This window comes from Arachis ipaensis, chromosome B6, assembly GCF_059453495.1.
Source record: "Arachis ipaensis isolate K30076 ecotype BB chromosome B6, ASM5945349v1, whole genome shotgun sequence".
In the NCBI taxonomy this organism is placed as follows: domain Eukaryota; kingdom Viridiplantae; phylum Streptophyta; class Magnoliopsida; order Fabales; family Fabaceae; genus Arachis; species Arachis ipaensis.
The window spans coordinates 20,007,078-20,146,040 of NC_142441.1; the positions used below are offsets into that span (position 1 = coordinate 20,007,078).

Genomic DNA, 138,963 nt, shown 5'->3' on the forward strand with positions numbered 1-138,963 from the left:
CAATTCAGCATTACATATTTTCCAATACATATTTTCAATTTTATCATTCAATCCACAACCTACTAATTCTTCACTTTCATCAATCTCAAATCAACAATTCAATTCAAAATACATCCAATATTCAAGTTCAATACTATACAATATGCATCATTAATTACTTATACCAATTACAACATCAACTTAGTCCCCAACATGGTACCAATAACAAATTCAATTTTACTAACCATTTTACATAAAACAAGTCAAACACATCATACATACAAGTCTCTATCACAAGTTCACAACCTCCAATAATCAATAACCACATACATAATAATACAATCCACCTCACCCAATCAACAACATCAACAATTCAAATCCTATCCTAGGATCACTAGCTTAAGTTTTCATATTACATTATATTTTAGATACGAGAAACCAAAACCATACCTTGACCAATTTTCCGATAAAACCTGGAATACTTCCAATTCACTTTTTCCTCAAACTTTCAAGACTCCAACACCTCTCAAATAGATTTTTCAGCACAAAAATCCACTCCAAGCTTCTGAGACCCCAATTAAGCTCCAACATCACAAGTTTTGACCTCCAATTGATTTTCTTACCAACAACATTCAATTTAAACCACGTATATCACTATAATTAATCTCTAAACTCAAAATCTCAATAATTTTATAAGAGGGTTAGGGTTCTTATCTTGCTCACAGCTTAAGTGAGCCACACCTAACAAAATCCACAAGCTAATTCGAATCTAAACACCGAAATTAAACAATTCTCAACATAATTATTCATTAAATTCGAAATTTAGAGAAGAGGAAACTGAAATATAGAAGTAGTTTTTATACCTTATAATGTATTGGGTTTTGTAGAGCTCGATGCTCCGGTCGCATGACCGCAAACGGTTTGGCGATTGAAGCTCCGAATCAAAAGTTATGTGGATTTGAATATCAAGTGAAGGTTTATGTTTTTGGAAGAGTGTTCTTCCCTTACATGTATGGTTTCAGCGTGTTTGCTGAACGAGGGAAAGAGAATGAGTTGAAGCTCACTAAGTTAAGTGGGTTAGTTGCGCCCACGGGCCCGTTTTTGGTCCGGTTCGATCGGTTTAGCCCGTTCGACCTAATTTTGGGCTAAATTTTTTAAAATTAGTGTTGAAATTCTCGTTTTAATTAGCTCTATCATATTAAACCATAAAAACTACAGTTCTAATTTTCTAGAATAAATTTTAATTTATGAGTTAATTATATATTAATTAACCGGATTTTACATCAACTACCTACAATATACAATCATACGTGTCAAAACCGAACTGATAATCGAACCAGTTAGATTATTGATTTACTGATTTATTAGTTCAACCAATAAGTTATTGGTTGAACTGACAAAACCAATCTTACATAAATAAAAAATATAAAATAGTTATATATATATATATATATATATATATATATATATATATATATATATATATTCACTAATATTTTAAAAAACAATAACGTTTTAACAAATTATAATCAACAAGTTATAATTTGATTATTATTAAATAAATATATAAAATTTTAGTATTTTTTCATAATAAAGATTTTTTAATTTTATTTTTATATTAAAGTAAATATTTTTTATTTTAATAACTAACTAATTAGTTTATATTTATTATATTGATATATACTATATGTATTTATTGAAAATTAATATTAATAAATATCATATAATCATAAAAAATAATTATATTGTGATTAATAAAAATATTTGATATTTTTATTTATACAAATTTAATGACATTTATATTAATAATTATGAATAATAAAAAATATAATTAATTTAAATATAAGTGAATATAAAATTAAAATAATATCTAAAAAATTATTGTACATTTTTACTATATAATTAATAATTCGTATTTAAAATAATAAAAAATAATATATCTTAGTGGCAAGAAGAACATGCAGGACCCAAGTTCTTACAACTATGCATACAATAACATGCATCATCGTCTTATATTAGCTATTAACCATAAAGAAGACCCAAGTTCTTACAACTATGCATACAATAACATGCATCATCGTCTTATATTAGCTATTAACCAGCAAATCAATTTTTTTAGGCAAACTTTACATGATCAATAAAAAAATTATTTTTTTATCAATAAATTCTTATGACCCTCTAGTATTTCTTTTTATTTAATTCGAAATACTAAAAATTATATTCTAAATTCTATATTTTAAATTATAAATTCTAATAGTATTAAAATAAAAGGGTAAAACATATTTTTTTGTCTTTAAAGTTTGTTTAAAATTTTAAAAATACTCATAAATTTTATTTTATTTTAATTTTGTCCTAGAAACTTTCGAATTGTATCGTATATATTTTTGACAGACTAATTTTTTAAAAAATTTAGGACCAATTTAGCAATAATATAATTTGACAACAACAATCTTTAACATAAGCAAACTACAGTTGTCATATATTATTACCTGGATTGAACTTAAATTTTGTGAAAATTTAGCTGGAGTATATTTGATGCAAATCGAAAACTTTAAAGACAAAATTAAAACAAAATAAAATTTAAGAATACTTTTAAAATTTTTAATAAACTTTGAAGACAAAAAAATATATTTACCTTAAAATAAAGTGTTAACTAATACCGATAATAAGTATTGTAAGTGATATAAGTGAAGTAGGATATAGGTAGAAAATCAAGATCAAGAAGTGTTTATTGAGATCGTTACTTTAAGTACACATTATTATTGTACATGATTCTGCATCTATATAATGCAAAGGTATTTGGTCTTGTAAACACATTATTATTGATTCTCTGCATCTAATGTAACTGATATTCAATTCTTTACTTTTCTTTGAGTTTATTCAAGACGTGTTATGGTATCTAGAGCCAAAAAATCAAGATCTTGATCATGGCCGTCATTCTCTCAACTTCATCTTCTACTAAACAACCTTTACTTCCTATTGCTGAGAAGTTAGAAGATTCAAATTTCAACACATGGAAGCTTACTATCTAGAGTCTCTCTATGCAAAATCATCTTGAGTGGCCAAATGCTCCTACTCGATTTGAATTAGTCCCAAAGCCTCAACCTGCATTAGCAGCTAAAGCAGATTCAACCTCTAAAATAGATTCACCAATTGAAGCCTCAACTACTGATCTTCTTTAAGAAACCGAAGCATTCAAAGCATGGAAGCAAGATGATCTATCTTTCACTACGTGGCTGATGGCCTTAATGACCAACCCTTACAAGAACAAGATTCTCCATTGTCACAGATTCTATAATGCCTGGGCCACTATCATTAATTTTTTCTCCACCACATCAAAGACCCGCATTTAGAATCTCAAATCACAGAATAAGTGTGTCAAGAATATTGGCACCATTACTGATTACCTATCCAAAATTAGAAAACTCATAGATACTCTTTCTGCAATTGGCTACCAGCTTGATGATGATGATCACATTCAAACAATCACTGATGGTCTCCCTGAGGATTATAATGGATACATAACCGCAGTAATGTCCAGATTAGAAACATTCTCAGTCGCTGAAGCTGAAACTTTTTTGCACGCATATGAAGACATGCTCGAACGTTTTAAAACTCCATCCCACCATTCGATTCCAGTTGCAAATTATGCTCAATGATACTTTCCACCAACAAATCAAGGAGATGGTGTAAGAAGGGGTCGTGGTGGAGGCAGGTTCCAAAGAGGAGGATGTGCTTCTTGGCAACCACCAAGAACAAATTGCCAAATCTGTGGTAGAATTGGCTACGCAGCTTAGAGTTGTTATTATCGTTTTGACCAACAATTCCAACCTGTTCCAGTCTCTTCTGCACCCCCTTCTCGATTCTCATATTCCAATACTTCTCCACCACCTCTATCAGCTGCTTTTCATCAACCCAGATCTTACATGTTTAGAACATCCTCCATAGCTAATTCTTCATGGTATGCAGACTCCGGAGCATCCCATCATGTCACAGCAAACCGAAACAATCTTCTTTCCCTTTCACCAAACAATCTTGATCATGAACAACTCTTTGTAGGTATTGATATTCATGTACAGGTATTGATATTCATCACTCTAGTTTTTCTTATTTGGTTGCTAAAAATAGAAATCTTGGCTTTCAACTCACAAATTTACTTCATGTTCCTACCATTACATAAAATTTATTGAGTGTTTCAAAGTTTGCTCAAGATGATAGAGTTTTCTTTAAATTTTGGCCTTATTAATGTACTATTCGTGATCAGGTAACCAAGGGCCCTCTTCTTCAGGGATACACTAAGAATGGAATCTATAGATTTGATGATATCTATGTTCCTACATTCATACCTTTGTCTGAACCTCAGTTGATTGCTAGTGCTCATAAGTCTACTGTAAATTGTACTTCTTGTGAGTCTAGTTCTGATTGTAATTTTTCTTATAATTGTAATTCTCCATTTCCTTTTACTTTCACTAATAATCATCTTGCTGCTTTGATAGCTAGGTATAAAAAATTGTGATGTAGAGTTATGGCATAAAAGGTTAGGTCATACATCTATCAATAATATTTTACGGGTCTTAAGACAATGTAACATTGATATATCAAATAAATTGCCTCAAGATCGAATATATGAAATTTGCTCTATCTCTAAAATTCATGCTTTTCCCTTTAATTCTTCACATACTGTGTATAAAAATCCTTTTGAGTTAATTTTCATTGACATATGGGGCCTTCTCCAATCATCTCTAGAAATGGAATGAGATATTATATCAGTTTTGTAGATGCTTCAACTACGTATACTTTTATATATTTTCTAACTAATAATTCGCAGGCACTTATTTCCTTTCAAGCTTTTCGAAATTATATTAAAACCCTTACTGGCCACAAAATTAAAGCCTTACAAACGGATAATGTTAGAGAGTTTGTGTCAAATGCTTTCATTACCTTCTTATCTCAGCATGGTATACAGCATAGACTTTCTTGTCCCTATACATACCAACAACAGGGTAGTGTTGAGAGGAGATACCAAAGTATTGTTGTGATTGGCTTATCTTTATTGGCAACATTCTCCCTTCTTATGCAATTTCGGGAGGATGCTTTTGGAACTGTTGTTTACTTGATGAATTAGCTGCCTACTATTGTGCTTAACTACACATCTCCATATGAAAAATTATATCAAAGAAAAACCATATTATAGTTTGTTAAAGGTCTTTGGGTGTTCTTGCCTTCCTTATCTAAGACCATTTTGAAAAATGTCTCTTCCTTGGTTATGATTTTCAGTTTTGTGGATATAAGTGCATGAATAAAAATGGAAAGGTGTATATGTCAAGGCATGTCATTTTTTATGAATTGACCTTTCCATACAATGAGCTATTTTTAAATCACTCTAGCTACAATACTAACACTGATTCTGCATCTATGAATTCTATAGATTCTTATTACAGTGTGTCTTCCATTCCCACACATCAATTTATGTCTACTTCACAAAATCAAAGTTCACCACATGATGTAACAACTAATTCTCTACCAATTGAAGAGACTTTAGGTGGAAGTGGATCAACTCAATAAATAAATCATGAGCACACATCACCAGACAGTGCCTCATGTAGTACTTCTCAGGGGGCTATTGATCAAAGACTTGATTCCCACTCAATTCAACATCAACAACCCACCACAAGCACACACAACATGGTAACACAATCTAAATCTAGTATTTACAAACCAAAAGCAAATTATGCACATCATGAGATTAATCTATTTCAACAAATACCAAAAATAGTCATACAAGCAATCCAAACTCCTCATTAGAAGGATGTTATGAATGCTGAGTTCAGGGCATTAAACCAATGCAATACATGGATTTTAGTTAATCCACCACCCAATGCAACCATAATTGGAAGCAAGTGGGTATTCGCTATCAAAAGAAATACAAAAGGAGAGGTAGTAAGATACAAAGTTCTTCTAGTTGCTAAAGGTTTTCATCAAACCGAAGGCATAGACTATGAGAAAATTTACTCACATGTAATAAGACCCTCTTTAGCAACGATCGTTTTGACTTTAGCTATCACTCAAGGACGGGTCTTGCGTCAATTTGATTTTAATGACGTGTTCTTAAATGGAGTTTTAATGGAGCAGGTTTTTATGACACAACTACAAGGTTATGAGGATTCGAATCCTAACCTTGTTTGCAAGTTGAATAGAGCATTAAATTGTTTAAAACAGACACCTAGGACCTGGTATCTCACATTAAGAGACACATCGACAAGGTTTGAGTTTGTAAGTACTCGCTCTGATGTATCCTAGTTTGTAAGAAAAATTGCAAAATTAGTAATTTACATGCTTATATATATCGATAACATAGTGGTAACAGGAAATAATTCAAGTAAAATTGAGTCCTTAATACAACAATTAAACAAAATATTTCCTCGTAAAGACCTTGGCAAACTTAATTTCTTTCTTGGAATAGAATTCACACATTTGCAGGGTGACAAAGTTCATTTGTCACAAAAGAAATATGCTTTGGAGATTCTTCGAAAAGCAAATATGAAAAATGCAAGCGAGATGCCTACACCAATGGTGGAAAACTTGAAGCTCTATGCAAATGACTCCGACCCGTGTCATGATCCACAATAGTATCGCTCTATAGAAGGAGCTCTTCAATATTTGTCAATGACACGACTTGACCTTGCGTTCCCTGTGAATAGGATGTCACAATTCATGCATAACCCAACATACAATCATTGGAAGGCACTGAAAAGAATCTTGCAGTACCTGAAAGGAATGTTAAGTAATGTAATTTTATTTTCCAGATGTAATGACTATAGACTGTTGGGGTTTGCAGATGCAGACTGGGCCAGTGATCTCGATGATTGACGTTCTATAACAGGCTATTATGTATACTTAGGGACAAACCTCATCTCATGAAAGTGTCACAAGCAGTCGAAAGTGAGCCATAGTAGGACTGAAGCAGAATATCGTGCCCTGGCGTTTGTGCAGTCAGAGCTGGTCTCTTTGCAGTAGCTTCTTACTGAGCTTGGAGTTCCACAATTGGTAGCACTAATGATCTAATACGACAATCAGAGCGCTTGTATGTTAGCAGCAAATCCAGTACTTCATAGCCGGTGCAAACATTTTTTTTATGTTTATTTAGTATATGGCACCTACTTGAATCATCTAATAACATTGCTAGCACCAAAAATTTTATGCTCTCCAAAAAAAATTGGGAACTTTGTCAGCTGGGAAATAGGAAACAAGGAGGCATTTCTTGTCACATTTTCGGCTTAGCATCCTACAAGCTGCGCAAGGTTGATGGCTCCTCTCTGTCTTTGCCACACCATGGATATCCATATAATGTGTATGTGTATAGCAGTGGCAAGTGGGATTCATGAGTACATATATCTTCTATTATACTTATAAAAGAGAGCATGCTATAGTGAAATTTCACGTTGTCTAAGTTCTCAATGATAGTGATGTGTGTTCCTCGTAAGTCATCAATCATACAATACAAATCATGATTCTAATTGGTCCGTTCATGTATACTATTCTCCCATAATGTTCTAGGTTATTTATAGGAATATAATTACAATATAGGAATATTTGTTTCATTGATTCACGTGTCAACAGCTTGAGAATTTATGCCGTCCTCTTCAATCTAATTTGCTCTTTCTTGGATAATTATTCTATGTTCAAAAACATCATCATCACAACATATTTTATTTTTCCTTATACGAATAACACGTATGGATTAATTTTTTTTATCAAGATACTTCAAATTATTTTTTTCTTATACGAAACTACTTGGCTTCCATGCTGTATAAACACTCTTTTGTCCCTATTTTATATGTTCATATAGGTAATTATTTATAAATGTAAAATTTAGTTTGTCTGATAAATAATACTATGTGTGGATAATTTTCAAGCTGATCAATTATCTTAGTTTTGAAGAGTATGTGTTGTAATTTCGATTTTTATTTGTTTTTACTTTTCAATTGAAATTATTTTTTCATGGTCATTCTTCTAATGATGTAGATCCCATTCATATTATTCCTAATTTTTCATTATATTCAAGATAAAAAACCTATATTCCACAGATACTACTAGCTAACCAAATTATATAATTGGGCATTTATAGCCGTTATCGTGTAATCATGATATTCATTGATTTTCTTTTACCATTTGTTATGGTTTTATATTTCAAGAAAATTGGTCAATCATGTTTCATGCATAGTATATGACTACCTATAGTTCACACATTTTTACATATGTGTATTTTTTCACCTAATATTTTTGGTATACTCTAATGATATAGGTGCACTTTTTACCAATTCATACATGAAAGCTATGGTGGCAATATTATGTATTTTCACACCGTCGTTATGGCCACTTTACATCCCATCTTTTTCTATAAATTGGTTTAGATGGTCTCACACCTCACTCAAACAATTTAACTACTCTTAATACTATTTGCATCGTTCCAAATCCTCCTTATAGTTGAACATCCATTTTCTGTCAGTTATTCAATGGCTTCTTCTTATCATTTGCTCAAAGATCTTGATGTTGCAGCAGAACACCAATCATGACTCATCAAGGTCAGGGCCATTAAATTCTGGTTCATTCTCTTTACTAAAGACAGATATAGAAAACCAATGCTTAAGATGGTTGTCATGGATCAACAAGTAACAACTAATAGTTTACATTTATATTTTGGATTCCTAATCCTTGTTTTATTTGCAACAGGATATCGGATCCAATGCTCTATTAAGAATCTTCATAGGAGATTTTTTTAACATCAAATCATTGATGGGAAGTTATATAATATTTTGAACTTTTCTCTGGCTAAAAATGATTAAAAAAAAATATAAGCCTACTACACATGAACTTCACATTTATTTTAAGAGGAAAACTCAATTAAGATTAGTCGATTATATCAATTTCCCTTCAAATGTTTTTTATTTTTTTGGAAGGAGTTGATTCTCACCTATGTCAATTCTCAGACTCACCTTATTGGTACTCTTTGAAATTTATTTTTTTCTTTATCTTGAAATATAATTTTTGGTGAGTTCTATCCTACCCCTTCTAAATCAACATGTAAATTATCATCTATGACATGGCACATGTTAATTGGATGTTTAGTTTTACTTTAAGTTAATTTAACTCAATAAGATAACTAAAGTAGGACCATTTTATAATTAAATATTTTTTTAAGATGAATGATTAGATAATTTTTATAAATATTAAAAAGTAAATTTATATGTTTTTATATTTTATAAAAAAAATCCTAAATTTATATGTTTGCATCTTTAAGACGAGGGGCAGCCCAACCAGCGAAAAATGAGAAAATAACTGAGAAATTCAATTGAAATTGTACTTATGTTTTTTTATGGGCTCATTCTTAAACGCTCCTTACTAAGTATGGAGTGCTGCACACCTTGTTAATTTGTTAAATTTGAACTCTTTATTTATTATATTTTATTTGAATGGTCTGAATTTAAAAAGATAACCTGTTAGTCAAGTTAACCATTTTTTTTATAAATTTTAGATTTTTTTATAAGTTTCAGATATTGGGCTGAAGTCCAAAACAAAAAAAAATAGTATATAAATATTAAAAACAACATATCTGTACAACAAAAAAAATTACTGAACTTTAGAATTAAAATAAATAATATATGAAAAATAAGTTGAAAATTCATGTACTAAATTAAAAAAAAAGATATATTAGAATCTTAAAAAAATAATATTAAATATATATTATGTATATAATATTAAAATTTAAATAATTTTTTTTTGTGTAAAATAAAATTATAATATTAAATATAAATACAATAATAAAAAATTTTGTGTTATATAAATTTAATATATATATATAATTTTATTTTGTGTGAAACAAAATTATAACATTAAATATGAAGTGAATGATAAAAAATTTTGTATTATATAAATTTAATTTAAAAAACATATATACAGCGTAAGAAGCAAACAAACATATAATAATTTTATTTTGTGCGAAACAAAAATTAATATAAAAAATATTTATATAATTTTTTTATTAACAATTTTTTTATTGAAATATATTACTTTACTATATTTAAAATATATTATTTGAAATAATTATATTATTTTAGTTAATATATATTATTTAAAAGAATATTTAAAATTTATTATTTTGTATTAAAAATATTATTAAAAATATATTATTAATTTTTCTTAAAATAACATTTTCCTTTTTTTGGTTCAAATACTATAACAAAAATTTTACGCGACTATTCAATAAATATTATATAAGTTAATAAAAGAAAGAAGTTTTCATTTTTTTTAAATAAAAATAAGAAGACTCAAATCCACGATCTTTTAGGTGAGTATAAAAAGAGTATACTATTTGAATTATAGCTCGTTGGCAAAGAAAAAAAAATACACTTAATTATATATTATATAGAATAATTATTTATTAGGCTCATTCTTATACAAATAAAAATTTTTCTTAATTTTATATCTGTAATATTTTATATCAATTAGTTTAAAGTTTAATTATTTTTTGAATAAATTAATAAAAAAATAATACAAATAATTGTTTAAATATAATTGTGGGTTAACCACCAAAAACACCTCCGAATTATTCAAACGTTGACAGAAATGCACCCAAATTTTACTATCGACAAAAATACCTTTAAATAATTTAAAAACATAACAACAATACCCAACAGTAAATATATTTTTTTTAAAAATACCTTATAGATTGAATTTTGATGTGATTTTTTACAAGAACAATTAAAAAAATGAAATATTATTATTCTTAAAATTTGATAATTTTTTTCTAAGTATATATTTTTTTGTGATTTTTTAAAAGTATTATTAGTTGTTAACAAAAAAATTACAAAAAAATATATACTCAACGAAAAATTACCAAAATTTAAGGATACTAATATCTCATTTCTTTAATCATGTTTGCAAAAAATTGTATCAAAATTCAATCTCTAATATATTTTTTGAGAAATACATATTTAATGTTAGATAATTTTGTAAAAAAACTAATATTAAATATGCATTTCTTAAAAAATACATTAGAGATTGAATTTTGATTCAGTTTTTTGTAAGCATAATTAGAAAAATGAGATATTATTATTCTTATATTTTGGTAATTTTTTGTTAAGTATATATTATTTTGTAATTTTTTAAAAGTATTATTGGTTGTTAACAAAAATAATTATAAAAAAATTATATACTTAACAAAAAATGACCAATTTTTATGTATAATAATATATTATTTTTATAATCATACTTGCAAAAAATTGCATCAAAATTCAATCTCTAATGTATTTTTTGAAAATACATATTTACTGTTGGGTATTGTTGTTGAGTTTTTAAATTATTTGAAGGCATTTTTGTCGATAGTAAAATTCAAGTGTATTTTTGTCAGCGTTTGAATAATTCCGGGGTGTTTTTGGTGGTTAACCCTATAATTGTATTTAAATTTTTCATTTTATTACGTACACGTTGACGATAATTTGAAATAAAAGATAATGGACTTGTTGTAACTGTCATGTATTTTGTACTTTGACTGCCTCGTCATCTGAGAATTATGGCGCCTTCATGGAGACCAAGATATTCTTCTACATAATAGATTTTGTGTTTGGAGTTAGCCAACCAACAGCGGCGACAGACAAGCTTCTTCCTCTTCTATGGCAGCGATTTTTCGGGCTTTGAAGGTTATTCATGGCAGAAGTGGAAGGGAGTGGGTTCAAGAACGTCAAAATCTGTAGCTAGCCAGAATCAGCAAACAAAACAGTGAAGATGCTTGAAGACATCGCATCGAACAATAACAGAATAATGGAAGAATTCGATCAAGTTTTTCTGTGTACTTTTGTGGTGTAAAGGTCATCATGTGTTAAAAGAGAGAATTAGTTTTTTTGTTGGTGTCAATTTGTTTATTCAGCCCATGAAAAAAAATAAAAAATAATAACAATAATAAATAAATTTAATTTACCTGATAACTTTTGATAGTAGGTTAACTTTTAAAGAGTGCTGCACTCTCTATTTTATCTGGAGTGCACTAGCTTTCGCCCTAAATAAATTTAATTTACTTGATAACTTTTGAGAGTAGGTTAATTTTTAAAGAGTGCTGCACTCTCTACTTTATCTAGAGTGCACTAGCTTTTGCCTTTTTTATGAATGATCAATATTGGGAGCAGTTACAATCAATTCCAACTTCTATATATGTGACAAAAATTAGTGAACATCTGTCTCGCTTTCTTTCCTTCCTTTTCTCTCTTTTCTTATACCAGATAATGAACAGCGAATATGTGCACAGCGGCGGCGCTGCTTGTGACGATAACAGCGGTGATGTTTTGGAGATCGGCGACGGCGACGAGATGGGAGATGAGCTATAAAGAAATTAGGATTCAATATGATTTGGAAAAAAAAATCAAAGATTTAGTTTTTAGTATTTTAGTAAATTATACGATTACCCATTTTGGGTTATAATTTAATTTCAAAATAATTTAACCATAGTTACATAACAACCAATTAAAGAGTAACATGTCATAGAAGATAATTTATATGTTATTATAAAAAATGTAGAGTAAAATTTACCATAATTTTTTGACAATTTGCTAACAACTTTCTACCGAGTCATCTTTAACAGATGTGATTAGATTACTCACTGCTCATTGAATTCACTAAGAATGGCAAAAAAAAATCCATGTATGTTGTTTTTAAATTGGACAACATACAGTACATTGGTTAAATTTTGTTTGTTACTTCTTTATTCGTTTTAAAACATGACCATGTTGTCGTTTTATCCAATAAATAATTCTTTTTTAACGATGTTAGTAATAAAGATAGGATAAAGTGTACACTATGAGAGCAATTTACAACACAATTTATTACACATATGAATTATTACCCCACAACTGAGTATATCGAAATAATGCAATTTGTCAAGTTTAATCTATTTAAGGGTTTTTTTATCCGGATTGTAATACAATTTTTTTTATCAGTTAAAATACCAATTATTAACTTTTAATTGAAAATATTTTTTTACAAAATATAATATTATTACATCTAATATATAATTTGATTTATCAGGTACAATAGATGTGCCTAATACTAATTACAATTTAATACTATACATAAATATAAATTTTGAGAAGATTAAAGATTTTAGATATAGATTAGCGACTCATAATACAAGCGACATAATACGAACTTGATATGTTTAATTAATTGATTAGTGTTTGTACTAATTTAAAAAAAAATAATTGATTTGAGACTATCACAAAAGACGCATTTTGTTGATGAAAATATTCAAGTAACGGACAGTTATATCTTGTTCTCACTGTTAGGACTATGGACCTAACACACAGATCCTCTATAGCTTTGTACTCGATTTGGGAATGGGATCTCACTTAATTAATTATTAGTCATTATATACTAATACTCTTTTAAAGTGCTCCTATTAATCATCAAAAGAATTATCTTAATTATGGTATATATATATATATATATATATATATATATATATATATATATATATATATATATATATATATATATATATATAATTATGGTATATATATATTGTTTGTGTATATTTGAGATGCATTCAATATAAATAGTAATTGTAAGTTAAATGTCTATAAATAGGGTATCAAATAAAATTCTTATGGGCAAAGATTATTCTGTCAAAGGTAAGAAGTGTGAAGTGTTTGAATTTTGAAGATGTATAATAATATGAGAAGTTTGTTTAATTTTCTTTGGTGCTTGGTTAAGCTCGAAAACTGAAAAAAAGGAACAAAAATGTTAGCTTGATTTGCATTGACCGAAATAAATTTTTTTTTGGTGATTTATTGACCGAAATAATTAATGTGCTTTAGTCTATGAAGCACGGACACTTTGCTGAGTTACCGTGTTTGTGTGTATGCTGTGTCCAAACCATGTCTCAATAAAAAATAAAAAATTCTTTTTCGGACACACCTAAATGCCATCACGTGTCAGCGTGTCTGGTCTTATTCTTCTTAAAATAAATTTAGATATAGTATATATTATTATTTATTAAAACAAAAAATATTTTAAATACTTAATATAATTAAAATAAGACATTAAAAATAATTAAAAAAATAATTTATATTTTAATATCAATAAAATATTAAAATATCATTACGATTTATCTAAAACATACTTTATATTTTATATGTATACGTATTCCCGTATCATGTAAAATTTTAAAATTTGCGTGTCAGTGTGTCCGTATATATATCAGTGTCCTTGTATCATAGGCTTTAATAATTACGCTACATTACGTGTTAATTCCGTTATTGTTGGGTGTGTAGGCTGCACGCTTGGATTGGGGGACTATATATACAACTCTAAATAAGATATAATCTTCTAAATAAAACGAAAAATAAAAAATAATCATATTAGTTTAAGAAAAATGCTATTTATCTTTTAAAATATCATCTTCTAAATAAATTTTTTAATTTTTAAAAAAAATCGTATCTATTAAGATTTAGTTTAATTTTTATATCTCTTAATTCTTTCTTATTTTTGAACTTTTTATACTATTAAGTTCATGTTAGTTATTTTATCTTAAAATATTAAAAATACATTTTTTTAGAAAAAACTACTCCAAATCAATTAAATACAGGCTACTATCTTCTTATATGCACTTGATTTTATAGAATTCGCTTTTTATTTATTTATTTATTTTTGTTAAATATTGTTAAGTACACATCTAAAATAATAAATAAATAAAATATTTTTAAAATACATCCAAAAATACATATAATATAAGTTTTAGGTAAAATTAAATAAACACATCTAAAATAATAAATAACAAACTAAATATTTTGTAAACATATCCAAAATTGTCAAAAATATAAAAAGATGGATACTATCAAGCGTAAAGATAACCGTTACTATATTTATTTAGTTATGATAGTTTCAAAATCATTCTTACAAGAATAAAGTTTTCTCCTTCAAATACAAACAAAAATTTAGATTTAAAAAGATATAATCTTTTACCACAAGAGGCTGAAAAGCGTTATTTATAGTTTTTTAGTGGTGTCTTTTAAAAAATGATTTAATTTATGGTATAATTTTTAATTATATTCAAGACACATCTAAAATAAATAATAAATAAAATATTTTTAAAACACATCCAAATATATATATATATATATATATATATATATATATATATATATATATATATATAATATAAATTTCTTTAGTAAAATTAAGTAAACACATCTAAAATAACAAATAACAAACTAAATATTTTGTAAACACATCTAAAATTATCAAAAATCATAAATAGAAGGATGTGAAGATAGCAGTTACTATGTTTATTTAACTATGATATCTTCAAAGCCATTCTTACAAGAATGAAGCATTCTCCCTCAAATACAAACAAAAACATATATTAAAAAGATAGAATCTTTTACTAGAGGAGACAGGGAAGACGAAGAGCGCGTTATACATCCAAATTCCAGTCGAAGATCGAAGCGCAGCGAAGATGGGAGGAACACGGGACGGGAAAAAAGCGCGGCGTGACAGAGGAGCACGGCTTGAGGGAGGAGCACGGTGAGAGAAGAGTATGGGGCGAGTGAGGAGCGCAGGATGGGGAAAGAGCGTGGCACATGGGAAGAGTGTGGCAACAGAGGAGGAGTGTGAGGCGCTGTGGATCTAAATTTTAAGAGCGGGTGAAAAGTTTGATACAGTGAAACTTGTGTTTTGAGATATTTAAGGAATATTTTAAAATATATTTTTTTCTCAAAGACAGTAGGTTATTTTATTTCAAATGAAAGAAAATATTTTGTCCAAAATTCAGGACTACACAAAAGAAAGTAGAATTCTCCCATCCTTCGCTTAAACATTAGCGAGACACGGTAAAAAGAATGAAACTAAAAAGAAAGCAAAGTTGGAATTAAGTTGGGACTTCAGTGAATAAGTTTACAAGTTCCTGATTTTGTTTGGTAGCAATTGCTAGAAGTTCTTCAAAATTCATAGATTGGCGTTCGAACACCCTCCTACACCTTTCTTTCCATATATGCCAGGCCATAATCAAAGCAAAACAGGCCGAGTTCTTACTCACAGATCGGTAACTCGGGGCAACAATTTAGAGTCTCCACCAATTGAAAAAAGAGATGCAGTTCGGATTTAGGGTCAGGTGCGCTATTGGACGCTTGCTCCAAGTTTCTAAAGCATCTAGACAGTTGAAGAAGCACTGTAACAACGTAGGCTACAACATCCGATCTCTTTTGAGGAAGTATAGAAATCTACCTTTAGTGTACACCCGCAGAGTGTTCCAGGAGAAGATGGGATAACAGCTAAAATTCTTCCAATTTTACTGGGATACTGTGGGCGAGGATGTATTCAAGGCAGTTAGAAGTTTCTTTCGAGGAGGGTGCATTTTAAGGAGTTTCAACCACACTAACATTTGCCTCGTTCCTAAGATTCCTGATGCTTGTGACATGTCCCAGGTACGACCCATTAGTTTATCCTCTGTATTCTACAAAATCATCTCTAAGATACTGGTTCATAGATTACAATGGTGTATGAATAAACTTATTAGCCCTAATCAGAGTGCACTTTTAAAGGGAGACTCATTTCAGATAATATCCTGATAGCACATGAGTGTATGCACTACCTCAAATAGAAAAAGAGAGGTTTAGAGTATGAGATGACCATTAAACTTGACATGAGTAAAGAATATGACAGGGTTGAGTGGCAGTTTTTGTGGTTTATCATGAAGAAGATGGGATTTGATTCTACATAGATAGGTTGGATTCATGAATTGGTAACGACGGTTTCTTACTCTGTAATTGTGAAAGGCCAACCATACGATTTTTTTTAAACCAAATAGAGGCATCTGTCAGGGTGATCTTCTATCTCCTTTTCTTTTTCTATTTTGTGCAGAAGGCCTCTCCTTCTTTCTACACAAAGCAGAGCAAAACTGACATATTTAAGAGATCCAGATTACAAGAAGATGTTCTAAGATTAATCATTTACTTTTTGCAGATGATTCTATATTATTCTGTAAGGCATCAGAATACAACTATAGGAGGATCTTAGATTTATTAGGAAACTTTGAAAGTTTTAGTGGCCAAAAAGTTAACCTTAATAAATCTGTAATCTTCTTCAGCAATAACACTCCTCATGATATACGTACATCACTTGCTATTACCATGAATATTTCTCACATTGGAGTTCAGGGCAAGTATTTGGGACTGCCTTCTTTAGTAAATAAATCGAAAAGGCCACATTTTCTGCTGTCAAAGAAAGGGTTATCAAAAAGGTTCAAGACTAAAAACGGTGTCTTTTATCTAATGGAGGAAGACAAGTATTACTAAGGGCAGTAGGAGAAGCAATCTCGATATATACCCTGTCTTGTTTCAGACTTCCAGATAATCTAATCAAGAAAATTCATGGCATTCTTAATCAATTCTGGTGGGGTCAACAAGTTGTGGAACATCGTATGGTTTGGATTAGTTGGGATACAATGACAAGGGCAAAGAAAGAAGGAGGGCTTGACTTTAAAGACCTACATGCACAAAATTTGATTCTCCTTGGTAAACAATGTTGGAGAATTGCTACTAATCATGATTCTTTATTATCTAGAATCTTAAAAGAAAAATATTTCAGATATAATTATATTCTAGATGTAGAGTTGGAGTCCTTACCTTCTTGGGGATGGAGGGGTATTCTTGCAGGTAGAAGTGTCGTTGAAAAGGGGTTAAACTTGAGAGTTGGTTCTGAAACAGCAATCCAAATCTTTAGAGATCCATAGCTTCCACCTCCGTATCATTCTCAGCACTAGCTCTTACAAGTCAGTCCCAAACTGGACATTCAATCTTCGTAGTTCGTGATCTGTTCTCTGCACATAAGCAATGAAATCAGTCCCTAATTAATTCAATATTCTCTCAAGATGTTGCTCAGAGAATTCTATTTATAGTACCAGTAGAATGGGAGGATGAAATTCAAAGGACACTCAACAGATCCAAGATATATGATATAGCTTTAGGATATAGAGTTCCTTACCTTTTTTACCATGTTTCTCTAGAATTTTGTCCAAATATCATGCAACAACCAAAAATCTAAAATTTCCTTTGAAGTCTAACAGCTCCGCACAAGATTTAGGTGTTCGGGTGAAGTTCCTCCATGGAAAACTCCCTGTCATGCAGCTCATAAATCAGCGATTCCCAAATACTTCACCAACTTGTCCCATTTACAATACTGAACCAAAATCCTTATATTTTAAAATATGTTAATGTTAGAAAGTTTAAAATTAAATTGTTGAAGTTTAGTTTTATTTAAACTATTTTTTGAATTTATATTTTAAATTAAAAAATATTAAATTTATTTAAATATATTTGTTTTAATTTTTTTAAGTTAATGTAATAAAAACTATTTAAAGAATACCTATTGTTAGTTTAGTAGTGGTGCACTCTTCATGCTCATCATATCAATGTGTGTTGCATACTTAGACGTCCTTATCTTTTTCAGTTCTTGTTCTTCACTTGCACTGCACTAGTTAGGGATGATTCCCAAAATATAATAGGAATATTTAAAACTTTATTTTATCATAAAGTCATAAATAATCAGTTGATCATAATCATAAAATAAAAATTTAGCTAAGAGACCTTCTTAAACACTTGTTTAAGTTACTAAGATAAAATGTTCTTTTAATAAAATATATTGAAAATTACATTACTAAACTATCTTTTTTCTTTTTTTCTTCTTTTTTTTTTTTGGGAATTAAAATACTAGATGGATATAGGTGAGCTTCTTTTATTTTGGTCATGGATATAATAGCATTTTTTTTTCGGACAAGGGATATACGTGTTTTTTTTTTGGTCAAGTGGATTGGACAGCCCCCAATCTTAGGCATTACACCCATGTATTATACACTCACACAATCCACTCACACATGTAAGATCCGGTTAATTAACGGCTAATTAACCCATAAATGAGAATTTATTCTAGAAAGCCAAAAATATTATTTTTATGGCTTAATATGATAGAGGAAATTGAGACGAGAATTTCGGTACTAATTTTATAGAAATCGGACCAAGATTGGACCGAACGGGCCAAATCGGGCCAATCGAATCCAAAGTGGGCCCTTGGCCCAACTAAACTAAACCAAAACCCTAGTTTTCAGCACTCTCTCTCCTCATTTGAGACACTAAACACGCTGAAATGGAGGCCATGGAGGAAAGAACACTCTCTCAAGTTCTATCTCTCACTTGATCTTCAAACCACCATAACTTTTGATCTAGAGCTCCGATTGCCGCTCCGTTTGCGGCCACGCGTTCACCGCGGAGAGATCTACAAAACCCATACAATTAATTTTGAGGTAAGCCACGTTTTACTGTTCGAAATTCCAGCCCTTGATTTCGAGTTTCATGAGTAAAAATGTTGAGATTTTGGGTTCTTTGATGTTATAGGACCCAACTCTCTTGAAGGAGAAGGTTAATCTTGTCTCTTTGGACCTTGGGTGTGGTAAGATTCTCAACCCTAGTGTAATTTGTTGTTCTATGAGGTTTGGGCATTGAGATGTTGTGTATGGGTATGATGATTGTGGCTTAGGTTGTGTATATGTGAATATTGGAGCTTGATTGGTGATTTTGGAAAGCTTGGAAGAGGGTTTTGTGTGATAAAATCTGTTCTTGGAGGTGTTGATACCTTGAGAGCTTGTGGACAAGTGGTTTGGAAGTGCTCCGGTTGAGCTTGGGAAATTGGCTAAGGTATGGTTTCGGTTTCCCGTATCTAATATGTAATGTGGTAGGAAATACTTAGGCTAGAGGCCCTAAGATAGGCATTGAATTGATGATGTTGTGGAATGGTTGAGATATATGATGTGATCATATGTGTGATTATGAATATTGATGCCTTGATTGTGTGATATGTGAGAAAATGCATGTTGTGATATATGCTTGATGAATGATTGAGGTTGAATTGATGGGTGGTGCCATATTGTTGGTGAGTATGATGATTATGTATAATGATGGTTGATTGGAAATTGATATTGTTAGAAATTGGGATGAGAAGGATGTATGACATAATATTGTGTTTATCCTTTGGCCTTTTGATTGAGAAGTGTTAAAATGGTTGGAGGTAGTTTTGAGAATTTTGGTAAAATGTCAATGCGTGAGTTGAGGATGGCTTGTTGTTGAATTTGGTACACTTTGATTGATTTCAAAGAAAAGGGATGAAATTGGCATGTTTTAATTGATTTTGAAAAGAGTTGAAAGTGGCTTGTTTTGAAAATGGCACTTTGTGGTTTTGAATGAAAGTATGGTTTTTGGGCATACTTTGATGGGACATAACTTGGACTACGGATCTTTGATTTGTGCCAATTCTGTTTAGAAATGAAATTGGATCTGGGATGTCCATGACGTTCGAAGAACAGGTGAAAAATGATTTAAAATGAGAGAGTTATGACCGTCGGAAGATTGGGGGTTGAATCTGTGAATTCTGCAGCTTTTAACTTAGAAAATTTTTAGCAGAATGACCCCTCGCGCGTAGGCGCACTTGGCGCGTATGCGCCGTTCTTCGAGAAAGCATCATCCACGCGTGCGCGTGGAGTGCGCGTACGCGTGGCCCTGTTTTCATCCCAAAGTTGATTTTTGAGTTTTAAAAGCCAAACTTCATACTTCTAAGCCTCCAATCTCACCACTTATGTCTTAAATCATTATGATATGCCTAGCATGAGGAAAAGGGCTAGTGAATGTGGTAACTTGCGAGTGAAGCAAGGGAAAAATGAATGATCCATGAGGATCAAAGATGATTATGTGAGATGTGGAGGATGGCGGTGGAAGTGCTTGTTATGCCATGGGCCGAATGGCCGTAATTGTTAATGAATTGGCTGGTTATGGATTTAACCGTGAGCCGGATGGCTGGATTATGCCGTGTGGCGGCGGAGCCATGTTTATGGCTAAGTATAAATGCATATATGCTGTTGAATGAATTGTGAATGTTGGCACTTCCACCATTGGAGATGAGGGTTTCCCTGGGTAGTAGCAATGGCTAGCCACCATGTGCTCCAGGTTGAGACTCGAAGCTCTGTTAACCCAATGTCGTAAGTGTGACCGGGCACTGTGAAAGGCCCGGATGAGCTCGCCCCCATAAATATTCACCAGTGATGGTGATGGATAAATATTCACCAGTGAGGGTGATGGATATGGATCATGACTATGATCAAGTTTATGATGAGTATAACTCGAGTTGGGGATGCACGACAGAGGGACAGTCCAATGGTTAGCTACCAGGACTTGTCGGGTTGGCTCTATAACCGACAGATGATATCATCAGCCACTAGGGACAGGCATGCATCATAAGCATACTACATGAATTGTTTGAGATTGCCTATTGACTGCATATTACTTGCTAATTGCCTAAATGCCTTATCTGTTCCTATTTGTAAATCTCTTGTCTGATATAACTGTGTTTGCTATATTATACTCCTGCTGGTGGTTGGGAGGTCTGAAGGAATTGGAAAGGGAAGTATTAGTTAGACTGAAGAATCTTTAGTCAGTTGCCACTTACGGTTTAGCTTGTTTTTAAGCTTTGATATTACCTGGAGGAAGTTCTAGGATTGCCTTCGACTTTTCTCTATTATTATGTATTATATATGTGGAAGCTGTTACCGTGCTGGGGACCTCTGGTTCTCACCCATGCGGATTTTGTGGTTTTCAGATGCAGGACGCGAGGCTTCTCGTTGAGGCATGCTGGAGACTTCTGGATTTAGCGAAGATCCTTTGTTCTCGGGACTCTGTTTTGGTTTATATATCTTGTTTAGATACTTTTATCTCCATTAAATAATACAAAATGTGATGACTCCTCTTATAGGAGGTTTTGGAGAATAGGTTTCTGTATTTGTGTCCCTTTGGGTTTTCCATGGGGTTTTCCTTATTTTATTATATGTATATATTGCTATGCTCGGACCGGTTATCTTCGCAGCCGGATTTTGAGTCTTGATATTCCCGTTTTTGACACTCTATATATATGATCTCGCGTTAGCTTATCCCTGTTCGTTACGTTATCGATCGGAGTGTTGCGCTTTCGAGTTACGGTTTTTGTTTACCCCTTTTCTACAAAGGCTCCTAGTTATAATCAATCATTCATACTACTATACGTACTAAATTTTTGTTTTAGAGGTCGTAATACCTTGCCATCTCTAAATTATGACTTAAGCATAAGACACTGTATGGTAGGGTGTTACATTATGGTATCAGAGCAGTTCGTTCCTGTAGAGCCTGAGGAATGGACTGACTATGCTTCTGTGCATTCTCTGTATGTGTGTTATGTGCTGTTAGTATATCTATTTGATATGGTTGGCATAAACGTTCATGAGCATGCATTTGGGACTTTGAAGCACTAAACTTCCGATATTGAGACTGATCAACTTAATATCGATTGTTTGGTGTGTATAGGAATCAGATGGCGCCTCGTGGACGCGGTAGAGGCCGTGAGAGAGGACATACGAATGCTCATGCACCGGAGACTAACCCTAATGACCCGGTGAACTTTATGACTGCGTTGGAGAACATGGCTGCTGCTATGCAAGCCACTGCTGAGGCTCTTGGTCAACAGATGAACAACCATGGTAATGATGGAGGTGGAGTTCAGGGCCCGATGACACTGGCAAACTTTTTAAAGGTTAATCCACCGAAGTTCAAGGAAACTACTAGCCCGACTGAAGCCGATACATGGTTTCAGGCCATGGAACGAGCACTGCAAGCGTAGGTGGTACCTGAAGGGCAGCGTGTAGAGTTCGCTACCTATTTGCTCACTGGGGAAGCGTCGCATTGGTGGCAAGGAATCCGACGCCTCCTGCAGCAGGGTGATGATTATATCACCTGAGATGTCTTCCAAGAGGAGTTCTATAAGAAGTACTTTTCGACTTCTGCTAGGACGGCCAAAGAGCTTGAATTGTTGCAGCTGAAGCAGGGTACTATGTCCGTATCTGAGTATACTGACAAGTTTGAGGAGCTGTTCAGATTCTCTCGTATGTGTCAAGGGACTCCGGTGGAATATGAGGAATGGAAGTGTGTTAAGTACGAAGGAGGACTCCGGAGCGATATTTTCAGTTCAGTGGGACCAATGGAGATTAGAACTTTCTCCGAGTTGGTGAACAAGTGTAGGGTTGCTGAAGAGTGTGTGAAGAGGGCAGCCGCTGAGAAAGGAAGTCACAAAGGATCGTTTCCACAGAACCGAGGCAAGAGCTTTACAGCTAGAGGTCCGTCTTTCAAGAGGGAAGGTTCTTTTAGGAGGCCCAACAACAACTACTCCCAAGGAAAAAGGTTTGGGAAGCAGCCTCAGAATGATCAAGCTTGTACTAGGTGTGGGAGTCACCATCCGGGAGTACCATGCAAGGCCGGATGGGGTTTGTGCTACAATTGTGGAAAGGCGGGGCATAAAGCCGCAAGTTGTCCAGAGAAGCAAAAGCAAGGTGCTGGGAAAGCACAACAGACTGGTCGGGTGTTCACCACCTCAGCTGTGGGTGCAGAGGGATCCGAGACACTCATTCGAGGTAACTGTGAAATGGCTGGTCAAGCTTTAAATGCTTTATTTGATTCGGGAGCATCGCATTCATTCATTGCATTTGAGAAAGCCCATGAGTTAGGGTTGAAGATCGTAACCTTAGGTTATGACTTAAAAGTGTATAATGCTACCCATGAAGCCATGGTAACTAGGCTAGGATGCCCGAAAGTTTCGTTTAGGTTCAAGCAGCGTGATTTTGTCCATAATTTAATCTGCTTACCGATGATCGGTCTTGATCTTATCTTGGGATTGGACTGGTTATCTGAGAATCATGTCCTGCTTGATTGTTCTACAAAGTCGGTGTACTTTATGCCGGAAGATACAGAAGGACCGGTCGTGGTGAATAATTATTACTTGAATTCGATGATGGTGAACTGTTCTGGAATCGAATGTCAGGGTATTCTGTTGTTAACCGCTGGTGTTTCGGGTGATGATCAAAAGTTGGATCAGATTCCGGTAGTGTGTGATTTTCCGGAAGTGTTTCCCGATGATATTGAGGAATTTTCACCTAACCGAGAGGTCGAGTTTGCTATTGAATTGGTGCCTGGGGCGGGACCAATCTCAAGTGCTCCTTATAGAATGTCACCATTAGAGATGGCCGAGCTAAAGTCTCAGTTAGAGGAATTGTTGGGTAAGAACTTTATCCGACCAAGTGTTTCCCCGTGGGGTGCTCCAGTGTTACTGGTAAAGAAGAAAGATGGAAGTATGCGGCTCTGTGTGGATTACAGGCAGCTGAACAAGGTCACCATAAAGAATAAATACCCATTGCTGAGAATTGATGATCTCATGGACCAGTTACAAGGGGCTGGGGTTTTCTCTAAGATCGATTTGCGATCCGGTTATCACCAGATAAGGGTGAGGGGTGAGGATATCCCTAAGACCGCTTTCAGGACTCGTTATGGTCATTACGAGTACACTGTAATGTCCTTTGGGTTGACGAACGCTCCTGCAGTATTCATGGATTACATGAATAGAGTGTTCCGTCCGTTTCTGGATAAATTCGTGGTTGTCTTTATTGACGATATACTAATTTACTCCAAGACTGAAGAAGAGCATGCGGAACACTTGCGGACCGTGTTGCAGATTTTAAAGGAGAAGAAACTCTATGCAAAACTGTCTAAGTGTGAGTTCTGGAAGAGTGAGGTGAAGTTTTTGGGTCACGTGGTGAGTAAGAAGGGAATAGCCGTAGATCCAACCAAGGTAGAAGCTGTGATGGATTGGAAGCAACCAACCACAGTAACTGAGATAAGGAGTTTTCTGGGTTTAGCTGGCTATTACCGAAGGTTCATCAAAGGCTTTTCGCAATTAGCTTTGCCGTTGACAAAGTTAACTCGCAAAGACACTCCGTTTGTTTGGACTCCTGAGTGCGAGGAGAGCTTTCATACATTGAAGAAAAAGTTGACCACTGCACCTGTGTTAGTGTTACCTGAGCCGAACGAGCCTTTTGAGGTGTACTGTGATGCATCGTTAAAGGGCCTAGGGTGCGTACTAATGCAGCATCATAATGTGGTGGCGTATGCCTCACGACAGTTGAGACCTCACGAAGTTAGTTATCCTACGCACGATTTGGAACTCGCTGCGGTTGTGTTTGCCTTGAAGGTGTGGAGGCATTATCTCTATGGGGTTAAGTTCCAAGTCTTCTCCGATCACAAGAGCTTGAAATACCTCTTTGATCAGAAAGAGCTTAATATGAGGCAAAGGAGGTGGATGGAATTGTTGAAAGACTATGACTTTGAGTTAAATTACCATCCTGGAAAGGCGAATATAGTGGCGGATGCGTTAAGTCGAAAGTCGTTATATGCGTCTTGGATGATGCTTCAAGAGGAGAAGTTGCTCAAGGGATTCGAGAGTCTAAAAATTGGTGCTCGAGAAGTATCTGGAACCTTGTGTTTGAGCCGATTAGAAATCTCGAGTGACTTTAAGTCCGAACTCCTAAAGGCTCATGAAAATGATGAAGCGTTATGGAAGGTGTTACCGGCTATCGAGCAAGGAAAACAGTGGAGAGTGTCGGAAGAAAAAGATGGGTTATGGAGATTCAAGGGTAGAATCATTGTGCCGGATGTTGGCACTTTGAGGCAAGATATCTTAAAGGAGGCACACAAAAGCGGATTCTCCATTCACCCGGGAAGTACTAAGATGTACCATGATTTAAAGGCGATGTTTTGGTGGCCGGGTATGAAGAATGATGTGGCGGAATATGTTTCAAAGTGCTTAACTTGTCAAAAGGTAAAGATTGAACATCAAAGACCTTCCGGGATGTTGCAACCTTTAGAGATTCCGCAATGGAAGTGGGAAAGTATTGCAATGGACTTTGTGTCGGGATTGCCAAGGACTAGGACTGATTTTGATGCTATCTGGGTGATTGTGGACCGACTGACGAAGTCATCTCACTTTTTGCCCATTCGGATGACTTACACCCTTAAGGAGCTAGCACGGTTATACATAAAGGAGATTGTGAGACTTCATGGTGTACCTGCTACTATAATCTCTGATAGAGATCCTCGTTTCACTTCGAGGTTCTGGGGTGCATTTCAGAAAGCTTTTGGAACCCGATTAAGCTTGAGTACAGCTTACCATCCTCAAACAGATGGTCAATCTGAGAGGACGATCCAAACACTAGAGGATATGTTGAGAGCTTGTGTTTTGGACCAACCGGCGAGTTGGGATCGGTATATGCCGTTAGTGGAGTTTGCATACAATAATAGTTACCATGCGAGCATCGGAATGGCTCCGTATGAGGCATTGTATGGGAGGAAATGTCAATCTCCGCTATGTTGGTATGAAGCTGGAGAGAAAGGCTTGTTGGGGCCGGAGATGATAGCTGAGACCACTGAACAAGTGAAGAAAATCCGAGATAGGATGCTTACGGCGCAGAGTCGCCAAAAGAGTTACGCCGATTAGAGGCGGAAGCCCTTGGAATTTGAGGAAGGAGATCATGTTTTCCTTAAGGTTACTCCGACCACAGGAATAGGTAGAGCGATTAAAGCAAAGAAGTTGAATCCTCGATACATTGGTCCATTTCAGATCTTGGAGAGGATTGGGCCGGTGGCGTATCGGGTGGCTCTACCACCCCATCTTTCAAACCTGCACGACGTATTTCACGTGTCGCAGCTTCGAAAGTACACTCCTGATGCTAGCCATGTGTTAGAACCCAAATCGGTTCAGTTAAGAGAAGATTTGACGCTTCCAGTGGCTCCAGTCAGAATTGATGATACTAGTATCAAACGGTTGCGTGGAAAAGAGGTTTCATTAGTCAAAGTGGCTTGGAGTCGAGGCGGTGTTGAGGAACACACTTGGGAACTTGAGTCGGAGATGCGAACGGATTATCCGCACTTATTCTCAGGTAATTGAATTTGAATTTGAATTTTGTGGGCAAAATTCCCAATTAGGTGGGTAGAATGTAAGATCCGGTTAATTAACGGCTAATTAACCCATAAATGAGAATTTATTCTAGAAAGCCAAAAATGTTATTTTTATGGCTTAATATGATAGAGGAAATTGAGACGAGAATTTCGATACTAATTTTATAGAAATCGGACCAAGATTGGACCGAACGGGCCAAACCGGGCCAACCGGACCCAAAGTGGGCCCTTGGCCCAACTAAACTAAACCAAAACCCTAGTTTTCAGCACTCTCTCTCCTCATTTGAGACACTAAACACGCTGAAATGGAGGCCATGGAGGGAAGAACACTCTCTCAAGTTCTATCTCTCACTTGATCTTCAAACCACCATAACTTTTGATCTAGAGCTCCGATTGCCGCTCCGTTTGCGGCCACGCGTTCACCGCGGAGAGCTCTACAAAACCCATACAATTAATCTTGAGGTAAGCCACGTTTTACTGTTCGAAATTCCAGCCCTTGATTTCGAGTTTCATGAGTAAAAATGTTGAGATTTTGGGTTCTTTGATGTTATAGGACCCAACTCTCTTGAAGGAGAAGGTTAATCTTGTCTCTTTGGACCTTGGGTGTGGTAAGATTCTCAACCCTAGTGTAATTTGTTGTTCTATGAGGTTTGGGCATTGAGATGTTGTGTATGGGTATGATGATTGTGGCTTAGGTTGTGTATATGTGAATATTGGAGCTTGATTGGTGATTTTGGAAAGCTTGGAAGAGGGTTTTGTGTGATAAAATCTGTTCTTGGAGGTGTTGATACCTTGAGAGCTTGTGGACAAGTGGTTTGGAAGTGCTCCGGTTGAGCTTGGGAAATTGGCTAAGGTATGGTTTCGGTTTCCCGTATCTAATATGTAATGTGGTAGGAAATACTTAGGCTAGAGGCCCTAAGATAGGCATTGAATTGATGATGTTGTGGAATGGTTGAGATATATGATGTGATCATATGTGTGATTATGAATATTGATGCCTTGATTGTGTGATATGTGAGAAAATGCATGTTGTGATATATGCTTGATGAATGATTGAGGTTGAATTGATGGGTGGTGCCATATTGTTGGTGAGTATGATGATTATGTATAATGATGGTTGATTGGAAATTGATATTGTTAGAAATTGGGATGAGAAGGATGTATGACATAATATTGTGTTTATCCTTTGGCCTTTTGATTGAGAAGTGTTAAAATGGTTGGAGGTAGTTTTGAGAATTTTGGTAAAATGTCAATGCGTGAGTTGAGGATGGCTTGTTGTTGAATTTGGTACACTTTGATTGATTTCAAAGAAAAGGGATGAAATTGGCATGTTTTAATTGATTTTGAAAAGAGTTGAAAGTGGCTTGTTTTGAAAATGGCACTTTGTGGTTTTGAATGAAAGTATGGTTTTTGGGCATACTTTGATGGGACATAACTTGGACTACGGATCTTTGATTTGTGCCAATTCTGTTTAGAAATGAAATTGGATCTGGGATGTCCATGCCGTTCGAAGAACGGGTGAAAAATGATTTAAAATGAGAGAGTTATGACCGTCGGAAGATTGGGGGTTGAATCTGTGAATTCTGCAGCTTTTAACTTAGAAAATTTTTAGCAGAATGACCCCTCGCGCGTAGGCGCACTTGGCGCGTATGCGCCGTTCTTCGAGAAAGCATCATCCACGCGTGCGCGTGGAGTGCGCGTACGCGTGGCCCTGTTTTCATCCCAAAGTTGATTTTTGAGTTTTAAAAGCCAAACTTCATACTTCTAAGCCTCCAATCTCACCACTTATGTCTTAAATCATTATGATATGCCTAGCATGAGGAAAAGGGCTAGTGAATGTGGTAACTTGCGAGTGAAGCAAGGGAAAAATGAATGATCCATGAGGATCAAAGATGATTATGTGAGATGTGGAGGATGGCGGTGGAAGTGCTTGTTATGCCATGGGCCGAATGGCCGTAATTGTTAATGAATTGGCTGATTATGGATTTAACCGTGAGCCGGACGGCTGGATTATACCGTGTGGCGGCGGAGCCATGTTTATGGCTAAGTATAAATGCATATATGCTGTTGAATGAATTGTGAATGTTGGCACTTCCACCATTGGAGATGAGGGTTTCCCTGGGTAGTAGCAATGGCTAGCCACCATGTGCTCCAGGTTGAGACTCGAAGCTCTATTAACCCAATGTCGTAAGTGTGGCCGGGCACTGTGAAAGGCCCGGATGAGCTCGCCCCCATAAATATTCACCAGTGATGGTGATGGATAAATATTCACCAGTGAGGGTGATGGATATGGATCATGATTATGATCAAGTTTATGATGAGTATAACTCGAGTTGGGGATGCACGACAGAGGGACAGTCCAATGGTTAGCTACCAGGACTTGTCGGGTTGGCTCTATAACCGACAGATGATATCATCAGCCACTAGGGACAGGCATGCATCATAAGCATACTACATGAATTGTTTGAGATTGCCTATTGACTGCATATTACTTGCTAATTGCCTAAATGCCTTATCTGTTCCTATTTGTAAATCTCTTGTCTGATATAACTGTGTTTGCTATATTATACTCCTGCTGGTGGTTGGGAGGTCTGAAGGAATTGGAAAGGGAAGTATTAGTTAGACTGAAGAATCTTTAGTCAGTTTCCACTTATGGTTTAGCTTGTTTTTAAGCTTTGATATTACCTGGAGGAAGTTCTAGGATTGCCTTCGGCTTTCCTCTATTATTATGTATTATATATGTGGAAGCTGTTACCGTGCTGGGGACCTCTGGTTCTCACCCATGCGAATTTTGTGGTTTTCAGATGCAGGACGCGAGGCTTCTCGTTGAGGCATGCTGGAGACTTCTGGATTTAGCGAAGATCCTTTGTTCTCGGGACTCTGTTTTGGTTTATATATCTTGTTTAGATACTTTTATCTCCATTAAATAATACAAACTGTGATGACTCATCTTATAGGAGGTTTTGGAGAATAGGTTTCTGTATTTGTGTCCCTTTGGGTTTTCCATGGGGTTTTCCTTATTTTATTATATGTATATATTGCTATGCTCGGACCGGTTATCTTCGCAGCCGGATTTTGAGTCTTGATATTCCCGTTTTTGACACTCTATATATATGATCTCGCGTTAGCTTATCCCTGTTCGTTACGTTATCGATCGGAGTGTTGCGCTTTCGAGTTATGGTTTTTGTTTACCCCTTTTCTACAAAGGCTCCTAGTTATAATCAATCATTCATACTACTATACGTACTAAATTTTTGTTTTAGAGGTCGTAATACCTTGCCATCTCTGAATTATGACTTAAGCATAAGACTCTGTATGGTAGGGTGTTACAACACACACTACATGAAAGTACACACAAATGGTTCAATATTCCTCCAAGAGAATTTGAACCCGGTGCAACTCTATAGGAGACAAACAAGGTTGCCATCTGACCCAGGCCTCGGCTGCGGGATATACGTGTTCTTGACTATTATGTTTTTTAAACAGGCCAGCTTTAACAAATGGGTTGCTGAAATTTAATTTAGCCCGGCCCAAAGTATAAAGACGAACGGTTGGTCACTGCTTAGTATCTAAGTTTACACAAACAATAAGAATTTAAGCATGAATTTATTTGGCGCGTGTGAGCTGCACCCTGACAAAAAAAACAAGCATGAATTCATTTATGAATTTTCTTATGATGCTTATAATTTATGAGACATTTTCTTTTATTTTATATGTCTAACATAACCATTTGTCATTTTAACTAGGGTTACAAATGGGTTAAGATGGGCCAATTTTAATTAGATCTGGGCTAGTCCAAATATCTTATCAGACCTATTTTGATATGACTCTAAGTTGATTCGAAATAAATTGGATCAACTCGATATAAAATTAGTATATACAAATTTATAAATTTTATATAATAAATTAATAAACTTTTATTTTTAAAAATAAATTTAACAAATATTATATTATATTTATACTAAAATAAATTATTTTAAAACTAAAATAATACTATATAATATAAAAATATTAATTAAAGTATAAAAATATAATATTTTATTACTAATTTTAATCTAAACAAGCACCAACATGTAAATGTGCCCTACGGCTAGGATTTAGTGGTGCGCTCTACTAGGATTTTTGTAGAGAATTCTAATTTGGTGTGATCCAAACCGAGTCCAACTAGACTCCAATGACATCTTCTACTTCAAACACTGATTGTGGAAACCTGGCTAAAGAGACAGAAAATGAATGAATTGTGCAATTTGCAGATAAAAATATACGTGAATGAATAGAGAAGTATTCGAAAAGTTTAGTTGGCAGACTATTTGCTAATAGACAATTTAGCTCTAGGACTCTTCAAACGGCATTATATGCAATTTGGAGACAGATGGACGGGTTCAAGGTCTTAGATCACAAAGGCAACCTTTTTCAATTCTTTTTTGGTAACGAAATTAACCTAATATGAATTGAGAAAAGGGAATTGTGACTGTTTAGAAATTATATACTAAATTTGAAAAGGTGGAGCAATAGAATTGCAATTATTGGTGTAGAATTTGCTCATGTACTAGTATGAGTGCATCTTTGGGGATTGCCAGAGCAATACAAAACTCGAAGTCTTGGGAGGAAAGTGGGTGAGGCAATAGGTAAGGTGATAGAGGTTGATTTGTTCAATGTAGAAGAGAAAGGATGAGAGATTGCTGAAAATAAAGTGCTGCTAGTTGTCACAAAATCACTGTGCCGAATCCTCAAAATTGTAGGGAGTAACCAAAAAATAATTGAGGTGCAACATAAGTACTAATGAATTGGTAATTTTTTCCATTATCGTGGATTTGTAGGACACGAGATCAAGTTATGCAGGCAATATTTGGGGGACTCGGATAAAGAAATTAACACTCAAGAGAAGTAGGATTCTTGGTTGAAGACAGAACAGTTTGGGTACAAAATTGAAGAGCATAAGAAGCATCAAAATTCTAATCAACACTCAAAAGATGAAAATTGTAAGCAATTGACTAAGAAGCAAACTCCATTCAATCTAATTTGAGTCTTTGAACGTTTATCTGTTGATGAAAATAGTAAATAGATAAGAGATAAGGAGAAGGAAGTTCAAAGCGGTTAGCAGGAACAAAGAGTGGTAAAGGTGGTAAGGAAGTTGTTGAAAGTGATGAGATAGAAGGGGAACAAAAGAAGAATAAGGAGGTATCTCAAGAATCAGTTTCTTACAAAAAAAATCTATAAACATATCCTCTATGGTTGAGAAGGAAGTAAGGATGGACAAAAAGGTGGGGAAGAAGGTGAATATCGAAAAGATAGCAAGGTAGGAGGTTGAACATAGTCAGGTAATAGGAGTCAAGAGAAAAATAACAGAACTGGAGGTGGAAACTAGCAAGAAAAAGCAATGCCAAGGAGACTATCCTCATCTAAAGAGGGAGAGGGTGTCACCCTTCAATTAGCATCCTTAGAGGGATGAAGATATTGATGTGGAATTGTCGAGGTTTTGAAAAATCCCTAACAGTTCATAACATCAAAAGGATAGTGAAATCTCATTTCTCTTAAGGATTGTTTTTTTGTGATACAAAAAATAATGCCTCAATAGTGGAGGGTATGATAAGAAAGGTTAGCTTTAGTTAACTTTTATGGTAGATCCGGTTGAACTTGTAGGAGGATTAGTGGTCATGTGGAAGAATGAACTTAGTATCCAGATAATGGAGCATGCAAGTTTTTACATTCACTTTTGGGTGGAAGACCAGCAAAAAAACTCTATGAGAGGTTATTGGAATCTATCTATCTACAAAGAAACCTAGAAAAAATGATCAGCTTTCTAGGATTTTGCAGAGGATGACAGAGGCAAGTCCGAGAGTGATAACTTTGGGAGATTTTAATATCATTCAGGTTTGGGAGATTTTATTGTCATTCGGGTAGATCATGAAAAGAAAGGATGGAGGAATAAATCAGAAATCACCATGAGAAATTTCAATGATTTTATTAGTATAGGTGGTTTTATTGATTTGGGGTTTGAAGGAGAGAAGTTCATCTGGAGTAATAAGCAGTTTGGAGGAAATTTGATTAAGGAGCATCTTGACAGAGTACTAGGCACAGCTGAGTGGTGTGATGCATGGCCGAATACATATGTCTCTCATTTGAAATACCCTGGGTCAGATCATAACCCCTTCTGTGCTTTGAAATGCAAGAAAAAATTTTAAAAGAAATTTTAGAATTTATGAGAGCTGACGTGATAGAAATGAAATGGTTTTTCTAGTTAAATAAACTTGGAGTGAAGAGGTAATAGGCTCACTTATGTTAAAGCTAGCAAAAAAACTAAAGAAACATAGACACAGGTTGGTGGAATGGCAGAGAAATTCACCAAATAACTCCCATAAATGAATCATACACATCAAAGACAAATTAAATGCAGAGAAAGAGAAAGACCCGCAAGCTAATGCTATTGATCTTTGGGTATTAGAAGCAGAATTGGAGGAGGAATGGGAGAATGAAGTAAGGTATTGGAAGGAGAACTCAAGGGTGTAATGGCTAAATTAGGGAGACAAAAATACCAAATTTTTTCATTCTAAATTCAAAATAAGGAATACGAAGAATAAGATATATTGGAAGATGACGAGGGAAACAAAGCTGAAGACCCAAAAAGAATTACAAGCATTGCCCAACAACATTTTGAGAACATTTTCACTTCAAGCAATCATAAAGATCCAGAAGAAGAAATTCAAGGAATACACGAGAAGATTGATACTGTGACTAATAGGATACTGACTCGGCCAATGTTGGAGAAAGAGATAAAAACAATAGTGTTTTCTATCAATCTTTTCTCAACTCCTAGAGATGATAGGTTCATTACAAAGTTCTTTCAATTTTTCTGGGAGACAATCAAGTTAGATGTGATTCAAATGGTCAGAAGTTTCTTTTAGAGAGGTAAAATTTTAAATATTTTCAATCACACTCATATATGCCTCATTCCTAAAATTACTAATGCCATAACTATGAAGTAAATTAAACCAATAAGCTTTTGTAGCATCTTTTATAAAAAAAATTTCTAAGATATTGACCACAAATTGCAGTTTGTTATGAATAGGTTGATTATGAATAGGTTGATTAGTGAAATCAAAGGGCTTTTGTTAAAGAAAGATTGATCAATGGTAATATTCTTATAAATCATGAATTTATGCATTTTCTTAAGAACAAGAGATATGATGACTGTGAATTAGCTCTGAAATTGGACATGAATAAGACTTATGACAAAGTTGAATGATCTTTTGTTTGGGCTATGCTAAGAAATTGGATTTTTATAATATATGGTTGGATTTGATCAAGGAGTATATGATGATAGTTTCTTATTCTATTACTGTGGATGATCAACCTCGTGGCTACTTTAAAGCATGTAGAAGACTGTAATAAGACGATCCTCTTTTACCTTATCTTTTTTTATTTTTGTGCAGAGAGACTTTTCCATCTGCTTCACAGAGGAGAACAGAGTAAGAAAATTTTTAGTTTGAGACTTAATCACAGATGTCCTAGAATCAACCACATATTTTTTGCTGATGACTTGATCCTTTTCAATAGAGTGGCAGAGAAAGATTGTCAGAACTTAATTCGGATCCTACAGATCTATGAGGAAATTAGTGGCTAAGCAGTCAATTTAGACAAATTGTTAACATTTTTCAGTAAGAACACTCTTATTCAAGCTCAAAACCACTTAGATGATATCCTTGAAGTACCGCATGTAGGAAATTAGAATAAATATCAGGTTTACCAGTAGTTGTCAAGAAATCTAAGAGACCTTTAATTATATTAAAGACAAGGTAAAAAAAACTTTAACACTGGAAGAGAATACTACTTTCACCAAGCAGAAGATAAGTACTGATCCACGACAACAGTCCCTTAATATACCTTGAGTTTCTTTAAACTCCTGGACACCTCATTACAGAAAATTCAAAGATCTATCTTAAATTTCTGATGTGTTCAGAAGGATGAGGAAAGAAGAATGCAATGGATTAGTTAAAAAGTTACTTGTAGACCAAAGGCACAGGAAGATTTAAACTTTAAAGACTTGAAAGCTTTTAACCTTGCAATGCTAGAAAAAAAGGATAGAGGCTTTTGACCCAACCAAACTCCCTTATCACAAAGGTTTATAAAAGTAAGTACTACAGGTTTACTGATTTTCTAATGGAAGAAATAAGAAATAACCCATCATACGGCTCAAAAAGTATTATGAAAGGCAAAAAAATTCTAGAAAAAGGCATACTATGAAATATTGGTAGAAGCTTGTCATTGAGAATTCGAGAAGACTCCTAGATTAGAGAATTCACTACTATTACTTCTAATTCAAACATTGTATGGATTTCAGAACTCATGTTACCAAATAGACAATGAAATCAAAGAAAAATTTTAGAATTATTCAATTCAGATATTGCTCAAACTATAATTAGAACAACAATATAAAATATGGGAAAGAAGATGCTATTACCTGGATAAATGAGAATAACAGCTGCTATTCTGTGTCTTAGGAATACAAAATTTTTTTCAATTCAATCACCCCATTAAAGTTTCTCCTTAAACAATGCCAAAACAAAGCTCTATGATCATGTATTTGGAACATAAAAATTTAACCAAAAATAAAAAATTTTCTATTAAAAGTTCTTTACAAAGGACTGCCAGTAAAAGCCAAGCTACACTTAATAATTTCATCGGTCAGCCCTTTATGCCCAAGTGTAATTCGGCAACTGAAATGATGGTTCACTGCTTCTGGACCTATGCTAACTCTAGGGGTGGCAAATGAGTTAGTCCGTCTCGTCCCGTCAAAAGCCTATCATTTTGCAGGCTAGCTCGCCCCACTTTGTCTATTGAGGCAGTCCTAAATTTTTACCCCTTCCTGCCTAATGGCGGGTTGAGGGGTCAAGTTCGTCAATTTTTATTTATTTTTTTTAATTATTAAGCCATTAAACCATTAAATATTAAAATAAATATATAATTTCACAAAAATTTTAATAAACTTATAATTTCTAAAGACAAAAATTATAATTTCTAAATTCACAAATACTAAAGTTTTTATAATTCTAAATATCTAATAACCATAATCATTAACCAAATTTTTTGAAGTAAAATAACAAAATTGACGTTGTCCAATTATCCAAAATATATAATTAAATTAAACATTGTCAGATCTCTAATCAATAAAAAATAGTTCAAACTATAACTTAAAATAAAACAGATAATTGGAACAAACATTCCAAATAAAAGCACAAAAATAATATTTTAAATTCAATTATTATTTCATCATCTTGTGGAATGGCAAGTTCGGAGGGTAAGTCCACCCGCCAAAATCCGTAGATTAGGTAGTGCGAGTTAAGTGAATTTTTTTATTATGGTGGTCTCAAATTTCTAATCCAATCCACATTTTTTGATGAGTTATGTGGGCCGATCCAATGGATTTCGGTCTGTTTGTCACTCCTAGCTAATTCCAAGGAAGTTTGGTGTCTTGTTGGACTCCCTCACTCAAACAACGAGTTTGAAGTCTGAAAATGGTGGAAAGATTTTCAGAGAGATTTGACAAGAGGAAGAAATAACTTGAAAAAGAATGTAATAACAATGTATCTTACTTGATAGAATTGAAAGACGAGAAATGAACTAATTTTAGAACAAAGAAAAAAAATTCCTTAATTCTTGCATAGAAACTGTCAGTGGAAAAGTTTCACAGAGCACTAAGAGAAATACAATTCCTAATTCAATGTAACATGTCTTAACATATCTTTTTTTTCTAATGGAACATATTTATTTTTACTGTGTTTGTAATCCTATTGGATCATTGTATTATTAATAAAATTTTTATACCTTTGATATAAAAAAAATTTACTCTAAAATATATATTGGAAAAGTATGAGGAACCAATGGAATATTTATACAATGTGTACAATGGAGGTTTAGGGAGTATTAGAGATATAATCATTAGTGTTACCTTTTTCCATCAGTTGATACTTTTGGGATGAGTGATTTCATGACATGGTATTAGAGCGCTAGATCCAAAAAGTCAAGAGTTCGATCTTTGGTGAACCCCAAAATCAGTTTAAGCTTTTAGGAAGATGTTTATTATCGCTAGTATACTCGGATGGTTATTCTAGATAGTGTAAGAGATGTTCATTTTGTAACTCAATAGCCCATTGTACACATTGTACAAATAGTCCATTGTACATATCTATAACAATATATAATGGGAAAACCCATTTTTGGTGTCCAATTTTACTTTCCATTTTTATCCTTTTTAATAACTTACTTACAGTTACAACATTCTACTACTTCATTTCCATCCATGTTCACCTCAATATAACTTCTGCACGTTAATTCCCACTACTGCATCAGTTACAGAATTCTACTACTTAATTCCCACTACTGCATCAGTTAATTTCTCTCACACTAGTTACTGCGTCAATTGTATTATTCCAAATTTTTCCTCTTAATCTCTCTCACTTCACTGGTTACTCCATATCTCTCCATAATAAAAAAAATTTTCTTCATTTTTCCTTTATCTTCTCTTGCCTTCTTCTCACTTTGCCTAAATATAATGTAAAATTTACTGTAATTTATTTTTCGTCATTAAATAAAAGTGTAGAACTGTTTTTATATGTTTCTTTGATTAATTATAGTTGACAACATACCAATGAAAGATTCACGTGGAAGTGGTTGACGAATTTGGCAAGACTATGCCAGACAACGAAGACAAAATATGAGTGAAGAACAGAGGCAACAACACCTTGCCAGAAGGCGTGCCAGTTACCGAGAGAGTATTAGACGAGGAAAACAAATCGATACATCAAGTGGACCAACTAACATGGCAACACCATACAAGATATCACAAATATACCTCCTCAACAATACTCTATATCAGGTACTCTAAGTTATACTTCTCATTAATAAATTTATATTGTTAGTTTATCATTTAATATGAATTATTTTTTACGATATATACCAATTATGTATAATTTATTTTTTGAGTGTACCCTTAAATTATCAAATTACATTATTTTCATCTTAATAATGAATTTTTTCCATATACAGATACTCACAGTAACACCGGAGCTGGTTCAAGTAATATACCAAACGATCCAAATATGGGTAGGAATCCTATATTTATATTTATCTAATTAATAATAATTTATTTTTTCTTAAATTTTGATTCAATAAATTTTTTATTATTGGGCTAAATAATAATAGTATATTATCTTAAATGTACGTTACATCATTATAATCTCAATTATTAAATACTTATCTAATAATTTTTTAATATAATATCATACAAATATAAAATTTAGTTAACTGTATTATTATAAGAAAAATATATATATATTCACTGTTTAATAATATATTTGTTATTAAATATTTTGACTCTGTAGTAAAAAAAACTTAATAGATAATTCTAATATTTTTTTTAAACCTTTTTTCTACAATTTAGTTCGCCATTTAATTTGAATTATTTCTACAATATCTTTATGTTACTGTACTCTACACCGAATGTACTCTTAAATTCTCAGCCTACATTATTTTTATGTTAAGAATAAATTTTTTAAATATTTAGATACTCATAATAAAAGCGAAACAGATTCAAGTAATAGATCGAATGGTAATAAATATGGGTATGACTCCTGTATATTTATTTAATTAATAGTAATTTATTTTTTCATAAATTTTGATTCAATAGATCTTCCATTATTGTCCTAAATAATAAATAATATTATTATAAGAATAAATAAAATGTTCTCGCACCGTATCATTATAAAAAAAATTATATTAGATATATGTTTAATAATATAATTGTAGCTTAAATTTTTCACTGTATAACAAAAAAAATTAGTTGATAATTTCGATATTTTTCTATACTTTTCCTTCTAAAAAATAGATATATCAGAAGTGGCAATTTTTTCACTAGATAAATTTAAATTGATAAATTTACTATTTCAATATAATTATTATTATTATGCTACCAGTTTAATATAATTTTTATATTCACGAATTACTTATCTCTAAAGAAAAGTTATACACTGTAAAATATAATCATTTAAAATACATTATTGTCGTTCCCAAACAGTCTAAATATGGGAAGGAATTCTATATATTTATATTTATTTAATTAATAATAATTTATTTTTTCTTAAATTTTGATTCCATAAATCTTTTATTATTGGCCTAAATAATATTATTATAGATATTATTATATTGTCTTAATGTACTTTACATAATTATAATCTCAATTATTAAATAGTTTAATAATTTTTTAATATAATATTATACTGCCAAATAATTTTTATAACTATATTTTATTATAAAAAAATATATATGTTCAATGTTTAATAATATATTTGTTATTAAATTTTAGTAGATAATTCAGGTATATTTTTTTTAACTTTTTTTCTACAATTTAATTTGTCATTTAATTTGAATTATTTCTACAATATCTCTATGTTAATGTACTCTTAGTACTATTTATCTGTAATTTATCTACTTAATATATTTATTAAATTGTCAACATACATTATTTTTATGTTAATAATTTAAATTTTTTAAATATTTAGATACTCATAATAAAAGCAAAACTAATTCAAGTAATAGACTAATTAGTAATAAATATGGATAGAACTCCTGTATATTATTTATTTTTTCATAAATTTTGATTCAATAAACCTTCCATTATTGACCTATATAATATTATTATAAGAATAAATAAAATGTTCTCACGCCGCATCATTATAAAAAAAATATATTAGATATATGTGTTTAATAATATAATTGTAACTTAAATTTTTTCACTGTATAACAAAAATAATTAGTATTTCGATATTTTTTTATACTTTTTCTTATCAAAAATAGATATATCAGAAGTATTAATTTCTTCACTACATAAATTTAAATTGATAAATTTACTATTTTTAATATAATTATTATGCTACCAGTTTAATATAATTTTTATATTCACGAATTATTTATCTCTAAAGAAAAATTATACACTGTAAAATATAATCATTTAAAATATATTATTGTCGTTCCAATAATATAATTGCTATTATTCAGATGCTCATAATAATAGTGGTCCAATTAATATCTAATAGAATTTTACATTTCATATCTTTTTTAATATTCTACAATTCTTTTAAACGTTTTATTTAATACACAAAAAATGTTAAAATATTTTTAATAAATATATATAACATTGTAAAAAATAAATGAAAATTCCTTCACTTAATAAATCTATTATACGGTTACACTTGAATTATTTTTCAAATGGTAACTTTTTTCAGGAACTCAAACTGCCTATCATGTATTTGTATTTTACGGTCACTATCTATTCTTTTTAGTTATTCAGAGTTTGGATAATTATGATATTAATGGGTATTCTACGTATTCTATTACTTCCAATCAATTTAATTTTGTATGATTTATTTCTTTAAAAGTAACCTCTCAATTACCACTGATACTGTACCGACTTAATTTAATGAACAATTTTATAATTTGTTGATGTGTTCTTTTTACATACTATCAGAAATTCATGAAAATAGATCTGATCAAAACAGTAGACGTGAAGAAAATGTAACTGGTTAGTATTGTACTTTTTTTTCTTTATATATTTAGTATTGTGATATAATTTTAATAGGTAAATAAAGTTATAAAAAAATATTGTTTTATCCTTATATGTTAGCATATTAATGTATTCAAAGTAAATATTAAGTGTGAGCATAATTGGTGTTAAAAAAATTATTTATTTAGGAACATTACAAGAACCAATTATAAAAAAAAAGTGCCAGTGCCTAACAAAAAAAATTTATACACAAAAAAATTTATAAAAACCAATAAAATACTTAAAATATTTATTTTCCAATTAAAATGAAAAATATGTAAACTTTAGCTAAAGCAAAAAAAATAGGTAATTGAAAAAATTTTATATTTTATTGAATCATTCTGTTATAATTCACACAAACATGACAAAATAAAATAATTAAATAAAATATTAAAAAATTTATTTATTTAAGATCATTACAAGAACCAATTATAAAAAAAGAGTGCCCGTGCCTAACAAAAAAAAATTAAAATCTATACACAAAAAATTTTATAAAAACTAATATAATACTTAAAATATTTATTTGCCAATCAAAATGAAAAATATGAAAACTTTAGCGAAAACGAAACAAAAATTAATTTAAGAATTTTTACATTTTGTTGAATTATTTTATTATAATTTACACAAATATGACAACATAAAATAATTAAATAAAATATATTTTAAGAAATAAAATAAATAGTAAAAATTAAAATGATAACTCTAGGCGAAAGCATACAAAATAAAGATTATTAGAAGTAATAGAACAAATAAAATATGAACCAATATTATCGTCATGTATTGTATTATTTCGATCAGTAATATCTAAACATTTAAAAAACATGAAACAAAACATACAAGCTAAAAAATTTGGCCAAAGGCAAAAATTGTCATACCCTATATAAGATAATTAACTAAAAAATGCCATAAGACAATTGATGAACAGAAAACTTTATACAAAAAAAATTTTATAATATATAAAGAAAGCATTTTTTTAAAAAAATTATTTATTTCAGACTCAAACTATATTGTATTGACTATTTAATCTAAAAAAAATAATCCATGATAAACATAATCCATGATAAACATAATGTTACCATATAAACAAAAACATATAATAGAACAAGAAAATAATAAACATTTAGAATAATATAATGTTGTTATAGATCATATGTGATTTTAACTTTGTTATAACAGTTTCGAATAAAAAGTTATAAACAAAATGATTTTATTTAAAAAAGAATAAAACTATTTTGCTACAGAATAAATAATATTTTTTATAATTAAAAGAATAAAAATATTTACTTATTTACTTAATGAATACAAAACATCTTTGTAAAGAATAAAAAAAAATATTTTATAATTAAAATTGTTAAATACATTTGAATAACAAAATTTAAAACAAATAAAGTCAAATAACATCACAATATTATACAATGTAACAAAGTTAAAAAAAATGATTGAAACATCACTTAAATATTTTATAGCTACTTATCTCTTTCGTATGATGACCACTATAATGGAAGTAATTCTTTGTATTTATAATCAACAAAGAACTATTTTTTTAGTTGTTACAAAGTTCATCATTTTCTGATTTTCATTATGAATGTAACCAAATATATGTTAATTTAATACGAGTACAGAAATTAGAAAAAATGTTCGAGCATCCCATAATTGTGCACGAAATTTTCAAGAGGATGCAACAATAATTCGAACTCCGCTACCAATTCCAAGGACATGTCATTACTATAGCGCACGTCTATTTCACCATGAGACGTTCGAGATGTGCTGTATGTAACACCCTAACTACCAAAGCTCACGCTTCCGGCTGCGCAACTCTGATAGCTCGGACATTACGATGACACTTATACTATTTAATACTAAAATATGAGCCTGTTTAAAACTTTAAACCGCAAAACCGCTCCCGAAAATTACTTTCGTTCGATAACGTACATCCATAGATACCATACAACTTACAAAAACTCATAAAGAGTACATCCATATATATATATATACATACATATACGTAAATAATATTACAAACATTAACCAATACAATTCCTATCCCTCTTACAGATTATATCAAGATAAAGGCGAGGGTACAATAAACCATAACTAAAATAATACAGAGCATCACAACAACAATTAAATAAGCTCTTCGTAACTTCTGCGCCCATATCCTGAAAGGGGGAAAAAATGTAGGGGGGTGAGAACATCATCCTCGAAAGGGTTCTCAGTAGAGGGTTTTTGGGAATTACTGTAATAGGATACATGAAGATAAACCGTACCAGTGATTAATAACCGACTTATGCCTCTTTTCAAAAACAACTGTTTACAATAAAAGTAAAGTCGGAAATCTTTTCTAAAAGAGGAACCGTTCAATTCTCAAAACATCAAAACCTTTCAAAATGGTTTATCTATACTGAACCAAAGTAGCCTTTCATATTTTATTCCCAACTAGAAACACGAAACCAAAATCAACCATCGGTTCATCTCATTCCAACCACGGTCCTAGGCCCAAACAATCCAACCATCAACTAATCACCACAATCCAACAGAGTCCCAGATGCAAACACAAATAGGAAGTTCAAGCACAAACAAACAGTTACAGCAAGTAGAACAATTAGCAGTTAATCACAAAGGAAAACCACGTACAATATGCACACCCAAACAATGTCACATAGATGCATATGATGCATGCCTGTCCTAGTGGCTGATGATATCATCTGTCGGTTATATAGCCAACCCGACACGTCCTGGTAGCTAACCATGGACAGAAACACCCATCGCGGAGCAAGTAGGTTTGAGCTACAACCTCATTGCTACTACCCGCTCAACCTAGAGCCAGTGGAATAACCACTACTGCGGCTACTACCCAGGCGGGTGTTTAACAGCTCAACCTGGAGCGAGTGGAATCACCACTACTACCGCTACTACCCAGGCGTCACAGTCTCTGACCTGGAGCAAGTGGGACGAACCACAACCCTTGCTACTACCCAGGTATCTCAAGCATATATTCATTCATTCCCAATCATGGATCAACATCCATCTCAGCCATCCGGCTTAAATTCATAATTCATAGTCAGCCATACGGCCCATAACTCATTCGGCAATCAGCCATAAATCAATATCATACACAGTCATTACGGCTCACGGTTCAATCCAAAACCAGCCAATATTCATAATCATACATAGCCATTCCGGCCCATAACAAAACAGCACTTCCACCACTCAACATCATCAGATTCATAAAACCGGCATTCAAGCCATAAATCACTTTTCTCAAGCCATTTCACTTTGAAAACAAATTTCAACTCTTTTCAGCCTTGGCTTTAAAGATCTCATTTCTCAAATCATCCCAGGCTCACAAGCCACTTCTACTCAAAGTGAGTTCCCTTTTTAAAACAAAGCCACTATCGGCATTCTCTTTCCAAAACTTCCAAAACCATGGCAAGTTAAGGATTTATTTCAAAGTATCCAAAATCACCCACCCAACAGTGGCAACTTACATCAATTCCTTAAAATTCATTGAAACTCTTAAAATCATAGATTCTCGGTTCAAGTAAATAAAATTGAATTTATTATGAAACCAAACCATACAAAATCACAAGTTCCAACCCGGTCCAAAAATCAACTCATTTGAAATGGAACCGGTTCATTTGAATCAAACCGCTTTCAGATTTCTTTTTGGAACCCATTTTTCCAACTCTTCCAAAATGCCTCAAACTTGATTAATCAATCAAAAGTCTAGGTTCCTTTAAAAATCACTAAAAACTCCTTTTTATATTGAAATCAATATTAGAGCATCATTATTTCCTTCAGTGATTCAAACGGTAAAAATAGTTCAGTTCTAAATAAGCCGAACTCAACGTATAAGGTTCATCAAATAAATTAAGCTGGAAAGCATAAATACCCTCTTAATAAATCAAATAATACAATTTCTCAAATCCAAACCTTTTAAATAACCTTTCAAACAAGACTATGATTTTATAGAAATTTCGGCAGCACCTCCCCTAAAACTTGGACTTTTGCCACCCGGTTCGGGTCCCAACTAAACTGTTCCTCATTCCTTTTCAACAACACAAAATCAGAAATCAATTCAAATCAAGATAAATCCAACAATCGCCTCAGTGGCGTATCTCAAGGATACTATTTCAAAATCAACTCAATATCAATCGATTTAACTCATTTCCAAAGCTTTAAAGAATCGATTCAGCAATAAATCATTTGTCCGAAACCAAGTCAATTAAAGTAAACCAGGCTGAACTCAAAAGTGTTCTATCTTTCACATCATCCAAATAATTGACTCAATTCAAACCAATCCTCAACGGATTAAACTCATTTTAAATCTTTAAAGAATCAACTTCCAAAGATTACATTTCACAAAGCCGCACAACAATTCAGCCAAACAAACATTCATAATCATTCGATACAATCAATTTATACATAAGGCCGATACAATCACCAAATACACATTTTCTCACAACAGTATCCATATGTAATAATTCCAATACATAAAGCATAGTTTTTGGAAAGCGCCCCTACCTCAAAACGCAATTCCATAACCCAAACGTCTCACAGAGTCCTTTCTGCCTCAACCCGAGGTCAACAATCAAAATCCCGGCAGCCAAAACCTCGGTTCCAAGCCACTTTCGCAACGGTCTCAACAACTCTAATCGCAACATACAACAACCGAAACTCAATCTCATAGCAATTAACGCCATAAACATCAGCGTGAGATTACAGAACAGTAACCAAAAGGGCTTTCATATCGAAAACGCTTACCAAAACCAAGAAAGAACGGCCAAATCAAGCAACGGTAGTCCCGGCGGTGGTTCTGGCAGCAATCGCACTACACCCGATGACCAGAACGGCAGCAATCAGAACTCAAACCTATATTACCAAACCTCAGAGTCTTTAACCAAGCATTACAGAATACTGACTAAAAGGGCTTTCCGAAATAACACGCTTACCGCAACAAGGGAAGAACTACACCGAGTAGCGGCAGCCCCGATGGTGGTTCCAGCAACACCCGCGCCACTCCCGGTGAGCGTAACGGTGAAAGAAGCGATGCAGCCGCTCCGAATGGCAAGCACCGCGACGAACAACGCCAGCGGCGGTGAATGGCAGTAGCTTCGGCGTGGGTCCGGCGGTGGCAACTCGCAATAACTCCAAACGACACCGCTTCAGTGGCGGTTTCCGGCGGCAGTGGCGGTGTGCAGCTCGATGGCAGGCTACACCCGCGGCAGCAACGGCAGTCACAGTGGCCCTCTGCCTCGCAGCTCTGCCTCCTTTCCTCCACGCCTCTGTCAGCGACAGCCAAGGCTCCAACTGGCAACAGCGGCTGACTCCACCCAAGGCGACAATGACTGTTCAGATAGCAGCGGTCGCATACGGTGGCGCGCGGCAACAGCCACGAGTCCCTCTCTACGCGAGGTTGACTCCACGCCTTCCTCTTTCTCCAATTCGAACCTGACAGAGGAATCCACGACGGCGACGAGGAAAACTTGACGGCGACGTCGGCGCGGTCACGCGAAACGGCGACCCCGCAGCTCTAACGGCGACCCCGCAGCTCTGTCGGTGGCAGCAGCGCGGCCCTCTTCTCTTCTTTTTCTCCTGGCGACAGCAACGGCGACGGCACTCCTTGCCGGCACCGCACCATCCCACGCCTCCGGTTTCCCCTCCTCTGGCTCACCCCTGACTCGTCACTCTCCCTCTCTGTTCTGTTTCTGTTGGAGGGATTTTGGGTGGCAGCGCGTGTTTCAAGCCTTGGGGGGAAGTGTTTGCTGAAGAAGGGTTGCGGCTGCTAGGTTTGTGAAGGGAACCGGGTCATGGGTTAGGGTTTTTGGGTTAGGGTTTCATTTTCAAAAATTAGGGTTAGGGGCATTTTAGTAATTTCAGATGAAATTGGGAATAATGTAGTAATTGAAACCCAAATTAAATCCAACACTAATTGTATATAGAAAAATGCTATTTGCTCATCAATCTTACAAATTATTTTTCATAAAATGCCCAAATCAAAATAATTAGAAATAATATAATTAAACCCTTTATTTTCCAAAGTAACAGTATTAATATTTAAAATATTAATTATTTAATCCGAATCATATAAAAATCCTTATTATTTCACAACTACCAACTTTATAATATAATTATAGAAAATAATCCAGAAATTATCAAATTGGATAATAAATCATAACTTGTCTCAAATTCAATAAATCACAACTTGCCTTAATTATCTTTAATAAAATAGTTTCTGAAATTAAGGCTATAAATAACTATGTGATTTGAGACTTGATCATAAAAAGACTTTTCAAAGATTCTGGGTCTTACATTCTACCCACCTTATAAAAATTTTCGCCCTCGAAAATTGATACAAAACGAAAGAAATTCCATAACAGTTCACTCTTAAACACATTTAAGGAAGAAGCAAAAATATCTCAAAATATAAACATATATACGGTTTTCAAATACTTTGATTGTCATATGCATAAGGATGCCAAGGTAGAAGTGTGAGTGCAAAGCAAACGCTACAAGGTAGGCTCAATGCAAAAGGTGACATGGGTCAAACATGTGATAGTAAGGTAAGGCATTGAAGGTTATAAAACAGGATGAGGTTACAACGACGTGCTCAACATCTACACACTAATCTCACCTCAACCTCAAAGCTTCAACCTTCCAACTCCATCAAGCACCTTACAATTCTCGTATCTGATCATAAGCCTAACAATCGCAAGCTCGTTTGCAAGGGACAGAACACCCACAACTCCTAACGTTGTACACCTACCGCTTCAACTTCCGTATACACATATCATGTCTTAAAGAACTAACGCATCGTGTTACTATGTCTACAAATCACACGTGATATCAAAACAATTCTCGAGTCTACTCAAAAGGATACAAGATTCTAGAAAGGAGAGTCAAATGTCAAAGATAGTACTCCTAGATTTTGAGAGAATGTATCCAACTCCAGATAAACAAGGGTGCTCAAGCAAAGAAGTTTGCCAGAAATAAATCGATTAACAACTCCAAAAATAACCCTTAGATCAAGGAAATTCAATTGGATCAATAAGAAGAAAACTAGCGCATCAGTTTGAAACAAACTCAAACTGAGTCGAAGAAGTATGAGGTTTACAGCAGAGAATATCTCAAACCCAAGACAAGGCTCACAGAACTCAAGAGCACGATTAAAATACTTCCGAATACTCTGTTCGTTAAAAGAGTCGAAAATTTTGCAAAAAAATCACCTCGCAGGCTAACAGAAAAGTTAAGCAACAACCATTCTTCAAGAGAGTATCAAAAACATAAACGTGGCTTTGCTTTAATACAAGTTCATGTTGAAGTATATTATATAGAGTTTTAAAACAACATGTACACAGGTTTGGTTAAGCGCTAAAATATTTCCTCAAATATTTTAGAAAGACAGTTACGTGCATAGCTTAACCAAAAGCAGTTCATGAAAACTTGGAAGTAATCAAATGCTTATTCAAAAATTCTAAAAATTCATATTCAAACAAGCGTGTATAATATTTATAGCATGGACGCAAGAGGAAGTTAAACTCTCTTTAGAAAAGAAATTCCGAGGTAGAAATTTGCTTACAATTTAGTAAAGAAAATAAGTGGTGCGTTACAAACGAACCGATTTCCACTAAACAAGGAAGCTCTCCAAAACCTTATTTAAAATAGCGCATGCCAACTTTAAGAACAATTTTGTCAAAATCGAATAATGGTTTCACTCTCAATCAAGCAACAGAAAGTAAATTCCGTTTAAAACTTCTTACAAGAGAATTCGAAACTTCTTTAAAAGATTCAAAACAAGACTCCAAAAGTGTTCTTGAAATCACCACCTCAGAAGAACATTCAAGAAGTTTAAGATGTACTAAAAAGAAGTCAAGCCATGCAAGAAAGGATCTTAAACCAAGATAGCTCAAACAAGATCCACTAGGCATGAGACATCAAATAAGCTTTCAATTGACTCAAAAGAATACAAAAGTCATAAAAAAAGACAACTTAACCATTAGTAATTTCTCAGGGATAAATCTTTGACTAAAAACTCTTGTAAAGACAATGAGAGGATAAACGGTGCACGAAATTGAAACAAATCAAGTTGACTCACATAAGAGTGAGATTCACAAGAGAGGAAAAACCAAGATCAATGGTAATGTGCACAAGATGTAAAAGGTTAGTTAAAAACAAAGTCAAACATGACACTCATGGAGATGGAAAGCTTAGGAGAGAATGAGTCCGTTCATAAGAAGAAAGATGCGAGTCCAACACTTTCAAGAGAACAACAATGGCATGAATCATATAGCATGCTAAATCAAACTCAATTCAAAATAAGTTAAGTAAAGCTTATCAAACGAAACTCAACCGAGACAAAAGTAGTAAATCCTTTCTTTTCAAAATTTTGAAAAATATCCAAATACATAATCAAATGAAGATGTGCATTGGAATTATAGTAAAATTACTAGAAAGCCAAATTGTAATTTAAGGTAAATGCAGTTCCATAAACCAGTAAAAGCACATGCGAGGCATTAGAAATAAATAGTTGTTAAACTGTATAAGAAATCTTCAAAGTTCCACATATAGATAAGTGTATATCTAGTCAACAGCAATTTTTATAAAAATCTCAAAATTAGCTGTAATCACTGTCAAATAAGAAGAAAACTGAATCAACAAGTTCTCTAAGAATGAACTCGGAACCCGGAGTTAAAAGTCACAGCACATTAAGACAAGTTCAAGGCTGTATCAAAGAATACTTGAATCAAGAAGAACTCAAACAGAGAAAGATAGATACAACAAGGATTTCAAACAAGCATATGCACTTAAGATAAAACAAGAATGCATATGAATAGAGGAATAGAGTTGAAAAATCAAACTACTTTTTAAAAGGATTAGCAAACAAGAACTTCAAGTTAGGATACGAAAGAACAGGTCGACTCGAACAGAATTCAAGACACACAACTGAATAGCCTCGAGAAATAGTTTCCAACATTCCCAAAACCCGCAGTTCGCTTTACTCGAAACTCGTATATCATCTATGATAACCCATCAGTGCTTTCATATACATAATTCACTAGTATTAAGCCGGCCAAACTTAATACCAAGAATTTTGCAATGCAAGACTAACAGCGTTAATCAATAGACCATCATGTGCATAAAGCTCTAATTCTCGTCATTCGACAAGACCTAATACATGACAAACGCTCAGAGTATGCAATTGAAGCATAGTCGGTCCATTCCTCAGGCTCTACAGGAAGGACTGCTCTGATACCATAATGTAACAGCCCAGACCACCCGCTAGCACGATATTGTCCGCTTTGGCACACAAGGCCTCACGGTTTTGCCTTTGACGATAGGGATGATAGCCGAAGCCCCCCACACTCACTCGTCAAAACGTGTCATGCTAGGGAGAGGTATCCACACCCTTATAAGGCATGCTTCGTTCCCCTCTCCAACCGATGTGGGCCTTACAATCCACCCACGATTATGAATCACTGGTACGGTTTATCTTCACGTATCCTATTACAGTAATTCCCAAAAACCCTCTACTGAGAACCCTTTCGAGGATGATGTTCTCACCCCCCCTACATTTTTCCCCTTTCAGGATATGGGCGCAGAAGTTATGAAGAGCTTATTTAATTGTTGTTGTGATACTCTGTATTGTTTTAGTTATGGTTTATTGTACCCTCGCCTTTATCTTGATATAATCTGTAAGAGGGATAGGAATTGTATTGGTTAATGCTTGTAATATTATATATGTATATGTATATACATATGGATGTACTCTTTATGAGTTTTGCAAGTTGTATGGTATTTATGGATGTATGATATCGGATGAAAGTACTTTTGGATCGGTATTACGGTTTAAAGTTTTTAAACAGGCTCATATTTTAGTATTAAATAGTATAAAAGTCGTCGTAATGTCCGAGCTATCAGAGTCGCGCAGCCGGAAGTGTGAACTTTATAGCCTTAATTTCAGAAACTATTTTATTAAAGATAATTAAGGCAAGTTGTGATTTATTGAATTTGAGACAAGTTATGATTTATTATCCAATTTGATAATTACTGGATTATTTTCTATAATTATATTATAAAGTTGGTAGTTGTGAAATAATAAGGATTTTTATATGATTCGGATTAAATAATTAATATTTTAAATATTAATACTGTTACTTTGGAAAATAAAGGGTTTAATTATATTATTTCTAATTATTTTGATTTGGGCATTTTATGAAAAATAATTTGTAAGATTGATGAGCAAATAGCATTTTTCTATATACAATTAGTGTTGGATTTAATTTGGGTTTCAATTACTACATTATTCCCAATTTCATCTGAAATTACTAAAATGCCCCTAACCCTAATTTTTGAAAATGAAACCCTAACCCTGAAACCCTAACCCATGACCCGGTTCCCTTCACAAACCCAGCAGCCGCAACCCTTCTTTAGCAAACACTTCCCCCCAAGGCTTGAAACACGCGCTGCCACCCAAAATCCCTCCAACAGAAACAGAACAGAGAGAGAGAGAGTGACGAGTCAGGGGTGAGCCAGAGGAGGGGAAGCCGGAGGCGTGGGATGGTGCGGTGCCAACAAGGAGTGCCGTCGCCGTTGCTGTCGCCAGGAGAAAAAGAAGAGAAGAGGGCCGCGCTGCTGCCGCCGACAGAGCTGCGGGGTCGCCGTCAGAGCTGCGGGGTCGCCGTTTTGCGTGACCGCGCCGACGTCGCCGTCAAGTTTTCCTCGTCGCCGTCGTGGATTCCTCTGTCAGGTTCGAATTGGAGAAAGAGGAAGGCGTGGAGTCAACCTCGCGTAGAGAGGGACTCGTGGCTGTTGCCGCGCGCCACCGTATGCGACCGCTGCTATCTGAACAGTCATTGTCGCCTTGGGTGGAGTCAGCCGCTGTTGCCAGTTGGAGCCTTGGCTGTCGCTGACAGAGGCGTGGAGGAAGGGAGGCAGAGCTGCGAGGCAGAGGGCCACTGTGACTACCGTTGCTGCCGCGGGTGTAGCCTGCCATCGAGCTGCACACCGCCATTGCCGCCGGAAACCGCCACTGAAGCGGTGTCGTTTGGAGTTATTGCGAGTTGCCACCACCGGACCCACGCCGAAGCTACTGCCATTCACGGCCGCTGGCGTTGTTCGTCGCGGTGCTTGCCATTCGGAGCGGCTGCATCGCTTCTTTCACCGTTACGCTCACCGGGAGTGGCGCGGGTGTTGCTGGAACCACCATCGGGGTTGCCGCTACTCGGTGTAGTTCTTCCCTTGTTGCGGTAAGCGTGTTATTTTGGAAAGCCCTTTTAGTCAGTATTCTGTAATGCTTGGTTAAAGACTCTGAGGTTTGGTAACATAGGTTTGAGTTCTGATTGCTGCCGTTCTGGTCATCGGGTGTAGTGCGATTGCTGCCAGAACCACCGCCGGGACTACCGTTGCTTGATTTGGCCGTTCTTTCTTGGTTTTGGTAAGCGTTTTCGATATGAAAGCCCTTTTGGTTACTGTTCTGTAATCTCACGCTGATGTTTATGGTGTTAATTGCTATGAGATTGAGTTTCGGTTGTTGTATGTTGCGATTAGAGTTGTTGAGACCGTTGCGAAAGTGGCTTGGAACCGAGGTTTTGGCTGCCGGGATTTTGATTGTTGACCTCGGGTTGAGGCAGAAAGGACTCTGTGAGACGTTTGGGTTATGGAATTGCGTTTTGAGGTAGGGGCGCTTTCCAAAAACTATGCTTTATGTATTGGAATTATTACATATGGATACTGTTGTGAGAAAATGTGTATTTGGTGATTGTATCGGCCTTATGTATAAATTGATTGTATCGAATGATTATGAATGTTTGTTTGGCTGAATTGTTGTGCGGCTTTGTGAAATGTAATCTTTGGAAGTTGATTCTTTAAAGATTTAAAATGAGTTTAATCCGTTGAGGATTGGTTTGAATTGAGTCAATTATTTGGATGATGTGAAAGATAGAACACTTTTGAGTTCATCCTGGTTTACTTTAATTGACTTGGTTTCGGACAAATGATTTATTGTTGAATCGATTCTTTAAAGCTTTGGAAATGAGTTAAATCGATTGATATTGAGTTGATTTTGAAATAGTATCCTTGAGATACGCCACTGAGGCGATTGTTGGATTTAGCTTGATTTGAATTGATTTCTGATTTTGTGTTGTTGAAAAGGAATGAGGAACGGTTTAGTTGGGACCCGAACCGGGTGGCAAAAGTCCTAGTTTTAGGGGAGGTGCTGCCGAAATTTCTATAAAATCTTAGTCTTGTTTGAAAGGTTATTTAAAAGGTTTGGATTTGAGAAATTGTATTATTTGATTTATTAAGAGGGTATTTATGCTTTCCAGCTTAATTTATTTGATGAACCTTATACGTTGAGTTCGGCTTATTTAGAACTGAACTATTTTTACCGTTTGAATCACTGAAGGAAATAATGATGCTCTAATATTGATTTCAATATAAAAAGGAGTTTTTAGTGATTTTTAAAGGAACCTAGACTTTTGATTGATTAATCAAGTTTGAGGCATTTTGGAAGAGTTGGAAAAATGGGTTCCAAAAAGAAATCTGAAAGCGGTTTGATTCAAATGAACCGGTTCTATTTCAAATGAGTTGATTTTTGGACCGGGTTGGAACTTATGATTTTGTATGGTTTGGTTTCATAATAAATTCAATTTTATTTACTTGAACTGAGAATCTATGATTTTAAGAGTTTCAATGAATTTTAAGGAATTGATGTAAGTTGACCTTCCCCTAAAGACTTGGGACTCTGCCGAAAAACTTTTGTTATGAAATTCTACTGTTGGGTGGGTGATTTTGGATACTTTGAAATAAATCCTTAACTTGCCATGGTTTTGGAAGTTTTGGAAAGAGAATGCCGATAGTGGCTTTGTTTTAAAAAGGGAACTCACTTTGAGTAGAAGTGGCTTGTGAGCCTGAGATGATTTGAGAAATGAGATCTTTAAAGCCAAGGCTGAAAAGAGTTGAAATTTGTTTTCAAAGTGAAATGGCTTGAGAAAAGTGATTTATGGCTTGAATGCCGGTTTTATGAATCTGATGATGTTGAGTGGTGGAAGTGCTGTTTTGTTATGGGCCGGAATGGCTATGTATGATTATGAATATTGGCTTGTTTTGGATTGAACCGTGAGCCGTAATGGCTGTGTATGATATTGATTTATGGCTGATTGCCGAATGAGTTATGGGCCGTATGGCTGACTATGAATTATGAATTTAAGCCGGATGGCTGAGATGGATGTTGATCCATGACTGGAAATGAATGAATATATGCTTGAGATACCTGGGTAGTAGCAAGCGTTGTGGTTCGTCCCACTTGCTCCAGGTCAGAGACTGTGACGCCTGGGTAGTAGCGGTAGTAGTGGTGATTCCACTCGCTCCAGGTTGAGCTGTTAAACACCCGCCTGGGTAGTAGCCGCAGTAGTGGTTATTCCACTGGCTCTGGGTTGAGCGGGTAGTAGCAATGGGGTTGTAGCTCAAACCTACTTGCTCCGCGATGGGTGTTTCTGTCCATGGTTAGCTACCAGGACGTGTCGGGTTGGCTATATAACCGATAGATGATATCATCAGCCACTAGGACAGGCATGCATCATATGCATCTATGTGACATTGTTTGGGTGTGCATATTGTACGTGGTTTGCCTTTGTGATTAACTGCTAATTGTTCTACTTGCTGTAACTGTTTGTTTGTGCTTGAACTTCCTATTTGTGTTTGCATCTGGGACTCTGTTGGATTGTGGTGATTAGTTGATGGTTGGATTGTTTGGGCCTAGGGCCGTGGTTGGAATGAGATGAACCGATGGTTGATTTTGGTTTCGTGTTTCTAGTTGGGAATAAAATATGAAAGGCTACTTTGGTTCAGTATAGATAAACCATTTTGAAAGGCTTTGATGTTTTGAGAATTGAACGGTTCCTCTTTTAGAAAAGATTTCCGACTTTACTTTTATTGTAAACAGTTGTTTTTGAAAAGAGGCATAAGTCGGTTATTAATCACTGGTACGGTTTATCTTCATGTATCCTATTACAGTAATTCCCAAAAACCCTCTACGGAGAACCCTTTCGAGGATGATGTTCTCACCCCCCTACATTTTTTCCCCTTTCAGGATATGGGCGCAGAAGCTACGAAGAGCTTATTTAATTGTTGTTGTGATGCTCTGTATTATTTTAGTTATGGTTTATTGTACCCTCGCCTTTATCTTGATATAATCTGTAAGAGGGATAGGAATTGTATTGGTTAATGTTTGTAATATTATTTACGTATATGTATGTATATATATATATATATATATATATATATATATATATATATATATATATATATATATATATATATATATATATATATATATATATATATATGGATGTACTCTTTATGAGTTTTTGTAAGTTGTATGGTATCTATGGATGTACGTTATCGAACGAAAGTAATTTTCGGGAGCGGTTTTGCGGTTTAAAGTTTTAAACAGGCTCATATTTTAGTATTAAATAGTATAAGTGTCATCGTAATGTCCGAGCTATCAGAGTTGCACAGCCGGAAGCGTGAGCTTTGGTAGTTAGGGTGTTACATTATGGTATCAGAGCCAGAGCTCGGATCGATGTGCCAGCGAGGGCGCTGGACTCCCTTAGGGGGGTGGATTGTAAGGCCCACATCGGTTGGAGAGGGGAACGAAGCATGCCTTATAAGGGTGTGGATATCTCTCCCTAGCATGACGCGTTTTGACGAGTGAGTGTGGGGGGTTTCGGCTATCATCCCTATCGTCAAAGGCAAAACCGTGAGGCCTTGTGTGCCAAAGCGGACAATATCGTGCTAGCGGGTGGTCTGGGCTGTTACACTGTAATGGGGAAAAGTCTCTCTTCCCCGAGTAAATGCTTGAAATCTTCTTGGACCCCTCTGCAGAAGGAAACCATTTTAGAAAACATATTCGTGGATACAATCATGTATTTTCCTTCACTTCGTGTGGTGTGCACATAGACGAACAACTGGCTATAATAGGTCGTGGTATATATACATTTCGTGCTCAAGGCTCAATATATCACAATATAGGGGGATTTCATCCAAATCAGGACATGCGGCCACAGTTTTTGCAACTGTACATATATGATACTGACCACGAGTTGCAGAATAGGATGCTGGAGAACACACAACTACATGAAACATTAGTTTTCAAGTTACAACAATTGCTACACCGGTATAATCCTTTTCTCCATGTGTTTCGCCAGCTTGCACAACGGTCAGATGTACATGAGTGTTGTTTGGTCATTAGAGAGCGACCTGCTAATCAGCCACAATATAGTCTTCCAACTGCGTCGCGGGTAGCAGCTATAATTGTTGGTGATGACGTTGAAACAATGATTCGTGGGCGAGATATTAAGGTGCAAACTCATGCTGGTAGCCTACGAAGGATTCAGGAATTCGTTGGCTATTACGATCCACTACAATATCCTCTTCTTTTTCCATTTGGAACTCATGGATGGGATATCAATACCCGAAGTCAAAGTGGCGGCAAAGTATCATGCCGAACATATAATAGCTATATGCTCCAGGTACAAATTCCCATTTCCTACGCAGTATAGACTTCAATAAAATTCTGCCAAAAAATTATTCAATGTATCTAATCTTTTTTGCAAATTCTTAAAAATTTGTAGATCCGCCCCGATGATCATTCCACCGTATTGCAAGCAGGGCGACTACTACAACAATATGTTTTTGATAACTATGTGAAAATTAAAACCGGAAAGTTAAGATGGGTTCGAACTAGACAGAAGAAATTACGGGCTGAATTATACAAAGGCTTACAAGATGCTTTGCACACAGGAGAAACCAATGCAGGTAAATATTGTATCTAATTTCTACTTCGTAAATCATTAAGAATTACCCAAAATAATTATTAAAACTAATAATATTTCTCTATATATTTGTCTTCAGAAAATATTGGAAGAAAAAGAACAATATTACCATCGTCGTTCATTGGTAGCCGTCGCGACATGACCCAATGATATGAAGATGGAATTGCGATTGTTCTTAAAGAGGGTAAGCCAGATATTTTTCTCACAATGACATGCAATCCATCTTGGACTGAAATAACTTCAGAACTCAACCCAGTTCAAACTCCACAATATCGTCCAGATCTAACAACAAGAATTTTTCGAGCCAAATTTGAACAGCTAAAAGAGGATGTAATTACTAAGGGTGTCTTGAAAAAGGTGAAGAGCTATATTTATGTCACTGAGTTTCAAAAAAGAGGGTTGCCACATGTACATATGTTGTTAATCTTAGAGAACAATGACAAGTTAATTGATCCGGAGCATTATGATAGTTTGGTACGTGCAGAGATACCATCTAAAGAAGTAGAACCACACCTACATGATGCAGTGTTAAAACATATGATTCATGGTCCTTGCGGAATACTTGATCAATCTTCGCCCTGTATGAAAAATGGCCAATATAAACGAAACTACCCAAAAGAGTTCGCAGCAGAAACACGAAGAGGTGACGACTCATATCCGCAATATAGGCGACGATTCGACACTTCAGTACCGATTAACCAAAATGTCACAGTTGACAATAGATGGGTAGTTCCGTACAACCCTTGGCTACTACTAAAGTATGATTGTCATATTAATGTTGAGATATGTAGTAGCATAAAGAGTATAAAGTATCTCTGCAAATATTGCTACAAGGGTCCAGACCGAGTTGCAATGGAAGTTCACAACGGTTCTAATGTTGACGAGGTCCAACAGTTTGTTGATGCAAGATGGATCGCTGCTCCAGAGGCATGTTGGAGAATATTTAAATTTAACCTTTACCGAATGTATCCATCAGTGGAAAGGTTACAAATTCATTTGCCAAATCAACATCAAGTGAGCTTCTATGATCACCAAACCATTCCTGAAATACTTAATGATGATTATTTCTCTAGAACAATGCTCACTGAGTTCTTTGCCCTAAATCGTGAGGAGGACCAACAATCTAGGCATCTTCTGTACAGGAAAATTCCAGAGTATTACACTTGGCACAACAAGGAAAAGGAATGGCGTCAGCGCAAGACATAGAGAAGATCCATCGGTCGAATTTATACTGTATCACCTTCAGAAGGAGAAAAATTCTATTTGCGTATTCTATTATCTAATGTCAGAGGACTAATCAGTTGGGATGACTTGCTAATAGTGAATGGGGTCCAATATTCGTCCTTCAAGCAATCTGCTCAACACTGAGGATTGTTAGAGAGTGACAGTAGCATCCGTGCGTGTTTGGTTGAGGCTTCTGTTTTACGATTGCCATGTGTTTTACGATTGCCATCCGTGCGTGTTTGCAACCATCTTATGGTGGATGATTATCCGTCAGCCAGCACCACAACAGCCTTAGTGTTCACAAATCGGCTACTCAGGGATATAAATGATATACTCCTTCAGCACGAAAAATAGATTACACAATACGATTTGCCAGCTCTAACTCATGAAAATGACAATGACAACTCAATACCCAGAGTTATCCAAGAAGAACTGTCTGTCGAAGTACCTCAGGAAGACCTGTGTTCCGTAGCAAGATTGAACAATGACCAATCTAAAGCTTTCAAGTGCATTATGAATACAATTGATCGAAGAGAAAGTGGAGTGTTCTTTGTTGATGGGCCAGGAGGATCAGGCAAAACATTTCTTTACAGAGCTATAATTGCAGAATTGAGAAATAAGGGTCATATTGTCTTGGTAACTGCATCATCAGGAATAGCCACAACATTATTACCTGGGAGTCGAACAGCTCATTCTAGGTTTAAGATCCCAATTAATGCAGAACCATCATCCATTTGCAACATAAGCAAACAATCAGATCTTGCAAAGCTGATTAGACAAACAACGGTAATCATCTGAGATGAAGCACCTATGGTAAATAAAGAATCGGTGCAATCATTAGACCACACTCTGAGAGATATATTAGCAAACGATATGCCATTTGGAGGAAAAGTGATGGTGATGGGAGAAGATTTCTGCCAAATACTGCCTGTGGTACCGAAAGGTAGTAAGTCACAAATGATTTCAGCTTCTATAGTTAAGTCTCATTTATGGGCTTCCACTAAAATTCTCCATTTGCGACAAAATATGCGATCTTCTAATGATCATGTTTTTGCTGAGTATCTTATACGCATTGGTGATGGAATTGAGCCCACCATACATGAAGACTTTGTACGGATACAAGCAAATATGGCAATTCCATGGGAGGGTGAAACATCGTTACACAAGTTAATAGAAGAAATATTTCCAAACTTACAATCACATGGGTGGGACACTTCTTACATGGTAGAAAGGGCAATATTGACGCCAAAAAATCATGATGTGCAACAGCTTAATGATATAATTATCAACCAGTTTCCAGGAGAAGAACAAAATTTAGTCTCATTTGATGAGGTAGAAGGAGATGCTAATAATTTATATCAACAAGAATACCTTAACTCAGTTTCTACAGGCGGGTTGCCACCTCATGTGTTGAAGGTAAAAAGAGGTGCACCTTTGATGTTATTGAGAAACATAGACCCTAAGGCCGGCTTATGCAATGGTACAAGGTTACTATGTCGTGGAACTTTTCAAAACATGTTAGACGTAGAAATTTCAACCGGTCATCACTGTGAAAGAAGAGCTTTCTTGCCTCGGATAAAACACAAAACAACAGAAAATTCAGGACTGCCTTTTATACTTATCCGGAAGCAATTTCCTGTAAGGTTGAGTTTTGCAATAACAATAAACAAATCACAAGGACAGACCATTCCTAAAGTAGGGATCTATCTTTCTAAACATGTATTTAGCCATGGCCAATTATATGTTGCTCTGTCTCGAAGTATTTCTCAGTCAACTACAAAAATTTTAGTCAAAGAAGGAAAAATAGATGGAACAAGTGGAGAATTTACCATAAATATAGTTTTCAAAGAAATATTGTTACCTTCCCAACAGGTAATTTATGTTCTTAGTAAGTGTGTGTGTAGTTACTTCTTGGTACAATTCAGTCTACATATAATTTTAATCTTTAAATCTTTTTTATTGATATAGATATCTTTGTATACAAACTTCAATTTATTGAGGACTAACGACTTATATTTTTTAAATAGACAATTTGATTTCAAATGAGCTCATCAATATATGCCAAGAGATAAAAACAACGACCTTGAAGATTTGTTTTACGCAACAGGTACGTACTAATTACCATTAACTAAGACATACTAGATATACTAGAAATATATTAACAAATATCAATTACAGGAAGAAGGATTCTAAAATCTCTGGAGTGCATGGAAAGATGAGCAAGCAATTGCATCAATCAAACCAATAGACAATAAAGTAATTTTTTTAAGTTAATTACTGTCAAAATTGCATTCAATATACATACTTCTATTTCTATGTTAGTAATCATAATCATATGTTATCTAATAAGTTCATTCCCTTCAAATTTATTCTATTGGTTGGGGAGGAACGGTTAAAACAGACAAGACCCAATTCTGGAAGATGATAAAAAAGGAAATACTGCTCCAACAACATACAAGGTAACGCAATCATCGTAATCAGAATGTTATTGATATGCCTATTATCTATCCCCTTCTATGTTCTTCTTTTACTAATAAAAAATGAAGGAAAAAAGTATATGCCTAAAATATTAAAAGGTTACTCTGAGATTGTAACGGAGATTATGTTTCCCATATTGAATAAAGTTACAAAAAATAATTTTAAACTAATGATAATAAATTAAACATTTTTCTTTTTCCAGCAACAAACTCATAGGAGCGGAACTAACTGATGTTAGTAAAGAACAACATTGCAGGTACCTATCATTAGATTAAGAAACCGCACAAAATATAGGTAATATCGGATACTTATAGATTTGAATGCTCTACAGAGGGTTTAATGGCTTCTTTTGTTGTGCATGTGTAGGAAATCCAACCTCAAACAAGAAATTTCAATTTTGCAGGTTTTATATTTTTTATTGTTAACTTTTCGTTCAAATATAATGAAATTTGTATTGGCCTATGGTATATTTTATTGATTTCTAAATTTTGTAGTTCTTCAAGGCTCAAGAATTTATTGATAAGAAAATGTATGAGGAATTGCTAAAGATTTTTTCTAGGTACAAATTCAGAAATAAATTTAGATTTATTTTAACGTTTTTACTTATAGTTTGATCTATAATCACCAAAAAAAAGGACATAATTAATTTTCTTCTTTACACTTTTTGTAGGCACAAGAAAGATTCTTCAAATACAGATCCGTACTTTGACTTACCACTTAAAAAAAAAGTCCCTAAACAAAAAAAAAATATGACTTTTAAATATGGCTCATTTTTTGTAAACAATTGTATTTTTCTATTTATTTTTATGACTTTGAGTTATATAAAATCCCATAAAATATTATTGTAATAATTATTTTATGAATTATGTTATTTGTAGATTTGTAGATAGATGATGTATGTGTTTATTATAATTAAATCATTTTTATATTGTTATTATTTATAGATAGATAATATATGATTATTTTAATTTGAACATGTTTTTATTATCATTGATTATTCTATATTATTATTTTTATATTATTCGAATTTAAAATTTTAAAATTTATTAAAATAATTAACTTTAAATCTCATAAAAAAAAGTGGCAGAATTAAATCGCTAGTATATTTTAATCACAATAGACAACTTTAGACCGAATTAGGTAATTTGAAACAAAGCCCGAGCTCGACCAAAAAAAAAAAAACAAATAAAAAAGCTGAACCCGAATCCAACAAAATACGTTTCGGTCCATAACGGGTTTTAAACACCCCTAATTTTAACAATGGGCAGTGCCCGATACATATGTATTTATATTTATACCATCATTTTTACAAAGGTGGCATCCCTGTTCTTAAAATCTTAATCGCAACCATCCAGATGTTTATATCAATTTCAGAACCAAACGAAAGAAATACATGCACAGATCGATCACAATACACGGCGTCTACGATTCAATTTGATAGCAACAGCTTTTAATTCGAACAAACAGGAGCACACTAGTTCTATAATCACTGGATGAGGATCCTCACTTACGGGATGAGTTAGGTAACTAATGAATTGGACCTTTTTGTTTGTTGTTTGAATTCATCTGCTTAATGCCATTAATTAATTCAGTAAAAGTATTACCGTATATATGTTACTCTCAGATGTATATATTGATTCTTATTTACTTCTTAAGGCTATGACCGAAGAAAGTAGCTAGTTTTCCAAAGTGCCAACACAAAAAGGACGTATATTCTTTTCCAAGAGTAGAATAATGGAATCAGTACTAAGTCAAGTTTTATAATTCTCAATAAACTTGATTTGTAATCAATTTATCAATCTGCTCCAGTTTTTTTTTTTTTTTTATCAAAGATAGGAGACTCGAATCCGCAATCTCTTAATTGAGTATGAAAAGACTATGCCATTTGAGCTATAACTCATTGGCCAATCTGCTTCAGGTTATTTTACTTAGGCTTAGTTTGGTAAAGCTTTTACTTTTCAAAAGTAGCTTATAAAAACTAACTTTTAAAAGATGGCTTTATAAAAGTTGTAGCATTTATGTTTGGTAAATCAAATTAAAAATAGCTTTCAATAAACACAAGCAACAACAATTACGTTTGGTAAAATAGCTTTTAAAATTTAAAAATACTATAATAGACATAAATGCAAGTATTAAATTTGAAAATTAGTTAACATATGAGGTTATATTAGACTTTAAATTTTAAAAAGCACAAGCCAACTTTGAAAAGCTCCTTGTTAAGTGCTTTCAAAAGCACCCCTAACTTTTAAAAGCTGCAAGCACAAGCACTTGGACTTTTTAATTTACCAAACACAAAATGAGGTGTTTGTGCCTTTTAAAAGCACAAACACCTCTCCAAAAAGCTTTACCAAACTAAGCCTAAGTGATTCTCAATTTGATACGAAACTTGTTAAAAAAATTAAAAAGAAAAAAAAAGCAAAATAAATAAACAAATAAACAAACAAACAATGTGTAATATATTAAAGATAATTAAAGAATAAAAATAAATAGATATAATAAAAAATAAATAATAATTTCTAATCATAAAAAATTTGAATATTGACAAAACTAATCACAAAAAATTTAAACTAATATTATATTCATACAATATCTTTTGACAAAAATATCCCATCATTAAATTTAAAGTTAATTTCGTTAAAAATTTTATAAAATTTTTAAAATATCTTTTTTATCATCTTTATCTCAACTCTTCAACAAGAACCGAGAATCAATCCTAAACTATAGAAGCCTTACCAAAATCAACCTTAATAACTCAACCCTTTATCGTAACCTCCATTATTTCCCCTCACCTAAATCAATTCAAGCATATACTCACAAAGTAACTTACTATTTCACTAAACCAAAGTCCATAACTTTCATATTCTCCCTATTATCAAAAAGCAAATTATCTAGCTTATATCCATTGATTTTGTCAAAAACATAAATAAAAATTGAAAAGATTTAAAAAAAAAATAAACAAATAACAAACTCATATTAACATAATATAAATTTAGAGCATAAGTTGAAGACATAACTGCTAAATTTTAGGCTGTATTTATTTACAGAGACAGGACATTGAGACAGATACACAGAATTGTATTTGGCAGAAAAGATATAGACAAAGACAATGTATCCAATGACACTAAATTAGTATATTTTGTATCCATCCTGACACTAACAAGGGATACAACTTATTTTTTTATTTTTTCTTTTATTATTCTTATTAATTTTTCATAATTATATTTTTTATTATTATATTTTTCATCTCAAATTTTTTAAATGAAAAAAATGAGAATAAATTGATTTTTTTTTCAGTATCTTGTCCTATCATATTCTTAGTGTCTTATCCTGTCTTATTCTCAGAAACAAACGCAACCTTACAGACTAAAATAATAAAAAAAGAGCAAAGTAACCCTTAATGAATAGGACCAACACAATAAAATTGGATAATCTGCCACTGTTGCCAAAGACATAGATTGAGGCTATCTCAGTGGCAAATAGGGGTAAAAATAAGTTATATCAAGTCAGACTTCACCTTTAATAGGTTAGGTTAGCCTTCATCTTTAACAGACTAGATTTGTAATATATTTAACTGGCCTGAATATGGCCTGTAGTCTATTGTAGACTTTACTTTAAGTACTAAACTGGCTTATTATTAAATCTGACCTAATCTAAAGGCTGATAAAAGATTTGATACATATATAATTTTTTATTAAAATAAAAATATTTATATGCAATATATTAAACTTAATCCTTATAATAATATCTAAAGTTTTAATAACTATTTTAATTTAAAAAAATATTTTTATATTTATTTATATTTTAACAGACTCATATAGACTTGAAAAGCCTATTAGGCTATTTTGTGATTTTGGACCTGACCTATTAATAGAATTAGACTTTTAAATCAGCCTAAGCTTAAAATTATTTTATGTCAAGTCAGATCAGGCCAAACCAAACTAAATGCAGATTAAGTTGCAGGCCTCTAATAGACTGTCTGACCTATTTTTATCCCTAATGACAAACATCTATCACCAATTCACCATAACCAATTTATAGAAGAAAAATCATATTCATCACATTGATTCATATATAAAAAGTTACATTTTCATAAAATGAGAAATTCTAAGAAACAATTATATAAAGGTTTGAACTTTGAATGTATCATATTTAAATCTCTATTTCCATTTCAAAATGAAGCTAGTCAAAATACTAAATTTAGAAGAAAAAAAGAAAAATCTAACCATCAAGCATAAGTAAAGAGGATAGAGACCAATGAAAAAAATAAAGAAGTGAGAAGGAGTAGTCGGCAGCGAGGTGACTAGATGTGATAGAGGTTAGAAGGAGCAATCAATGACAAGGCTGGCGGCAAGAAGCTGTCAACAGTGCAAAGTAGCATGATCCCAATAGTCACGATGCGACGACGAGGCTGCCGAGGAGTAGATTTGGTGAGGAAGAGACTGGCAACGACGATCTGGAAAAACTGGCGGTGATAACCTGAGAGTGGTGAGTAAAAGAGAATGAGAGAGGTGAAGTGATGGGCTAGTTGATTTTGTTAGGTTAAAGATTGGGATAGAGAAGATGGAGAAAATGGTATTTTAAAAATTTTATAAAATTTTTAACTGAATCAACTTTAAATTTAACGATTTTGTCAAACATACTCATCTTTTATGGTATAATATTAATTTTATGTTTTTATGGCTAGTTTTGTCAGCACTAAAATCTTTGATGATAAAAAATAGTTATTTATTTTGTAATAAAATAGTAATTTAATTATTCTACTAATCGTTCTAGTTTCATCAAATTTTCAATTAGATCCTTATAATATAAATGGTAAAGTATTATTTTAGTTTCCAATGTTTGGGCCAAGTCTAAATTTAGTTCTTAACATTTCAAACGTTCTATTTGAAGAGTTAATAACATTTAATTTCAATACATAAATAAAATCGACCAACCAATGATAATCAGTGTAAAGCCTTTCTTTTGATTTTGGAATGCTAATTATTAATAATTTAGAATTTTGTGTTAAATGAGAACGAGAAGAGAAAGTATTATAAAAATATTTTGGTTATATTTTTTTAATACACAAAAATAAGAAGGTATAACTTAATTAACAACGTTGTTAAAGGTGCACATACTTACTTCGTTAACCTTGAATGTCAAATTCAACAATAGGATAATATTGAATCCGTTTAAAATTTTTTTGAATAGAAATAGATATAGTTTAAAATATTAGAAACTAAATTAATATTTGGCTCAAATATTAGAGAACAAAAGAATACTTTATCCTTATTTAAAAATTTGTAATTAAATTCTTATACTAGATTAAAACTTTTAATTAGGTTTTTGATTATTTTTTAAATTTTTTTGAAATATTCATTTTAACATAGGATGAAGTCTAAAATATTTTAAAAGCAAATATTATATGATTATATTTTTTTAAAATAACAACCGATAAGAATTTAATTATATATTTTTATCTAATATAAAAATTTAATTATAAATTTTTAAAATATAAAAATCTAAATAAAAATTTAATAAACCTATAGCTACTAATAAAATAATTAAACTTAAAATAATATATATGTAATCTAAGAAAAAATTATTTAAATATCATAAATTATACAAATTTTAAAATTTATACTCTAAAATTTATACCCTTATTATTGAGAGAGAAAGAGGGAGAAAGAGAGAGAGAAGAAGAGGAAGAGGAAGAGGAAGAGAGAAAGATTGTATATAGTGTTTATGTTATAATATTTATAGTAATAGTTTCTTAAAAAGTATTGATAAAATTAAACTAATAGTTTTTTTTTTAACAATATTTTTTAATTTAAAAAACAAAACAAATATTATCAAAATGTAAAAACTAATAAATATAAGTTTAAAAATATTTATATAACCAACTAACCATTATAACCATAGATATTCGTAGATGCGATATTAAGATAATTTTATGAGTAATGCTAACATTTAAGTTTTTTTATAAACTAAGTCTAACAAAGTTAAACAAGGTACTTGCTGCAAATTGGTTAATACTTACGATCAGTGTGTCGCAATCGAAGTTTAGCTTGAAAATGTGGTGGTTTAGAGGTGTAGTGGTATTTGTGGTAGCCTCAGCATAATACTAAAGGTCTTCTTTAGGATTACCTAGTAGCTTAGTCTTCGTCTTTTCAAGAGCCTTGCTTCTCTTCTGTAAAGAGAAAAATGACAAGTTCAAAATATAATGGCAGCATTGAAGAATTTCTGTAAAACTTACGGGATGAATATTAATGTGAAGAAGTTTAAAGCGTTGTGCTCCCGTAATGTTTCAGCGACTAGAAAAGAAATCTTTATTGGGGTGTCCTTCATTTGTTTCATCTAGAATTTGGGCAAATACCTTGAGATTACTCTTAGTTATTCTCGGGTGACGCGAGTATCTTTTAATGAGGTTCTGGATAAGATTCGAGGATGGCTAGCAAATTGGAAAGGACGTTTACTCAACAGTTCGGGAAGGCTCTATTTGATCAATTCGATTGTGGCGGCTATTCCTACTTACCGCATGCAAGTCTCTCTCTTTCCCAAAAGGATAACAAATTCTATAGCATCTATTATAAGAAATTTTCTCTGGAAAGATCAAGCCAATGGTCGGAGACTAAATCTTGTTAGTTGGAAGGTGTTGGTCACTCCAAAGAAGTTTGGTGGTCTGGAAATACGAAATCCGTTTTGTACTAATGTTGCTCTTCTTGGGAAGCTAGTTTGGCGACTCTTTCATCATCCCCACAAGCTTTGGGTTCAACTGTTGGTAACTAAATACCGTTTTTCTCTAGGTGACGCTTTCAGCTGTTCTACAGACAACGGATCTTATGTTTGGAGGAGTCTGTGTAAAATTTAGGATATTTTGAATGATAGTTTTAATTGGTGCATTGAAAATTTGGACTAGAATTTTTTGTTCTCTAAATGGAGAAAAGAGGAGAAGCTATGTAATGAGATGGATTATGTTCACATTTCTTATTCGGATCTCCGAATTTTAGATCTATGGTTGGTTGGGGAGTGACACCTTGAGAAGTTCTATTCTTCTCTTCTCCAAATTTTGCATGAAAGCATTCCTTCCTACAACTCGAATATGCAAGGGGGTTCAGTGGTAGACTGGACTTGGCCCGGTGGGCGGTTAAGATTTATGATGCCCGTAATGGCTACTTATGGCTCTGCAAGAAGATGTTTGGATGGGAGGAGAGAGAAAATTGACTTTGGCGTCAACTTGTTCCAGAAAAGATCAAATTGTTGGCTTAGTTTTGTCTGCGAGAGGCACTACCCACTGCTATTTTTCATCTCAAGAGAGGCCTTTTACCTACAGATAATTTCTCCAGTTGCTTGACTTGCCAGAAAACAGTACTCTGTTGTATTCGAAATTGTCCAAAAGCTCAGTTTGTTTGGCATACTCTAGAGATTTTCGGTCATCCTCTGAATTTAAAGAACCGGTTCTTGTCCTATAACAAAGTGTATCTTTTTAGATTCTTTTCTGGTCTGTAGTGGATTTGGAGATTTAGGAACAATAAAATTTTTAACCATCATAAGCTTTGACCTCCTTTTAAAGTGGCTCGGATGACTTTAGCCTTCGATAAGGAGTTTCGGAATGTCTTTGAATTGCAACGAGTTTCTATTCCTTCTATGATTAGTTGTTCTTGGGTTCCTCCTTTGATGGATACTTTTAAGATCAATTGTGATGCTAGTTACTTTGGTTCTGGGGATCGGATTTGTTTTGTATGTGTTAATAGAGACTGGAATGAAAATTGACAATGAGGCGAATAATAGAGAGCTGCAATATTCTTCAAGGAGAGTTATTTGCTATTTGGAGAGAATTTCTTTTAGTCTGGGACTTGAGACAAAGAGATGTGATTTGCGAAACGGATTGTCCGGAGGCTTTCATTCTTGTTAACAATTCTCATGATAATGCCGAGTGTGTAGATCCTTTAGTGCTTAAAGTAAGAGATATCATGACTTAGAAGTGGCGCGTTGATTATTGCTTGATCCTGTGAGATGCAAACACAGTAGCGGACACCATGACAAAGACATTGTTGAGATCACATTCGCAACATGTAGAGCTTCCAATGCCTTAGAAGGAGTTTGAGATGAGTATTAAGAGATATCGCCATGCGCCTTCTTAGTCTCTTACGACTTTATTTTTCTTCTCTGTTTGGTTGTTTTATGTTAGTTATAACTAATTTTTATTATATTATACTAATTTAATTAAATTTGGTTAATAAAAAAATTTAAATTAGTAGTATTATTCTAATTTTATTGCTTTAGCTGCATTGAAAAATGAAAAGAGTTGCAATATAGCTTGTATCTTATATCCTACTTCCTAAAACAGAATACTCGTAGTGCTTTGTGGATTGATCCATGAAATATACAGGAATGCGAATAACTTAACATTGAAATAAAAATAAATTTTGTAATGTCCGTAATTAAATGGAATAATAGCAAAGGATAATGGTTTTCTACTTACCTTACCAAAGATGTCAAATTGCTTTAACATTGAAATAAAATAATTTTTGTAAAATGTCTGGAATCGAATGGAATAATAGCAAAGGACAACGATTGTCTACTCCTCGTCTTACCAAAAAGGTCAACTGTTATAAAATAGAATACATAAATGCACATAAGTCGTTGGTAGCCTGACGATATATATCTATTCTATACAGTGGATGTGTCTAATTTGTTCAAAGTCTGTTCGGCTTTGACGAAAATTTGAATTCATGATGTATCATTTATTACATGTATACTTTTTTTTTGTGACTTTTATTACATGTATACACATATAAAGATCTTGATACACATAAATTTTTTTGATAAACTAAACAAATTAATCTTAACCCAATAAAATTTATTTATATAATACATGTATAAAATTATGCTATTTTTTCATATTTTTTCTCTGACGTTAATATCTTACGTTCTTTCTTTCTTTATTCTTCTTTTTTTTTTCTTCTTTTTTATGTTCCTCCTCTTTTTTTTTCATATTTCTTTTTTCGTGTATTTCAACCTCATCGTCATTCTTTTTATTGCTACTATTGTTGCTGTATTTTTTTCTTCTTTTTCTTTCTATTAATTTTATAATATTATGTATTTTTTTATTTGATTTTTTCCTCCCACGAAAAATTATGAAAAAATGAAATAAGAAGATGAAGAATAAGCAACAGCAGAAAATGAGAAAGAGGAAGATGAAGAGTTTTGAATTATACAAAACTTATTAGTTATTAGAATACAAATACATCGAAAAATTTCTAAAATATACCGAAAGTTTTTCGAAATACACCAAAACGAGAATGGAACAAATTCTTCACAATAATAATTTAGATTCAGAACTCTTATATCGAAATTTTGCTACAAATGCACAAAAATGTTTCTTTTAATGCATTTTTTCTTCTTCTTCTTTTCTTCTTTATTTCTTTTGTTTTTTAGTTGAATGAATGTAGGTTCATCATCTTCTAAATAATTTTGCAATATTATGTGTTTTTTCTTTTTTTTTGTTTAATTTTTTTTGTTTTTATTTTTGTTAAGAAAGTAAAACAAGAAGAAACTTAAAAAGGTAAAATAGAAGGAAAAGATGATGAATAAAAAAAAATGAAGATGATGATGATGATAAAAAAAGAAGAAGAAAAAGAAGAAATAGCAGCAGCAGAAGATGAGGAAGAGAAAGAGGAAGAGTTTTGAATTATGCCGCTGAGAATACAAATGCACTGAAAAAATTTAAAATGCATGGAAAGATTTTCAAAATACACCGAAATTTTTTTAAAATACACCGAAACAAAAATGAAACAGATTCATCACAATAATAATTCAAATTTAGAACTCTTACACTAAAATTTTGCTACAAATACATAAAATATTTTTTTAATGCATTTTTTCTTCTTTTCTTTCTTATTTCTTTTTTTTAGTTGAGTGAATATAGGTTCATTCTCTTCCAAATAATTTTGCAGCATTATGTGTTTCTTCTTCTTTGTTTAATTTTTTTTTGTTTTTATTCTTGTTAAGAGAGTAAAACAAGAAGAAACTTAAGAAGGTAAAATAAGAAGAAAAAGATGAATAATAAAAAAAAAAGAAGATGATAATAATGATGATGATGAAAAATAAGAAAAAACAGCAGTAAAAGAATTCAATTGCTTTTATAGAGTCTCCTCGTTTTTGTTGCTTAAAATTTTATTTTATATAGAAGAGTAAATATAGTATGTTGAATCTGAATTTTATTTTGAATTTACTGGTATAAGATTTATTATTAATAGTATTTATGTGATTATCATTATTTGAAAATCTTTGATATATGACTTTAAAGAATAAAAATCAAAATCAAAATTTTTGACATTTTCTCAAAATTAGAACGTGATATCGATATAAAGACTCAATAATTAAGTAGTTAATATTAAAAAAGGTTACATAATATTCTTTTTAGTAAAAATATCATAATTAAGTAAGGTATTTTACTAAAAGAGATGTTATAAAAAAAAGAGACACTATATTTTAATTTCAAGATATAAATTGAAGGTGATAGTGACATATGAAACACGCACCATATATTTTTTATTATTATTAATTTTATAATTAAAATATATTATATGTTATTTTTTTATTATAATTAAAATATAATCATTCTCTCTAAAATTAAAGAATTCTCTATTTCTTCTTTTTTTTTGTTTTTTATTTTTTTATTCATTCTATCTCTCTTATATATCATTATTAATGATTAATTATAAATTTAACGATCAAAATATGTAATATAATATTCTTTAATTGTAATTAAAATTAAAATATAGCTATATTATATTACTAATTTAACAACCAAAATATATCATATGTCACTTTTTTACTAAAATTGAAATAAAATATTTCCCTCCAAAATTTATAAATTTTCTTCCTTCATCCTCTTATTTATATCTCTTTCCTTCTGTATTTCTCTCTACCCTTCCCACTATATATATATATATATATATATATATATATATATATATATATATATATATATATATATATATAAGCAATAAAGTACCCCGTATTTTTCCCTCTGCCTCTGGTTGTCGCGCAATCCCTTCTACTGCTTGCCCTGCAGCAGTGCCTTGGCCAACCCCAGGTCCAATAGAAGCAAGCCCTACAGCCAACCCATCAGCAACAACGGAAGCAGCAGCAATCAGTGGATTTATGATAAGTTCCTCTCATCCAAAAAAGGGGAAATGGTTAATGATACAAGCAACCAATTTTGACTTGAATTTTTCAATTAATAATAAAGATTTATTCAATCATTTATATATATATATATATATTATAATTTATATTTTATATTACTAATTTAATAAATCAAAATATGTCACGAGATATTCTTTTGTTACAACTAAAATAAATTTTTTTCTTCTAAAATTCACAAACTCCTTCTCTCTTTCTTCTTTATATTTCTCTCTTTTTTCTCTTATTCTCTATCTTCCTCTATATTTCTATTTTATAAAAAATAAAATTAATAAAATAATATAATTTAAATAAAATAAAATTATAAAAATATATTAAATTTATAATTAAATATAATTAAAAAATAATTTTGTAATATTATTTACATAAAAAATTATTATTATTATTATTATTATTATTATTATTATTATTATTATTATTATTATTATTATTATTATTATTATTATATGCATATATTTTTAGTTTTTTTTTATCTAGTTTCAATTTTTACCACTTATCTTTTCTAGTCTATATTTTTACTTCTTTTTCTTCAAATATTTATTATATATAATTTGAAAAGAATACTAATTATGTGATTAATAATTAAAATAAAGATTCAATTTTTTTAAGAAATTAATTTTGAGTTAATTTTATAACTATCAATATAATTTTTTATACTAATATCTAATTATATTTTTTTATATATAGAAAAAATTATTACTTTTAAAAAACAAACATAAAAATTAATTATTTTTATTTTTGCAATAGACTTAATACCTAATCAAACATAAAAGTATACACATTAAAGTCTTTCAAGATTTAGGTAATGAATATTAAAATTAATTATTAGTAAAAAATTAAACTCTTTCACATCAAAATAATAACTAAAAAATTTATTATTTAATTTTTTTATCTATAGAAACCTTAATCTTTTTAGTCGACAAAGATTTTTGTCCCCTACGATATTTTTATAAAAGTAATTTAATTCTATCAATTTTTTCTGTCATAATCTATATCAAGATAAAATTAATATAGTTTCAAAAAATTTGTATTCCCATAATATTATTACAAACAAAAACACTAATAACTTTAAATTTGAGTGTTCTATACGTGTTTTTCTTCTTGTAATTGTTAAAATATCTTTTCGTCATCATCATTTATTTAGTTATGTTCTGCATGATATGTGTACTACTACTACTACTATTATTATTATTATTATTATTATTATTATTATTATTATTATTATTATTATTATTATTTGGTCTTCACTAATAATAATATTTAATAAATTTTGTTCTTTTTTCTCTTCTTCTTTTTTTCTCACTCTTAACCAATAAAAATTATGAAAAAGTCCAAAAAATAACATTAATTAAATCAACTAATTTTAAAACCAACCAACAATTAAAAATTAAAGAAAAGAACATTGTATAAAAAGAAATATCTAAAATTAAAATAGATAAAAATATTTAAAATTTAAAGAAAAAAATATTTGAGAGTAAAACAACATAATGAATTTAAAAATTTAAAATTTAAGATTTAAAATTTAAATTTTAAATTTATAATTTATAATTTAAAATGTATGATTTATAGTTTAAGATTTAAAATGGTTGGAGACGGCAATAGTCAGGTGGCTGACTGACGGTGGTAAATAATGGCTAACAGTAGTGGGTGAAATTGCATAATTTTAAAAAGAAAGACAAAAAAATAAAAAAAGATAAAAAAAATTTGAAAAAATGAATGAGTGAATTTATTTAGCTATAGCAACTCAATCAATCATTATTATCTGAAGTTAGTTTTTCTAGTTAACTTCCTGGTGGGTTTGAAAAATTATACTTGAATTGTTTGTCAGTTAGTTGGCAGTTGAGGAAAAATTGGTTCCTATAGATATCTATTATCTATTGGTCAATTTGTTATTTTTTAATGTAATATAACTAAAACTACTATACAGATTGAAGCCTTCAAACTTCAAAGTCCAACTTGTTAACTTGTTTCTTATTCAGACGACTTAATGGCTTGAAAAGATGAGTGACTATCAGGTAAGCACGTGAGAAGCTAAGGTTCAAACGTTATTTTATATCCTCTAAAAAAATAACAATATCATCCATCTATTTAGAGGTCTAATAAGAATAACCAACTTAGGTTGGAAAAATAATTAGTTCATTTATATGTTTAAACAAGTCTTAAAGGAATTAAATCTTGTATTGTATATATGTATGTGCTTTAAAAAAACATTAAAAATATTATTAGTACAATTTTTAAATCATATACTTTAAGAAATATATAACAAATGTATTTGGAACTTAAATTTTATATTTTTTATAAAAAATTAATTAATAATCTTATATTAGCTTAATATATATGCTCTTGTAAGACACATATTAGTTAAATAATTTTATTTAATAGATTTAGTTAATATGTATACTAAGAATATATATTAAGATTATTATTAATTAAGATTTTTAGTAAATACATAACAAATGAATTAAAAATTTATTTTTTATATATCTTGCATAAAAATTCTTTAATTAATAATCTTATGTTTATTTAATTAACTAATTTATTATTATTATTGTTGTTGTTGATGATGATCTTAATTAATGAAATTGTCGCTTTTGTTTTGAAGGAACTAATGGCATGTCTCTTATCTAAAAGAACAAATAATTAAAGGGTATATTTTCTGCGAAGAATTATCCAAATTAGTGTTTAAAAATTTTAAAAGTAGATATTTTAGTCCCTAAAAAAAATTAATACATTCTTTTTCGTTAGAAATAAGTAAGGTGAATAATGATGGTTTGAAATTTAAATTAAAATATTTTTTAATACAAACATAATTTTTAAAAAAAGACATCTTTTGATTATATTAAATACAAAAGTATTAAATAATTTTAACTTTAAATTTTTTGTAGAATAATCTCTAATAACTTTATTGAATATTATTATTGTTATTATTTAGTGGCTATATATATATATATATATATATATATATATTATAAATACATACATAAAAATCTAATAAATAAATTTATTATTACCTTTGTTTAAAAATACAAAAAATTATGGTACAATATTATTATGTAATTAATAATAATAATAATAATAATAATAATAATAATAATAATAATAATAATAATAATTATTATTATTATTATTATTATTATTATTATTATTATTATTATTTTATTTTTTTTTGGATATAGGACTGTTAGAAGAAAAAAAAAACTAACAGAAAAAAACGTTGGAGATTGATTTGTGTATTAATTTTTTTTTGGGACTAAAATATCCGTTTTTAAAATCCTTAGAGATTAATTTGGGTAATTACTCTGCCGGAAAATAAACTAGGGACTGACTTGTCTGCCGGAGTAAAATCTTAGGGATTGATTTGTGTATTAATTTTTCTTGGGAACTAAAATGTCCGCTTTTAAAATCCTTGAAAACTGATTTGGGTAATTATTCTTTATTTTTTATATTATTTTTTAATTCGATAGATTAAAGATTAATTTGTTGTGAATTTGAACACTTTATATATAAATAACTTATTTTTTAATTATTTTATTTGATTAAAGATTGGGGTAGATATGTCTTTAATTTCTCGAAAAATTACTTAAGAACTTTTAAAAAAGTTAAAAAATTTGACTTCTCTCATTTTCAAAAGTTATTTTATCACTTCTATTTATTACATAATTTTAAAATAAATATTTCTATAATAATTTTAAAACATATTTATAAAATATGTTTTTTAAATAGGTTCGTGAATTTGTCAAAATTTAAAAAGGTCGAGGTCGAACCCAAAAAAAAAAAAAATTAACCTATAAAAAATACTAGACTTAAACTTAGACCATCAATTTAAAACATAGTCAAACTCCTTAAAGTTGAAATTCGGCTCGACTTTGCCATTTCCTCCAATAAAGGGGTAAAACACCCTAACTTGTTAATTTTTATATACAAAATTCTTTATTTTACAATTTAGTCTCCATCCGTGCTTGATTTTATATATATATATATATATATATATATATATATATATATATGTTACGGTGGGTAACCAGAGATTAGTGGGCCGGATGGTGTTGGTTGGCCCAAACGTGTGAGGGAGGTGACTATCGAGTGAACCTGAAACTCGGTGTTCCTCCGTCCGACTTGTACGTGCGAAAGAATGGGGGGTGGTACCTGCAAGGACACTCCGATGCCTAAGTTAGCAAGAGCGTGAGCAAGTTTAGAATGTATTGGACTTAGTGATACCTGAGGGGTGTCAGGTGTAAATCATGTTGCTTGTATGCGAAGTTTGTATTCATAGGTTTTGATGAATGACAAACCAACAAACGACATGAAAGACAAACCAACAAACAACTTGAATGAACAAGCATATTGAAAGATCAACCAACATTCAACGTTGAGGAATGAAGAGTTGAAAGCAACACAACAACAACAAGAAACTCAAGTCCACAACATTTGAAGACAAGTATAGTGTCTTAGGACTTAGGTAACTTCTTGTTAAGAACCAATTGCTAAATCTCTCAACACACACTCACAAAATGTTTTGATGCACATCTTGCAATTCGATGCTAGCCAAATGGTTTAAAAACTTGTTTTCAAAGGTACAAAAGCATAGGAATTGACTCCAACAAGTTTGAGATCAATCCTAAGTAGTTTGAAGTGATTTTAAGCCATTCTTTAAGGTTTGCATCGATGCACACTCATCTTGCATCGATGCAAAGCATGCAACGACTTGTTGCATCGATGCAAAGATGTTTGCATCGATGCAACCTAGCTGAAAATTCAAATTTCAGCTTCAAAGACACATTTGCATCGATGCAAAGTGTTATGCATCGATGCAAATGATTCAAAAACATAAAAAACGGCTAGTTTTAACAAAACGGCTTCATCCCATTAACTCCCAAACGTTTCTAAGGTTTGGGAAGTCTATAAATAGATGGATTAAAGCCTTATTTCATACATGTGAGTATTTGCAAACTATCTAGTTCATATTCTTTCATTCTACACATTTTTAAGGTGTTATAATACACAATTTGAGAGAGCAATATCAATTGGTTCAACAGTGCTAAACTTGTAATCATACACTCTTCTAGAGAGTACTCATTTCATCTCAACAATTCTTTGAGAATTGTTTTCTTGTAACACTTTGTAAATTGGAGTGTAATCTCCAAGGTTGAGTCAAGAGTTATAAACACTATAGTCGGTGAGGATACCAAAGAAGTATACTAAGTACTCAAGGCAAATCTTAGAGAAGGAATCTCTAAGTGGAGTGGGTTAGTATACGAGTGGTGATCATATACCGTGAGGTGTTAGAAACTAAGGACTCGGATTGTAAAAGGTTTTGCGCGAGCACCTTGAAGCTTGGCAATAGTGGAACTTCTCAATAGCGATTGAGAAAGAAAGTGGACGTAGGACAAGGATTGTGCCGAACCACTCTAAATAGCGTTTGCATCTCTCCAAACTCATCTCTTCAATATTATTGTCTTTTATCTTTGAGCAAATAAATTGTGATCGAAAAGTAGCTTCGTAAGTACTTAAGGAATAGCTTAAGTCCGATTGGTGAAAAGCTTGATCAATTTATTTGAGTTGGTGTCTATTGGAAAGTAAAAGCTCCTTATAAATGCTTAGCAATTGAGTTAAGCTCTTGGAAAAATACTAGTACAATAACACTTTTGTATATTGTCTTTAACTTTCGCAAAAAGATTCATTGTTGTTGCAATACTCAATTCACCCCCCCTCTTGAGTAATTGTGCATAGGTTCTACAAGTGGCATCAGAGCTTAACCCTTTGAAAGACTTAACCGTTTAAGGGAAAAGATCATGGCAAGCACAAGCTTTAACAACAACAACACTAGTGAAGGTAACTCAACCGCTAGACCTCCTCTTTTTAGCGGAACAAATTACTCTTATTGGAAAAATAAGATGAGAATTTGGATCCGTTCTCAAGATGTGAGAATTTGGAAAGTGATTGAGAATGGAAATCACATTCCAACAAAGACAACAAGCGCTAAAGAAGGAGAAGTCTCCGTCTTAAAGCAAGTACCGAAAGGAGAAAATGAATATAGTGACGATGATTGGAAGAAAGTGGCAATGAATGATAAAGCCATCAACTTCATTCATTGTGCACTTAACGAGCATGATTATATGAAGATCTCTACATGTGAAACCGCTAAAGAGATTTGGGATAAACTCCAAATCACTTACGAGGATGAAACCGACTCCGATGACGACGAGGTTGCAAATCTTTGCTTAATGGCAAGCGAAGAAAAGGTTAGTAATGACAACTCCACTTCTTTTAATTTACAAGATGAATATGATGCCTTACTTGAGGTGTACACAAAACTTACCCAAGATTATTCTCTCCTAAAGAAAAAGAATATGGATCTTTTAAAACAAAATGAGATGTTGAAAAACGAGAATATCAATCTTGGAAAAGATAAGTGTAGCACAAGTAGTGATCCATACAAATCTTGTAAAATGCATGAAAATGAAATTACAAATCTTAAGAACACTTTAGCTAAGTTCAATGAATCTTCAAAGAACTTAGATAAAATGTTGAAAAACCAAAAGCATGTTCATAATAAGGAAGGTTTAGGTTTTGAAAAAGGAAAATTTAAAACTCCTATTAGGCAACCGCAAGCCCAAAAGGCAAGCATGCCTAAAAGGAATGAAGCCTTTAAACATCCTCGTCAACATGCTTCATTTAGAAATTATAATCACAATGCATATAGATCAAAAGATGTTGCATTTAGGAAACAACCTAGGCAACCATTTAGAAACATGCATAGGATGCATAATCCAAATGTCATATGTCATTATTGTAATAAAGTAGGTCATATAGCACCCGTATGCTTTACTAGAATTAAACATATAAACTTTCGTAGTCAAGATACGAGATGGGCACCTTATGGGCATTATGCTCATACTAACCATCAAGGACCCAAATTCACTTGGGTACCTAAATCCCAATTTTAATTGTTTTGTAGGTACGTGTTGGAGCTAAGGATACAAATTGGTATGTTGATAGTGGATGCTCCAAACACATGACCGGCGATGAATCAAAGTTCACCGCAATAGAGCCTACAAACGGAGGAAACGTGATCTATGGAGACAACAACACCGGCAAAGTAATCGGCGTTGGAAAAGTTGGTAAAAATTCTTCTACCTCCATAGATAATGTTATACTTGTCAAAGGTCTCAAACATAATCTCATTAGTGTTAGCCAACTTTGTGACAAAGGAAACTTAGTCACCTTTGATTCAAAATGTTGTTTGATAAAAAGGCAAGACACTAATGAAATTGTGCTAATTGGGCACCGTGTTGACAATGTATACATGATTAATCTAGATGAAGTTTCCTCAAATGATGTGAAATGCCTTGTTAAGTAAAAATGATGAAACTTGGTATCTTGGATTCTAATCTAATATGATTTGTTTGAATTCATTGTATTTATATTGCTATTTTATCTCTTACTAACTTAAGCATTGGAGATATCCAATTAGCCATTGTTTTGTAGGTTTATGAGTTGATGAATGAGTGATTAATCTTGAGGTAGATTGAAGAATTTGAAGATTATAAACAATGGAGGATCAACAAATTGAAGTTTATAATAGTTTAAATGAGTATATACATGATGGAACTCAAAGGATTGAAGAAAGAACCACCAAAGGATGAAAATTTGGTGATTTTGGGCAAAATGATGCATGTTGCATCGATGCAACCAAGCTTTGCATCGATGCAAAGCACACGACGTGCTATGTGCATCGATGCAAAGCCCATTGCATCGATGCAAACAAGACCAAATTGCATAAAAACACGTAAATTTGGCATTTTTGTGCAACAAAACCCCCCTTTTTCATCATCTTCAACCTCACAACTCATATCTCCACCTCCAAACCTCCATTACCTCCAAAACAAGCTCACATATAGCTTCATACAACTCACAAAACTTAGATACCCACTACAAACAAATTACATATTTGAAGTCCCCACATTTTCCTCTACAAAACCCATAAAACAAAATCATCCACAATGCCTAGAATCAAGAGAACCGTCAAGAAGTCAAAAGGTTCTTCAAGTGTGGTTCCACCTCCAAATAATCATCCTTTGGCAAGGTACTTTGCTTCTAATGAAGATCTTCAATTCTATGAGGCAAGGCTCGCCGGAAGAAAGGAAATTCCTCCGAGGTATTTGGATCCGACCCTTCTTGTCATTCATAACTTTGATACTCTTAAGGCTATTCTAGTTCATCAAGGTCTCATGGATTTTGTTCAAATTAAGAGTAAATTTTATCCGGATTTAGTTGCCATAGCCTATAGTACACTCATGATTGAGATTGATGAGGAAGATGAATCAAGTTTCACATTATTCTTCAAGATAGGAAGAAAGGATTATAGGCTAGATGGTGATGAGTTAGCCACCATTTGGGAGCTGCCAAATCAAGGTGACTTGTTTCAAGGTGGTAAAACCCCAATTGATGAATGGGGTTATTCAAAGGACAATGCCATGCATTTGTTCAATCTTGTACAAGGAGCTCATTCCAAAATTAGTTGCAATTCAATGAGTGCGGAACATAGAACTTTGTTATATCTAGTCACCTATGTATTGCAACCTAGAATATCCGGGCATGCGAATGTAAATGATGAAGATTTGATTGTCATGTGGGCTATGATGAATGGAATTAAGATTAATTGGCCATACTTTATAATACAACATATGGTTAGGCTCAAGATGAAGGATAGGAATGGTGGATTAGGATTCCTTTGCCTATGGTCTAAAGTCTTTGATTATGTTGGTATTGATGTATCAAATGAGATTACCAAGGAAGTACCACCTCAATCTTGTATCAACACTCATATTCTCAACAAAATGGGAAGAAGAAATGTTGATGAACAAGGTCCTCAAGAGGAAGCTCCTCCACAAGCACCTCAAGCTCAAGAACCACCCTCCTTGGTTGATATAATGAGAGAATTACAATCCATCAACCAAAACATCCAAAGGATTGACGTAGAGCATGGTAGGCAACTTGAAGCACTTAATCGTCGTGTGTCTCGTGTAGATAGTCGCACGGGTCGCTTGGATCGTCGTATTGATGACTTATATGAGCATTTCGGGATCCACCTACCATATGAAGAGGACACTGATGATGATGAAGACCAAGATTGATTGTCTCCTCTTCATCAAGTCACTTTTTATTGCTTTATGTTTATTTCATTATATGAATTGTTAAACTAACTACTAGTAAGCTAAGGATTTCTATTATGGTTTTAATATTTTGATATGCTCTTCATAATTTTGTTTAATGATTAATGCTTGTATGCTTATTTGGTGAATAACTCAAAATAGGCTTGGTACCCCTATTTTAAGTTAATGTGCATGCTTTAATATATTTCACTTCTTTAGGGGGAATTATGCATGCTTGTTATATATATAAAAAGGGGGAATGTTGTTGAAAGGGGGAATATCAAATTCTTTTTGAAAGGGGGAATATCTCATCCTTGAAATTAATAGAGAAATTGAACTTAAAAAAATACATTGTTTTATGCATGCTTCTATGACACATTTCAAGCTCCTTTCTTTTTGATAATGTCAAAAGGGGGAAGAGAGAAGTTTGAGGATATTTGAAATTTTGAACTCTTGAAAAAGAAGAAGTTTGAGGATTTGAAAAGAAGAAATAAGTTTGCGAAACAATGTTTTCAAAAAGACTTCCGCTAAGCAAAAACTTTGATATCTAAATTGTTTTCTTTGATAAACGCCCATTAAGGGAACAAATGCACATATTTAGGGGGAACTCCTGCAAAATTTTTTTTGTGAAGTCTTCTCCAAAGCTTTCTATAAAACAAAGTGCATTATTGTTGCTTTCAAAATCATTTATAAATGCATATCCTCAAAATTGGTTTGTCATTATCAAAAAGGGGGAAATTGTAAATCATGTTGCTTGTATGCGAAGTTTGTATTCATAGGTTTTGATGAATGACAAACCAACAAACGACATGAAAGACAAACCAACAAACAACTTGAATGAACAAGCATATTGAAAGATCAACCAACATTCAACGTTGAGGAATGAAGAGTTGAAAGCAACACAACAACAACAAGAAACTCAAGTCCACAACATTTGAAGACAAGTATAGTGTCTTAGGACTTAGGTAACTTCTTGTTAAGAACCAATTGCTAAATCTCTCAACACACACTCACAAAATGTTTTGATGCACATCTTGCAATTCGATGCTAGCCAAATGGTTTAAAAACTTGTTTTCAAAGGTACAAAAGCATAGGAATTGACTCCAACAAGTTTGAGATCAATCCTAAGTAGTTTGAAGTGATTTTAAGCCATTCTTTAAGGTTTGCATCGATGCACACTCATCTTGCATCGATGCAAAGCATGCAACGACTTGTTGCATCGATGCAAAGATGTTTGCATCGATGCAACCTAGCTGAAAATTCAAATTTCAGCTTCAAAGACACATTTGCATCGATGCAAAGTGTTATGCATCGATGCAAATGATTCAAAAACATAAAAAACGGCTAGTTTTAACAAAACGGCTTCATCCCATTAACTCCCAAACGTTTCTAAGGTTTGGGAAGTCTATAAATAGATGGATTAAAGCCTTATTTCATACATGTGAGTATTTGCAAACTATCTAGTTCATATTCTTTCATTCTACACATTTTTAAGGTGTTATAATACACAATTTGAGAGAGCAATATCAATTGGTTCAACAGTGCTAAACTTGTAATCATACACTCTTCTAGAGAGTACTCATTTCATCTCAACAATTCTTTGAGAATTGTTTTCTTGTAACACTTTGTAAATTGGAGTGTAATCTCCAAGGTTGAGTCAAGAGTTATAAACACTATAGTCGGTGAGGATACCAAAGAAGTATACTAAGTACTCAAGGCAAATCTTAGAGAAGGAATCTCTAAGTGGAGTGGGTTAGTATACGAGTGGTGATCATATACCGTGAGGTGTTAGAAACTAAGGACTCGGATTGTAAAAGGTTTTGCGCGAGCACCTTGAAGCTTGGCAATAGTGGAACTTCTCAATAGCGATTGAGAAAGAAAGTGGGCGTAGGACAAGGATTGTGCCGAACCACTCTAAATAGCGTTTGCATCTCTCCAAACTCATCTCTTCAATATTATTGTCTTTTATCTTTGAGCAAATAAATTGTGATCGAAAAGTAGCTTCGTAAGTACTTAAGGAATAGCTTAAGTCCGATTGGTGAAAAGCTTGATCAATTTATTTGAGTTGGTGTCTATTGGAAAGTAAAAGCTCCTTATAAATGCTTAGCAATTGAGTTAAGCTCTTGGAAAAATACTAGTACAATAACACTTTTGTATATTGTCTTTAACTTTCGCAGAAAGATTCATTGTTGTTGCAATACTCAATTCACCCCCCCCTCTTGAGTAATTGTGCATAGGTTCTACATCAGGGTATTTATAGTGGTGAACCAATAACCACCGCTGGAGTAGTGCCACCTTTTTAGGTGGATAACCGTTCCCATATCTTAGGGAAGTTAAGATATGGCTCTATGAAGTGGTTGGAGAGTTTCTAGGGGCAGTTACTCATTCGAATGAGTGTTATCTGCCAGCTAACCCTCGTATCCGACTTCTTTGGAGCAGGTCGTGTTCAGTACCGACTTCTTGGGATGAAGGCTGGTACTGGGTGAGGGCCAACCCTTTGGGTTGGGTCTATTTGCTTGGATCCTGGACCTTTATTATTGGGCCAGGGTATGAACAGTGCCCCTACTCGAGCCCAATTCTTTTTTGAGAGTTGGGTTCGAGTATTCAACTCGGGGTCTTGGCCGATTTGCGAGAGGACCGACGTGATGATTAAGAACCGACGTGATTTTCCTTTGACCTTTCGGTTCTGACGGTTACGTCTAATCAAGCGTCGTGTCCGTTGGGTATGCGTAGGGATTTAATGGCCTTGGTAACGGTGCACTTTTATTGAGAGTTGCCCCGGTTTTACCATTATGCCCCTAACGTCTTTATAAATACTTTCCCTCTCTTTCGTTGTTTCGTTTCTGCAATCTTTCAAATTTCCCTTGCATTTGTTCGTGCTGCGTTCTTGCGTTTCGAAGGCTTTTACTACCTCTAGTCTTGATTTCAGACTTAAAGGTTAGCTTTTTCCCCTTCTGTAACATTCGTTCTATTTGCGTGTTTTTATCTTGTAGGTAGATTTGGTTTGTAGGCTTTAGTTCCGTACCCCTTCCCTTAGAGACCGTGTGTTGATTTTCCTTTTCTTTTGTAGGTTTCTTGTCACCCTTTTTTAAGAAAAAGAAATGGCTTCCGTAGATGCTCTCTCCCAGTGGGTCGATGTTATGGTCCTAGGGGAGGAGCCCTCAGTTGACACTGAATTTATCACCCACCTACGTACTCACTATAGAATTTTTACTTCTGAAGAAGATGGGCCGAAGTATGAGTTGATAGTCCCGGGTCCAGAAGACCGGGTTTGTTTCGGGAGGGCTGACGAGACGGCCCCTCATTTCTTTTTTATGTATGAGAGTATGGTCACTCGTTTGGGCGTTTTTCTCCCTTTTTCAGAGTTTGAAATGTCTGTATTGCGTCATTGCCGAGTGGCTCCCACCCAGCTTCACCCCAACTCTTGGGGTTTTCTGAAAATTTATCAATTTATCAGCCAGGCTCTAGAGTTTCCGACTTCTCTGAGGATTTTCTTTTACCTTTTCCATATGACCAAGCCCTTCAGTGGGCTAAATAATAAGCAACAGTGGGTGTCCTTCCGAGCCATACAAGGTCGGAGGCTTTTTACCCTTTTTGACGAGTCCTTTCACGACTTCAAGAACTACTTTTTCAAAGTGCAAGCTGTAGAGGGTCACCACCCCTTTTTCCTGGATGAGCATTCTTCTCCCCGATTTCCTTTATATTGGCTGGAGGCCTCCCCCTGCGAGAAATATGGTCTAGATGACCTAAATGAGGTAGAGGCAGCCATTGTGGGGTTCCTCCGAGAAGTGTGGGGAAGGGCCCCATACTTGGATACTAAAAAATTTCTCCAGGGGTCGCCGGCCTTTGTCCAGTCACAATTAGGTAGCTTTTTGCGTTTCTTGCTTATTTCCGGCTTGCAATTTCTTTTACCGACTTTGTCTGATTTTAGCTACCAATTTGTTTTTGCAGAGATGGCAAAGAAAAACGCTCAAGAGTCTTACCAGAGGGTTCAGGAAGCCAAGGCAAAGTCTCGAGCCAGGTCTGGAGGTGTTAGGACGGTTGTCTCTCCTCCTCCTCCTCCTCGGAACGTTGGGACTCCCTCTCAACCTATTGTAATTTCTTCCTCTGCTCCCTCTCTGCCACCCCCTCCCATCCGACCTACTCCCGAACCAGAGCCAAAGAAGCGCAAGACCTTAGAGTCTGGCGCTTCTGGTGAGGCGGACGCTCTTGCGTTCGTCCGAAAGAACATCTATCCTCATGCTCGTATGAGTATGGATGATGTTTCTGTTCGGCACTACCTCACTACTGTGGTTGAGGAGAGTCTCAAGACGGCGGGGGTTTGTGGCAAACTCTTGGATATATTTGAGAAGACTCCCCTCAGCTCTTTAGGGACGACCTCGAGGGTCGAGGAGCTGGAGGGTAGGCTTCGTATATATCAGGAGCATGAGAAGGAGTTGGAGGGGAAAGTCGCCAAACTGATGGAGGAGAGGGACAGCCTCAGAGAGAAGGGGCAGAAGTTGCAGGCTCAATGCAACATGGAGGTAGGTTTAAGGAAAGCAGCGCAAGCCAGCTACAATAGTTTATTTGCTGATCTTGTGTCTGTAAAGAACGACTTGCTGAATGCTCGGCAGGCCTACACCGAGTTGGAGGACTCTATTGCGGATGGTGCTGATGAGGCCTGGAGGATTTTCAAGGAACAGGTCGGAGTTATTGCTCCTGACTTGGACCTTTCTCCTTTGGACCCTGATAAGATTGTTATTGATGGTGCCATCGTGGATCCTCCTGTCCCCATAGTGGAATCTGAGTCTGATTTAAAGACTCGGGGGCAGAGGATCGTAGAGTCCCCTCCTCGCTCTAAGGACGCTCCGAGTTCTTCTACCATCCTCCCGACTTCCTCTTCAACTCCTGCTCCTGGCGTTCCCCCTGACTCTGCTGGTGGTGATCTTCTAAAAAAGTGATTTTGGCTATTGGGGCCCGGCCTGTGGGCCCCTCTTTTTAAACTCTTTATATTTATTTGTTGGTGTTTTGAACAATTTTTTGGCCTTTTAAGGCCGTAAACAAAACATTAATGCCCTTTTTTAATAAGGGTTTAATTTAGCGTTAAATAAATGCCCTTTTTGGATAAGGGTTTTGAGTTACCTTATGCGCGCATGCTTTTCGTGGTTCCTTTGACTCTTTGATCTTTTCTGGAAAAAACCTTTTCTTTGGGACTTGCCTGCTTTACTGAATTTCCTTGATCCTCAAGGCAGCCTCACTATTTTTCTTAGTTTTTTCTTATCTCTTTTTGTTATTCCTAGTACTCAATTTTGTTTTATTGAGTTTTTCGTGACTTAGGCTACTTTTGCGATTCATTTTAATTTTACTCGGTTTCGCATTCCGTCTTGTGAGTCGGACTGCTCCCGAGTTTATCATGATCGACTTCTATAGCCTCTTTACGCCGACTTGTACCTCGTCGTTTTATCCTGACGACCATCTAGGTCGGTTCATGGGATTTTCACGTTTTGTCGAGCTTAAATCGGCGCGTTTCGTAGAAAGAAAATAAAAAGGGAATTTTAAAAGAGATATTTAAAATGAAAGAGATCTTTATTAATTGAGGGGGTACCTTATTGCTACTAAGGGCTTTTGATAATTTATTTCCCTTAGCCCCTACTATGATGCCTCGTTAAAAACCCTTCTCCAGAAAAAACCCTTTGATTCTGGGAAAAAATCATGAAGCTGGGAAAAGAGTACATCAGGGAGTAGAGTTCGCTTTTAACTGTAGTACCTTTTCATATTACAAGCATGCCATGACCTTGGTAACTCGGTGCCGCCTAAGTCGGTCGCCTTATAATAGCCCTTTCCTAAGACCTCCTTGATCTTGTATGATCCTTTCCAATTAGCAGCGAGCTTTCCCTCCCCAGATTTGTTGACTCCAATGTCGTTTCTGATTAAGACTAAGTCGTCAGGGGTGAAACTCCTTCGAATGACTTTTTTGTTGTATCTTATAGTCATCATTTGTTTCAATGCTGCTTCTCTTATCTGGGCTTCTTCTCGGACTTCAGGGAGCAAGTCAAGCTCTTCTTTGTGCCCCTGTATATTCCCGATCTCGTCGTGAAAAATCACTCTTGGGCTTTGCTCATTGACTTCTATTGGGATCATGGCTTCTACGCCATAGACTAGTCGGAAGGGTGTTTCTCCAGTGGCGGATTGGGGGGTTGTTCTGTAAGCCCATAGTACTTGTTGGAGCTCTTCAGCCCAAGCTCCTTTCGCATCTTGTAACCTTTTCTTCAGCCCTGTCAGTATGACTTTGTTGGCTGCTTCGGCTTGTCCATTGGCTTGTGGGTGTTCCACTGAAGTGAACTGGTGTTTGATGTTCATACTGGCTACTAGGCTTCTAAAGGTGGAGTCGGTGAACTGGGTCCCATTATCTGTGGTGATGGAATAAGGTATCCCATACCTTGTGATTATATTTTTGTAGAGGAACCTCCGACTTCTTTGTGCAGTGATGGTGGCCAGTGGTTCTGCTTCTATCCACTTTGTGAAATAATCTATTCCCACTATTAGGTATTTAACTTGTCCTGGCGCTTGGGGAAAAGGGCCTAACAAGTCCATTCCCCATTTTGCAAAGGGCCATGGAGAAGTGATACTAATGAGCTCTTCTGGGGGAGCCACGTGGAAATTTGCATGCATCTGACACGGCTGGCACTTTTTCACAAATTCTGTGGCATCTTTCTGTAGGGTTGGCCAGTAGAATCCAGCTCGGATCACTTTCCTGGCCAATGACCTGGCTCCGAGATGGTTCCCGCAGATTCCGCTATGTACCTCCTCCAACACCTCGGTGGTTTTTGAGGTCGGTACACACTTTAACAATGGTGTTGATATCCCCCTTCTGTAGAGAACATTTTTCACCAAGGTATAGTGTTGTGCTTCCCTTCGGATTTTCTGGGCTTCTTTTTCCTCCTTAGGGAGGATGTCGAATTTTAGGTATTCGACTAAGGGGTTCATCCATCCGAGGTTTAATCCGACCACTTCAAAGACTTCTAGTGTGTCTTCCGTTTTTACCACTGAAGGTTCCTGGAGAGTCTCTTGAATCAAGCTTCTGTTATTTCCTCCTGGCTTGGTACTTGCTAGCTTGGATAGGGCGTCTGCTCTGCTGTTTAGATCCCGAGTTATGTGTTTCACCTCGGTTTCTGCAAAGCGCCCCAGGAGCTCCGAGGCTTTCTCCAAGTACCTTTTCATAGTTGGGTCTTTTGCCTGATATTCCCCACTTATTTGGGAGGTCACCACTTGGGAGTCGCTGTATACCATCACCTTCGTAGCACCGACTTTTTCTGCCAGCTTCAATCCTGCGATCACGGCTTCGTATTCTGCCTGATTATTTGAAGCTGGGAATTCAAACTTGAGGGAAACCTCTATCTGGGTTCCCCTTTCATCTACTAGTATTATGCCTGCGCCGCTTCCTGTTTTATTGGAGGATCCATCCACGTAGAGTTCCCAGGTAGTTGGTTTGTCCTCTTGATCCCCTGCATATTCTGCGATGAAGTCGGCGAGGCACTGGGCTTTAATCGCCGTCCGAGTTTCATACTTCAAGTCGAACTCGGAGAGCTCTATTGCCCATTGTACCATTCTTCCTGCAATATCCGTCTTTTGGAGGATTTGCTTCATGGGTTGGTTCGTGCGGACCCTTATTGTGTGAGCCTGAAAGTAAGGCCGTAGCCTTTGAGAGGCTATTACTAAGGAGTAGGCAAACTTTTCTAATTTGTGATACCTTAGCTCAGGGCCCTGTAGAACTTTACTGATGAAGTAGATTGGGTGTTGACTGACCTCGTCTTCTCTTATCAAGGCTGCTGAGACAGCCCTGTCTGCCACGGATAGGTATAGGACGAGGTCTTTTCCAGCTATAGGTCGGGTCAAGATAGGAGGTTGGCTCAAACCCTTTTTGAACTCCTGGAACGCCTCCTCGCATTCGGGAGTCCACTCAAACTGGTGCCCCTTTTTTAGTAGGGAGAACAGTGGAAGGGATCTTAATGCTGATCCTGCCAAAAATCTGGAGAGTCGGCCATTCAGCTGTTGGACTTCTCTCAAACAAGTCGGGCTTTTCATCTCTAGGATAGCTCTACACTTGTCGGGATTGGCTTCGATCCCTCTTTGTGTTAGCATGAATCCTAGAAATTTTCCTGCCTCCACTGCGAAGGCGCACTTTGCAGGATTTAATCTCATCCCGTGCAACCTTATGGTATCAAAGACTTGTGAGAGGTCGGATAGGAGGTCGACTTCCTCCATGGTTTTTACCAACATATCGTCGACATATGCTTCCATTAAGCTCCCTAAGTGGGGGGCAAACACCTTATTCATCAGCCTCTGATATGTGGCCCCTGCATTTTTCAATCCAAATGGCATGACCACGTAGCAATAGTTGGCTCTGGGCGTGATGAATGATGTTTTTTCCTGGTCTGGTTCATACATCGGGATTTGGTTATACCCTGAGTAGGCGTCCATGAATGACAGGTATTGATACCCCGAGCTAGAGTCCACTAGGGCGTCAATGCTTGGTAGTGGATAAGGGTCCTTGGGACATGCCTTATTTAAGTCGGTGTAGTCGACGCACATTCTCCATTTACCATTTTGTTTTTTGACTAGCACTACATTGGCTAGCCATGTTGGGTATTTGACTTCTCTGATGAAGCCGGCTTCTAGGAGCGTCTGCACTTGCTCTTCTACTACTAGGGCTCGCTCTGGGCCGAGCTTGCGTCTTCTTTGTTGCACAGGTCGGGACCCTGGGTAGACCGAGAGCTTGTGAGACATGAGCTCAGGATCTATCCCAGGCATGTCGGAGGCCTTCCAGGCGAAGAGATCGGAGTTATCTCTTAGGAGCTTAGTCAACCCTTGTCTTAGGGTTTCCCCTAGGTTGGCTCCTATGTGAGTGTTTTTTCCTTCCTCTTCGCCGACCTGAATCTCCTCAGTTTTTCCCCCGGGCTGTGGTCGCAGCTCTTCTTTAACCCTTGCTCCCCCGAGTTCTATTGTGTGGACTTCTTTGCCTTTTCCTCTCAGGTTTAGGCTTTCATTGTAGCACTTCCTTGCCAGCTTCTGATCTCCCCTCACCGTTGCTATCCCCGACGAGGTCGGAAACTTCATGCAGAGGTGGGGCGTCGATACCACCGCTCCGAGTCGATTAAGGGTAGCTCTGCCAATTAAAGCATTATAGGCCGACCCCACGTCGATGACTATGAAGTCTATACTCAGAGTCTTTGATTTTTCCCCCTTTCCAAAGGTGGTGTGGAGGGGTAAAAATCCTAGTGGCTTTATCGGCGTGTCCCCTAATCCGTACAAGGTGTCGGGGTAAGCTCTTAACTCTTTCTCATCTAAACCTAGTTTGTCGAAAGCGGGCTTGAAGAGGATGTCTGCTGAGCTTCCTTGGTCTACTAGTGTTCTGTGTAGATGGGCATTTGCCAGGATCATGGTGATTACCACTGGGTCGTCGTGCCCAGGGATTATTCCTCGCCCATCTTCCTTTGTGAATGAAATGGTTGGGAGGTCGGAGGACCCCTCTTCAACCTGGTAAACTCTCTTGAGATGTCTTTTACGAGAGGATTTTGTGAGCCCCCATCCCGCAAACCCTCCTGAGATCATATGGATATGTCTCTCCGGAGTTTGTGGTGGTGGGTCTCTTCTATCCGTATCTTCTCGCTTTCTTTTTCCATGGCCGTCCGACCTTTCTATGAGATATCTGTCAAGCCGACCTTCTCTGGCCAGCTTTTCTATCACATTTTTAAGGTCGTAACAGTCGTTTGTAGAGTGCCCATATATCTTATGGTACTCACAGTAATCCCCGCGGCTCCCCCCTTTTTTATTTTTAATGGGTCTGGGGGGAGGCAGCCTTTCAGTATTGCAAATTTCTCTGTATACGTCCACTACGGGAACTTTCAATGGAGTATAAGATTGATATTTCCTTGGCCTATCGAGGCCGAGCTCTTCCTTCTTCTTCGCTTCCCTCTCCCTTTCTTTCGTTGGGGGAGGGTGTCCGAGTCGCAAACTCGGGTCTCTTAGCCTAGCGTTTTCTTCCATATTGATGTATTTTTCAGCTCTTTCCTGTACATCATTTAAAGAGGCGGGGTGTCTTTTTGATATGGACTGTGAGAAGGGACCTTCTCTAAGACCATTGATTAGCCCCATGATGACTGCTTCGGTGGGCAGGTCTTGAATCTCCAAACATGCTTTGTTGAACCTTTCCATATAGGCCCGTAAGGACTCCCCGGCCTCCTGTTTTATTCCCAGGAGACTTGGTGCATGTTTTACTTTGTCCTTCTGGATGGAGAACCTCATCAAGAATTTTCTTGAGAGGTCTTCAAAGCTGGTAATTGACCTCGGAGGGAGACTGTCGAACCACTTCATCGCTGCTTTTGACAAGGTTGTCGGGAAAGCTTTGCATCGCGTAGCGTCAGAAGCGTCGGTCAGATACATCCGACTTTTAAAGTTGCTCAGATGGTGCTTTGGATCGGTGGTTCCATCGTAGAGGTCCATATCGGGGCTTCTAAAGTTTCTCGGAACTTTTGCCCTCATTATGTCCTCGCTAAACGGATCTTTCTCTCCTAAGGGAGAATCTTCCCTATCGTCGTGGGAATTCCGACCTTTGAGGGAGGATTCTAACTTTAGGAGTTTTCTTTCTAACTCTTTTCGTCGCTCCATCTCCTCTTTTAGGTTCCTTTCAGCTTCCCTTTGTCGTTCCCGCTCCTGTTCTAGCTGTTCGAGGCGGCTATGGATTAATCCCATAAGTTCACTAGCGTGGGAGGGTCCTTCTTTTTCTGACTCGCGCCCCTCCGAGGAGTTCACCTTCGGATTTTTGATTCCGGAGGTGCCTTCCCTATGTTGGTCATTGACTTCCTGATGGAGGGTCTGATCTGCCTCAGTGTTCAAATTCTCTTGTTCGGAATCTGTCTCCACATGACCCTCTTCAGGGGATCTTTCCGCCATCACTGGTTGATCTCACGGGTCCCCGGCAACGGCGCCAATGTTACGGTGGGTAACCAGAGATTAGTGGGCCGGATGGCGTTGGTTGGCCCAAACGTGTGAGGGAGGTGACTATCGAGTGAACCTGAAACTCGGTGTTCCTCCGTCCGACTTGTACGTGCGAAAGAATGGGGGGTGGTACCTGCAAGGACACTCCGATGCCTAAGTTAGCAAGAGTGTGAGCAAGTTTAGAATGTATTGGACTTAGTGATACCTGAGGGGTGTCAGGGTATTTATAGTGGTGAACCAATAACCACCGCTGGAGTAGTGCCACCTTTTTAGGTGGATAACCGTTCCCATATCTTAGGGAAGTTAAGATATGGCTCTATGAAGTGGTTGGAGAGTTTCTAGGGGCAGTTACTCATTCGAATGAGTGTTATCTGCCAGCTAACCCTCGTATCCGACTTCTTTGGAGCAGGTCGTGTTCAGTACCGACTTCTTGGGATGAAGGCTGGTACTGGGTGAGGGCCAACCCTTTGGGTTGGGTCTATTTGCTTGGATCCTGGACCTTTATTATTGGGCCAGGGTATGAACAATATATATATATATATATATTTTTTTTTAGTTATAGTTTTTATGTTGGTCTCCTTTAGATAAAAAGTCTAACTTCGTTTATGTCCCTAATATTATTATTTGAAAAATATTAAAAAACTAATAGAATTTATTATTTTTTGTTATTATTTTTATTTATAAATCTAATTTTTTAGTATAGTAATTTAATAATATACTTATTACTTAGATTATTTTTTTGAGAGAAAAATAAGTTTTCTGATTATTGAAAAGAATACAGAATTCTCTAAAAAAATATTTATTGAGTTATTACATCTTATATACTATGTACTTTTTATGTATTCTTATTAAAAAAATTATAATAATAAACCTATTATTAATAAAAAAAAATTTAAATAACAATACTTTTAGTATATATTTTTAAATATTAATAATTAAATAAAAACTAAAAATAAGAAATTATGCTGATCTTTTAATATTTTTGTTACTCTTTTTATATATTAAATGCTTTAAAAATATATTTAACCAAACCCTAAATTAAATCAAGATAATTACTATAGTATATCTAGTATCTACGTATAATTGTCTAATTTATTATAAAAATAAAAAATATTAAAATATATAAAAATAAATAATTTTTAAATGTTTAATATTTACCTTAAGAGAGAAGTTCAATAAATTTGGCACCCAATTGAAAGACACCAAAAATTTTGTCTTAAATAAAATAACATTTTGGCTTTGGCCAATTATTATTATTATTATTTTAATATTTTCCATAAGATATTTTTACGTACAGGGGTATTTTTACAGTTTTACAGTAAAAAATTTTTAGCAGAAGAATCGAATTGGTCAGGAATGGCGTCATCCATGTTCAACAACTGAAGGTATTCTTCATACAACTTCTCAAGGGATCCACAATCCCCGAGAAAATCAGGGGACCCGCATTCCACGTCATCAGATCCGTTGACTACTTGGTCAATATGGTATTGATCTTCACCATCACCACCGAGGAATAGTCCAAGCTCCTCATCTTCTTCGTCGTTACTGCAAATCATGACGTCATCAATATTATTTACCTCTTTCGCAACTTCTTGTTTCTCATGGCTCGTTGATGCGCTTCCTGAATTGGACTCCAAGGTTAGGGTACTTTTGGTTCTTGGAATAACTCGAATCGGTTTGGGTAAATAAACGACGGTCTTGTTCTTCTTCTTTGCCTCTGCCTCTTCCTCTTCCTCTGCTTGTGCGTCTTTCTTCTTCTGCTTCTTCTTCTTGGGTTGACTCCTGAGGAGCTTCTTGCTGAGGTGGGTGTTCCAGTAATTTTTTATTTCATTGTCGGTTCTTCCCGGTAACCTTCCAGCGATGAGGGACCACCTGTTCCCTAAGAGTGAATGCATTCTAATGATGAGGTCGTCTTCTTCGGGTGTTATGTTGCCTCTCTTGATATCTGGTCTCAGATAGTTCATCCATCTCAACCTGCAACTCTTCCCGCATCTAAGAAGGCCTGCATACACATACAACAATAATCAACGGATATATAGACGAGAAAGGTGGATGTGGATTGATAGGAAATTCAATTAATGGTACCAGCTCTTTTAGGGAGTGATCTCCATTGGCCTTCCCCATGGGATTGAATATATTGGGTGAGTAATGCATCTTCTCGGGGAGTCCATGGACCTCTGTGCAATCCAACTTTTGAACAACAAGGAGCTCTTACCATCTCTTGGAGATGGACAAGGTGTAATGTAGAGTGTGAGTGTGTGTGTGGAGCGAAGAGAAAACAAGAGAAGCGAAGCGATGAGTGGAGAAGGATGTCAGAGTTTCAAGGTGTGCTCATGCCTCATGATCATAACCCAATTCCCATGACCTTCTCCTTTTAAAGTAAAACTAGTGTAAAACCCGGGCGTGTTCTAATATAAAACTTAATGAATACCTATTGATTGATATTAATAGTTATTACTTTTATTTTAAAATTTATTTTTGTATAAAATTTATTGTATAAAAAAAATATTATTCTATTTTTTATTTTTGATAGTCCAAATAAAATTTTTTAAGTCTAGTTTCACTTATATATAAAAAAATTATTATGAAATTTGTAACACTATATTATTATTATACATAAAAAAATCATTAAATAATTTATATAAATAATTTTTATTATAATTATATAAATATTATTAACTATGTGATATTCAAACTATATATTTAAACTTGAATTTAATTAATTTGATTTATGATATGTGTACTATTAAATAATAAATATAAAAATTATATTGATGTGTGTCATTTAATACACATGAATCGAACTAAAGTGTGTAATAAAATTTTAATAAACATATTATAAGGTCTTTAGATAATATCTTTGACATAGCGAACTATATTAATTGAATTATAATATTCACTGTTCTCATAATGAAAAAATAATGGTTATTATTACCTTACCAACTTCCTACCACAGTACTATTTCAAATACTTTAAGTACAAAATTATTATATGCAATAGTGTTTCAGCAATTCTTTTTTCTTTTAGTTAATATATAAGGGTAAAGAATAACCAAACTTCTAGCTTATATACACACATTAGTTATATTGTTCTGCCTTTGTATATATGTGCAATTTTAAATAAGGACTCATTTGTTTTGGTGTGGTGTGCAATCCTTTCATATGCTCACTAAATACGGCTTGTTTCTTTGCTCTGTAGTTAATGTGACAAAATTCGTGAGTCAATGTACTTAATTTATTTTATTGTATTTATATATAATTTGTTTATAAAAGAAATTAATACATATTTATTAAAATTAATTTACTTAGTATATAAATAAATTAAGTGATTAATTTTTTTGTTATATTAATATTAATCTAATTAAAAATTAATATATATAAGTTAACATAGTTAATATTTTTTAATATGTTAGTGTACATTAATTTGTATATTTTTAATATTTTTTTTTAATTGATAACCTTTAAAACACATCTAAATAAATTAATGTTTCTAAAGAAACGACAAAAATATACATACTATTGGAACTTTTTATAGGACAATTGGTCGATTTAACACAATTGTTTGCCCAATCAAAATAAAAGGTTACATTAGTCAAACATGCCAAAAGGGTCTAGGGTTAATTTTATATATATATATATTATTAATAGAATAATATTTCTATAATTAAGTAGAGATACAATACTCAAAAAATATTCTTATGTATATTTATTATTAGGATAGAAAATATAATATATATATATATATATATAGTGACGGTAATAAAATAAATTGAAGTAACGAAATAACTATAGGTTGCGAAATATTTTAAGATCATATATTTCTGCATCCTAAGAACATCTTCGAGATTATAATTAATTTAATCATTTATTTTTACAATAAACAAATCTTTTTAAAATTCCATATAATGTTTTTAATTTCTCAATTAGGATTCTATATTTTATTTTAAATTATATACCCCAGAAATTTATTTATAAACCAAATAGATTTCCAAACCATCTACCATCAGTCACTTACATGAGGATAAAAGCATTGTGATTTGGAGTTCTGCAACTTATTATTGATTGCTTGGAGTGCAATTACTTACCAACATCTTTTCTAACATATAACTGTAGAGCAAGCTGGTAATCCAACATGCGAGATCTGTTTCTTGAGAAGAAATAAGTTAATGATAAGAATAAACCTGAAATAAGATTGGTTACTAAACAAAAAAACAAAACAAAAGGTCATTGACAATATCAAATATTTTTTGATCAGTAACTAAATATGTTACCAGAAATATTTTAAATGCCATGATCCCATACCTTTCAATGTTATCACTGACATGTCACTTAAATGTGGCTTATCTGTCTCCAAGTCCGTAGCAAGTCTGATTGCTTTGAACAAACAATAAAGTTAATAAATTACAAGTGTCATAACAGAATACTAATACACATACATTGGCATACAAATGAGATACCTTGGTAGCACGTTTTAGTAAGATTGAAAACAATAGGGATAATTTTTTGCACAACTTTATGCTCTCCAAAATTCACTTCCAACTAAAATAAGAATACTAACTTCAGAGTCTTTTATCATTCATATGCATCAGATTTTAGAAATAGAAACATCTTCTCTCAGCTCAATCAATTTTCATTCTAAAAACAAAACAATGTCTCAAAATCTTGATTATAGTGGAATCACGAAAGACTAAAGCTAGCACATCCTTCTAAAGCTGTGCATTGATGAATTCATAGATCGACTTCAGTGAAAAATTTCATCTATCTATCGTACTTGAATTAACAAATTTTCTAAAACAAAAACAGAAAAAAAGACTATTATAAACAGATCTTAATAAACTTCTCTATCGCGATCCTCTTTTTCCTTATCACATCGATTGGATTCTAAGTTTCGCCTGTTTAATTAACGATTCACAGAAAAAATAAAAAGAGATAAAATAAAAAATTAAAAATCACAATCAACATAACCACAATAAGTGAAAGGCATGAAGAAGGAAGAACAGAAACAGAGAAATTAAAGTACAAAATCATCATTTCATGACAAATCTCTGACTGAGAATGCCGTTGAACATTTTGGTAGATCTGATTTGCTGGCGCGACTCGGTGAGCAAGTATTCTCTATTTTTTTTCTACTAGATCATAAACTAGATCTAAAAGTATGAAGTGAGAGAAAAAATCAGAAGAAAAAGAAGAAATAGATTACCTATTGAAAGTGACAGAGAAGGCACGACCAAATTGCAGAGCTCGTTAAAGGCAGCAACAATGACATTGTTTGCAGCGGCGACGCCGGCGAGGAGATGAGCTGCAATGAATGGCATCAAAGAGATGTATGATAGAGGTGGAAGATGAATGGCGGCAAGAGATTAGAGTTCGTCATTCACATCACTCTCCCATTCTCAAATGCAACACTAATCACTTTCATATTCATCACCTCCTCAGTTTAAAACATATAAAAAGGAAAAAAAATGACTGGCAAAAGAAATTGAACATTACGATAGAGGCTAAAACTGTCGAAATTAGCCAAAAAAATGGCAGTTTTATGGACCTGCCATAATACTATTGCTATTTTAATAAAGATTTTTTGTAGTGCAAGAATTGAGATTTGGTGGTATGATGCATATCCTTCCCATAAATGTGTCACATAAACTTTTGAAAGAATTGACATATTCATTTGATCTGTACAATAACACACTGGACATACGGTATGGTATAATCAAGATTCCCTAAAAATATAGCAGCGTCCCTTGCCTTGATTGTATCTGATAAAAATCTATTTTGTAATATATTCTGTAAATTAAATTTCGGTGTATTATAAAATTATTTCTATTATTGAAATATTTTTGCTGCTTTTGCAGGGCACACTATTCAGCCAAAATTAATTTTCAAGAACTTAGTGAGAAAAATAAGGAAGTTGTTAGAAACTTTCAAGGCAAGACTTTGTTAGAATTGACAAGATCTATGATGGAGATGAGTGTTGATGGAAAAAAATGGCTAAAATTCAAGAAGATATTCATCCTCTACATTCATATATGCTTCTTGTTGTCGACAACGATAGACAAAATTTCTTCGATTCACATGACACTCATTCGTTATGTGGACATAATACGTGAACGGAATTAGGATGGTTATGTGTTCATCTTCCTTATCAAGGGCATCAGAGAGCACACATTGGAAAAGGAATATGCTGTCAATGGCTACCTCTTTACTTTGATGATTGTATATTTTCATGAATCCACACATAAAAATAAGTCGGTGCATGCGATTTCTGGACCATCGTGGATGCAACATTGAACCAGGGAGTTGTTAGTTGAAAGAATACAAGCTGAGATTAAGGATAACATGGTAACTCAACAGAATTTTTTTTTAATTTTAGTGTATTTGTTTAAAATATATTGTGTAAACAAATATTATTTCTATTTTAGGGCATCGTGAAAAGAGCACAGGTGAAAAAACAACCAAAAAACCAAGAAGGGGGAAAGAAAGGAACAAAAGAAGCCACACAAAAAGAACACTATTTCTTCGAAAAATGAAAGTGCTGCTAAGTATGAGTTTGATTCTGAACATGACTCAAAGGAGACACAAAAAAAGTAGAAAATTACCTAAAAGAATGGTAAAGAAGTAAGTATTATTTTTCGGTATATTTTGTCAATTTTATTGTGTTTATTTGCCTGATGATTGTTTGCTTTTTCAAGATGGAATCCAAAAAAAGGAAGCATGTTATTGAGAATTCATCTTCCGAGAAAAAAACTGAATCTGATGACGAGTAAGACTCAGAATTTATCATTATAATGCTATATTTTGCATGTATTGTCAGAAGTGAAGAAAGCAAGAAATAAGAAAAAGAAGATTGACAAACAAAATTCACAAGCCTGCAAAGAAGTAAGTATTATTTTTTGGTGTATTTTATCAATTTTAATGTGTTTATTTGACCGATGATTGTTTACTTTTTAAAAATGGAATCTAAAAAAAAAACATGTTATTGAGGATTCATCTTCCGAAAAAGAACCTGAATCTGATTATGAGTAAGATTAAAAAACTATCATTGTAATGCTATTTATTTTTATCTTCGTCCAAATTTTATTTATTAACAGAATTTTTTGTATGAATTATCAGAAGTGAAGAAAGCAAGGAAATAAGAAAAAGAAAATTGAAGAAAAAAAATCAAAAGCCTGCAAAAAAGTAAGTATTTCTTTTTGGTGTATTTTGTCAATTTTATTGTGTTCATTTGCTTGAGGATTGTTTGCTTTTTCAGGATTGAATCCAAAAAAAAAGAAAACATGTTACTGAGGACTCATCCTCCAAAAAAAAAATGAATATGATAATGAGTAAGTTTAAAAAACTATCATTGTAATGCTATGTTTTTCTTTTATCAAAATTTTATTTATTAACAGAATCATTTGCATGTATTGTGATGCGTGAGCATCTTATACCCTTTTTTCGAGTTGTTTTTACTTTTTTTTAGATAGATTTTATTAAGTTTTATTATGTTTTAGTGCAAAATTCATCTTTGAGTTCTTGTGGTATTTTTATGATTTTAGGTGAATTTTGGGCGAATTTGGCAGAGTTTTATGCAAAGACGAAGAAAGGATAGCATATATTGTCAATCCTGACCTCCTTGCATTCCAATGAACATAACTTGAGCTGCAAAGGTCCAATTCACGCGGTCTCAATGGCATTAGAAAGCTAACTTCCAGAGCTTTCCAATAATATATAATAGTCAATATTTTTACGCCGAGTCTGGCGTTTAGCACCCAAGAAGGACAGAACCAGCATCCCTTCCCGGTGCTGAACGGCCACAAGAATGCCAGAACTACCCCTTTTCCGTGATGAACGCGCATTTTGGCGCTGAACGGCAGTAGTACGGGTCCCACCTCACTCATGGAGCATCTTTAGTTGGATTTTGTTATCTTATCTTCCCTTTTTGTAATTTTTAATTACAAACAATATCTTTCAGGATTAAAATTCAAATTTCAAATTAAAATATTTGATTTGATCTAGATTTGATTCTATTTTGATTTAGTTTGAATTTGAATTCTAGATTCAGTTTTAGAGGTTTTTACTATAAATAAGGGACTTCCTTCCTCCCCAAAGGACATTCAATCTCTCCTCTGGGAGGGAGACTCCGCACTTTCATATTTTCTTTGTAAGTCATGAGCAATTAAACCTCCTGGTTAAGGTGAGGAGCTCTGTTTATTTCTAAGGATTAATATTATTACTCTTCTATTTTAATTAATATTTGATTCAATTCTCAGGTATTGTTTTCGTTCTTAATCTTATGAATCTGGGGTGAAACGAGAGTATGACCCCTTATTCTATATGAGCTCTTGTGATTCTCAAGAGAGCTATCTCGCTTGGGCGACAACTTGAAAACACTCCTCCTAAACTGCAATTTGCCTGGCTAATTAGATATGTGACTTAAAATCTGGTTGGCTTTGGGTAATTGAGATTTTTGTGGCTCTAAACTAGATTTTTGAACTTCACCCTCTGATATGAAAGAATTGACCTTGTATGTAGCATTTTAGTAAGGTTAGAGGAGATTAACTCACTAAGAGATTATGTTTTAATCACTTATAGTTTGCCATAGAATGAATCACTAATTGTTAAAATAGTTGGTAAGAAGTATTGATCCGAAAAGATAAAAATCTCCAAGACCTTAACTATTTTCTTTATATTGAATTTACACCAATCTTTACTTGTTTTTCTTATTTCATTGCTTTATGCGTTTACACCAACAACCTTCTTTTACTATTTGCCTGACTAAGTCCAACAAGATAGCTATTGCTTGCTCAATCTGACAATCTTCGTGGGATCGACCCTCACTCACCTGAGATATTACTTGGATGACCGGTGCACTTGCCAGTGAAGTTGTGCGAGTTCAATTTTCGAGTACCATATTATTAGAAGTGAACAAATGCAAGAAATAAGAAAAGCAAGATTGAAGAAAACAAATGATAAGCCTGCACAAAAAGTATGCGGTGCTTTTCGGTGTATTTTTCCAATTTTATTGCCTGATGATTGTTTGCTTTTTCAGGATGTAGGAAAAAACCACTAATATTCCAGAAATTGGACTCCACTCCACAGAATCTCACTATGATTCTTCGTAAATGTAAGATTCAATGTATGAAATTTTTTCTTTGCTAAAATTTTCTAAAACTTGATGTAATTACTCTAGTTTTACTTAATAATGTTTATTTTGTCTTTAAAATATCACATGTAAATTTGGCAAGTGAAAATGATCCTGTGTTTCAAGCACAGACAAGCTATCAGAGCAGTGAAAATCAACCAAGTGATAATGTAACACTCTATCCTTCAAAGCCTTATACTTAAGTCATAATTCAATGAGGGTTTAGTGCTACGACATAAAGTTGAGATATAAATACTTATGTATAGAAGGAAATATTAAACTAGAAGCCTGTATAGGAATTTGAACCCCAAATAAAAAGAGAATTCGCCAATCGTTCACACTCGACAACATACATAAGCGTGTCGAAAAAAGTAGATAATTAAAATCTTGAAGATAGAACAAGGGTAAAGAGACATATATAAGTATATATAAATATCTACTAGTCTCGGCCTGTGAAGATTAGGCTGGCTAGAGTTACAATAGTAAAACAGTTTGATATACATAACCTATCTCTCCACATACACATCAAAAGTCTCTAAGGCAAGTTTTCAAAATGAATAAATCATATGAGTTTTTCCAAAAGAAGGAGAGAATCTAAAAACCAAAACAAAAGCAAAAAGTCTTCTTCGCCATCTTTCAGATAAAACTCCCGCTCACTGAGGTGCGTTGGGACTTGCATCTGACTTGCATCTGAAAAACAAAAATAATATATGGGTGAGAACCTAAACCACCGGGTCCCCAGTTGGGTAAAAGTGCCGAATCGATACAATATAAGGTAACACGAACTCTCTAAGCGATCTTGATCTTAAAGTTACATTGATCCAAGTCTAGGGTTCTCACTAAACTAGAAAATGGAAACTTACCTAAGGGATTCAAATTTATCTATTTATTGTCAGTTTTCCACAAACTTTCAATCACCACACCGCATCAAGAACAACCATCAGCGTCACCTTCGCTAGCATAAGGGATCTCTCAGTTGTTCAAACATAGACAAAACAATACAAAGAATACACAAATAGAGAGAACAGATAAATAATTAGCTCAAATAGCATATAGATACAAATTCAACAAGGCAAGCCAAATATAAGATGCACAACCAATCAATACACACAAATGAAAATGATGCATCCCTGCCCTACAGTCAATGAGATCATCTGTCGGTTATAAGTCAAAACCTAACATGTCTAGTAGCAAACCCTAGACAGTCCCTCGGTGCGCGCATCCCCAAGAGGTATTCATATTCATTCATTCATCAATATCATGCATAATTCTCAAATCAATGCTAGGGAGTGTGCCCTGCCCAGCTTCTCTTGGGAACATTCGGGAAGGTCTAAGTGTCCTGCCACATCTTGTAATGGATGGTCAACAAAGTGTCCCAAATCTCAACTCGAAGTAAGTGGAACAAACCACAAACCTTGCATCTACCCAAACAACTCAAATATTAACCCAGAGTAAGTGGGACAAAGCCATAACCCTTACATCTATCCAGACAACTCAAATATCAATCCGGAACAAGTGGAACAAAGCCATAACCCTTGTATCTATCCAGACAAGTATCACATCAATCAAACTCATTTTAATCATTCAATCACATCAACTCATCTCTTCAATCACTTTCAACCCATTTCGACTAAATAATTTCCTTTCCAACGCTTTCTATCCTCTAATCCGCCGTCTCTATACTCAATAAAGGGGGTTATGGAAGTGAAAGATCTTATTAGATAGGCTAAAAGAGTTAAAAATCACCATTTCTAAAAACAAGGCAGTTGTGCAGACACATGCCTCGTGCGTATGCACGAATCCACTTTTGTGCATATATGCAGAAACGAGCATGAAAATTGTTCAATTCTGAAATGCAAATCGTATGTACACGAGTCGTGCGTACGCATAATTTGGCTTTTGTGCGTACGCATGATATGTGCATGAAACTCTTTCAATTCTATAACACCCCTCATGCGTATGCATGGGTCGTCCGTAGGGGTGTTCATGGTTCAGTTTTTTCATAAACTGAACTGAAACTGCACTAAACCATTTTAAATGGTTTAGAAACTGAACCAAACTACTTTGTCAAATAAGAAACTGGTTTTAAACCAGTTTATAATACAGTGCACCAGTTTAAACCAGTTCATAAAAATAAAACCAGTTTTAATTGAAAAAAACAGTTTAAACTGGTTTATAGGCTAAAACTAGTTTTAACTTTTAGCATATATAAAATTAGTTTTTACATTTTCTCTCTCCCACTCTCTCTCCTCTTCTCTCACTCTCTCCCTCTCTCTCTCCTTCTGTTCTCCCTCTCTCTCTCTCTCTTTTATTCTATCCCTCTCTCCCCCTCCTTTCCCTCTCTTTCTCTCCCTCTCTCTCCTTCCCTTCTTCCTCCCTCTCTTCTTCTCTCCCTCTTTCCCCCTCCTTTCTCTCTCTCCCTCCTCTCTCTCTTTTCCTTTTCTCTCTCTCCCTCTCTCTCTCTCTCTCTTTCTCTCTCTCTCCCCCTTCCCCTCTTTCTCCCCTCCCCTCTCTTTGTCTTTCTCTCTCTCTCTCTCCCCCTCCTCTCTCCCTCGTTCTCTCTCTCTCTCATTCTCTCTCCCCTATCCCTCTTCCTCTCTCTCTCCCTCTTCTCATTTCCTCAGAGAGAGAGAGAGAAGGGGGAAGGGAGCGAGAGCGAGGGAGAGGAGAGAAAAAGGAAAGAGAGGTAGAGAGATCGTGAGGAAAAAGAGAGAGAGAGAGGAGGAGAAGAAAGAGGAGAAGGAGAGAGAGAGGGGGGAAGAAAGAGCGGGGAGAAAGAGAGAAAGAAAAGGGGAGAGCGAGGAAAAGGAGGGAAAGAAAGAGAAGAAGAAGAGAGAAGGGAGGAGAGAGAGAGAGGAAGGAATTGGGAGAGAGAGAGATGAAGAGAGATGGGAGGGGGAGAGAGAGGAGGGAGAGGAGAGAGAGAAAGAAAGAAAGGGGAAGAGAGAGGGAGAGAGAGAAGAGGGAGAAAGAGGAGGAGAGAGAGAGAGAGAGAGAGAGAGAGAGAGAGAGAAAGATGAAGAGAGATGGGAGGGGAGAGAGAGGAGGGAGAGGAGAGAGAGAAAGAAAGGGCAAGAGAGAGGGAGAGAGAGAAGAGGGAGAAAGAGGAGGAGAGAGAGGAATTGAGACAGGAAGGGAGAGAGAGAGAGAGAGAGAGACGAAGAGAGATGGGAGGGGGAGAGAGAGGAGGGAGAGGAGAGGGGAAAAGAGGAGAGAGAGAGAGAGAAAGAAAGAGAGACGGAGAGAGAGAGGGGGAAAGGAGAGAGAAAAGGGGGAGAGAGAGAGAAGGGAGAGAGAGAGGAGGGAGAGAGGGGGAAAAGAGAGAGAGAAGGGAGAGAGGGGGAGAAAGAGGAGAGAGAGAGAGAGAGGAAGGGAAGAGAGAAAGTGTATGTAAAAACTAATTTTAGAGTTTAAATAAAATCAGTTTTAATTTAGTTTAAAACTAAACTGAACCATAAAAACTAGTTTTTAATAAACTAGTTTTCATAAAAACTATGGTTTCAGTTTAGTTTCAATTCAGTTTAGTGAAATCAGTTTTTTTGCACACCCCTAGTCGTCCGTACGCAGGACCCCAATTTTCTACAACATTTAGATTTTAGTTTTTTAAATCCCAATTTCCAATCATTCATTACTTTTTCTACAATTCTTTTCTTTCATTCTTAGATGGTTTTAAAGATCTTTTCACTAACTTTAATTTAAGATAAATTTCGTTCAATTCTGAACTCCGGACACCATGTTATGGCCCCTTCGAAATTGGCTAAAAATATGTTTTGCCAAATTCTACAAATGTTCCTTTTGACCAATTCCTCAATCCAATTCAATTCAAACCTTTTCTAAACATACTCAACATACATTTGTCAAATTCTCTACCCTTTCTAACCATTCCAATACCTAATCAATCGATTAAACCTTTATTATACACATTCATGCATCTACAATCCACAACCAAATTAAATTAATTATTCAACTCAACATCATCAATTCATCAATCAGAACATAGCCATACTATCACTTACCTCAACTTACCAAGTAGAGAATTTCTCACCCTATCATGGCCTCCACCTTAATTTTCATATCACTTGCCATAATAAGCAATAATTCCACAATCTCATATCCAAACTCAACAACAATTTGCTTTACAATTCACAACAACTAACAATCGATATCCAACATATCACAATTTTCACTAAACCAAACAATCAACCACAACAATTCAACAATAATCCTAATTCCACTAGCCTAGAATTTTATTTCACATTACATGGTATTTATCCGAAACTTAAATTGGTACCTTAATGTCGCAAATTTCAAGCTTCCAAACTTCCCCTTCTAAATTCCACCAAGTCAATCTTCTAATCACTCAATCTAACACTATATTATACAATTTGGCACAATGTCAAAACTAGAGCTCATATAAATTGATGAACCAAGAGAAAAAAAAAGAGTTCTTATCTTTACGCACTAAAATTAGATAAAAACCACCAAGAACACAAGTTAGAGAACTTCTATAACATCAAAATCACCAAAAATTCTCAATACCCAAGCTGAAAATGCAAAATCAGATTTAAATGAGAAGTTGGAGCTGGGATTTCAAATTACTTACTAAACTAATTAGATAGAATTTAAGAGGAGGAGATAGGCTTCACATGGCCGCAAATGCTACAGCGATCGGAACTCCAGAGTAAAAGTTATGAGCAAATGAAAATGGTGATGAATAGTAGGGTTAGGGCATTCTCTCCTCTCTTCTCTTCTCAACTGCTCCCTCACTCTCCTTAATGAATTGTGGGTGAAAAGTGCTAAGGGTGAGGGGTTATATACCTAGGCTTGGGCCCAAGTGTGGCCCAACTCAAGTTCTTAGCTCTTTGACCCAAAACCTTTAAGATAAGTGCTTGGGCTTTTATTCTAAATATTTTTCCTTATCATTTTCATATTTTCAATTTTCTCACTCGCAGTACGTACAGATTTAAGCTGGTACAAACAATTTTAAAATTGGTACACGTTTTTTCTAAAATAATTATATTTTTGCGCTCAATTTAATTTTCTTAAATTTAAATTTTACCGTTAAATTTCTAAATTATAGATTCTAATATTTTTACATATTTCGGGCATCTTAATCCAATTAATGTACTTCTAATTAATCAATTTACTAGTTAATTTTTTTTGGATCTTATAGATAGCATGTAATTTTTTTTCTCTTACCATTTCTTTAATTCTTGTGCTACCATATTCTACTTTTGATTTCATATATTTTTCTTAGAAAAAAAAGTCCTTTAAGATTTTATGCAAGAAAAAACAGACAAGAAAAAAAAGAAAAAATCACAACTATGTAAGTTCTCAAATAATAGAAGTTGTGTTTTTATTGAATGCTTGAGGTGTAGCTGTGAGATGATTTCGATGTATTTCAGGTTCAAAGAATAAGAAGAATCATTGAATGAACTAGCTCCTGTTTAAGAAGGAATAATAGATAATAATCCTAAAGGACAAATGATTGTTCTTCAGAAACAGACTCATTCTCAATCAAAACCACTAGACATGTGAATTTTTCAATTCACTTTCAATGTTCTATTCATTAAGTTAATTTGCACCTAAATGTTTACTCCATACTAACTTTTTCATTTTTGTTTTCTTTAGAGTTTCACTTCAATTATTTACACCTCCTTCAAAAACACCTATCTCAAGTCCTCCCCAAACTCAACAAACTGCTGAAAAGTCTTCTGGAAAGGAAGATATAGAAGAAGAAATTATTAATGCGTAAGTATCACTTAAATTTATTTTCTAATATTTTTGGTGTATTTGATTTGTCTTTCGGTGTATTGCTTCTAATTTGAGGTGCACATAGTGTTGTTGTCCTCTTTTTATTATAACTAGGCAATAGAATATTGATTTTGTCTATTTTAAGGGACTTTGTTAATGTATTTGTTGTAACTAGCCCATAGAAATTTGTTGTAGTGCTTCTGGTGTCATTTTGTGAATGTTTTATTGAGTTGCTTGTCTTTTTAAATAGCGATGTATTTAGTTTATCTTTCGGTGTATTTCATGTGAATTGAGGTGCACTTGGTTTGGTTGTATTAACTTAATTCCTTTTCTATAATCCTGCAGTCCTCCACAACCTTAACAACCTGATGCAAAGTCTCCAACAGAGGAATATACCGAAGAACAACTTCAACAACCTTAACAAAAATCTCATGAGAAGGTAGCTCCTACTAATGTATAAGTTCTACTCAATAAAATTCTTTTTCAATGTTTTCTATGTATTCTTAAACTATTTTATGTGTCACCATGCAGTCATCTACCGGCTCAAGCCATGAATGATGGAATAATGTTGGTCGCCAATGCTGCATTGAAGAATAACTTTTCTACACCATCATTTAGTCTTGGCTTTTCTCAATGAAGTGAGGAAGTTACATTTACTCAAGAGGGTGAACCAACAGCTAACAAGAAAAAATCTCAAGACAACTTAATATTAGTGAAAGAGTTGGTTGAGGTCATAAATACTAAGATTGCAACAGCATTAAATTATGCTAAGCAAAAAAGTCTATCACCAGAAAAGGTGTAGCCTACACGGAGCTTTCTTGACAAGTTCAAAATCCTGTGAGACAAAAGAAAATAACAGACGATCTCAAGGAGAAATGCTTTCATTGGATAACAAATATCAAGACTTATGATGATGAAACCTGGAAATAACTAGAATGCACTTTAATTCTTTAAAAGCCAAATTAGATACCGAAAATCTGGTAATACAATAATAACATTAATGATTTTCTTATGAGTTCTTGTGCTGTATATGTATTAAGTTTGGGTTTTTGTTTTCATAGGTTGTCTCTACAATGTGTCAAATTTTGAACAACAAAAATTAAAAAATTTGAAAAACTTATATACTGTCTCCCTCTAATATTATGGTAAGCTGTAGTACATTGAAATTTCGATGTATTTTTAAAATATATTGTTTGTTGTAACTGTTTCTTTCGGTGTATTATACAAATTTTGCAGAATGCCACATTGGCAAGTCATTAAGGCAAGTTCATTCATCCAAAAACTAACAAGCCCTTCCAGATTAAAGACAATCAAGACTACATCCCGTTTTTAGACAAAAAAAGGCTTGCATCCCATCCATTTGTAAGCTTTTATTTATAAAACTTTTTAAGTAATTTTTACATTAGGTACCAATTAAACTAAAAAATTATTCTATCTGGCCAAACGTCAGATATTTATCCCATTTTGCTATGCGCAGCATTGGTGGATATGAATGGCGGATGTTGAAAAGAAGAAATTTCATGTCCTTGACCCATTAAACAAAAAATTTCCTTCGAAAGACAGAACAGAAGTTAATAAATTTGTTATAATTTGTTTATCTGATACAAATTTCTGTTTCTCTATAAATTCTCTTGTTTTTGTGTGCTTTAAATAAGGTGCACTAGTAGTTCTTTGTGTGACGTTATCATTTATTCATTTCGATGTAATTTAGTGTTGAATATAGAGTTTCTTATACTTGACTTGTTTTTATTTTTAAGGCTTCATAATTTCACAAATGAGGGTGTTTGCCGGAGAAAAACCTTTGATGAACAAGGATAAGAGTGTCAAAGCACCATATGTCAACATCAATGGGCAACGAACAAAGTATCAAATCTTTCTATTTAATAAATTTTACTGTGCTTTTGTTATTGTTCTATTTTAATGTGTTATTTTATTTTTATTTTTAGATGGGATTATGCAATATATGTGATAAAATGGCTAGAGATAATTGATCCAAAAAAGATCAAAAAGGAAAAATATTCATGGAAGAATCGAAAACAGGTAACTATCTTTAAAAATAGAAACTCTCTATTACTAAATTAACGGAGTTTAATAAAGAAATTTCTTTAAACTGTAGGGGAACAAGTTGATCATTTCAGAATCGAATATGCTTCACTCGTTTTATTTGACGAAATGAATCAACTCAGAGATAAAGCCAATCAAGAATCTGAAGCCATCAAATTCTCCAAGCCATCTATTTCATTATTAAGTCCTTACTGTATATTGGAATCAGGAGATATTGATAGTAAATAGTTTGAATATTGTAAATTGTTAAGAATTTTTATATTGGTTGTGTACTGAATTATTTGTGTAATGTATAATTCAAATAAACACATACTTTGTATCTTTGTAAATATTTAATTCAAGCCTTACATGAATTTTTTTTTGCAAAATTAAACTTTTATGAACATGTTTGTTCTGTATTGAAACGATGTTAATATGAATGAATCCAGGTACAAAAAAATATAGGAAAAGAAGAATAAATTCTATAATACACCAAATTACTTCCCGAAAACACCAAAAATTATTCAAATAAATACTGAATTCTATAGGTTGAAATTCTACATTGCCTAAGTATTGAATTGTTTCTGTACTGTATATTCAAAACAAATAAATCCCATCAAATAATTGAAGAAACTAATTTTAAAACAACCAGCAATATGGTAAAATAGAATAAAACAAGAAAATATAAACACTAAACCTCATTTCTAGAAAAAAAAAGAACATTACGTAGATTACACTGAAATTATGTCAAATAACAACGAAATGGATTCATAAAAATACCAAAAATCTATCTTATTCTCTTAAATCTTTGAACCATAATATATCTATGATAATGACTGAAATTTGACTGCACCACTGAACCATCATAAAAAAGGTTCAACAGCAAAAAATAAATCATATGTTAGCAAGACTATTAACATGCACAAACTCAATTTCTCTTGTTTAAAGAACATCACTTTTAACTCACTTAGAGCTTTCTTTTTCTTTTTCTTTGCAGTATTTGCAATTTATTTTTCGGACTTCTTCTTGTTCTCACCTGTGGAGGGCTTTAAAGCTCATTAATATCTTCCAATGAAGCATCGTCGTGAGATAACGAACATTTTTCTTTTCTTTTGCTTTTGTATTCTTGCATCTCAACCATAGCATTATCATAAGCGAGGTGCAGAATCCTAGTCAACTCCTTAGATTCTGATGCAAATTCACAAATATTTTGTGACCGAAACACCAAATCATCAAATCTCATACTTATTGGCTCCAATAGAGACTCGTCGTGGCTGCTCTTGTGTGTGCCTCTTCTTTATGTTCTTACTCCATCGTTTCAATATATATATCTTGGTGACACTTTATTTACTCGCTCAAAGCTTAACACTCTCTGAGAGTGACGGCACAATATCCCTCTTGACTCGAATAATAAGTAGTGGAATTTAACTTCACAAGATATTGCATCTTATGTAACCGTAAACTTGTTGAATATTGAGTTAAAAACCTATTCTACAGCTTCATACACCGTATAACCTAGAGCAAACTGCGTTGATCTTGTGATATAATTTACCTTTTCTCTAAATTATGCTTGGACTTTCCTGCACTTCTAATGAGTATACACATGCTGAAATTGAGCTTCTATTGAGGATTTTATTGCACACGGTATGAAAATCTGCAGCATCTGATTCTCTCTCTCTCTCTCTCTCTCTCTCTCTCTCTCTCTCTCTCTCTCTCTCTCTCTCTCCTCACTACTTCCTAGAAAATTATCATACTATTTGATGAATTGGATAAGTGAGCTATTGTGCGTAATAAAATTGTTAAAATAAGCATGTATGCTATCGCTCCTTTGTGTGCTTCTCATCTCGATCTAAAAGTAGTGATCAAGATAAATTAAAATCCATAAATGACGATCTTCAAAAAATTCTGAAAAATCAGAAAACACCTAAATTAGAACCAAAATACACCAAAAGACATACCGTTTGACACCTCTGCTACATAAGAAAAATACATAAATATCCACACACTAAAAGTAACAACATCAGTTAATCCGAATAATGACACTATTACATGAAAGCCACTTGTTGTCCCCAACACCATACTTCATCAGAAAATCATTCTAATTCCTATCAAATTATTCTTTTGTAAAAGAGTTCCAAATAACATGACTCATCTCGTGTCAATTTTTTCGTGTTGCTTGTAGCCATTTAATTTACTTGGTATCTTCTTCACAATATGTCAAATACACCACTGGTGAATTGTTTTGGGCATACAAGCCTCAATAAGCCTTTACATCGTTGTGCATTGATCGATAAGAATGCCTTTCGGAGCATTTTCTCCCATGCAACAAAGCCAACATTCAAATAACCATTTGGATGATTGAATATCCTCGTTTTTCATCAAAGCACATCTCAGAAGTGTTGACTGACCGTGGTGATTTACCCCAACAAAAGAACAAAAAATCAGATTATACCTGAATACAACGACACAGAAACAAATCATATATACACCGAAAAACTATCTATATACATCGAAAGTATTTCAAATTACACATAAACTAGAACAACATATTACCTGTTTGTAATTTAAGTGGTATCAAATGAAATAACATCTCCAAAATACTCACAAGCAGCTTTGCTTTTTGTGTCGGCCCAAAAAGCAATCTTAATTAACTGATCAACCTCAAGTTAAAGCTCGATAAAGAAATTCTGATTCTTTTCTTTCATTTTTAATAAGTATTTTTCAAATTCTTTTGCATCCTCTAGTTCTAAGATATTATGCACTTCTCTTGTGATGTAATTTCTCACATCTTTTTCATTAAAACTTAATTCACGATTACCCTTGCTGCTACGACAAATGATTGATATGTTTTGCTTGGTCTGATTTCGGCTTCCTCACTACAAGAAAAATGGAACTTAGCAGCCAAAAATTGCCGGCATTTTTTCAAATTGCTACAAATTGGTTGAATTGGTGCGGTTCTTATTGCAGAAATAAGCTCTGCTCCAATTGATTTTGACTTGAGGCGGTTTCAGGCCCTAACCGCAGTAAATAACCTTGTGTGGATGGGGGAGGGGTTTCGTTTCACTAAAATACCCAAACCCAAACAAAAATTAATAGGCGTCTTCACCTTTTGCACGAACCCCAGCAGAGCAACGGCGCCAATCACTGGTCTCCTTCCCCCGCTATCGTGAATCTTTCCTCCGTCAGTTCCAGTTTTCACGCCGGTGTCGTCGTTCTTCCCCATCACTGGTCTCCTCCCTCCGCCGTGTAGCTCCCGCCTGCGAAGGTAATGGAGAAGGGGTCATCCAAGTCTTCTACTTCCGCCATGCACGTCCGTGACATCGTCGGCGTCCTCCCCAGCCATCCGTCCCGGTGTCGTCGTCGGCAGCCTTCCCTCCTTGCCTTGTTGTGAGTTGCAGATCGGCCCCTCTCCCCTCAATCTCGTACGTTCTTCTCCCTTATCCCAATTTAATTTTAGTGGCTATTGATAAATTAATTTTGCATGAATTTTATCTCTATGCCTTCTGAATTTTGGTTCGAACAACACTGATCGATTGATTTTGCCCAAATTTTTCTTTCCCAAATTAACATTCTGATTCAATTTTTTTCCAATTTTTGAACCCTCGAATCTTGATATTTTAGTGTGTATTACTTCGGCTCATCACTGAATAAAACTAATAAGGAGAAAGACCTCCTTCTTGAACCCAGGGGTGGCCTGGAAAATACCAAGCCTTAATGTGTATGTATGAATATCTGAATTATTGTGCATTGTGAAAAAGGATGAAGGGCAAACTTGGTAGCTTAATTGAGTACTGTTTTTGAGTTTTATTCTACTGTTGATTATGCCTAAATGGGTGTATTTGTGTTTGTATGTGTGTGTCTAAGAGATTTATGAAATAGTTTTTGTGAGGCAAATTATTTTAGTATCATATCATAATATCAAAACTTAGAGTATATCTCCCCACGTAAGTTTGAGCGGAGTGTTAAGAGTATGTTAGTCATTATGATTATTATTTGGTTAACTATTTTAGTTAAGATTGCACTCTAATTGTTGGTGCTTCCCTGTTTAGTTGGATAGTTTATAACCCTTATATTCGAAATACCATTCAAAGTATTATTTTGAAATACCATTCAAAGTTATAGACAATTTATAAATAATAATTTCATCAAATAGTTTGTGGTTTTATTTTAAAAGGTTAGTAACCTTGAAAAGCAGCAGGAAAAAATAAAAGTGAAGAAAAAAAGTAGAATCTAAGCATTTGATACTATAATTTGGTTTGACAGTTGGACAGTTTCTAATTGTATAAATACCACCTGCACTTCTCTGTTTAATTTCCCTTCCTCCTCAGTTTTTCCTCACTGTAAGTAATCTAAATGAAGGCTTGGTCAGTTGGTACTCCTTTCAACTTCACCTAAAACTATTAATCTGCATACCAGAATTTTGCATTTGGCAAAATAAAACCTTCGAAATGTTTTTCATTCTATAATAATCAATAAAGTACATAAAACTTGCTCTAATCACAGGAGTACCTAACCAAGTATTACAACTTATAAGTAAAATGTCAAAATCCTACTGAAGTGTGGCAAAATGGCCAAAAAAATTTTTTATATAATAAAAGAAGGAGGAAATAGAGCATTACATATTACCAATGATTCTTTGACAGGTTCTAAGGGCTAATTTGGACTTAAGAGAAAAGAAATAAAAAGAAAAAATAATATCACCATGCCCAATTTGATATACTCATTGCTTGGGATAGTAATAAGGGTAGTTGTTCATTATCACAAGTTGGGTTAGGATACCAAGTTGATCTTTCTTTGCAAAAGAAGTTGGATAAGGAACATGTCCTTAAGCTGCATAAGGAGAAGGTACAGTGGGAGGGCTTTGATAAGAAGGGTATGATGCTATAGTTTGTGGGTAAGTGTAACCAACTGGTAGGGTAGTACCAATATGAGTTTTTACAGGTTGCACATATCCTGAGGCCATAGGTAAGGCTGCCATTGGAACCACTCCTGGAGAAAATGATGCCTAACTAGTTTTATTCTTGTGCGAATCAGGATATTTTACCATTATATTCCTCCCCTACCATCAACCAAAAATAATAATACATGGCAACAATGCTTACATACAACATGAATTGCAGGTATGATAAGAAATTCAGCTAACAAGGCTAGGTGAGCTAGGTAATTAATTTACAATGCAAGAAACATCAAACAGTATGAACTATGGTTACTAATATGCATGTATGGAATATTTTGCTCTCTCTTTTCTCATACAAAGAAGAAAAAAGCAAGTAAACTTGAAACAAGAACTCTAAGGCAAGTAAGGAGTACTGTAGCAATAAGATCAATGTATAGTATAGCATCTCCAAAAAGAAAAAAAAATATAGTATAGCATCAACACTAGTTATCTTTTTTATTTTATTTTGTATATTCTCTCAAATACTGACATTTCTCACAACTTCAATTTTACATCTTATACATATTCTTTTTGCTAGGTTATCGATGATGGGTGCTTTTCATTTTTGGAAATTTGTTTCAGAAACAGATAAAGTTTGCTGCCTGATCATGTGATTGATCATATGATTTTGGGGGTTGTTGAACTCAAGTTATGTGCTTCAGATTTTTTAACAATTGATTCACATTACTTGCATTTGACAAAGGTTAGTAAGCTTTTTTTGACCCTCTTTATCAGTTTTAAGAGCTTTTGTTCTGATGAATGAGTATTGAATGGTAAAGATGCTTTTAATTAGTTTTGATAACACAATTTTGTTTCGTGCTCTTTGTGCTTGAAGTTCTAATGTGTTATAAAACTAGCAAGCTATGTCCATTTTAGCTGTTTATGTTCATTTTCAACATGTCCATTAACCATACTCAATTATATTTTGATGATTTAATTTGTATTGTACAATAAGAAAAATAAAAAGAAACAAGTGTTGGTGTAAGTTGAGAAATTATGTCTTTTCCTAAGATAGAAATGTTTCCTCTATTTGTTGTTGTCTTTGGGAATCTTTTGGGCTAAAACTCATGTCATGTCTTTATATATACTGATTCTTAAGATGGTAATGTGCTACAAGATTTTCTATCTTATGTGTTTTTGGGAGTTTCTTTTTGATCAATTGAACCATGTCTCATTCTTACATTATTAAGTAGTGCATTGCTTGTTAAGTTTTAACATCAATTGAACCATGCCTCATTCTTACATTATTTCTGAAGCTTAATTTTTCTATTGTAATTTACCCCTATTGGAATTGAGAAAAGAAATACACTATTTTCTTAGTTGTTGTTGTTGATGGCAAAGGATCTGTAATGTATTACACAAGTCTAGATAAATACCACTGGTTTAGTAGCTAATGCCTGAAAAAAATTGAAAATGTGTCAAGGTTAGTAGCATTCATGTTATTCTTATAGTCAATCCTAGTTCTAGTTCTGCTTTCTAGATGGTTTTTAGCCTAAGCCTATGTGTTTAAAGAAAATGGAAAAGAAGACTACTGACTTTCCATTTTTCAATATTCAGTTTTATCTACGTGTGACATGCATCTTTTGTTCTTTAAAGTGTGATACTTCTGAAATATTTGTTTGCTGCATAGCTTGGAAGTGGTTACTAACTTATTATCAACTAGGCTTTTTCTTTTGAATGCTAAGGTGCTTATCATTACTCCAACTATATTGCTCAGAAATTTGAGGCACAATTTTCTCAAACTTGATATGATTAAGCTTTTAATAATGGATGAGTGCCATCATGCTAAGGATAGAGACCCTTATTCCTGCATAATGAAAGTAAGTTTATAATATTAGCCATTTGTTGTAATGTTGGTCATTTTGATTTATTAAATACGACTGAAATAAATTTGAGATTTTTTCTTTAAATAAAATAATTAAAACCAATCTCAACAAGCTAGTGTAATTTGGTGAAATAATTTGCTGTCACCTTTGCAAGATTTGATTTAATTTCATGCAAGAGCTCTATTATAGGGAATTGAACTCTTTATCTCTGACCTCCCTTGAATTTTTGGGATGACTGCATCTCCGATTAAGTTAAAAGGTATACAATTATAATATTTTTGTCTCTTAGCATTTCAATTTTTTTTAAAAAAAATAAGATAATCAATAATGTCACTTATTCTCTAATTTTAAACTTCCTTAACTTTTTTTCCTTTTTCACTTTCTTGGTCCAGTTGAAAATTCTGAATACACCTTTTCTGTAAATATGCGTGACCTAATGACTCTAATGGACTCAAAGGTTGCTTTGGATTTTGTACCTCTAATACACCCTGCCTATACTATGAATATTGACATTCCTTGAGGCCTTATATTGATGCTAGAATATTCTAATTTAAAATGTGACTAGAATAATTTAATTCTATCTAATAACTCTTTTGAGTTTCATTTTAGTATTATCAGTTGATCTTGTAATACATACTTTATGGATTATTTCAAAGTGGTTTGACTTTCAGAAATTTTTTTTTAATTTTATATAGCAGATTGTGGCAGTTTCAAACTGCCACAATTTTTTTTTAAACCAGCGTGCAGGATAGCGGCGGTTATAAAACCGCCACAATTTTTAAAAAAACCTATTTACCAAATAGCGGCAGTTCTGCAACCGCCGCAAAATCAATTATGTGATTTGCTATGGTTGTGCCAGCGGTTTTCTAAAACCGCCGCAAAATCAAATCTCCACCCCCTAATAGGCAACGCTTATGAAACCGCTGGAATTTCGTTTCGCGACGGTTAAAAACCGCCGCAAATTCCTAAAAAAGCCGCCGCTATTCGGCATGTCTCTTGTAGTGGCTCCTTATTCTCAATCGTACGTCGTACAGACATGTTTAATTTCCTGTGTTGTTTAAGCATCTCTGCTTGATTTGGACAGTATGGATGTAAATGATGCAACACAACTTTCGAAATGATCCAAACACCAACGTCCTTCAATATATGTATATAAATTTTTGCAGGATAATTTAATCCAACTAAGGAATCTGTCTTTTCAGTTGGAGATATGTTCGATTTCCATTTTTCCTCTCTGATACATGTAATCAATGGGTTCATAATTTCATTTCCCTTCTTATTTGCGTTCTGAATTTTTGTAGAAAAACCTACAAATTTAGAATAATCTTTGTAGAATTTTTCAGCTTCTTCAAGCATGTTAAAAGTCATCCCAGCCTTTGGAACGAGTTGCTCATCAACATCACGTAGAAACTGAAAATACACCAAAATTGTTCCAAAATATACCATATTAAAATCTAAAATATACCGAAACTTTGAACGAAATAGATTCATCAAAATAATAAAATCAGATTCAGAACTCGTACATTACATTCAAATTCAAACCATTAACCATGAACAACAATTTTCACAAACAAAAAGAAAATTATTCAACTACAGAATCATAAACAACTAACAAACTACGTTAACTAGATTCAAATCACACCTCACAACTTGATTCGATTCAACACAATAATACAATTTGGCCTGGTTAAATTGAAAGTCCGAACCTAAAAGTATATCAAAAGATTATAAAAATATACCAATTTATAAACAGAAATACACCGAAACGAGAACGGAACCGATTCATCATAATAATAATTCAGGTTTAGAACTCCTACATTACATTCAATTCAAACCATCAACCATGCAATAATTTTCAAAGACAAAAACAATATTATTCACCTATAGAATTAAACTACTAACAAACTACATTAACTAGAATCGAACCACACCTCAGCCACTTGATTCGATTCAAAACAATAATCGACTTTGCTCTGGTTCAATTGATAGTCTGAACTTGAATCATTCATTATCTTCGATAATGAAATACCTGTTCATACCTGATTTCATAACTTGATTTCAAAAACTTTGATCCAAATCTTCAAATAAGATAAAAGAGCATTGAACTTGAACGAAGAGAACAACAGAGAGCGAAAAGAACATAGGAAAGGAAGAAAAACGTAGAAAACGCAGAGATGAAACAGAACGTACAGACGCAGAAAACCCTGAGAAAAATCGAGAAAGGAAACGAAATCTGCATGAAAAAGGCAGTTATATATATTCGCACATGAGTAAAAAATTTGTTAAAAGTAGTGACTCATGAAGGTGAATTAGGTCAAAGTTATTTGCTTGGACTTAGTTGATTAAATGACGTTAGACGTATAGATTAATTAATTGTTTTATTATCTTATTTGTTCCACTTTCTTTACTTTTATGGGCATTAAGTTTTGGAAACTTGAATGACTTATAAATTATTATAACGCTTTTTGGGTGATTATCTGCATTATGTGGGGAATAAAAATCAAAATCGATATCTTTGGACAATAATACCAAAATTATTTATAATTTACTTCTTTCACTATTTGGTGTATAAACAGCCCACTTGATTGATATAGGTCCTCCCATAAATTTAAATAAATCTGGGCATAAAGCTCAACAACCTTTCTTATTGTATCTGTCTTTCTTCTGATGAACATGCTTTATTTTTGTTGCTTTAACACGTACGAATTCTACTTCTTTTCCTGCTTATAGTTGTACATACAAACATATATATGTGTCCTAGCCGCAATATAATTATGGATGCTATGATCGTGAAAAGGATCAACTCTAGCCAAACTTATATGACAGGGATTATCGCTCGAGTTTTCTCCACTAAAACTATTAAAAGTCATTCATACTATATACTAGGATCACAGTTCTTGCTAAGCATATCTTGGTGCTTGGGAAGGGACCATTAAAAGAGGCGATAGTTTCTCTTAAAAAGACACTAGATATGGTGTTAATTTTAGTGTTTGTCGTAAAAAATTCTAATACCACAAATATTTTAAATAAAAATTTAGCGGAATTCAAGTATCAATTATATATATATATATATATATATATAATATTATTCTATCTGAACGTAATTTTAATTGTAACTGATTGAATAATAAAATGATAAAACCTATATTTATTCGTCCTAATTAAATAAAATAAAATAACTTAATTTTTAAATAATAATAAATTTATTATATATTTTAAATATTTTCCTGTGATAAATTAATATTAAATAATTATATTAAATATATATTAAAATTAATTATTAATATAAAATATATATATAAAAATATATATTAAAAATAAATTAAATTATATATATTTATATATAAATATAAAATTACTAAATTTAATGTATAAATAATATTTTTTATGAAAATACTAGGCCAGCAATTTTTGTGTTTTGTGTTTTAAATTACCTTGTGATTACGATATAGATTATAGATAGAATACTTGTAAGATTCATAATTTTATATATATATATATATATATATATTTACCAAAGATATGAGATTCGAACCCGCAACCTCTTAATTGAGTATGGAGAGACTATGTCATTTGAACTATTACTCATTGGCCAATTTGAAAAGATAGGAGACTCGAACCCGCAACCTCTTAATTGAGTATGGGGAGTCTATGCCATTTGAACTATTACTCATTGTCATTGGCATATATATATATATATATATGGACTTTTAGAAATGTCAACAAGACATTTAATAATGGTTGAAAACATATAGTCGCGGTCTGGCCGGTAGTGCGTTTAGGAACCCATATAGTTATAGTCCGAAATACTTGATGTTGATGCCAAACGTACATTATTATTGAAGCTTCCTTAAAATTATAGTAGTAGTATATAAAATTCTAAAAAAATATTTTTCAATTCAACGATATTTAAGTACACAGGCAAGTTATTCAATTCATTCCCAACGAGAGATTGTAGGAACCAATTAGAATTTATTATTATTATTATTTATTATTTAATTATTAATTTAATTTTTTTATTTTAATTTTTTTAGTTTATTAATCTAATAATATATTTTATCTTATTTTTTTAAATATTAATGATTAATTAATAACTAAAAATAATAAATTTTAATAACTTTTTAGTACAATCTTACTACATATACAAGTTATTTTGACAACTAAATCCAATTAAATTGGTATAAATTCAACAAAAATTAATCTCATATTAGAGTCCATGTAAATACGCGCTCCTCCACTGTTGAATAGCGCAAATGTCATTATGAAAAATGATTCTTCTCCCTTCATCAAAATCACAATACTCATAATTCAAACCATACTCAAAATCGTTGCGAAAAGTCAAGAAAATTTCAAAGCTAAATTCAAAATCTTCACCAAGAAACAGAGAGAACACAAAAAATTCTTGAAGGTACTGTTCACTAATCGTCCAATTTTCTCACTTTTCTCTTTCTCATTTCGATTGCGAAGCACTACATGGTGATATTTCTGTTTATTTAGTAGATTCATTTTGTGTTCTTGCGTTGAAGTATGTATTACTGTTTTCATTATGCACTTCATTTGGTGATAAATGTGTTAGGTCGGTGTAAAAATGTTACGTATAGTTTAACCTATATTTGCATGTGTGTTGAGGGATTTGCATATGATATTGTTGTAACAATGTTACGTATAGTTTAAGCTATATTTTTTTCATCGATTTGTTGTAACAATTCATAGAATTTTGTTATAGTGCTTCTGGTATTATTTTATGCATGTTTGATTGAGTTGTATGTCTTTTTGACATCACATTGTATTTGGTTTGCCTTTCGGTATATTTCATGTGAATTGAGGTGTACTTGGTGCTGTTGTCCTCTTTATGCTGTAACTAGACAATAGAATATTGTTCTTGTACTTCTGATATTATCTTGTACATATTTGAGTGATTTTCATCTATTTTTGTCTATTTTTCAGGAATTTTGTTCATTAATTTATTGTAACTATTCGTAGAATTTTGTTGTAGTTCTTTTGGTATCATTTTATGCATATTTGATTGAGTTTCATGTCTTTTTGACCTTACATTATAAGATGTAATAAAAAAAATAATATCGGTGTATTTGATTTTTGTTTTGGAGTATTTGGTTTGTATTTTGGTATATTTTTGTCTTTTGGTATATTTAATGTGAATTGAGGTGCACCTGGTACTCTTGTTACCTATTAACCTTTTTTTTATTCCTTACAGAAAAAATGACAAAAAAGCAAGCGTCAAAATATAATGTAAGCATATATATGTTTTAACAACTCAATTTTTTTATATAAATATAGTTTATTTACATGATTCTCATTTATTTATAGAAAAATCATGATTTAAGATGTTCAACAAGATCCATTTTTGATAAATACCACAACATGAGATTCTTTTATATAAAACAATTCCAAACAATATGACTCATCTCATGTTCAATTTTTTTGTGTCGCTTGTAGCTATTTAATTTACTTGGGATCTTCTTCACGATATGCCAAATACACCACCGGTGAATTGTTGTGGGCATACAAGCCTTAATAGCCCTTTGCACCGCTGCACATTGATCGATAAGAATGCCTTTGGAGTATTTCTTCTCATGCAACGAAGCCAACATTCAAATAACCATTTGAATGATTGAATATCCTTATTTTCATCAAAGCACATCCCAGAAGTGCTGACTGACCTTGATCATTCACCCCAACAAAAGAACCAAAAATCATATTATACCTGAATACAACGACACATAAACAAATCATATATTCACCAAAAAACTAACTTTATATACCGAAAAGTGTTTCAAAATACACATAAACCAGAATAACATATTATCTGTTTGTATTGTAAGTGGTATCGAATGAAATAACATATCCAAAATACTCACAAGCAGCCTTGCTTCTTGCGTCGGCCTAAAAAGCAATCTTAATTGACTAATCAACCTCAAGTTCAAGCTCGAAAAAGAAAATATGATTCTTCTCTTTTATTCTTAATAAGTATTTTCCAAATTCTTTTTTATCCTCCAATTCTGAAACCTTACGCACTTCTCTCATAATATAATTTCTCACATCTTTTTCAATAAAACTTAATTTACGATGACCTCTTGCTGCTGCGACAAATGATTGATATGTTTTGCTTGGTCTGATTCTGGCTTCCTCGTTATTCTCTATTGTAAGTCGTATAGACATGCTTAATTGCCTGTATTGTTTAAGCATCTCTGCTTGATTTGGACAACACGAATGTAAATAATGCAACACAACCTTCGAAATGATCACAACAACAACGTTCTACAATATATGTATGTTAAATCTTGCAGGACAATATAATCCAAATGAGGGATATGTCTTCTAAGTTAGAGATATGTTTGATTTCCATTTTTTCTCTTTGGTACATGTAATCAATTGGTTCTTAATTTTATTTTTCTTTTTATTTGTATTCCGAATTTTCGTAGAGAAACCTGCAACTTTAGAATAATCTTTGTAGAATTTTCAGCTTCTTCAAGCGTATTAAAATTTAAAAGTCATCCTAATTTTTGGAACAAACTACTCATCAGCATCACACAAAAACTGAAAATACACCGAAATCGTTCCAAAACACACCATATTAGAATCTAAAAATACACCGAAACTTTGAATGAAACAAATTCAAAATAATAAAATCAGATTTAGAACTCGTACATTACATTTAAATTCAAACCATTAACTAGATTCAAACCACACTTCACCACTTGATTCGATTTAAAACAATAATACAATTCGGCCTGGTTCAATTGAAAGTCTGAACCTAAAAATACACCGAAAGATTACCAAAATACACCAATTTATAAATAGAAATACACTGAAACGAGAACGAGACAAATTCATTAGAATAATAATTTAGATTCAGAACTCCTACTTTACATTCTATTCAAACCATCAACCATGAACAACAATTTTCAAAGACAAAAACATTATTCACCTACAGAATCATAAACTACTAACGAACTACATGAACTAGAATCGAATAAGACCTCTCAGCCACTTGATTTGATTCAAAATAATAATCGACTTCGTTCTGGTTCAATTGATAGTCTGAACTTGAATAATTCATTATCTTCGACAACGAAATGCAAAACATACAGAGATAAAACAGAACGTAGAAACGCAGAAAACATTGAAAAAATTCGAAAAAAGAAACGAAATTCGCATGAAAAAAGCAGTTATATATATTTGTACATTGAGTCAAAAGTTTAATAAAAATAATGGTGCGTAAAGGTGAATTAGGCCAAAACTACTTAGTTGGAATCAGTTAGTTAAATGATTTGGAGGTAAAGATCGATTGTTTTTCGTATTTTTCAATAACTAAAAATAACTATAATTAACGGATCGGAGTAGTCATGGTTTGAGCGAATTTCTGGGTTGGTTACATTAGGTGTTGCATACATCACACTATCTTATCACAGAGACATGTACTAAGTACTATAGTTAGCATGATAATTGATTAGTATAAATGTATAATACTATTATCTGATGATAATGAAGCCACACACGCATGCATCAGCCGCATTAACTGACTTGTGTAGTTGTGTCATGCTCCGAAAGGTTTGTTCATCTTCATCTCATATGCGGATCGTTGACTATATACTTGTTTTCAATGTTATATATACGAGTAATATTATTAGGGCTGATTGATTTGCATATTTTTATTTTTATTTTCGATGAAAATAAAAATAAGGTATAAAAATATTATTAATTAAATATTTTTAAAATATTTTAATAAAAATATTTTTAAAAAATAGAATAAAATTAAAAATGTTATTTTTATATTTTTTATTTTTTCAGTTTTAACTTTTAAAAATATTTTTAAACTAAAATATAATATTATTGGTTTTAGGATAAAAGTTCGAACCTTTTTTATTCTGTTTTATCAGTTTTTTTTCCTCACGTTATATTTATCCAATAAATTTTACGTTAATCTTTTGCTGTCTTCTCTTCTTTTTTTTTTTTTATTCATGTTGTCAGAATATCTATTATCTATAGAAATTTATACATATATTTATTGAAAAGGTAATTTTTTTCGATTTTTTTTATTTCATTGGGTTCTTTTAATTTTTTATTTTAGGCTTGATTTTTGTATCTTTAAATTATATAAACAAGATAACTAAAAAAATAAAGTTCTAATTAGAATGAAAATATTTATTTGTTGAATTTTTTATTTTATTTAGTAATGAGTACCTACTTTTCGAATTAACGTATATTTGTTAAATTTCTTTATTTTTACCTTCATTTTGTGGTTTAAAAAAATTATTTTGTTATAAAAATAATTTTTTAAATTGACAATCAATTATGAAAGTATCAATAATAATAAAAATTAAAAATATTTAAAAATATTAACAAAAAAATTGGCTTTTTGTTTTAAATTTTTTTATTTTAATATTTATTTATTTATTATTTTATTAATTAATTTATTTGTTTGGTATAGAACTAATTTTAGTTGCAATTGATATTTTTTATTGTTTTATAGTGCCATAGAAAATATAAAACCAACTATATATATATATAAGAGATACTAAATTATTTTAAAATATTATAATAAAATAATAATTTATTTCATATTGATACCATATAAAATTAATTATTAATTTAATAAAAAAGAACTAAAATTATATATTTAATAAAAATATAGTTTTGTGATTTTAAAATATTAAAAATATATTTTAAAAATAAACTAACTAAACATATTTTTATTATTTTCTATATTTAGAGATGAATCTTCTTCTAAAAATTAAACCAATCGCATTTTTAAAAATATAAAAAATTAAAAATAAAAAAAATATTTTCACAAATAAATCGACTACTTAGATTTCACGGCTAAAATAATTATTTTTATCATTAAATAATTTTAACATAATTATATAATTTTCAATAAATTTTTTTAATAATCACAAAAAATATATAATTACTATTATAATATATAATAATAACAACAAATATATAATTATTACAAAATATAAATTAAATTAAGACATATAATGGTTATTATGTTATTAATTACTATTAAAAATTTATAGCTAAAAATTATTTTTATCGTAGTGTTTACTTCGTTATTTAATTTGTAAGCTTTTAATGATCACAACTTTCACGAGGGTCTAAAATTATTGTGGTAATTTTATTTATCTAAAAAAGATAAATTAATGAAAAAATACATAGATAATTATATTTTATACAATTTCTCATATACAAACTTTTTTTACCTTACGATAATATTAATTATTCTGGGATCAATAAATATTGAGTTCTAGAATTTTTTACTAAAAGTCTGATAAAATTACTTGTCTCAATATAGTAATGATAATAATATGAGTATTTTTTTTTAATTTTTGCTGTATTTATTTAAAATTTATTATATTGTTTAATTTAATTAATCGCCTTATAGAAAATATAAAGGGGGTGAATTTTAGTATGTTTATATTTATAGTATTTATGGTGACTATGTAAATGCAGTTAAAATTAAAATCACACTTTTTTTAGCAATACGTTTTTAAAATATTGTTAATAATAAAAAAGTGTCGCTCAATAATAAAATAATATTATTTAAATTTTAATAATATTTTTTAAAATACTATAACTACTATAATCATTATAACTTAGACATATTAAAATGATCCTATATAAAGTAGATCCCTCTTTTATGATCTTCTTTTTTTCTTTTTTTTTTTATTATGAGTAATTTGATCCAAAATTATAATATGTAAGTAAAAAAGATGATTTTAAAATTTAGTTTTAAACCTTAGGGACGATTTTATATGCAAAAAAAAGGTTAGGAATGAAAAAAATTTCAAGTTATATCTTAAAGACCAAAATTATACTTAACCTTTTTTTTTCATCCAATAGATTTATTGCCTAAAAATTTATAGAAATGAATATTTTTAGTGATCAATATTATTAGTGTTGATTCAAATACAAAATAAAAGTAAAAAAATTTAGCGTTGATTCACATACAAAATAAAAGTAAAAAATTATTTATTGCCTAATAACATGCATTTTTTATTATAATACTATTTCGATAAAAGTTGGACAATTTTGGGCGAAAACACTATTGTATGGTTGTGGTTTGGTTTAGTTTTATTTGAAAGCAAATTATATATATATATATATATATATATATATATATATATATATATATATATATATATATATATATATATATATATATATATATATATATATATATATATATATATATACTTACTGTGTACATAAAAAATTACTTATTAATCAGCTATCTCTTATAATAATACTCATAAAAGTTTTTATTATATTATTATATATAAACAAATTTACTTATTTTATTATGACAGTATATTTGATTATTTTAATAATTAATTATTTAATTTTAAAACTATATATAGTTGTTAATTCGGTACATAATTTCTTTTAGTGTATATAGAGATTTATATATTATTGAAAAAGCAAGGCTTTTGTGTTTGTTACTTTGTTTCATTGGTGAGATAAGCAATGAGAGAGAGGCTTATGAAACAAATGATTTAATTGATTTATTCACTTGTAATTTCCACACATAAGTTTTTCGTACATTAAAAGTGCATGTAAAAAAAATCTTATTATATAAGTAGTATTTTAAAGGGCAAAATGACTGCTAGTTTATAAAAATGACATTTTGTATTTTTAATGAACCAAATTACATTAATTCCAATCAAATCAATCATCTATAAATGAATTTTCAAATCAAATAAATTTCAGTACAGTTATTTTTGAACACATGTCCTAAAAGATTTTTGCATTTACTTTCTAAACAAGAGTCAAGACTTGGGGAAGTTCTTAAATGTTGAAATACATCAAAATTTATTAAGAGGTTGAAAAGTAGTGAAAAATGTTCAATTCCACTCTGGCTGCTAGCCACTCGCTAGAAAACGAACTCAATGGGAAGCGACTATTCAGCATCTTCACTTTCATAATCAAACTTAATTAATTGTAGGCGCTATCTGACTCTGTTATCTAAATGGAAGTGTTTCTATCTAGCCACGTAGAACTTAGAAGGCCATCACAACATTTTATCTTTTTTTTTTTTCCCCTAAAATTGGAGACTCGTACCGGAATCTCTTAATTGAATATGAGGAGATTATGCCATTTGAGTTATTACTAATTGGCATCACAACATTTTATCTTGGAAACTAAGGAGAAGTCTGATTTAATCTAAATTAAATTAAAAATAAATCAAAATTACACTAATTTAAATTAGATCGAACTTTATTTTCTACAAGAATAAAAGATTGGATCAGATTTCAAATTTATTTTTTAAAACTGAATCATTTAAATCTAAATTATAAAATATGATATAATGCCATTATTTTATTGTTAAATTTAAATTTTATATATAATATATTTAATTTGTAACATATTTTTATCTTATTATATATTATTATTTTTTAGATATTTTGTGAATACAAAATTTATTTATTTATTTATTTTACTAATTTAGAATTATTTTTATTTTTAATAATAAAATCTTAATATTTTATTTTTTTTAAATGGAATAAACCGAACCAATCCAAATTACAAAATTTTGGATTAGATTTAAATAAAATTAAGTTGATTCAATCTAAACGATAACAAATTATATATTAGGAATCGAATTGATTTTTCTTTCCAAACCACATTTCAAACATTTTTTTTTACTAAAGATAGGGAGATTCGAACCCGTAACCTTTTAGATGAATATGAAAAAATTATGCCATTTAAGTTATAACTCATTAGCACATTTCAAACATCTTACTTTGAGAAAATTTTATAGAGTAATATTATACATTTAAATTTTTTATGCACCAAATTCAACTAATTAAATAATAAAACATGGAATAATATTAATCATAATAGTTAATTTTTATTATATTAGATCAACTTAATTAGACTTAATTAACTAGTATTATCCATTTTTATATACATCCTTCAAGATTAATTTTTTTATTGATTATAAATTGTTAAAATTGTTTAAAAAATAATAAAAAATAATAAAAATAACTGACCAATTATGTAACGATGTGAAGTGAAATTTCCTTTCTATATAAAAGAGAACAGAAATCTCAATAACTTTTACTTAATCAACTATAAATTCATTAATTGATCATTTTTATTTTCATGAGTTAATTAATATTTAAATTGGTCACTGAAATTATACTTATATCTTAAATTAATCTTTAAACTGTTAATTTATTTAATTTAATCTTTTAATTTAATATTCATAATTCACATTAATTTCTAACTTTATTTTCATTACATAATATATATATATATATATATATATATATATATAAAGAAAAATAAGGAAATATATTTCCTTATAATATATTTAAAATAAGAAAATATTAAAATTTGATGTTTATATACTATTTTCACCAAACTCATCATGATTAATCTACACATCATTATTTTAAGTTACTATTTGTAGATATATATTAAAAAAAATTAAGTCATATTTATTATATATAAAGAAAGAGAGTGTTTTTACTCTTACAAAAAGAAAAGAGAAGAAGAAGAAGTTGTCTACGAACCGTCTCTTCTTCTGTTTTTGTTGTCACTTTCGTATAAATTTAGTCCTAAAAATAAGGACGATTTTAAAATCAAGTTAAATTTTAAGGATGATTTTATATTAAAAAAAAGTTTAAAATAAAAATTTTTTTTGACGTATACTTTATAAACTAAAATCTTACTTAACTGAAAAAAAAAAAAACTACAACAAACAAAAAGGTGTTGCGAGGACAATGATTGAGGTATCTAAAAAATTCGTGACCGTCCTTGATGCTATATTATTCTTTGGTCTCTCTCATCTTTTAGGTAATTTAGATATCAATGTGTTGGGCAGTATTGGATTTTCCATACATACAACAGAAGGCCAGTCATATGCCTTTCACTTTCCCCCTTAATCATTTAAGAAAATGATGATGTTAAGGCAGTTAGATAGAGGAATGACAGATAGAGTGACAGGTGCATGCATGCTTCATGCAAATTATTCGGCTCACAATCATCCCAACCAAATAAAAGAAAAGAAAAGAAAAATTATTTCAGAGGGAGTAATTTTATTTATCAAATTAATATATATAATTCATAGTTCGTATTATTATCGTAATAATTCGGTAAATTATTTCTAATAAAAATTATAAAGATGGGTTATTTTATGAAGAAGAATTTGATATTTACTTTTAGAAGAATGCCCTCTTTTGAATTTTATATTTTTGTTCAATTTTAAAGAATTAAATTACATTTCTGTTTTTTCTGTTAGACCAAGTGAATTGCTTCCCTAGTAAATTGTATAAGAACTCTTTTACAACTGCATCAAAATGATCAAATAAATCTCATACAAACGGGCCATCAAACAAAAATAAAAACCTCATACAAACCAGACATGTAAAGTGAATGAGACAAGCCCATCTTTAAAAAGCCCAAAAATATCCAGCACAAAAAGCCACTCTCAAATGCTACCCTCTTCAAATTACCAAAAAAAAAAAAAATGCTACCTCTTCAAGACCCAAAAGGGGGAAGAAAATGCACGGAAAGATATAGTTGAAAATTTGAAATATATATAGAGAGAGAATATTTGGTGTCCAATTTTTGCTATTCCATCTTAATTCATTCAATCAACTTTTATTTTATTTATATTGCGGCTACCTTTTTAATTTATACATAACCTCCATCCGTTTTCTATCTTTTTTTTTTCTTAATCCTATTAGTCTCATGTTTATAGAAAAAAAATTATATTATTTTTTTTGTCTTCTATGTATCTCTTGAATCATGTAAGTTTTAATTTATTATTTTTTTGTTCATATATCTTATGTTTTTAAGTCTATAGATATAAAGTTTTTTCAATATTAGAATAATAGAATAATACTAATAGAAAAAATAGAATCTTATGTCTATTTTTTATGGTTACAATATCTGACCAATAAATAATTTGAGAGAAAAGATTTGAATTTGAGAATAAAAAATATTGAATAAGTCATTTATTGATATTTTTCTATAAAAAAAATTGTGTATTTATATATTGTATTTTATTTTTGTGGTGAACAGCTGCAAGACTCACAATATATAATATTACGATTCATTTTGCATCTATATTCATTCATCTAAGTTCATTTATGGAGTACCTTACAAAAATGATATTTAAGTAAATTATTTTTTATCTTATAACTATTTTATATTTTTTATTTAAGATTTATTTTTGTAATTTATTTTAGTTCTGGTAATAAAAAAGTACTAATATTAATTTAATTTTTAACTTTTAGGATAAATAAAAAGTTGTGACTTTTTTATATAAATTAGTTTATTCAAAAACTACTTATAGAGGAAGTTATGTTTACTTCTTAACTATAGAATTATAAAAGAAGTTAAATTTATTTTTTTATCTACAGAAAATGCTAGCTCGATAAATATTTATTATCTTTGTACTGCAACCTGGATAAGGGGGATGAGGTGTCAAAAATTTGAAACGTTTGCCATAATTATACAATAATCAAAGAATTTCTAGCGGCAAATTAAACTTTTGGAAAGTTGAAGAAAATCGATGAAGCAGCAGCAACTTTTGGCATGATGTCAAGGAGATGGAGAATTACTGCCAAAGATTATTTAGTTATGTTGGAGGTTTATGTAAGAAATAAGTTCCTATAAAAGAGCAAAGATTTCATTAAGGTAATAGCGGATGGTAAATAAGACCGTCGACATTAGAATTCAAGCAATACACATAACTTTCACCCATATTATTTTCTTTATTCCACTGCATACGTGTAGTATTCTCTCCATCTTTTTTTCACTTAATTCTATTATTCTTATAAATGTAAAAGTGTTGTGATGATTATGATCACTTTTATATATATATATATATATATATATATATATATATATAAGTGATCATAATATTCTCGCTATCAGAGTAGCGTAGCCGAAAGCGTGATATTCTGGTAGTAAGGGTGTTACATTATGGTATCAAAGCAGTCTTTAATTTCCTGTAGAACCTGAGAAATGGACTGACTATGCTTCATTTGCATACTCTGAATAATGTTTGTCATGTTATAAATATTGTCTGGATGACAAGAGTTAGAGCTTTATGCACATCACTGTCTACTGATTAACTATGTTAGTCTACCGTGCATATTTCATGGTATTCGGTTTGTAATACCCTACCACACAGAGCCTTAAACTTAAGAAGTGAAGCAGAGGTGATGACGAGGTATTACGACCTCTAAAAGATAAGATGTACATAAATATAGTTGAAAGAAATTATAACTAGGAGTCTTGAAGAAGAAACTAAACAAAGTCGAATATAGAAAATCGCATCACACTCGTCCGGATAAGTGTAAAAACAGATAAACAAGGTCGAAAAGAAGGCTAAACACGCACACGCACAAAATATAAATTTTTTCAAAATTTTATAAAATTAAAATTAAAATTTTAATTAAAATTCAATTATTTCATACTTCATACAAATTAATAAAATAAAAAATGAAAAACTAATTTCAAATTAAAAGTAAAATCAATAAAATCTTAAAGAAATCCAACATAAAATTATAAATAGTATTATCATCAAGTTTTTAATAAAATTAAAATAACACAAATAAAAATAAATATCTTATCACTCTTCTTTTAACTTTAAGTTCTTGCAACATTATTCTTTAAATAACAAACGTACTAAATTAATAGTTTAAATATTTAACTTAGTGGTTAATTACTTTGAGTTTTTACAGTAAAGAGGTTATGGATTCAATACCTACTTTCTTAACTATACATATAATTTTAAATATATATTATATAATATATTAGAGGTGCGGATAGAGTATATTTTGAACCTGTACCCGATCCTACTCACAAGTAAATCCTACCCGCACCCTACCCTACCCGTAGCAGGTCGGGTAAACAACCTTATCCTATCAGGTTGGGTACCCGCGAGTAGGGTACATATTGCCAGCCCTATATTGAGAAAGGTAAAAATTTATATTTATGTCAAGTTGAGTAATCCTGACCTGTATGATAGTTTGATACGAGCAGAAATACCATCTAAAGAAGTAGAACTACACTTATGTGAAGCAATGCTAAGGCATATGATTTATGGTCCTTGCAGAACACTTAATCAATTTTCACCATGCATGAAAAATGGTCAATGTAAACGTAACTACTCAAAAGAATTCGTAGCAGAGACATAACAAGGTGATGACTCATATCCTCAATATAGGAGCGATTTGCCCTATAAACCAAAATATCATGATTGACAACAGATGGGTAGTTTGGTACAATTCTTGGTCACTACTAAAGTATGCTTGTCATATCATTGTTGAGATATATAGTAGTATCAAGAGTATAAAGTATCTATACAAATATTGCTATAAGGGATTAGACTGTATTGCAATGGAGGTTCATAGAAGTTCTCATTATAATGAGGTGCAACAGTTTATTGATGCAAGATGGATTGCCATTTTAGAGACATGCTTGAGAATACTTAAATTCAAACTTTACCAAATGTACCCATCAGTGAAAAAATTGCAAATCCATTTGCCAAATCAACATCAAGTGAGCTTTTATGAGCACCAAATTATTTCTGAAATAGTTGATGATGACCATTTTTCAAGAACAATGCTGACTAAATTCTTTGCACTTAATTGGATAGAAAACCAACAATCTAGACAACTTTTGTATAGGAAAATCTCATAATATTACAGTTGGCACAGCAATAAAAAGGAATGGCATTGGCGTAGTTAACAAAAGAGAGCTATCGGTCAGATCTATATTGTTTCATCAACATAAGAAAAAAATTCTATTTGCGTATTATGTTGTCAAATATAAGAGGACTAACTGGTTGAGATGACTTGCTAACAGTAAATAGTGTCCAATATTATCCTTTAAGCAATCCGCTCAGCATTGAGAATTGTTAGAAAGTGACAACAGTATAAGATCGTGTTTGGTTGAGATATTTATTTTAAAAATGGCATGTGCTTTAAGAAGATTGTTTGTGACCATCTTAATATTTTGTGAGGCAACAGATGTAAAAAGCCTATGGGATGAGTTTTTTCATGTATGGTGGATGATTATCCATCAACAAGCACTACAATATGCCATGGTTGACAAATCACTTACTCAGGTATTTAAATGACATTCCCCTTCAACATGAAAAACATATTACACAATAAGATTTACCAGCTCTAACTTCGGACAACGACAGTGACAACTTAATACCTAGAATTATCCAAGAGTTATCCATTGAAGTACCTCAGAAGACATGTATTCTATAGAAAAATTAAATCATGAGCAGTCTGTAGTTTTCGAGTACATTATGAATACAGTTGATCAGAGAGAAAGTAGAGTATTCTTCATTGATGGGTCAGCGGGAGCAGGCAAAATATTTTTTTATAGAGCTATAATTGCAGACTTAAGAAGTAAAGGGTATATTATCTTGGTACATACATCATCAGGAATAACTGCAACTTTATTGCCTGGGGGTCGAACAGCTCATTCTAGATTTAAGATCCAATTAATGCAGAGTCATCCTCCGTATGCAACATAAGTAAACAATCTGACCCGTAAAACTGATTAGGCAAACAATGGCGATAACTTAGAAAGAAGCACCAATGGTAATAAAGAGACAATGAAATCATTAGACCACACATTGCGAGATATAATAGAAAATAACAATCCATCTCGAGAAAAAGTGATGGTGATGGGAGGAGATTTCCATCAAGTACTATCTGTTGTGTCAAAAGGAAGTAAATCGCAATAGATTTCAGCTTCTATTGTTAAATCACATTTGTGGGTATTCACTAAAATTCTTCATTTGCGACAAAATATGCGATATCTTAATGATCATGATTTTGTGGAGTATCTTATGCTTATAGGGGATGGAACTGAACTTACCATATGTGAGGACTTGGTACAAATAGAAGTATACGTGGCAATACCATGGAAAGGCGAGGCATCATTATACAAACTAATAGAAGAAACCTTTTCAAATTTACAAGCTCATGGGTGGGATGCATTTTAAATGATGGAGAGAGCGATATTGACACCCAAAAATCATGATGTACAGCAACTCAATGATATAATCATCAATCAATTTTTAAGAGACAAACGAATTTTATCATTCTTTGATGAAGTAAAAGGAGATATAAATAATCTATATCAACAAAAATATAAATAAGTGAACTTTTTTCTTGTCGTGTATTATATAATTTTATCATTATAATTCCAACATTAGAATAGATAGTTTTGTTCGCTGCTAATGACTAAGATTTTGTAACAGATAAATTAATATAAAAAAAGTTCATCAAAATATGTCAAAAAATAAGAAAAAAAAAACTCGAAAATATGCTTTATCTAATAGGTAAGTACCAATTAAAATTCACATAAATTATAAAAATTATATAATATATCATTGAAATATATTAATATTATGGTTTTTAAGAAATTAACTTATGCAATATTTATATTTGTTTAAAAAAAATTAAATTTTTATTTTTTTAAATGTTGATATCAATTTCATAATTTTAAAAATAAAATTATAAAAATTATTTTGTTAAAACTAATAAAAGGCATATGTATGTGAATTTTAGTTAGGATATATAATTATTTAATTTAAATTAGTAATATACATACAAAACATTATTGAAATATATTATGATACATATATGTAATAAATTATAGGAAAAAAAATTTTAACAATTCTAGAAGGATGAGTAATTAATTGATAAATTAGACCAATCAACAATAAAGTAAATATTATTATATTAATTACTGTGTGATAGTTACATTTATGATACATATTTTTATTTTTATTTTATTAATCAAATATAATATTAAAATTAGGTTCATCCACTCAATTTATTCTATTGATTGGGAAGGTATAATTAAAATAGACAAAACTCAATTATAAAATATGATTAAAAAAATATTGAATCAAAAGAAGGAAAGGTAATAGAATAAATTTTTATTATATAACACCATCTAAATAGATGTATATATTAATTATGTTAAAAATTTAACTTTTTTCTTTTTCAGTCATGAACTCAGACGAACACAACTAACTCATATTGGTAAAAATTAATATCATTACAGATAACTATTATTAAATAAAAATACTTAACAAGTCAGATGTAATGTCATTTAATTTATATTTTATCAATGACAAATAAGGATTAATGTCATTTTTTTTGTCTTTTCAAAAAATTCAATGCAAAACAAGATACTTCAATTATACAGGTTTTAATATTCTTCTCTATTAAAGAATTATTTTAATTGAATAAGCTTGAAGAGTTTATATAGTTATTTTTATGGTCAATAAATCTGACAGTTTTTCAAGACTCAAGAAATTATTCACAAGGAGATTATGATAAATTACGAAGGATTTTTTCTTAGTACATAATTTTTATATTTTCCTATTTTATTTATTGATTATTCTTATAATTTGATATTTAAATACAAAAAAAAAGTATATTCATTTTTTCATTTTCTTTTTTTTACTATTTGTAGGAAAATGAAAGTTTCTTTATATTCAGATCTATATTTTTGCCTACCACTTTAAAAAGATGAAGAAAAATATGAATATTCATGATATTTAAGCATAATTTTTCTTTTGTAAATAACTAACATGTATTTTGGTTTATATATACACTTTTTGAATTAGGATAATATTATTATCATTAATTTTTGAACTATGTTTTATTTTTTGATAAGATAGATATATCTTTGTTGTGTGCTTTTATAATTTAGCATTTTAAAGATCTTTTGTAGTAATTTTAATTTCAACAAAATATGATACAAATAAGGCCATGCTAATATTGAAATGATAAAAAAAATACTTAACTAACAAATTTGAAGAGTGAATAATATATTAACAAAAGAAATAAAATTAATTTTTTAAAAATAATAGAAAAGTAACTGAACAGGCAGGGTAGTACTAACTGAGCTGCTAGTATATATAGGCTTGGTTTAATAAAGCTTTTTGAAGAACAAGCACTTCAATTTGTGTTTAGTAAATCAAAAAGCTCGTGTTTACACTTGCAGCTTTTAAAAGTTATGGTGCTTTTGAAAGTACATATAAGGGAGAACTTTTTAAAGTTGGTTTGTGCTTATCAAAATTAAAAAGTCTAATATAACATTATACATTAATTAATATACAAATATAATTCTTACATTAATGTCTATTATAGTATTTTTAAATTTTAAAAACTATTTTACCAAACACACTTGTTGTTACTTGTGCTTATTAAAAACTACTTTTAATTTAATTAACCAAATACAGATGCTATAATTTTTAAAACTTATCTTTTAGAAGTTAGCTTTTATAAGTTACTTTTGAAAAATAAAAACTTTACCAAACTAAATTGTAGTCCAATCTTTACCGTCCAAAAATAAAATAAAACCAGCTCAAAGAAATAATCCAATTTTTAGACCTTTAGAGTAGTAAATAATCCGAATCCGATTCACACGGAAAGAAGTTACACCCTAGAGATTGCATTAGCCTGCTATCAACCCAAAAACGAAAAATATTAGAGAGTCATTAGAATTTAGAGTAAATATCCAACCCGATCCCTAATAATTTTTTTGAAGGACAACGAAGTCCCTGATAAAAAAAAACTCTTTTCACCCCTTGATATTTAATTCTGTGAGATTGATTAGCTCATCTGTCAATGATCTCTCTTCAAAACATACTTATGTAAGACGTTAATCACTAATATATCCCCCATTTAATTTTTATAAGCAAAACTAATTTAAAATCACTAATATTTCTTAGGTTTACTCAGTAAATTTAGCTAATGTTTTGAAAAATATAATAAAAAATAAAAATAAAAACTAAACGGTCTTGATAAAGACAACAAAACTTCCAACAAAAAAGAATTTGTCAATCTTAGTTGGTGCTTAATGGATAAATCAACAGTTTAACATGTCATATAGGCTTATTCCGTTAATATAGAGAAAATATTGATAGAGGGGCTAATCAGTCTAATAAAAATACAGATCAGGGGCCGAAAAAGGAGTTTTTTTGTTAAAGACCCCGTTGTCTTTCAAAATAATTGTCAGGAGCCGTTTAGGATTTTTTTTCTTCTCCTGAATTTATTATTTTTTGCCATCATTTTTAGTCATTAATCCAATTTTTTTAACTTAATAATCTAATAACATATTTTAACTCACACTTTTAAATATTAATAATTAATTAATGGCCAAAATAATAAATTTTGATAACCCTCTAACTTTTTTTTCTAAAAAATATTAACCATTTAATTAAAATTAAGATCAATTAATTGAGACTCAATAATTATGTAACATTAGTCATTATCATTTCTCTCATAATTTTTTTTGGGTGTCTATTGCTCTCATAATTTACTTGAATTTTATTTGGTTGAACTTATTATTTTTAATTTTTAGTTGATTAATAATATTTAAAAGTATTGATTAAAAAAATATGCTAAATTTTTACTTTCTTCAAATGCTGATATAGCAGTAATGGCGAAATTTTATTTTAGAGATATTTTTCCTCCTCTTGTCACAATGATCCAAGCGCACTATTCACTGACTTCGAGCCTAAGGTTACAGCTTCCATGAATCGAAAGCTTAGATATCTAGTTATTATAGAGGAAGTCAAACGAGTTACTTTCAGTGTTCACCTTCAAAATACCCCAGGAGATGATGAAATAATAGCTAAATTCTTTTAACATTACTGAGACATCATCAATGGTGATGTATGTGTTTCAGGCAGTTAACAGGTTCTTTATAGGAGGTCGTATATTGAAAAGTTTCAACCACACACAAATTGGTCTGATCCCAAAAGTCTCAGATGCTAAAGATATGTCCCAAGTGAGACCAATTAGCGTTTCTTCTGTAGTTTATAAAATTATTTCTAAAGTCATAGTTCACAGATTTCAAAGAATGATGCATAAACTTATCACTCCTTCTCAGAGTGCTTTTATTAAAGTCCGACTGATCTCTGATAATATCTTAATTGCCCATGAATGTATGCATTATCTCAAGAACAAAAAACAAGGACTAGAACATGAGATGGCCCTCAAATTGGATATGAGTAAGGCCTACGACAGAGTAGAGTAGAATTTTTTGGGTTTATGTTGGAGAAAATAGGATTTGATCCCCTTTGGATTATTTGGATTCGTGAATTAGTGACGATTGTTTTTTATTCTGTGATTGTGAAAGGACAACCCTATGATTTTTTCAAACCACAAAGAGGTCTCCGCCAAGGAGATCCTCTTTCTCCCTATCTTTTCTTATTTTGTGTAGAAGGTCTATCTTTCTTGCTACATAAAGCAGAACAAAACAGTCTCATTAAGGACATTCAGATTAACAGGCGTTGTCCTAAGGTCAATCATCTTCTATTTGCAGATGACTCTATTCTTTTTCGTAAGGCTAATTCAACGTACGAGTGCTCCAGCGGTCAGAAAGTTAATCTTGGCAAGTCTGCAGTTTTTTTCAGTCATAACACTCCTCTTGACTCTTGTGCTCGTCTGGCTGCCTCCTTAAACATTTCACATATAGAAATTCAAGATAAATATCTTCGACTGCCATATGTTGTTAATAGATCAAAGAGAGTCACTTTTAACATGGTTAAGGATAAGGTATAGAAAAGAATTCAAGGTTAGAAGTGTAACCTATTGTCTGCTGGGGGAAGATTAGTTTTATTAAAGGCAATTGGAGAGGCCATCTTGATTTACACTCTCTCCTGCTTCAAATTACCAGACAGTCTAATCTCCGATATTCACTCCTTACTGACTCAGTTCTGGTGGGGTGAAAAAGGAAATGAAAGGCGACTGGCCTGATTCAGCTGGGATACTATGATGATCCGCCCAAGAAAGAAAGGAGGGCTTGGTTTTAAAAACCTTAAGGCTCAAAACCTTGCTCTGTTAAGCAAACAGCATTGGAGAATAGTAACACATTCTAATTCTCTATTGGCCAAAATTTACAAAGGTAAATATTTTAGAAACAGAAATATTCTAAATGCAGAACCTGGAACACTCCCTTCCTGGGGATGAAGAAGTGTTTTGCAAGGTATAAATGTAGTGGAGAAGGGACTTACCTGGAGAATAGGTAACGGTATAAACATTCGTATGTTTGATGACCTATGGCTGCCTTTCCCATATCCATTCACTGTGCCAATAAATGTTCAACACTTGGCTATTGTTGCTCCCAGAGTAAAAAACCTGATTATTGAAAAAAAATTTCGAATCAGCCATTAATTACAGAGATCTTTTCAAGTGATATTTCAACTAAAATTCAATCTTTGAAAATTGAAGGTGGAGATGACACACTTCAATGGACACTGAACAAACAAAAGAAGTATGATACAATATTAGGCTATAGAGTGGCGTACCTATTCTTACTCCCTCCGCTTGAACTCTGTCCAACCCATATGCAGCAAAAAGCATTCTGGATTAACCTTTGGAAGATGAAACTCCCTCACAAAATCAAACTGTTTATTTGGAAGTACCTCTACAGTCGGCTTCCGGTTCTAGCCTAGATTCACCAGAGATTTTCTGCAACACCGGCACTATGTCCCCATTGCCAAGAAGAGGATGAAACAATCCCTTACTGTCTTATGCAATATCCATCTATAAGAGATGCTTAGTCCAATAGTTCTCTGAGTTTATATCTCCCCACCTATCCAATTACTGAATTTTGGTCTTGGTGGAACACTACGACGGAGCAGATTTATTCAATAGGTGGTGTGGTGACAATCGAAATCAACAACTGCTTGTTATTCTATGTTGGAACTGTTGGAAAGTTAGGAATCTCTTTGCCTTTAAAGGAACCAACACTATCCCAACTTCTAATCTTGATGCTTCTAGTAAACTCCTTCGAAAGATTCAACGTCTCCATGTAACTTCTCATTGAGTTAGTTCACAAGTCCTATTCTTTGGAAATAAGTCTACTTTCACTTTTTACAATTTTCTTTTCTATTTCACTGGTAGATTTCTTTCCAAGCT

General features: G+C 32.7%; 2 protein-coding genes and 2 pseudogenes across 2 annotated transcripts; 2 read left to right on the forward strand and 2 right to left on the reverse strand.

The window, feature by feature from the left end:
- The window catches only part of LOC148554812 (LOB domain-containing protein 11-like), a 9,720-nt pseudogene extending 2,397 nt beyond the window's left edge, over positions 1-7,323 (reverse strand).
- A 49,190-nt stretch (positions 7,324-56,513) lies between these two features.
- LOC107646372 (ATP-dependent DNA helicase PIF1-like) lies at positions 56,514-60,902 on the forward strand (annotated as a pseudogene).
- A 23,407-nt stretch (positions 60,903-84,309) lies between these two features.
- Positions 84,310-85,296, forward strand: LOC148554813 (uncharacterized). The gene has a single exon (XM_088490031.1). The coding sequence runs from the start codon at positions 84,310-84,312 to the stop codon at positions 85,294-85,296; it is 987 nt and encodes a 328-aa protein (XP_088346157.1).
- Positions 85,297-92,588: 7,292 nt separating this feature from the next.
- LOC107646615 (uncharacterized) lies at positions 92,589-93,688 on the reverse strand. The gene is made up of 2 exons (XM_021105459.2): positions 93,419-93,688; positions 92,589-93,335 (listed from the first exon to the last, which is right to left on the reverse strand). Exons 1-2 carry the CDS (start codon positions 93,549-93,551, stop codon positions 92,647-92,649), a joined length of 822 nt encoding a protein of 273 aa, XP_020961118.2. The 5' UTR covers positions 93,552-93,688; the 3' UTR covers positions 92,589-92,646.
- Between the last annotated feature and the right edge of the window lie 45,275 nt (positions 93,689-138,963).

What these genes read in the sequence shown, in the direction of transcription:
- LOC148554813 (XM_088490031.1), top strand. Translation starts at nt 84,310, where the DNA reads ATGGCAAAGAAAAACGCTCAAGAGTCTTACCAGAGGGTTCAGGAAGCC.
- LOC107646615 (XM_021105459.2), bottom strand. Translation starts at nt 93,551, where the DNA reads ATGGTAAGAGCTCCTTGTTGTTCAAAAGTTGGATTGCACAGAGGTCCA. An exon ending in ATCACTCCCTAAAAGAGCTG is followed by an intron (nt 93,336 to 93,418) that starts GTACCATTAATT and finishes ATGTGTATGCAG; the next exon opens with GCCTTCTTAGATGCGGGAAG.